The sequence below is a fragment of the Dermacentor silvarum genome, chromosome 4 (genome assembly GCF_013339745.2).
Source record: "Dermacentor silvarum isolate Dsil-2018 chromosome 4, BIME_Dsil_1.4, whole genome shotgun sequence".
Lineage (NCBI taxonomy): Eukaryota > Metazoa > Arthropoda > Arachnida > Ixodida > Ixodidae > Dermacentor > Dermacentor silvarum.
The window spans coordinates 126,437,130-126,578,296 of record NC_051157.2 but is presented as its reverse complement, the minus strand read 5'-3'; the positions used below and the strand labels follow the sequence as shown (position 1 = coordinate 126,578,296).

General features: G+C 46.8%; 1 long non-coding RNA gene across 1 annotated transcript; it reads right to left on the bottom strand.

Annotated features, from left to right (window-relative positions):
* Positions 1-41,738: 41,738 nt before the first annotated feature.
* LOC125944784 (uncharacterized) lies at positions 41,739-91,927 on the bottom strand. The gene is made up of 3 exons (XR_007466495.1): positions 91,815-91,927; positions 65,953-66,143; positions 41,739-41,858 (listed from the first exon to the last, which is right to left on the bottom strand). It is a non-coding gene; the product is annotated as an uncharacterized LOC125944784 (long non-coding RNA).
* Between the last annotated feature and the right edge of the window lie 49,240 nt (positions 91,928-141,167).

The following is a 141,167-nucleotide window of genomic DNA, read 5'->3' as shown; positions in this document are numbered from 1 at the left end:
GGTTGAAATGCGTTGAGTTTTCCAGCGAACCTTGTTTGTGTGGGCTCAAGTAAGCTAGTCTCGTTCATAATTGGGAGGCAATCAGGAACATTAATGGATCTGACGAACCTACTTAATGGATCTGGGGACTGGGCGCCAAGCTTGCACCTAGGGTATGACACAAAGTCAACAACTCGATCTGAAGAAAGGTATGTATGTATGTGCTCTTTCTGGTAGCGGCACAGCAAACCAGACTTTAAAAATAGCTGAGACCTAAGAGTGCTGTGCGGACACTGTGTTGATACAGCAGCTATGTTTTATATTGCACTCCCGACTGCAGTTACGTAGTATAAGTACATAGTCATCAAGTATGCATTCCAATCAGTTACTTCCAAGTTAGCATTATTTTGAGAATAGTTGTGTCTGCAGAGAGTAGGCGGGTTTCAGTTTCCAAGAGAATACAAATTTGTGAGAGACTGGTGCCAGCACTTGTGACAAATAGCAAGCAGTTGTAGAGGTAGAATCATCAATGCAAGTAGTGGTAAGGAGTACAACGTAGACATTTTTACAGAGAGGTACATTTTATTTCAGGCACCAGCGACGTTGCAAGAGGGCTGCGACTCCAAAAGGTGGTCCAAAAGGCCGATAGCAGAGTGCTGCGACCCTTGACTACAATGTTGAATGCACAGCAGAGTGCTGTGAACAGTACGTCACAAGTTAAAATGGCTGATCATACAAGGGGAATATTTCCTTTAATGACATCAGCGTCTTAACATCTTTGTTTTTATGCAGGCACACCACTTGCAAGTCCCATTGCAGTACAAAATGACCAAGGCAATGAGGCACATATGTCTCATGCAGTTAATTGTTGCATGATTAGTCTTTCTGTCAAGAACAACCTCACTGCAGGTGGCCCATCATCTACCCCATGCATTTCTTGCAGTAAGCAGTTGTCGCATATACGAAGGGGCCCAGCATGGACCTATTGGGTGCTATCTTTCTGGAGCTGTAGGCGCCTTTTATTGGTGTATACAGGATATGTGCAGTTTTGATGCGCCCGAGTTGTTGCAGAAACAAGGTTGATGGTGTGAAATGCCAATGATAACACTTTAATGCAGGCCCAACAATGCTGCAACAAGTACCAGCTGCAACTGTACCACAAGATGCTGATACTGCAGCTGACATATTTCGTGAGTGATCTTTGTTTGCACAGTTGCAAAGGGCTGAGCACCTTAAGAACACAAGTTAAATGACTGTTAATGCCTCACCGCCAGACCACCATCCATGCCATCACCTGAGGTAGGCAGGGCCCCAGTCTCAGCTGAAACTGGTTCTACTGCTGGAGCTGCAGTGGATGGCGCATCCTGTGAGTACTGCATTCATGCAATTGCAGCAAACCAGAGGTTTTCAGCAACATGCTGAGTCCAAGTGTTACATTCTTGCATTATTTATTTATTTATCAGATGTGAAGTTCTTGAGGTGGTGTTCAAGCCACCACTTCGACGGCTGAAGCTTCAGTGAACACCACGTATGTAAGTACAGTGGCACATATCTCATAGCAGCCTGCACCTGAATATGACACGCGTAGTAATGTATTGTCTGTATGTTTCTTTCAGTGCTAAAGGACGCTGAAACCCAAACAGATATCACAAGCAGTGCATTAAACAGCTTCGAAGGCGACACAACCAGGCCCTACGTGCAGAGCTAAACGAAGTGAAGGGCTCTTTGCGTAGACTTCAGTTGTCTAAAGCTCATTGGAGCAAGACGACAACCGTGTAAAATTTTACACTGGCCTACCAAGCTACACAGTTTGATAGCGCTGTTCGCGCTTCTCGAGAGTGGTGTGTCGCACAGCGCAAACAATGTGCTTACTAAGTTCGAAGAGCTTGTGCTCACACTTGTGAGCTGCGACTAGGAGTGCCTTGCAGGACTGGCGTATAGATTGAGGTAAGTGGACTGGTGGAATTTGTATTGTTGCGAGCACTTATTACAGTTGGCTCACGTATATGTATAATACTCTCGTGGGCTAACATTTGGTGGCAAGCAAGATGGCCCTGTTTGCTTTATAATAGTGACTGGCTTTATCTTTCAGGTCAGCCAAGCCACAGCAACACGAGTAGTCAACCGGGGATCGCGGCCATGCATGTACGACCTAAAACAGCTGGTGGACTGGCCCAGTCGTGAACAATTGCAGCAGACCATGCCAATGGCCTTCAGAAAAGCATTTGGCACGAGTGTGGCAGTCATTATAGACTGCTTCGAGATATTCATTGAGCGCCCTCGTCAATGCTCCCTAGGTCACAGACGTGGTCGCGGTATAAGCACCACAACACGGCAAATATCTGATAGGAATAGCACCTCAGGGAGCAATCACTTTCATTTCCAAAGGGTGGGGGGCAGGCAGCAGGACAAGCGACAAGCTTATACAGAGTCGAGTGGAGTGGAATGTTGAACCCCTTCTCCCAGGTGACACGGTGCTCGCCGACAGAGGATTCACGATTGGTGATGCCGTAGGCATTCATCGTGAACGCCTTGAGGTTCCTGCATTCACAAGGGGCAAACCTCAGATATCAGCCTGGGAGGTTGAAAAAACTGAGGAAAATTGCGAATGTGCGCATCCACGTGGAACGTGTGATAGGTTTGCTGAGGCGAAAGTACAAAATTCTTTCAAGCACCATCCCTATTGATCTGCTAGCAGTGCGAAGCGAGGACACTCTAACACAACTTGACAAAATTGTTGCGGTGTGTGCTGCGCTGACAAATCTGAGCAAATCGGTTGTGCCTGTTGACTGATCTGGATGCGCCAAATCTAAATTTTACTTAAAGGGGTTGAGACACCAAATTTTGAGGGTATAAAAGGCCTGCTGCAGGCTTCTCTGTATGAAAGGACACTCAACATGAAGTGTTCGACACAGCAAACGGTTAAATATATTTTAATTTGCTTCCAAAGAGTGCCTAAATGCTCGTTCTCGCGATCGAGACCCATAGCTAGCGCGATTAACACCGACGTCACTGTGTTGGAAGCGTAAAGTGTTTTAGTGACGTCATACCACATTAGAGCGACGTCGATGAGCGGTGACCCACAGCACGGGGCAAGCCTCGAGTCTAGAGTGCAGTATAAGCTGCATCGGACGAAGACGCAGTGGAATCGGAGCTGCCGCAGCTAGCGATGGCAACTGTCGGCGTGGGTTTGTTTGCTTGCGCTGGTACAAAACGTGTGTGCGAGAGAGCAGACGATGCAAGCAGCAGGCGTGCGTCACAGCCTTGTGGGCCCACGTGACCAAGCTTCCTAGCCAGTGTCACTGTCAACTCGGCGCCGAGAGAAACCGAATTGGGTGCACATAAATAATGCGATATTAAATTATTTACCGAGAATATATGATCCTTCCAGCGTGTATCATGCTTTATGGAGCAATAAGAAACGTTTGAAACAAACAACGCGCAAGCCACAAATTTGATGTCTCAACCACTTTAAATGAAGGGGCCCTGCCACACCTAAGGATCTGCCATGTACTGCAACGGAAACAACTGCTGGTGTAATGAAGCAGAGGCCGCCCTGTGTATGTGCCAACTGAAGGGAAGACGAAGTATCGTGCCGTGATCGCGAGTGAGCCCCGTGCTACGAAAAGCCCTTGCAGTGCCTACCTTTACGTAACGTTATTGCACGTTATCGGCAACAATAAACTCGGCGTCGAAATGGAAATAAAGTTAATCTTTCCACCTAAATTTGTCTTGCACAAGTTCACTTTTCGTTCCTTGAAATCCGCTCCTACCCTAATCCACCATGTTTTGCCATGTGCATTACATGCCGAGAGCCATTATGTCAAAGAACCCAGCGACCAACGTGTGCAGCACTCATGCTAGAGAAAACACTGCAATAGAAAAAAACTGATGCGAATGAAAAATACCTGCTGTCATCCAAAAGATTCCACATTTATTAGACTGCTCTTCATAATGTACTTCGCTATGTTAAAATCAGTGATAAGGTGAACAGTTTGATGACTCTGTTCAGTTTCCCTTGTATGCAGCAATATTTTGTAAGGCTAATTTCACAGAACAAGTTCACTAGGTCCTTTCATGTGTGCACTTACATTACCTATAACAGGACTACAAATATGCATATTTATCACTTCGGGGTTTGCAACCCTTGCAGAACCAAGCCTCGTTTCGGAGGGCGCTTCAAGTTGGCACACTGAAAGTGAAACCATTTACCCTCACAGTCTGGGCCACTGCATTCTACCATGTCTCCAGACTCGGGACCACCGCAATAACAGAAAGCAGTTAGTGCTCCGTCATCAGAAGAGTCTTCAGCCCATTTTTGTTCTCTGAAGATGTTGTCCAGGTCTAAAAATAACAACTCGGCAACAGGACTATCTTGAAAAATCCCTACTCCTGTTCACGACCCCTTGACAAAATTGGCATCCAGGAAGATTCTTTCAAGATGACTATCTGCTGGTGTCCACACAAAAAAGTCGCAATAGCTGCGCTGGCAAACAAAAAGCTGCATTTGTATTTGCGTGTAGTAAGCATGTTGTCGTTTCAGCTTCAGTGTATTATCACTAGCAGCAACTTCTAAGCAGCCACTTTTCTGGGTCACAATGTCCTTTACACAAGCAGCTAAATATGGGCACTGAATTTCTAAAACACCATCTTGGCAGCAGGCACAAGAAATCAGGCCATCTGGGCTTACTGCCATGTGGGGCTCATGTGAACTAATATGCAATCCAGACTTGTTGCAAACAAACTCTTTGTGCTGGCTGGATGCTTCAGCAACATATTGGTTCCTGGCAGTGTCCTCCTTGCGCAGACCCCAATTAGTTGCAGCAGAAGAAAACTTGCTCTCCTCAGGGTAGCAGATCTTCTTCACCAGGCTCACAGATGGCTGAGTCAAGGTCGTTCGGCAAGCTGCATGGGCTGTCGATGCTGTGAGTCGGCCTGCTCTGAAGGCGAACCACGTTGCTGAGGCAGACTGACCTCTCGTTGCCGCTTCGACATCTTTACAGACCTGTATTGTCAATAGAATGACTTTTCACACTAATTCAATGTACATGATCACAAAACTGCACTTAGCTAGCAGCAACCATGCAGGTTGTGCAATGTAAACACTGGTAGTTTCAAGCATTTAACAGTGCCTTGTCTGTCATGCAACATGTAGTTACTTTATATCAATAAAGCTATCATTCAATGAAAATATAAATACCTTTGGCTCTACAACATACGCCTGGGCAAACATTGCGCACTCCTCCAGCATCGCATCCCTTGACAACGGCTTGTCTCTTGCCAAGTGTCCCAGAAGAGCAGTGGAGTGCTTCACTTGCACAGGGATGAACTCCTCGCAATAGTCCTTTTTCAGTGCAAACACTGCAGAATATTTGCCAGCCTTCTTAATTCTGTCGATAAAGGCCTTCCGTTCGTTCTGTGAAGGCCTCTCAATAGTGGTGGCTGGTTTCTTTGAGGATGATGATCGATGTCCATCCAGCCGCCTTTTCTTGGTGGTAGCTGACGCAAACTCAATGTGTGCAAGTGGCGCACAAGGCACAGTACTTGAGTACGGAGGCAGCCATGCATTTTCTTTATCAGTGCAAGCCTGACCATCACGAAAGTTTGAAGCTGCTTCTAAATAGAAGAGCAGTGCACCAATGTGCGAGCAGGCTTCGCCGAGACCGGCCATACACGAGCAGTGTGCAGCTTCGACCATTCCATCCTGCTTGACAAGAAGCCATGGCTCGAGTGGCTGAGTGGAGATTGCCTGGGAGTGGTTTACCTGCAAACGGAGGAAGTGATTTATTTAACTGCTGATTCTATGCATGCTGAGAACACAGGCACAAAAAGCAAGGCGAGTTACTACATCATCAGTGAGTGAAACTAATGTAGGTGTATCCATGAGTGTAAATAAGCAAAACACCAGCGGGTGGTTTTATGCTTGCACAATCGAATCGCAACTGCGCATACGTATGCAAAGCTCGCGGCCTCGCCGGTAGCGATAATTTGTAGAACTTAGCAAACGTTTCGGCAGGTGACGGGAACTTGCAAAAAAAAAGGGGGGGGGGGGCGAGGGCTGGAGCAAGGTGAACAGCTGGAAGTAGCCGCTAAACAGCAAGTGTTTCTAAAGGTGCAGCATGGTGGTAGCTGACATGTTGCATACAAACGATTTTCAAACGCTCCCTTAACTCCGCAAGGCACTGCGTTGCTGGACGCTGCGCAGTGCGAAAGCCTACTCCTGCTATCTTCATGTACTATCAAGGAGCAACGGTACATAAACGATAAAGAAGTACCGCTCGCTGGCAGTAACTTAAGAAAGTGCTACGATGTTTCGCTGCGCAGCGAAACATTCCGAACACGAATCACACTCCTGACACACACATTGGCAAGTATTACCCATTAGCGTTACAATTCTACCCGGTAATACAAAGAGCGACTAGCTGATGTAGCGTTTTAGATTCTCTTACCTTCGTGCGCACAATGATGTGCTCGCCGTGTCTTCTCAGCTGGGGTTCTTGAACAAAGCCGCTGGTCAAATAGTTGTGTGACTCCAGATATTTTCTTGCTTTCAGCTGTTCGTGAGTTATTTAGCTTGTAGCGTGCACAAGGTAGTCCTTAATATCAGAAAGTTTTACCTTGGGTACGAGCGCGAGATCAAATGACGCCTCTTGGCCAGTAAGCATAAGTGGATCGACGCCACCGCAAACCTCCACTTTCTCGACGTAGCGCACCTTCGCACAGGCCTCTAAATTCTGCGCGTACGTGCTTAAGTGCATTAATGAGGGGCTGGCATTCATGCTTGCAAAGTTGCAAGAGATAGGCACTTTAGTGACTCCTCCTAAAGTAAAAAAAAACACACACACATCGGCAGCGCTTCAACAGCGGAGATAGGCTTTGTCGACACCGCCTCCCCAAAAATATGGCGGTTTCATAGTGGCCAACACAGCTTGTGCCTTTTCCGCTACAGCACCCGCCAGGCTGCTCTGCCGTGACGTCACGTGAATACCACCTATATATAGACGTTTTCACGAGGGCGCTTCCGACGGTCTGGCGTGGAGAGTATGTGTCAGTGTTGCCTGTTTGGTCTGGACTGTGAGCTTGCCTTGTGCTTGCGTCGCGGAGTGGTAGCTTTCCTTCGATGTTTCCGTTTATTTTTGTCACGAATGACTTACGCTCGTAAATAATAAAATCAACTCATTAAAAGGCTACATGCCAGCATTGTGCAGTGTATGGGTGCACAAACAACCCGCGGAAAATGATGATTTTAGGGACTATGGCGTGCCCACAACAAAGCACTCCGCGAGACCACTGCCGATGTGGTATGTTCACGCTTAACCGGTATCCTGCATCACCTTAGGACTTAGCATTTCACTCTAATGTGAACCAACGCACACATCAACTATATTTTCTATATCAGCACACATCAGCATTTTGGTAAACCCGTTCCGGCACATTTTCCAATAGGTTGCGAGAATTGTCAGCTCTTCGATGCAAATATTTTCTCGTATGTAGTGGCAGCGGCTAGATTTGTTATTCTTTCAAACACGACTACATTCCAGTGCCTAATACGGGGATCACACGGCGCACTTTTGATCGTGATCGAGCCCGATCTGGATCGAATTTCTTGGTCGCGATTGGCTTCTTTGCGCAATCTGGGGAAGGGAGCCAATCGTGGTCGAACATTCCGATCAAGATCGGGCTCGATCGGGATCAAAAGTGGCAGTGTGACACCAGGGTGTGAGACAAATTGAAGCATTCTGCAAGAGAACTAGTTGGTAAATACACTTTGCATGACTGAACTGTTGAGTTGTGTCGGAAGCGTACGGAGTAACCATCGCATACCTACCAACCGCTGACACGCGTCGGCGGGGCGCCGGCGCCTGGTTTTAAGAATTGCCAGACAGCTACGTACGCGCCTGCTTTCGCTAAATGAGGTAACCCTCAACCGCGAAATGTAATGGTGATCAGATTCAATCGACGAATATACAGTCCCTTGTGCCCAGCAATAACAATGAACCAAATTTATTACATTCAAGAGGCAGCAAAGAACGGGGTAAGCAATGCAGCTCCACTAACTGAAACCTGGTGAAGTGTGAAGCAGTGATGAGGCGGTGCTGGAGTAGCGCTACAGCCCGGGCGTGATCACGCGCGATGGACGCCGACAGCCCGGGCCCCTTAAGTGCTTCGCGCTTAAAATACTGCTGATTAGCACACTAGGTCTCGACGAAGCAGACGCGGCTGTGGCCGCTAGTTACGACGAAATTCAAGCGGCACAAGACAAGTGAAGCGGAAGAAAGCAATCGAAATATTGCTCGGCGAAGATCACATCGCCGAAGTGTGGTCGGCCTGCTCTCGCAAGGCTCACAGTCCAAAATGGCGGCATAATATATATGTTGTGACGCTAGACGTCGCCCGTGTCGGGAAATGACACTACTCAAACGTCGGTTTGTGAAAATATCTGTAGAAGGGGCGGCTCGGTGGGATTCGTCGGCAGATATGGAAAGTGAGTCGGAGAGACTGAAAGAAGCCAGGCTTCGTCGTGGGAACGAAATCAAGAGGAGGCAGCGAGCCGAGGAGACGGAGGAAGAACGAGCCGCACGCCTCGAGAAGCGTCGTAAGTACGAAGCGGCCAGGCGAGTGGATTCAGATGAGGATAGCACCCGAAACGTGTTCAAGTCACTGGACGACAACCCCTTATCCTCCAGCCTCACCGACCATCGGCCGTCTTTGTGGCAATTGAGAAAAAAGAAGACTTTCAAATTAAATGCGTTACACTTTAAAAATGTCTAGTCTTTAATGTAACCATACCTTAACGAGAGGTAACAACCAAACCTAAACACTCAGACGTACGAAGCTAAACGATAAAAATGTAATCATAGAGAGAACCAAGCTAAACAGTAAGATTAAGCGCACCTCTCGCTACGCACACCAAGTCATAACTGAGCTAAGCCACAGCCAAATTTTTTATGTACATTTGCCTCGATTTCATACACCTCAAATTACCTTTGTACAAAGTCTTCTTGATCCGTTGAACGTTAGAATCAGAGATGTAAAGCCCATTTGCGACAGTGAAAATTTTCTTTTACAAACAATTTGACAATATTTTTCCAAATAAGGCAAAACGCCTGCTTTACGGAATGTTAAGTGCTACTCTACAGGAATATTTAATGAAATCACAAACACATGTGGTCATAGCGACTGATACCACGCAGAATGAAGAAAGATGTGGTGTTGGTATATTCAGTCCCATTCTCGACTGGTCATTTTCCCTGCGGCTTCTAGACTTTGTAGCCATCTTTTATGCAGAATTTTTAGCGGTAATAGTGGCTCTTCGTAAATTAAGCCCATCAATACATTCTGTAACCGTTATAACTGATTCTTCGTCCTTGTGTACTTCACTTACAGCACCTAATGAGTCTCAGGTGTTGCGAGTGTTTAAATCATTAGCACCTCAACACTTGACCAATATCCATTTAGTATGGGTACCTGGCCATACAGGCCTATTCCTAAATGAAACGGCAGATGCATTGGCGAAGGCGTCAACAGCTGGCCCAGCGATTCAACTCCTCCCTATGTCACAATCATAGCTGCAAGAATTCTCCGTACCATCTATAACTAATTCCCCAGATTTTAAACACTTATTCTACCCCTGGAAAAGTATTGATAGGCTCCGCTGTCGCATACTTTCTTTAAATTTATATCTACACAGAGCTGGTCTGGCACCCTCACAAATCTGTCATATGTGTAGAGAAGATGAGACCATAAAATGTTTTTTGATTTCTTGTCGACGATTTACTAGCCTAAGAAACTAACCCTAGAAACGCCACTCCGCCCACTCGGACTAGATTTAACTATTACAAATGTCCCATCTTTGGGTCCGTCTACACTTGCGCACAGCGACGGAAACGTTTGCGCGGCCTTCCAAGACTTTCTTTTAGGTTCCATGAGGTTTAAACTATGAATAAAAAGTTTTATGCCTCCTTTTCTTTGACCAATTATAACTTGAAATGCTTTATCTTTATGGCTATGGTAAAATTTTCATAAGTACAAAATTATGCAAGCTCCAATCTCTATCTTCCGATTCTAACTTAGCCAGTAAAAATTGTTTAACTGTATTGGATATTTTATTTCGACCTACCCGGTTCTTGACCGATTCCCCGGAGTGGGCACGTGCCAGTATATACCCCGGATCTACATCTACATCTACAGCTGGACGCCAGCGAAGATCGCGATTGACGTGGACTGCGCTAGTAAAGTGGCTTTCAGTTGTGGACACAGGTGCGCACTAATGAATATTTTTAAGGCGAAAGCTTTAGGTGTCGATGTTGGCGGTGCCCTAGCTTGGCGGTGAACTTGCGGTGAAGATGGCCAAACTGCGCCGTGACGAAAAATGGCTGACTCCGCAATGGGTAAAAACACGTCAAAAATGCTGGCATTGACGTCGCATTTCTCAGGGAGGTTCCCGTGAACGAAGTAAATTAGTGATATTGAAACGAAAATTTTGTACATTTCGGTATGGTTGGGAATGGGACCCGGGCCTGCGAAACAAGCGCGCTTCCCTGAAGCCACGGCTGCTCCATGGTTCTGGCTTCCTAAAGGAATGATTGCACACGTCACGTCCCAGCCCCCTCTTCCGACTACGGCATGCGTCATTTGGCGGCGCACGTGATGGTGCGGAGGAGGTAACGCCACGTCATGAGTGTGTAAAATGAGCTCGTTGATGACGTTCCGAGGTCTACAAACGGTATAATGCTTTCGCATTTCCACACGTAAGCAGTCTTAAGTGTATGCCAAATTTTAAGTTTAGTAATTGCGGTCGCGCGAGGTCATGTTGCGCAGAAAAGTGGGCGGGCGCGCTCTGTGGAATGATGTCCCAGTCGGAGCGACGGCGGCGGTTGGCGGCGAGCGATGGAGGAGCGTGTGCGCTTTTGCGGCTCTCGAGGACAGCCGCGCAAGTACGCCTCTGGGGAAGAAGCGTGGGCCACTGCGACTTAGTGACGAGGTCGCCTAAGTCTCACACGTGCACTTCCCATTGCGGCTCGTTATGTCTTGCAAGCACTCTAGCCCGGATTGTATAACTTAATGCATTACCAACATGTCTTACAAAGAAGTCTAACCCCGATTGTATAACTTCATGTATTACAAAATGTGCAGCAGGCTTTCGCCTTCTTGTGTTACAAGAGTGTAAACCATGCCGAACTTTTGGTTTACATCATCACCATCATCATTGGCCCATATTTATGTCACTGAGGAAGAAGGCCTCTCCCGGTGATCTATAATTACTCTTGTCTTGCCCTACCCGATTCCAACATCCCCCTGCAAATTCATAATTTCATCATACTACTTAATTTTATGCCGTGCTCGACGCCGCTTCTCTTCCCTTGGCACCAATTCTGCAATTCCAATGGTACACCGATCATCTACCCTACGTACTACACGGCCTGCCCAGCTACATAATTTCAAGGTCCTTAACTTGTTCTCAAGGTTCTTTCTAAATCTCAAAGTTTCTTCCCCATATTGCCACGACCTTGACACGACTGAAAGCCACTCGGTGCAATTCCATGCTAGGCATGTCGGGTTGATCATCGAAGAAGACAACGACTAAGGTGCCAGAGTAGTTCTATAAAAGATCTATAGCGTCGACGGAAGTCTTTTGTTGTTTGGTCTGTGACAAACTGGCGGAGGTGCTGGGTATTCACGACTGAAATTAGTCACTAAAATCTGAACAGTCCGTGACGACAGCTGCAAGATGCCGCGAGCTACGCAAACCTGTCGAGCCAACAAGACTGACAGATTGCCTTCAGCGATTCCGAGATGGGGAGGATCGTCGTCTGTTTCCACAGTGATCAACGTAGTACTCCGTGGTGGAAAAGTAGCGCAGTCACCAGAAACGCGTAACACCGTGGACTGTGGGTGATAGTCGTCCGAATGAGTTGCATGTTCGCTGGAAAAAGTGACAAGCAACTCGCGAAGGTTTATGATTGCCCTGTACTCTAGAAGAAAGTCCATACCGAGAATGACCTGCCTAGAGCACTCTGCCAGTATAATAAATGAAGCGACAAACGTGGCCTCACGAATGCGTACCCTCGCAGTGCATTTGCCGGTCGGTGTGAGAACATGACCGCCGGCTGTACGGAGCTTAGGTCCGGGCCACGGTGTCGTCACCTTGCGCCAAATGCAGTAGCCAGTTGTCCGCTCAGAACAGAATAATCGGCACCAGTATCGGCAAGAGCGGTTACCGGGTGGTTATCTACAGAAACGAGTATGTCGGCTGAAACAGGTTTACGGTTTTCGAATGAAGGTGCCGAAGGTACACAGTCGTCGTTGTCGTCATCGTCATCGTTATCGTCGTCGGTGACGATATTTTAATCTTATATTTTAATATTTATCGTCGTCGGTGACGATATTTTAAAATCTTGCGGCATGATAGTCGGGACACCCTGTATATACAGTGTGTAGGAATCACGCTGGCCCTGGAGGTACAATGTCACAGAAAATAGCACGATGCCCGTTGTTTTACATCGTAACATGTTATGTGCTCATCACAATGTCCATCGAAGACAGTGATAATGTTCAATATCCTGGCGAGGAAACAGCAATTCAGGATCGCGAGTCAGGCTCGATGAGTCGGTAAACGAGTACATTTATCTTGGCCACAGGGGACCCTGATCATGAGAAGGAAATTTACAGAAGAATAAAATTGGGTTGGAGTGCATACGGCAGGCGTTGCCAAATCCTGACTGGGACCTCACCACTGTAGTTGAAAAGAAAAGTGTACAATCATTACTTTCTACCGGTGCTAACATGTGGGGAAGACGCTTGGAGGTTAACAAAGAAGCTAGAGAACAAGTTAAGGGCCCCACAAAGATCGATGGAACGAACTCTGATATAAATAGGTACTTGGTGGCGCAGCTAAACGTCCCCTCCCTCCCCCCCCCCCCCCCCCCCCCCCACGGCCTTTCGTGCGTCAGAAGAAGGCGCGTTTGCTCTACATATATGGTGATTGTAAAGGAGGAAAGAGACGCCTACTTCTGCAGCCCTTAAGGGAGCACAGAGCAGAACGCGCGTTTGTTCTCCGCCGTGCGTTCACTCCCCGTGACAGCGCGCGTCCCTCGCGCCCTTTCACTCGCACATACAGCGTTCGGCGGCGCGCGGCGGGGCCCACTCCTGCAGGAGTTTCCGCCGCCTGGGCCTCCCCTGTGGCAAGGAGGAAGATCTCCTCTTCCCCGGCCGACACCACCTTTCTGCACTTCGAGGCGTCGTGGAGTTCCTTGACTCGTCAGGGCTCTCCGCACGCCTCTAAGGACATTTCTACAAGCGGGAAGGCCTCACGGCCTCCCACTCCACCCCGGGCCTGACCGGCCTGGCACAACACCCCTGCAGACTCTGCAGCACGCCAAGGCCTTCCATCTCGGCCTGATACGTGCCGCCTATGCCTGCCGGTTTTGCTTCGCCCAGCCATGGCGTCTCCACTCTATCCCTTCTTTCGCTCCCACTTACCCCTCCCCGTTGGCGCTGAGCCGTGCTCCCTCAAGGGCTGCAGAAGATAGCTCCAACCTTTCCCTTTCCCTCAAGAACCACTTACCTACCGCGCGGCGACGATTTCATCTCCATTGACGTCATACGGAACCTCACGGCGACGGCAACGGCGACGGCGACGCCGACGGCAGAAATCTGCTTTGGAGTGTCCATATAATTGCTATCGCAATAAAATGCTAGGCCTAACATTAAGAGAGAGAGAAAGAGATAGGCGTGGGCCAGAGAGCAAACGAGATTAGCCGATATTCTAATCCACATTAAGAGGGAGAAATGGAGCTGGGCAGGCCATGTAACACATAGGATGGATAACCGGTGGACCATTAGAGTTACAGAATGTGTACCAAGAGAAGGGAAGCCCAGTCGAAGACGACAGAAATCTAGGTGGGGTGATGAAGTCACAAAATTTGCAGGCGCAGGCTGGAATCAGCTAGCGCAAGACAGGAGTAATTGGAGATCGTAGGGAAAGGCCTTCGTCCTGCAGAACACATAAATATAGGCTGCTGCTGCTGCTGCTGATAATGATGATGATGACAATCGCCGGTTTCAGTTAGCGATGGTGTCGGTGCCGCCTCAGCCGCCGGTGTCCGTAGGAGCTATCGCAGCGAATTGAACGTTCACGCTGACATTGCAGCAGTCAGTTACTCTACCATTAGACAGTTTTAGTTTAGCGTTTTTACGCTCCGCTTAGCTGCTGAACGGAGCGGAAGCACGAATGCGTATGCGATCTCCGCTTAGCCGCAAGCGGGCTAGCGGAGCGAGAATCACGGTCCGCTTAAGCGGGGAGCGTTGCTGCCGTCTTTCGCTAGCGAGGGTGGGCGATGCACGCGCCCTCTCTCGCGCGTGCATCTAAGCACCTTGCATCGAGGCACCAGTCGTGCGAGCGCGAATAACTTGTGTAATACACCTCCAACTTGTTTTTTAGGAAATAAAGTGAACAGCACAGCTAACAAAAAATGTGACAGTTTCGCCCTAAGGGCCAAGCAATGAATGCGATAGCAACACAGCAATGTCATACGAAGTAAGGTGAGCGGCTTTGGTAGCAATATGAATTGTAGTAAACATGAGCTGATTAAGTAAGCAGGTGTGCTGCGGCGTAAGTAGACCGACATGAAGAGAGACTCGATGACCACGAGAAGGCGCGTGTGGAACGGTGGTGTTGATGAGAAGCGCTTCCCGTGGGCAGCGCGTGCGAAGGGACACACCTGTAGCGCTGCGCTGCCGATCCGGGCAGCATTGCATGTGTAGCTTGCGTTGGAAAGTGTGGCCCGACTATTACTAACTGAATGAACAAGCGTGGTGTGAGCGCGCACAAACAAACATGAATAGATCGCACTGAATGACCCCAAACAACGACTGTCAGAACGCTGGCAGCAAGAGCATACGCCGCCGCGGGCGAAGGTACGTGCGGTCTATCGCTTCAACGGAAACTGAGCGGCGAATGCACAGCGCATAAAGGTCAGAGCCGTGTGGAGATAAGAGACGTTGCGGGCGAGCGAGCGACGAGCGTGTTTGTTGGCAGAGTAGAAGAGCCCCCCCCCCTCCCTCCGGCGCTGGCTTCCCGCTTCCTTTCTTGCGCGTGGGAGATTGAGTGCGTTCGCTCTCCGTGATAGCGTGCGTCGCCGCACGCTTCCGCTCGGGCATGCGGCGCGCGGCGAATATTTTATCTATACGGAACCTCACGGCGACGGCGACGACGGCGGCGACGGCGACGCCGACGGCAGAAATCCGGTTGCAGTGTCCATACAATTGCTATCGCAATAAAACGTCGCCTGCGCATTGGCGTCACAAAGGATTGGATTGGATTCGAAATGCAACCTCGCAGGCTATCACGTGGCGTTCACCAAGTCGAAGCTTCAGTTTGCACTCGATAAAATGGACCGGTAACGCATTACAAGCACCCGTCTGGATACTTCATGAACAAATAAGTTATATATAAATTCGTTGTACTTTGTAAAAGTGACAAAACGGTTTTTTTTTATTTTGCTTCACTACGCTGAATTTGGCCAGAGGGCGCTGCAACTACGAAAGGTCTAAAGCCCCTCAATGGCTTTAGAAAGGTCCGCTCCGCTCCGCTACACGCATAACTAAAACGCGAAAATGGCTTAATGGCTGTGGCTTAGTGGGGCAACTATGAGCGGAGCGGACCGTAAAGACGCTCAACTAAAGCACTCTATTGAGCGCGTAATGACTTCCGACGCTGCTCGACGAGTGTCCCGTTCTGATCTCGTCGAAAATCTTCGAGCCGCCCCCAGAGGCAGACACCGTGAACAGTCACCAACGCCGCGCGCGTTCGGTGCGAACGCGGGCAAAATGCCGACGACGTCGAGAACAGTTCTGCGCGTTGCTAGTGCTGCTGCATAACTAAGTTTATACAGCTGATATAACTGCTATCCTTACTCCGTATAGCTCTCTACTAATTTGCTATCGCAATTGATGCTTCGCCTTTTGGGTGCAACTGCGACATTTTTTCAGGCCTTGGGCAATGTTGCAGAAAAATCAATACGGCGCCCTTCGCTCAACTTGAGTAAGCGATAATTCTGCATATGAGGAGGGTTTTTGTTGCTTTTGAGGAACGTCTGTGACTAACGATAAGATTCATATACAAAAAGCTTGTTACGCCCTGTATATTCAAGAACGGAATGATCATATTAGATCGTGGCGGAAAGACTCGTAGTTGATAGCTTGGCGGTGTCCACTTCACTCTGAATGATAAGGCTTCATGCGCACTACATGCACTACCTCAGGCACCTGTTGACGGCGTTTCGAGCAGCATGAACCATCACCAACCACCTCGTAGGTCACGTCGCTAATACGGCGTAGAACCTTGTATGGTCCGAAGTACCGGCGTAGAAGTTTCTCCGAGAGCCCTCGGCGTCGGACGGGAGACCAAATCCAGACTCTTTCCCCAGGCGTATAAGCGGCAAATTGGTGGCGGAGATTGTAGCGTCGTGCGTCGCGTTCTTGCTGACTAGTTATCCTGACACGGGCGAGCTGTCGTGCTTCCTCGGCACGTTCAGTGAAATCTGCGGCATCTGCATCTGAACCATTGCAGTCATGAGGCAGCATAGCGTCAAGCATTGTAGTGACTTCTCGACCATGGACCAGAGCGAACGGCGTCATTTTCGTTGTTTCTTGGCGTGCCGTATTGTATGCGAATGTGACGTATGGTAAGATTGTGTCCCAGTTCCTGTGCTCCACATCGACAATATATAGAGACATGTTTATTGTAGCTATGCAACCCATAGAAGGAAAGGCAAGTAAATGGGATAAAATGGCACGGCCTAGGCCCGCCTCAATCCGCTGGTCTCAATAAAGTTGTTTCACTCACTCACTCAAAAATGGAAGGTCTCCGCAGTGTGCTTCAGGAAAGATGCGAAGGAAGCTAGCCGAAATGTTTATGCGTCTTTCCATCAAGTCCCAGTCATGTTAGGTTCGAAGAAAGCCTCACATGCTTCGAAGTGGTTCAATTTGGTTCGAACTCACAAATCCACAAATCTTCTCTTAGCAAGTAAGTAGTGAGCTCGACAATAACATATTCTCAAGCATAATTTCGCAAACGTTCACCTTGGAGAAATTTTTTTGTTTTTATTTTTGCATTTCATTAACCCTCCGGCTCCTAAGCTAGCAAAGACGTAGTGGAAGAGACAATAACAAAGTGGCCGACAGAATGCGGAGAGATCACTATGCGCTCGAATGCATTTCCGTCACCGATGTTTTTTGAATCTGACCTTTTATGCTTCTGATGCACTTGACGCCTTTCTGCCTATATTTGTTTCAACGTTGCTAAAAGTGGAGACGACTAGCAAAGACGTGTGTGATAGAATCAAAATTTGTTGAGGCCCCTGACGACTATGAGGTCTTCCGAAAAGCAACACAGCGTACGTCATGTCCCTATAAACCTGGAATTGAAATGTTTACGGTGTGACGTCTGCGTGGTCCGGGCGATAACCACCATGACTGACTTGGGTAGCGGAGGTTATCTTGAAATACTGCGTGGAAAAGTTACGAAAGGCATCGGCATGAACGTCCATTTTTGAGTCTTTGCGAAGCGATGCTTTCTGGAAGCGGTAATAAAATGCTACACATTTCCTCATTTCGTTTCTGTGTCTTTGGCGTAAACAAAACTGGCGCGCGTGCATGTGATCTCGCGCAACTGTACCATCGAATGTGATAAATATCATTTCGCCAAGAAGCCTTTCTTGGCGAACATTTGCTACTTTGACAGTATCTATCTATCTATCTATCTATCTATCTATCTATCTATCTATCTATCTATCTATCTATCTATCTATCTATCTATCTATCTATCTATCTATCTATCTAGCCGCCTACGTCTTTGTGATGTCATGGTCGTTTCGTTAACTTGGTATGTACCAAAATTGGCAGACTGTGACAAGAGTATATGACGAACATAAATGATATGTCATAACATGAATGTCATGAAATGCATGTCTTGTAGGTCATGAAACAGCCGCCTACATCTTGTTGCTCTCATGGTCGTTTCGTTAACTTGGGAGGTACCAAAATTGGCATAGTATGACAGGAGTCTATGACGAACACGACTGATAGGTCATGACATAAATGTCACGAAATGCGTGTCATGTAGGTCATGACAATGACCAAGCGAAAGGGATTAACACTAAATAACCACTGATATGGGTTCGGATGTGGGTACTAAGTGAAGGAAACACTAAAGAATGCTTGTAGAAGTCATAGTCATGAGCATGACTGAGCAAAAATGACAATGACTCAGCAAAACAAGATTAACTCTCAAAGGCCACTGAAATGGGTTCTGACGTGGGTAATAAGGGAAGGAAACACTAAAGAATGATGGTAGAAGTCTTATTCATGACCCTGACCTGACAAAAATGACACTGACTCAGCGAAAAAAAGATTAAGGCTCAAAAACCACAGAAATGAGTTCGGACTTGTGTACTAAGTGACGGAAACACTAAAGGATGGTGGTAGGAACTCATAGTCGTGAGCACGACTGAGCAAACATGAGAATGACTCAACGAAAAAATATGAACACTCAAAAGCCAGTGAAATGGGTTAGGACGGGGGTACTAAGTGAAGGAAACACTAAAGGATGGTGGTAGAAGTCATAGTCATGAGCACGACTCAGAAAAAAACGTCAATGACTCAGCGAAAAAAGATGAACTCTCAAAAGCCATTGAAATGGGTTAGGACGTGGGTACTATGTGAAGGAAACCCTAAAGGATAATAGTAGAAGTCATAGTCATGACCATGACTGAGCAAAAATGACAATGACTCAGCAAAAAAGATTAACACTCAAAAACAAATGTAAAGGGTTCGGATGTGGTACTAAGTGAAGGAAAATGCTAAAGGTTGATGGTCGAAGTCATGTTCATGAGCATGACTAAGGCTGTCGCCTTAAGGTCTCTAAGGTTGTAGCTAAACGGACTCTTGAGGACTCATGACATGAATGTCATGACCTGTGGCGGAGCCAGAAATTCTTCCAGGGGGGGGGGGGGGGGGCTCACCTTGCAGAGTGGCCTCCTCCTTATAGAATTTGTCGAGGGATCAAATACATCAATAATAACTGCACTGTCATTGCCAATGTCATTGTATATTAGACGCTGCAAACAAATTATTAAACGCTACGCACTGTCCAGTAAAATATGTATTTTTTCAGAAAAAATATATTTGTATGTCGCAAAAAGTGTGGCACAAATAATTGATATCAATGTTTCCGCGTTATTTTTTTGTCTATTTATTAAGTAAAGAAAATATCACCCAAGCTTTAGAACTATATCAGTTCGAAACCAGCAAACTAGGGCATGCAGCTGATATTAAAAACGTAAAGGCCATGAAAATAACAAGTTGAGGACGATTATTTTGATGAATCTTTGTCATTCAAGAACCTTGTTTAGATTTTTGTACTCCTGCAATAGCCAGCGAGAAAAACCTCATTGACGCTGTCCTTCGTTACAATAGATTGCGCAGGAGCAGCTGTTGCCGGTCGTGTATTGTAACTACACTGAGACTTTAGTCGCAACAGTGAGTATATCTAAAAAGCAGTTCTGCAAATTATACATTAGAAATGCGAAGATAGAATGGAACATACAAATGCGAAAATAAAACTTGATAAAGGTCAAAAAAGCGCCACTGGAAAGAAAGTTCACTGCTGGTATATATACCAAAAACCTCACAACAAGATATTTAAATATACGTATAAGTCTCCAATAAATCTACGTATTTAAGCAAGCGTCACTGTATATAATGCGTCAAACAAGACAAATAAACATGTTGCGCAGTCACAGATAGTAAACTTTACGCATAGAAAGACAGACGATCCAGGCAAGAACAAAACTACGATCGCAGAAATCGTGATATGTACCTGGGCCATGCGGCGGTCGCGACGGCACCATATGGGTAGAATAATAGAGGAATACTGCAGAAATCAGTATGAAAATGTGTAATTTAACTGCCTGCAGAGCGGCAACCAATATTCTGTACCCAAAATTAAAGGAGGGTATTGCTTCGTTTCAAAAAAGAAGTAAAAGCAGGTGGCTATAAAGGAAAGAAAAGGCTAAACGAAAGCCACAGATGATGCGGCAAGTTGAACTGCCCTATATCGGAGTGTGTTTGTTCGGAAACACCGCGTGGGCCGGGCTTTCAATAGGCAAGGTCGGCCAAAATTGGTTATTGATGTCCTCGTAATTTTGATCATGATGCTAACTGTTAGAATAAACGGCGAAAATGTTTGCGGTTCTAAAAGTTAATGAACAGTAATACGTTTTCATAATTACGAGTTTATGAACCTGAAGGAACCGACCTTTTTACTTGCATTGATTTTTGCTGCTTCGCTATCTAAAGGACAATTACTTTACTCGGCGAGGAAGTTTAGCGAAGCGGTCAATGACTTCAGACACGTTGATGCCGACGTCTCTGTGGGTGTATAGAAGCGCCAGCCTAACCATGCGTTCCTCAGACATTGTAGAGCGCAAGTAGTTTTTTAGCAATCTCATGTTAAAAAATATTCTCTCTGCGCTGGCCGCGGTCGCTGGAAGGGTGACTAGAATCTGCAGCAGCTTGTGCACATTTACATAGAACCGGACGTCGCAATCAGAGAGGGCATCTATTCCGTGCTACTAAAACACTCCTTTGATGTCCTTGGCATGCTTGTTTAGGTACCTTGCACAAACAGTAAGCTGTTCGATGCCAGCAATATCTGTCGTTTTGTCAGCAAGCATGGAGAAGCAGACTGCAGCGTTTACTTTTGCATCTAGGCTTTCTTCGATAATTTCATACACAAATTTCTATAATTTCGTTTTGTACATCTGGTCTTAAATAAGAGACATTACTAGGACAACTTTCCAAATGGTGCTTCAGATATATATCTCCACAATCTGCTCGCACGCGAAGAAGCGCTCTGAAAATACGAGTATTTTCAGCGGGGGCTTTGTTTAAATCCATATAGGACCACTGTCCCTATGGCCACGGAGAGCCAGACCTTGTCGCCCGCAAACAAGATAAGAACTGCCTCAATATTAGGACGTTAAGTTTCTTCTGTTTTGTCTTATTTTACTTTGCCTGCCCTGGTACCGCTTATCGATCACATAGGGCGTGCTTCCTAAAAATGTTTGGAGAAAATTATGAGGTGCCAGCTGACAGTCACGGTGATATTTAGTATTTTCGTGTGTGTGGAAGATTGCGAGCGCGTGCTTCCATTTCAGGAACGGATTGGACACGAGGGCTCCAGTGCGCGCTTGTTGGCCAAGTTTATAAGAAAATTAAACCTATAAGTTCCAGAATTGAAAATCTAAAGCGCGTCTTTGAAAATATCAGTGCACCTTTTGCGTCAAAAGTTGATGAGAACTTTATACCCATGAAGTTTCGGAATTGAAATCCATGCGCTCCGTAGATTCCGCGGCCGCTGCGAGTTGCCGCAACGCGCCCGCTCGCCATCGAAAAGCCCTTGAAAGTTTGTGCTCGGATGGGGCTCCTTGCCTTATGTGACTCCAGGTTCTTGGGCGTTCCCCCAAGAATCCTGCCCGAGTTGGCAATGTTCGTGCCAAAATGTCTTTTTGAGTGTGAAAAAGACATTGTATACAAAATACAGAATGATTCCCAGCACCGGTGGTTGTTTTGGGCGGCGGTGCATACGAGCACGAAAAAATACGCGGGGGAGGGGCTGAAGCTCCATCAGCGCCCCCCCCCCTCCCCCTGGCTACGCCCCTAGTCATGACATGCGTCTCATGTAGGTCATGAAAGAGCCGCCTACGTCTTGTTGCTCTCATGGCCGTTTCGTTAACTTGGTAGGCTCCCCGCACACAGCTTCGCATAACATCGATTCTTTTCAATAAAGATATCGCAGTTTCACCCGAAAGGCGAAGCATCAATTGCGATAGCAACTTCGTAGAGAGCTATACAGAGTAAGGATAGCAGTTTTATGAACTTTATAAACTTGGACATGCAGCAGCACCAGCAACGCGCAGAACTGTTGTCGACGCCGTCTCCGTTTTGACCGCGTTCGCACCGAACGCGCGCGGCGTTGGTAACTGTTGCCAGGGCTTCTGGGGGCGCCTCGGAGGTTTATATAAATACGCATTTGATGCGGCAGCTAAACGTCGCCTCCCCTCCCTTCCTCCCTCCCTGCCTCCCTCCCATCCCCCCACGGCCTTTCGCGCGATGGAAGAAGTCATGTTTGCTCTATATATATGGTCATTGTAAAGGAGGGAAGAGACGCTTAATTCTGCAGCCCTTCAGGGAGCACGGCGCAGAACGCGTGTTTGTTCTCCGCCGTGCGTTCGCTCCTCGTGAAAGCTCGCGTCCCTCGCGCCCTTTTACTCGCACATACAGCGTCCGGCACGCGGCGACGATTTCATCGCCGTTGACGTCATACGGAACCTCACGGCGACGGCGACGCCGACGGCAGAAATTCTCTTTGAGTGCCCATATAATTGCTACCGCAATAAAACAGTAACAGAAGTTTCGTTCAAGCCGATTCCTACAGCACGTGGGATCAGGCGCTATTTTTCTGTAATGCTCTGGGGGTCGTCTCCACGCCTGGAGTGCTCTTCGCTTGCAGAACGTTTCAATGTGCATGGCAAAGAAAATGATTGTATTAGGAATGGTGTTCGCTGTAAGAGCCTGCTACTCTCCGAAGATGAGTTCAGTGCAAGAGCAGTAATAATTACTGAAGTCTCCTAATTTTTGAAATAATTTTTATCACGGCGAGCCGCGCAAGCGTGACGTTTAATGATTCATGCCACTTGCTGCCTAAACTAAGCCGAAGCCCATTGAATTTGAGAAGGAATACACATTAGTTACGCAGACCTTCTATTTCTCTGACCAGGAAGTAACATGTGTTGCCCGATGGATGGTACCGATTGAGGTAGGCGTAAGTAAAAGAAGAAAAAAACAACAATTTTGTGCAGGAGATTGGTTCATAAGCAACAGGAAAGCCGGGTAACTATCAAGCGCTTGGAGGACACTTGAACATCAGTAAGCAGTGTGGGGAAAGACGAGAATAGACGGAAAGATGACAGAGATAGGAAAAAGTACACTGGTCAGAGCTGATAGCTCTGCTGGCGTGGGCCGAGGAAGGCATGGGCCGGGGAAGTGGCGGAGCTCGATGTAGCGCTGCCCGCTGCCGCGCCGCGTCCGTGTAAACTGTGCTGTGAAAACTGTCCATCTTCTGCTGGCTTTTTCGTATGAAATATTTTACTTGATTGTAAAGATAATTAATTCTTTCTATTTTTTCCGTGTTTCACAGGATCGGGAATATGCCTGGTGGTCGCCGTGGCCGTTCACTTCCTGGCGTGTGCCAGAACAGTTACCAGAGAAAAGGTTTTTGTCTGCACATATTGCACAGGCGAGTTAGCCTTGGCAGCTTTGCATTTGGTCGCTGCACTTATGGCACTTGAAACACCGACGAGGGCTAGAAATGTCGAGGGCTAGCCATCGGTGCCTATGTGCTTTAAAGCAGTACGATCAGGTAGCAAGAGGGAAGGTGCTCTGTGCTTATTAGTCGTAGTTTGTTCGGCAAAGATGGCAGCGGCCCACTACAGAGTCCAGCAGGGGGGGGGGGTGCTACATGTATTACAGTGCCCTGACTTACACACGCCAGCCATGCATCGCTTGCCTATTCGAATGCGCCATACTCACGTTGGAAATACTGCATCAGGTTAGCCGACGCCACGTGAGAAGGACTGAAAAAAAATGTGGTTGATCCCTCTTATATAGGAATCGGTATAGAACACGAAAGTGAAACGTGTCTTCACAGAATTAGTGTAATGTTTATTGCACATTGATATATAATGTCTATTGGTGTTTTGTGGCTAAAGCGCCCTTAGGCGTTGATGCACCCACGCTGACGCCTGGTGGCACGTCTCCTCCATCACGACTACCAACGTCGATGACCATGAGCAACCGTCGTGCATATGGAAGCTGCACTACGCTGCACACGCTAGCACAACGCGAAAGACGAAGCACGTAACTGACACACTAATACAACGCGCAAGACAAAGCACGTAACTGAATCGTCACCGAGTCAAATCAGCGCGTACAGCGCGTCGTAATTGCAGCCTCCGCGATCAACTTCAGAAACATTTTCAGAGCTAATTGCGGAGGCCACGCTCCGCTGTGCTGAGTACGGTGAACGCCACCTAGGTGGCGTTGGTAGTGCTTCTTGATGCCAGCGTCCCTTCGAATGCTGGCATCGAGGCGTCGTAGTACTGAGACCACCGAAGCGTTCACTGTCGGTGCGCGTTAAGGCCGGAATACATGGAGCGAATAACCGGCGTCCGAGCGAAGAACTTCGTCGGGCGGCGAACGTCCGACGGCCGGCGTCAAGAAATTTGCCGTCCGCAGCCGATCTGCCTGTCCAAACATTTTCGTCGGGCGAACGCCGCCGCCGGAAGCGTCTAGCGCGCAGCGGTGGACGACAGCCAATCAGGAGGCACTAGTTCCGGTCGCAATGCATGCTGGTGTTTCGCGCGCGCGCGCCTTTTCGCGTCGTCTGCAATCGCGTTGGTGTTGCCGTGTCTGCATGTCTCTGCACCGATTGAGTAGTTCCTAGTATGATCTCTCAGGAATCGCGTTGTATTTGTACATCCCATATCCGCTGATCTGCGAGGAAACAGACAAGCAGTGCAAGCTCTCTACAACAACCTTCAACAGAAATCTTCTGATCTCAGAGGCCACATGCTGTCGTCATGCCTATCTCCCGACTTCCCCGATAGATGGCGTTGGCATCGGATATTTCTTTCGCTAGGCTTAGACGCGTTCGAAACGAGAAGCGATCTCGAAAACTACTCAAGGTTATCCATAATACTCTGTCGTCGAAGCGGCCTGAGACTAAGCGAAAGCCGTTTACGCAGTCATTTGCTTCCAACTAAGTGAATTCTACAAGGACAACGCCAAATTCAGTTCGAAGCGGGCGGCCGGGACCGCCGCCAACACGGCGGCCAACGCGCGGCGGCGTTCGCCGCATGTATTGCAACACAGCAAACATCCTGCGTCGTGTCGCCGCGTCGTTACTTGACGCGTGAAGTTCGTCGAGAAAGTTCGCTCCATGTATCCCGGGCTTTAGTGTCATAATGCAGTACTTCTCTTTTCTGCTCATAGGCGGCGGCACCGCCCCGAGCAAGAGCGCGGGTACACGGAGGAGTGTTAGATATATAAGGCGCGTCTGTGTAGCTCTCTGCGAGTGCGTTTGTGGCGCAATGGGTTAAACGCTCGGCGATCTATCGTCGCGGACCGAGAGGTCGTGGGTTCGATTCCCAAATTTTGCATGTTTGTGGAACTTTTTCTTCTGGTTTCTTTCTTTGTATTATGTTCTATGACGTATTTCCGTGACGGAAATACGTCAGTGAAGTCTTGGTGGACCCCGGAATAAAACACTTTCGTGTTAAAAATGAGAAGAGAGATGACAGGAGAAAAAGGTAAGTTAATAGAAAAAACTGCCAGAACTTCCACTGGGGTGGAGATGGATGACCAGCGAAGTTGTACTATGGTGGGAATTATGTATTTACAATTATGACTATTAGGATGTAATGGTGTAATTGGTTATTTGAACTAATAAAGAATGAGAAATATATATGATCCGGTTGTTTTCATTTATTTAGTGACCACAGGGACCATGGCCTTATGGTCGCTACGGTACACTGCCATAGGGTGTACGGCAAAGGTTGGCACTTTCTTCATAAACACTTTATCAACGCCGCGCGCGTTCGGTGCGAACGCGGGGAGAACGCCGCCGCCGTCTACAACAGTTGGACACGTTGTTTGTGTGACGGCAAACAACCGCTGTCAAAACGCTGGGTACGTGACGGAACGGCTAAACGCCGTTGTCGACACTGTTAGGGGAGAGGCGGGCGAGAGCCCAGAAACAGTCGGCTGCACAGGCGGCAGAGGCCGGCAGGGGAGCGCGCATGCGCCGCATTGGGAGAGCGGGCACGTACACGCATAGTCTAGGGTGCCTCGATGCAATTCTCGCCTACGCGACTTCCACCGGGAAGTCGCGTTTGCTCGCCGCCGTGCGTTGGCTTCCCGTGAAAGCGCGCGTTCCCCGCCCTCGCGCGCTTTCACTCACACATACAGCATACACGGCCAATGAGAATTTTTTTAGGGGCGAAGCTCCTTAGGGTGTGGGTCTGTCCCTCCTCTGTAGTAGTAGTAGTAGTCGTCGTAGTAGGTAGCCACGTCTACTTTAGTCGTCGTAGTAGGTAGCCACGTCTACTTTTATGAGAAAAAAAATTCCGATAGTTGTGTCCGTAGCGCGGAATCGAACCAGGGACCCCTCGTTTCCGAACGCGCGGCGCTAACCACTACGCCACGAAGCGCACATGGACACACGCACCACGATGACAATAAATACCCAACATTAACGAAAGACTGCGCGTTTCTAACGCGTTTGTGCTAGCGCGTTACGGCCCGTGTAAGAAGCCGGTGTAAGACGCTGTGGCCTCTCCGCCTTACCCCCGTATTCATAAACGCTCCTCGACTTGAACTTGACTTGCCACCGCCTTGGGCAGCGCGTTCGAAACGCGTTGAAGGCGGTGGCAAGTCAAGTTCAAGTCGAGGAGCGTTTATGAATACGGGAGTTATACTCACTCAGCAGTCATGTGATGGCGTCGGCAAACGCGGTGCACGTTCCGGCATGTGTAAACGGCTGCGTAAGACGCTGTGGCCTCTCCCCCTTACTAGAGAGTACTGCACGTTTCTAACGCGTTTGTGCTAGCGTCCCCTTAAGCGGGAGATGGTGCAATTATAATGAAGGGCGCTGTTATAAAATAGGAATGACGTCACATATGGCGCGTGTCATTGGTGGAAGTCAATCGTTCGATTTAGTGCGGCGAGACTGGGCGAATTACACGGAAGATTCAAGGTTTACCGATGATTCCCTCCGGAGCTTCGCCCACTCATCATCATTCACCCCGTGGATATGCGGTGTTTTTTTCCATTGCCGGACGCGATCATCGAAGAGTGAGCCCTCAACAGCTTGCTGTAAAAGGCTTGACAAGATAGAACAGAGATTTAAGAATGTCGAAACATGTCGAATGTCTGATGTCTCAGACTAAAGAGGTCTGGCCAGTCATTCGCCTTCTGGAAAAATAAGTCACATACATGAAGAAAAAGACTGCCGACCGTGAGGAGCGCGGGACAAGGAGCAAAGCATTCCAGAGAAACCGAGCATTCCAGAGAAAGCCCGAATAAAAGTAAAGTCTGCAGAAAGGATCCATAGAATTGGCTCGGAAATACTGGTAAATCACGTCCAGTGATTTTGAAGCTAATCGATTACCGCGAAAAGACCCATGGGTTGAAAAACGGCTGCAAGTTAAAAGGGCAGCCAATTTCTATAGCAGATTTCTCCGTGATCACTAGATAGAAAAGAAGGAACCTGTGGGAGAGCACAGTGAACATCAGATTGTCTGTCAAAAAGTAGTTAGGCTGATGCATGATAAAATTAAAATCTAAAAGGACCATTTTGAACAATGTCCCCTTAACCTGAAAGGCAAGTCATTAAATGGCCTCAAATTGAATTCTCGCAGCATTGTAAATATCTCATTAATTTGAAAGTATTGTTCTTTCGCATAATGCTTAACTACTTACAACTTATACTTGGCTGCACAGCGGTATTCAAGCGACTGTAACAGCGGTATAGACGGTTTCATCCAGCGCCACCGCGCTCTGGCAACGCTGTTCGCCGACATCCGACACCTTAGGAAACTTCCGGTAGCCGTTCCTTTTGCTCGTTTTTGCTGGTATTTGTTCGCCAACAAACGAGGGGGGTTATCGGAGGAGAATCTTCGGCGACTCTTCCACGCCTTCCTCATAAGCCACATTAACTACATAGCCCTGGCCCACAAGTGGAGTAGAAGGGACAAGGCTAGACTAGAATCAATCATTCGCAAGAGCATAAAAAAGGCACTGGGTCTCCCACAGAACACCAGTACCGAAAGACTCTTGGAGCTAGGCGTCCACAACACCTTTGATGAGATAGTTGAGGCACGACAGGTAGCACAAGTTGCAAGACTGGCTTCCACGGAAGCCGGCAGACAGCTACTAGCGTATATCGGTAAAGGTTCCAGCATCACCAGACAGAGGGAGTGCGCGCTCCCCGTTAAAGTCAGGGAAATGTATTCGGTATCCCAGATACCTAGAAACATGCACCCTGAACACAATTACGGCAGACGTAAAGCGAGAGCCAGGGCCCTTCTTAACCTAGCGGCTAAGATTGAGGACAACGTCGCCTTCGTTGACGCTGCGCAATACGCAGCGTCCAATCACTTTGTTTCGGTGGCTACCTCGCTGCAGGGGGAGCTGCTGACGTCGCTTACGCTTAAACATACGAACGCCGACAAAGCCGAACAGGTGGCCGTAGCCATCGCCATGGCCACCACGAATCGTTCCACTATCTTCACAGATTCGCGAGCTGCCACCAGAGCATTCATGAAAGGCTCCGTATGCAAGGAAGCCGCTCGCGTTCTCTCTGCTGCATCTTGGACTGGCAAAAAGCACTTAATCTGGTTCCCCGGTCACATGGGCAGCGATGCTCATGAAGCCGTTCCCAACGCCAACGAACTTGCACACTTCCAGGCGCGAGGTCTCACTCGCCGCGCCGGAAGTGGGCAATCGGAGGCCGGGGGAGGGCAGTGGCAAATGGACACTCTTCTCACTTTTAATGAGGTCTGCAAGCACTATCAACTGGGGCGTCGGAAGTTTCCGCTTCCCAACCCACACCTAAACAGACCACAGGCAATCACCCTGCGAATGCTGCAGACGGGGACTTATCCGTCTCCATTTATTTATTCAAAATTTATAGAAGGCATCGATCCAGGCTGTCCGCGCTGCGGACATCCCAGCTGCACTCTTAAACACATGCTCTGGCAGTGCCTAGATTTGCGAAGACTGGCGAAGACTGGCTCCGGCTTGTCACCAGCTCCGCCAAGGAAGAGCAGCTCAGGGCTGTCCAGAGAGCCCGCGAGATCGCCGAGAGACTCAACCTCCCGGCTCCATCATGGGTGCGGCCCGCAGACGATGTCCCCTAAGGGGGACACTCATCGTCTTCTCAGGACCAAAATAAAAGTTCTTTGTCTGTCTGTCTGTTCGCTCGCGCGCTCGTCCTGAGCATATTCTGTGTTATTTTTCGGGTATATCGATATAAGTGCGACTTGTGGCATTCAGTGTGTTGCGTGACGGCGAGTATGTCTTGGGGCATCGACTGCTTTCATTACGTTTACTCGTCAACGGTGTTTTTCAAATCTGGGAGACAGATTTGCTGTGCTCACTTCATCCAAGGTACGTTACTACGTGGAGTAGCCGGACTGCTATAATGATGAATAATAAAAGTGCTACTGCGCGATTGTTCTGGCCGTATGTCGTGTAACTCACGCGAGAGCAGCTCGACTCTCGCCCCGAGTTTGCCCGCTTGTCCAGTTTCTTGCCTCGGCGTGGATCGCCATGCTACGGACATGAGTTAAAATCATTGTTTAGCGGGTGCCATGCTGCCGCCGTTTTATTTTAATGTTTTTCGTATCTGGGGCGCAAGTGCACTTCTGCAGCTTTACTACCTAGGTACATGTGCGCATTGGTTTATCACGTTTAACGTCCCAAAGAGACTCAGGCTATGACGGACGCCGCAGTGGAGGGCTCCGGATAATTTCGACCATCTGTGCTCCTTTAACGTGCACTGACATCGCACAGTACGCGGACCTCTAGCATTTCGCCTCGATCGAAATGCGACCGCCGGGACACAATCAGCGTCTTTCGGGTCAGCTACCGGGTGCCGTAGCCGCTGAGCCACCGCGGCGGCATGTGAGCATTCGTATCGGTATCGCAGAGCAGAATCGCAGAAAAGTTTGCGATTTCCGTGCATGCATGTAGGAAGTTTCGGCCACATTCTAAAAGCATTTACGAATTTACGTAGGCCAATTATGGATTGCAATCTTGTGCCCAACACTACAGGTTTCATTTTGTTAGAAGTATGGTAAATTCGTGAGCATTTAAGTTATTCCCATTTCAGTCGACCTCGGCTTCTTGCACTAAATGACTTTTGAGAATGTACATTTGTTTTTGAATGCATATTGAAAAGCAGAAACAAGGCATATGACGCAGAAAACATGTGCATGTACACATGCACAGCTTACCACTTCATCCTCCGTCTTACAGCAGTAAAAGTGCCATTGCGAAATGCAAAACCGCCCGTGTGCTTGTGTTGTAGGGCACGTTAAGGAACCCCAGGTGGTCAAAATTATACCGGAACCCTCCACTACGGCGAGCCTCATAATCAGAACTGGTTTTAGCAGGTAAAACCCCAGAAAGAAGAAAAAAAGTGCCCTTAAAGTTTTTCTAGTTTTCGACAGTCCCGTTACCTCCCTTGAAGACAACAGTCTGCGTTCATTGCATGTCCTCACTAAGATGCTCCGCTTGTTGCTCCGGGGTTGTAACTGAGGGAAGGTGTTTGGAGCCCGGCGAAAACGAAAATCGCGCGACATCATCGTCCAGCGGATCGGGCAGCTCTCTGCCTCTAAACATCAGCTTTTGGCGATACCGATGTTTTGCTTCGGCGCTAAGCTCCTTAAAGTAGTCGCTCGTCATCTCGACAATATTCATGATGTAGAATCAACTCATCACTGATTCCACCAAGCAGTGCAAACATCGACACGCCGGCCTCACGTCGCGCATGCCTTCAAACAACATAGCCGGAAGTGCTTCTAGCTCTCCTGCCGGAAGTTCCGATGGGGCAACGAATCAGCGGCAAGCGAGGTTTGTTTGTAGACACTGAAACCGTCTATATATGACTCTGAAATAGCACCATCCGGCTACGGTATCCTTCGTAAAGACAGAAATTTCCGGGTCGAGGGGTTGTCATTCTGTGCCAAGAAATGTTACATTAGATCAGAATCCCTGATATACCCGGTTTAGAATGCGTCATCACAAAAATTTGTCTCAAGGCGTGCACTTTGGTGATAGTTGGGTTTAACCGCCCACCAAATGAAAACACGCTTTCTTCGAAACGCTAAATGAATTTTTATGTTACCGTGGCGGCCTCACCAATAACTTTTTGATTGCTGGTAATTTCAATGTACCATCCTTTGAGTGGAGCAGTCAAATTCCGGAGCCTCTCACTACTATTGCCGTACAGTTAACTGATTCAGTTACCTTTCATGACCTTTCCTGATTAGTCAAACTACACTGTCATAGTGTAGTTTATTATTCCTGTATTTCAAATTTTTCTAAATGATGTTAGTTTATTTGAACCAATTTTGATCAATTTTGCACTTGTTGTGAAACTTTTTTTGAGAACATGTGCAGATCGTCATCACGAAGGACGCCGAGAGCCGGGGCCCCTAAAGTGCTTCGCACTTAATAGTTGTGTCATTGCCTTCTAAATTCCCTTTTTACTGTCGAAGCTATGACATCTGAAAGCGATGAGTCTACTGCGTCAGACAGACGATTTGATGCACCAGCGTACCCGCGAGATCACTCTGCTATAATAGCACGGGCTTCACGTCTTTAGCATCTATTTTAACGCGACAGCGTTTAGGGCAGTGTTGCCACGACACATAAAAAAATAGTAATTTTTTTCGCAAAAAATCTGTAGAAATCAGTAGATTTTTAATTTCAATTTTTGCACTCAGTTTAGGAGCTCACGAATTCAGCGCTTATATTAGTACTCTGTTGTAGTATTGTAGCTTCTAAGAAATTGTACAAATATCGACCACGAAATTCTTGGCGATACTTTTGAAAAACCCGGGGATCCAGAGAGCCATTCTCAAGCACAAATTTAAAAACAGTGAAGTCCTCCGATGGCCTTTTCAAAGACGTCAGATGGTAGTTAGTACCTGAAAGCTTGAGAGTATAGTATCTTCCAGACAGGGATAATTGGAGATCGCTGGGAGAGGCCTCCGTGCTGAAGTGGACGATGATGATCCAGAAATAAGGAAACATGAGTCCCTTATAGCTTCCGCAAATAAACTAAAAACGTAAGTAAGTGGGGTCCTATTCTCCTACAGAACAGAGTAGACGCTCGACGCGCCGCATGAAGAGAGTCATTGGTTCTGGTTCGATAGTTTTGGTTTCGTTGTTGTGGTTTCATAGTTGTGGGGTACGGTAGTGCATCCACTTTCACAAATTCACTACCTCACCTTTCCCCCACTTTGCTCAAAGACAGAGGTAGCACCACGTTTGAGAGTCTGGAAACGCAAGAATGTATGTTGACCTCGGAGCCAACCGGCGTTTTTTTTTTCGCTCGCTAGGTGGCATCACATTAATATAAAGTCTGTACAGAAAAAGTAGCAGCTTTTGCTTTCGTTTCAGTATAAAAGCAAGAAAATCAGTAGATTCAAGTGCTTTATCACTGAATCAGCAGAAAATTAAAAAATCAGTAGATCTACTGATAAATGAGCAGATGTGGCATCACTGGTTTAGGGCCCCGTGTCGCAGAAAATCCGGCGTCGGCGTCGTCGTCGGCATTGGAGCCCGTGGTCGAGAAAGTAATCCCCAACCACGCAGGCCCTGCAAATATATTTTACCACTAATGTTGCTCACACTTTGTCTTGCATTGTTTACAAAGTTAATTCTGGGAATTTTGAGAGTGACAGCCCACAAACAATTGTCATGAAACAAAACACCGACAGTGCATGCCTTTTATGTTAAATCTTCTCAGGCTGAATCATTAAAGTTGCAAACAATGAACGAAGGCCGGCCCACGAAAGAGGCCGCGTTTCAACCAGAAAGCGCGCCTTCGTGCATAGCGTTCCCCACCAGCGTTTCCCGGTAAACATTACGGTTAAATAAGCTGCAGTTGCCGGGAAACGTGAGAAGCAGACAGGGATCTTTGAATGCTATCGCGTTCCACTCTTGCAGGCGAAGCTTAAGCGTCCTCGAACTTTTTGCTCAATTATCTCTGAACTGCGGTCTCGCAAAAGCAGATAGCATAGTGAGCTAAGTGAGGACCACTGCATAGGCAACACTGCTTTTTCTGTGATGAGCAATCTTTTGGTTCGTGGTTTTCTCCAAACTTTCGACAGCAGCGAGAAACTGATCGACATTCCTTATTGCTATGCCTATAGCACCAACAGTGATTACACTGCAGGGGGCGAGGAAATAGCCATTCAACCCGATAAATCAGTGGCCACGCTTTGATCTCTGCCGGGCGAGTAGTTCAGTGAAAGTATCAATGATTGACGGTGGGTATCTTCGTGTTCTCAGATAAATGAGAGCAACAAAATACATGCACGGCTTCGGCCACAAAAAATATTGACAAAATGCCTCAAGGGGTAAGGCTCTAGTCGACCCCAAGAGCTAGTCTTTTGCCAGTAGCTAACTAACTGTGAAGGCATAAAGCAGCTCACCGGATGTGAGGCAAATGCGGTACATTTGAGAGGGTCAGTGATACAGATTTGGTCTGGCAAACAGCAGAGAATGCCCCGCGACCAAACTGGCGGACTTTGGTGATCAAAGGGTAGAAAGGTGTTGCCTTCTGACGCTCTTCTTGGGTTGGGGTGTTTCATTCGAACTCATTACCCATTAATTGGTACCAGTGCCAAAGGAACGGTAGTCAGTCCGCTGCGCAAGAACAGCTCAAATGGAAAGTAATTAGCTGCACGAGAAGCCGACCAGGCAGTGCTTGCCTGGCTGGGAGAAGAGACATCAGTCTGATGTGTCTAGGCCAATCCACACCCAATAACCAGCCATACCTCTGAGAGGGTACACCAAGACATTAGTAAGGGGCCTCTCCCATCAAACAGTGAAGGTAGACGAGAAATCTGAGCGTTTCAATCGCGAAGACGCAACCGCCCCTGGAATAGACACCCTCCACCTGTCCTGTGGGCGACGGAAGACGACGCGCTTGCTCCGCGCCTTGCTCACATCATAAGCACGACCCTTTTCCGCTTACCCTCGCATGCTTGCACTCACACCTACAGCACACAGTGCGAGGCTGCTATCTTATCGCACTTGAACTTTATACTGAACGATCACGGTGACGATGACGCTAACGACGATGACGGATATTCGCGTGGAGTGCCTAGATAATTGCTATCACAATAAAAAAGACGAAGAATATAAAGGCACTGCCGAGTGCTGTAAAAGACATGAAAACGAGATTAACCATCATATTTAGCGTTTTCCTATCACATCTGTTACTGAAACATTTAAGATTTGCTGAACGCGCTTCACATTTCAGAGTAACTGAACTTGGCTCTAACTCACAAATTTTTAATTTAACGAAAAAGTAATGTGCGTGACGATAACAATATTTCTAGCAGCTTGCCGAGAGATTACTAACCGCACTCTTGCACTTTCCGCGCCAAAGTTCTGCACAGTTGGCCCTTGATATTTGCCTTACATTTTTAGACTTTTACTTTCGGCGTGTTTCGATGGTGCTATGAGTTAAGGCGGCTGGCAGAGATAGATATGACAGAATAAGAGCTCTTTTAGGACACTGACGTGTAGGAAATCTTTGCAGAAGCAACCCAACATAGGTCAATTTTCGATGAGTTTCCAACAGAAGGGTGAACTGTGTGAGAGCATACTCATACTCGACGTCAATGTCTTCCGATCTACAGTGAACATCAGAATGGCTGGCAAAAAAAGTGACTGATCCATGATAAAATAAAATCTAAAATGACCTTTTAGAATGAGACGACACCCAAAAAAAAGAGCGCTCTTGCTCCGTCCACGAACCCTCGTCACGAACAATGACCCGTAAACATGAAAGCCTAGCCAGTAAAATGCCTCGAATTTAATGTTGGCAGCATTGTAAATAAATCTGATGAATTTGAAAGTAGTGTTATTTTGCATAATGCTTAACTATTTATAACTTATACTTGGCTGCACAGCGATATATCCGACTCTGAAATAGCACAACCCGGCTACGGTATCCTTCGTAAAGACAGAAATTCCCGGGTTGAGGGGTTGTCATTCTGTACCAAGAAGTGCTACATTAGATTAGAATCCCTGACATACGCGGTTTAGAATGCGTCATCACAAAAATTTGTCTCAAGACGTGCACTTTGGTGATAGTTGGGTTTTACCCCCTACCAAATGAAAACACGCTTTCTTCGAAACGGTTAATGAATTTTTGTGTTACCATGGCGCCCGCACCAATAACTTTTTGATTGCTGGTTATTTCAATGTACCATCCTTTGATTGGAGCAGTGAAATTCAGGAGCCTTTCACTACTATTACTGTACAGTTCCCTGATTTAGTTACCATTCATCCCATTTCCGAATTCAGTCAAAGAACCGACGCCTGCAAAAAAGGCAGCAAAATCTACCCTACGTATTTTTATTCTTGGTAGAAATGTACTCAGGAAGAACCCAGTAGTTCTCATTCTCGACGATATATCAGACCACAAGCTGATAACTCTAACGCTTAACCTTGGCCATATGCTGAAAACGAAAGAAGTGCGAACTGCTCCGATTTTCACACGTGCGAATGACGTAGGTGTTCTGGGTGCGTTGGACCGCTCGTTTTCTGATTGTCTTTTTTTTATCAGGCAAACGATTGCAATGTCGATGAGCTCTGGCACTTGATCGAGAACATCATGCTCAAGTGCGTAAAATATTTCATACCTCAAAAACAAAAAAAAAAGAATCTAAAATGCAAAACCACGACTTACAAATGAGGTTGTTTGCCTTGAACGCAAGGCGAAAAGGTTAAGAAAAACGTGCCGGCCACGAGCCCACCGCGCCAACACATCTACACTTTCTGATGTGCGCTTCGCTCTTAAAGAGATTATTACAAAAGCCAAAGATCATTACTTCAATGTTACTATGAAAGCTTTATTTCCTCTATTCTGGCTAAGTTCTGGCAGCATTTTTCATCTGGGCAAAAGTCGCAGTACAACCTTTCCATTCCTGGCGAAAATGCACCTGGCTAAGAGCAAATGCACAGCTTGCATTTGCTCTTAGCCGCTTTTTCTGCTCAGTATTTACTCAGAACAATGACAGCGAACTCCATTTTATTTCCATAAATGATGTTCCGTCTATTATGGACATTTTCGTAGCTGCGCAACTCGTGTTGTCACTGTTGCTAAACTTGGACACAAAGAAAACCCCGGGAGTTACCATACCCAACACTTTTCTGTTTAGGTACGCTGAATGGTGCGCGATATACTTATGTCTGCTATGTAAAAGCAATCCTTATCCCAAGCTCAATTACCAGGGGAATCGAAGTACAGTAAGATCATTCCTATACCTTAACGTGGCGAGTCGCGCCAAAGGACCCCGAACAGGCCGATCCCATTGCTGGGCTCATGTTCAGAGATTGTAGAGCATATAATATTCAAGCATATGTAAGAATTCCTGGAAAATAACAACCTAATTGACAATAGGCATCATGATTGCCCGAACGGGAATCGACAGTGACCGCACTCTTTGATACTGTTAATGATTTCGCGGCGGCTATTCATGCTCAGTCACAAATTGACGCCGCTTTTTTTTTACATTCAAAAAGCGTTTGACAGTGTTTCGCATCCAAAATTTGTTAAATGTGAAGGCTATATTTAATGTGAAATGTTAGTGTCGTGGATAGAAGATTCCTTGTAATTTCGGCAACAGTGTGTATTAATTGTCGATGTTTTCTCGACACCTGTAGCTGTAGGGTCAGGCGTTCCACTAGGGTCCGTCTTGCGACCGCTATCTTTCTTGGTATTTGTAAATGACATCGCTAATCAAGTATCCATCAAAATTAAGCTATTTGCAGATTGCTGCATAATTTATCACAACTTTGATAGGCCTCACGGCCAGGTCTAAATACATGAAGCTCTTAATCACATACAAAAATGGTGCGAGACCTGCGAAATGAAAATTGACCCAGGAAAGACATTTCTCACGAGAATCACTAGAAAGCGCCGACCGGTAAAATTTAACTATTGTTTAAATGAAAAGTTATTGTTTGAAGTAAAGAATTATAAGCATTTAGGTGTCATATTTAACTCAGACCTTCGGTGGAGCGAGCACATTTCTTACATCAAGAAAACGTATTAAACTGATGGCTTCTTAAACGTTTATCAGACTAATCATGAAATGAATGTCGATAGTAAGGGCCCCGCACACGAAAGAAAATAATGTCTAGTTAGAAAGTATTCAAAGAAAATTGGTCAGATTTTCTTATTGTGCCTACAGCTGGCGCGCATAGGCTATTGCCTAGGTGGAAAATCTGAACTCACAGAGTTTATTTTTGAAAGCGCTAGCATGCGCGAGTGATGTTCAAATAATCTTATATTTGAGTTTGACTTCTACTTTTTGTTATTTTGCATTTTACTTGTACTTCTTACCTTACATTTATACATTACATTCACCTTACCGTTTACCTTTTATTGCTTTGTTTATTGCGGCCTGTACACGTAATATTCACAATAAACTACATCAGTTGACATCTGACGCTTTGCCTCATCGCCTATATCTGGGTCTTGCGTCTTACATTTGCGTTGTACCCACGCACTACGGGACTTGACGAACATGGACCAAGAATCAGCACTGCGTTCAAATGGCAGACATTTCTATTCATATATTTATTTCCCATACCCTCAGGGTTCATCACATTACAGAATGGAGGGAAAAAAAGGTTCCACATCAAAAAATTGGTGGCATATCTGCTTGCTACGTTGCAAACGACATCAAAAGACGACAGTCTTCTGCCGCCCCTGATACGTAACAGCCTCTCTTCTCTTCCCTCCCAACCCCCACACTCTTCCCCTCCCCTCTCACTCCTCCCATGATGGATACAATGGAGGTTTTGCTGAATTCAATTCAAAATTCCCGCGTTCGCCCTGCTCTCACGCCATCCGTTGGGACCTTTTATTACTGTTGGCTTAAAGCCGGCTACAGAGCCGCGGCTTCTGTCGGGTTGTTTTTAACGCGTAGCGTCTCTTCAACACCATTTGTGACGCGTACATTTTTTCATTTGCAGCATTTCATTTTTTATTTCTTTCTGTTTCTCACTTTCTATCCATCTGTGGTTCTCTTTCTTTGTCTCTCTCTTTCTTTAAATGTCTCTCTCTCGCTCTCATTTTCTCTTTCTCTCGTCCATAGCAAGTTCTGTTACAATCGTTGGTACAACGTAATCATATGGTTCCATAAGTGCATGTTCTACAAGCGTGGGTGTATAGCCTGGTGGTTATGGCCACTAGCATTCAGGTGTCATATTTACCTCAGATCTTCGGTGGAGCGAGCACATTTTTTACATCAAGAAAACGAATTAAACTGATGGCTTATCAAACGTTTATCAGACTAATCATGGAATCCATGTCAATAGTGAGGGCCCCGCACACGAAATAAAATAATGTCTAGTTAGAAAGTATTCAAAGAAAATTAGTCAGATTTATTTACTGCGCCTTTTTGTGTCTGGCGGTCCTTCGGGACACAGGAGGCCGGCGCCGACTCAGACACGCCAACCTGGCGCCCCTTTCTCGCGGGCGAGAATTGTCACCTGGGACTGAGGGATTAGCAGTTGGTCTCCGGGCTACCTCATGCGTTGCTAAACGGCAGCGTCGCCCCTTGGTGCGGTCCCGTGAATTACCAGCGCCGCCCGAACCACGACGACGCTACGCCGACTGCTGCCTTTCGAGACAGCCACCGCCCTACCTGGTTCCGCGAACTGACCGCTATGGAGAGGCGAATCTTGAAAGGGGCCCGTGTCTGGCAATCCCGGGGGAACGACATCCACGTTCGGTTCCCAAGGTGTCAACCGCTGCCTGTGTTCGGGGGCGACCTAGCAAGATTGGAGGCGGAGCCCGGCGGGAAACGACGACACATCACGTGCGGGATATGGCCACCTGATAAAAGACCGTCATTGGCTAAAGGAACTAAAGTGTATTCCCTCGTCGAGTGAAAGAGGGAAACGGAAGGGATAAAACAGGGGACTTGAGTGACGTGGAGGCTGGAGCTTGACCATGTAGAGCACGCTGGACCATGTAAGAGCTTGATCAGCTGGACGCTTGACGATGTAGAGAGGCTCGACCATGTAGAGACTTGAGACCATAGAAGCTTGACCATGTAGAGACGCTCGACCATGTAGAATGCTCGGAGATGTAAACGCTACCACATGCAAAGATGTTAGCACGTAGACGGCTCCAATATCATGGAGCTCTTCTTGTAAAATACCATGTACAGTGTATATAAAACAGTTTTCTAATCTCCCTGGATATCTCCTCCTCTCGGCACCTGGCACGGCACCATACATGGAACCTTTGATGGACCCTCGGACATCGACGGCTGTCGCAACAGCCTACAGCTGGCGCCTTCGGACCGTTGGTTCCCGCGCTCGAATCCCGCCTCGCCAGAAAAATTTATTTCATTTATTTATTTATTTATTTATTATTTTCGCTCTCTGTCTGTCTCTCTCTCTCTCTGCACCTCCTCTCTTCATGCTTGGTTTAGGCCATGCGGTTGAATCGAGTGACAGACAGACCGACGGACTAAGTTTTTCGCGTTTAGGTAGCCGAAGAAAGACTATTGTCTTTAATATTGATAAAAAGGTCTGTCAACAACGCGACCACATACTACTATTACAGAACTTTGATGTACCGTGCAACACCTATGGACAGCTACCGACATATCGTGGTGCGCTATACAATTATATTAATGGTGGGTACGGGACACCCGGTAGCAACACTACAATTGCTAGTAGGTACAGCGTTTGACCGCTGGCGCCACGCTGCGCCGCTCGCGCGTACCGCGTTTCTAGATGGTTTCTTTCGCTGAGGGCGCTCGAACGCAATCATATGGTTCGCATGAATGCAATCGTTGGAAGCGTGGCTGTATGGCTGAGTGGCTAAGGCGCTCGCTTTAGGATCATGCGTACGCTGGTTCGAATCCCGCTTGCACTGTAATTTTTTCTTCATATCACGCTTTTCTTTTTTTTTCTCTCTGTTTGCCAGCGTGGTCGTTTGAACCCCGGTGCCACGGCGGCAGCCGTGGTACCGGGCGCCGACGCGAAGCGGCGGTCGTTGGGGTGTTGCGGAGCGCAGCGTAGCAACACCCCAAATAAAAAAAAATACTGCTCCAGTCAGGTAGACTGCTCCCTCCCTGATAGTGAGATTATATTTGGATCATCAAAACAGTGATGCGTTTATAATACCACCGATCCCAGCAGGCTAGTCACCACCAGCCCAGCGTTTTCTCCGTCAACGCCTCCTCCGTTCCACCGGCGGCGGCTAGAAACATGGTACGCGCGAGCGGCGCAGCGTGGCGCCAGCGGTCAAACGCTGTACCTACTAGCAATTGTAAATACGCCACCCGGTACGAGGATAAATCAGTGCACTCCCAGACACGAACGAGAGCAGCAATTTCGATCTAATGTTTGTCCACCTATACTAATAAATTAATTTGTTCACTTACGAATAATATCTCGGCTTCTGTAAAGACGAACCCGGACCACTCCGGAAAACAACGATAGCGAATCACAAATGAGGGTACGTAATTGCTCTACAACTTCAGGGGATAGAGTACGACGTACACTGTTCTTGCACAATATATTTCTGAAGCTACGTCGGATGACCAACTTGGAGTAACTTCGAACATTCGCCCACTTGCACACTTTCTACTGCAAAAAAAAAAAAAACAATTCAGAGGCCTTCCACTACTGTGAAGATGGAAGCCAGGTAAGCTGTGACTATGGTGGGTCAGCTATAGTCTATGTTGCAATAGTGAATTTATATCTTATCATTAGTGACTGTATTGAGCCTCTTCGACACGTTCGTCAAAGAGCAAGGACACCGGCGTCTTGTTATCGCCCTGCGCGATGGCCGTCCGATAGCGAGTCCAAAGCGCAACTGCTGATAACAGCGCTAGCGCGATCTCTACATCACGACAGAAAGGGGCACAACGATTGTTGGGACGTGCCGCCGCCGAGTATTGCGACACTTGTGAAAGATGCATCGGCGGTGGCGAGGGGTATAACCATGGGCCATCCATCATCTGTTTGGACACATGTGCTAAGGCACAACTGGCGGGAAAGCGCCATGCACATGGAGCCGAATATATTGATCTACACCCGGTCTATCTATCTACTTCTGTTGCCGGACGCGATCTCCTGGAACCTAGCCTATAACACCTTCGCCGTAGTATTTAGTTATAACAACTAGGTAGCATACTGCAACTGCCGATTGGAAGTCCAGTCTTTCTTCACAGCATACGCCTTTGCTAGAAAACTTGTTCTTAGAACACGGTTGAGAAATACTTTTTGAACACCTGTTGTGAGATGGATTGCTCTTCTAGCTAACAAGTATACATACATTTTGCACAGTGCAGAAACATATGCTCTGCAAAAGCGAATAATCTCGTTTAGATTTGAAGTATTTTGATTGCACTTTAGAAGTACTGACCCAGTCACTCCTCTATACCTGCACAGACGTTTCGTAATAAAATTCGAAGCCGCATAAGTAGGCGTAAGCAAGAGAGCAAAGTTTTGCAACAAAAACAACTTACAGCTGAAGAAAGCGGAGATTCAAAAGAAAACGGCAGAAGTGCTGTCCTGTTTCAAGTACAAAATGAACAAGAGCCTTGGCCAAGCCCCAACTTCGTTTATCGATAATCCGAGGTAGATAGATTCGGACAGAGAACCAATATTTATTTGCTATTGCTGCTATGGCGCAATAAAACGATGGTTTGTTACCGCAAGCTTTTGGGCTGCACACAAACTATCAGGACAGGAACATATCCGCCAAGGGCACGATGTCGCTCAACTGTGGATGCCCAAGGAAAAATATTTGGCAACAGATTATAGGTGGCTGTGCTTCATTTCACATTGCACTCATATCCTATTACAGCTAGCACTGCACTTCTACATTACTTGTAGAACTTTTGACTGCAGAGTTGATGAACCCGAAGCCAGAACCTTCAAAGGAACTCGTCGAGGCAGAAAAATGAAGATGTCTATAACATGGACACTCCTTCGTCATCGGCGGCTTAAACAATATCTCTCACTAATTCTAAATGTCGAAAATTGTGTAAGGAAGCTTTATATTTAAAATGCATCTGATTTGGAGATCTGCCGAATTCGTGTGCAGGCTTGCCGGCTGAATTATGTAAACCGAAATGTACTGTGTTACGCAAACGCTAAAGCTTCTTACACTTGCAAGCAAAACAACCTCCTTACGATAACATACAACACCTAAAGAACGATGCCCCAAGATTATCTGAGTGAGATATATAAATATTATTTTGTATAGCCTCAATAGAAAAATAGAAAATGAATGCAATATGCCTTTGTGCGAACAGGCGGGAGCATAGGGTTCCCTAATACTACACATATGAACTAAATAGATATTCTCTATACTTGGATATGGGGCGTCAGAGTGCACTAGTCCGTATATTTATTTCAAGTTTCACGGGCCTTAATATTTCATGAAAAAAGGATGCATTTTTAAATCACGAAGTCATGAAGGTCACAATACTTTAACTTAAGAACCCCTTCCTTAATGAATACGACAAAATTTATAGTTACATTTCAATTCATTTTCATTTAATAATATAGTATGTTCTGCAGCCGAATCTCCCTTCCACAACAAAGTACCGCAGAAACGCCGGCTTCTTGTGCATTCCCTCGTAATGGGTGCGCGCTATTGTTTTACTAAAAAATGGCATGCGAAAATGCATTATGAGCCTACAGAATCGCTGAAGTCTGTTGTCCTTTTCCTTTAAACTCAGCGTGAGGAGGCCGCTTGCTGATGGCACAATAACGACGATGACTTCACGATGACTGAAGTAGGCATCGCCCACCTCGTTCGCGTAACTGAAAGAAAAGACGGACCAACGAAGCTCACGTTTCGTGCGATAGCTAGTGCCACAGAAGAACAATTTGGGGCCCTTCGCTCAACTTTATAAGCGAGAATTTCGCATATGATAAGGGTTTCGTGCGCTTTGGCGAAAGGTCTGTGACTCGCGATAAGATTCGTATACAAAACGCTTGTTACGCCCTGTACTGAAGAACGGAATGATCATATTAGAGGCACTTACATTGTAGCTACGACTCAAAGGAGAAAAGGAAAGTAAATGAGATAAAAATGGAAAGTCTGCGCAGTGTGCTCCAGCATAGATGCGAAGGAGGTTAGCTGTCATGTTAGGAGGTTAGAGCCTTTTTGCGTACATTTGTTTCAACGGCGCTATATCTGGAGAACGACTAGGAAAGTTGGATGCTATATGATTAATACTTTTCGATGGCACAGACGTCTATGACGTCTGCCCAAAAGGAACACAGCGTACGTCATCTCCCTGCGAACTTGGAAGGGAAATGTTTGCTATGTGTCGTCCGCGTAGTCTATGTGACGTCCCTGCGTACAATGTGACGTCCGTGATCCCGGACGTCACATAGAACGCAGGGATCATTTAGCGAAATGCAAAAAACACCCGCTGTTACGTATTCGCCGGCTCGACGCCGAGGGCGGCAGGACGACCGGCCCAAGGAACAGACGACCCACGCAGCGCCAGGAAGACGATCACCTTTATTCTTTCAGCGACGCGCTTTTTGTGCGCTACGTAGCCAATCAGGGGGTAGCAAAAATAAAAAGAAAAGATATCATGGCAAGCGGGGCAATCTTATCTGCAGGCCCCAACGTAGAGTGCGACCAGCACCGTGTACTTAGATTTAGGGGCACATTAGAGAACCCCAGGTGCTCCAAATTATTCCGGAGTCCCTCGCTACGGTGTGCCTCATGATAAGTTCGTAGTTTCGTACAACCCCATAATTTCTTTTTTATTTGTGTTGAGCGCCACCCTGTCACGTTCCGACTTTTCAAGCGAAGGTTAATGTGCCGTGGACGATGTTGCCACTCTATTTCTTTTGCGATGCGCATGCGGGCTTTGTTCTTTCGAAACGCCATTGGTAGCGCTTTCATCCAGGCACGCAAAAGCACAATCACCTTACATTCCGTACTTCGCCGGCTTTTTTTGGGGCTGTGAGAAAAGAAACACGTAAAAGATAATATCTGGAAAACAAGTGGATTGGGTGTTTCTTAGCGTGCTCAACAACTATAGATATGAACTCTATGCTAAAATGAAAATATAAAATTTCGTATAAATAAACTTGACTCACTAGCGAAGTTATCTCAATTGTAAAATTGGTCTGAGTAATTCAAGACGACTACGTAAAATTTACCGGTGGTCTCGTTCGTCCAATGTGTACCAATGTGTTTTTAATTTTTGGTTATTAGTTGGGTGGCACAAATTGGACATATAATGAATTTAAATTGTGGGGTTTTATGTGTCAAAATCACGATCTCATTATGACGCACGACAGAGAGGGGGGGGGGGGTGACTCCTGATAATTTTGACTAACTGGGGTTCTTTAACGTGCACCTAAATCTAAGTACCTGCACCTAAATCTAATGTTGTGTATCGCCTTCCCGTTATCGTGCGGGAAAGTCTACATTGGGCAGTCCTGGGAGGTGCCTGAATGATAGGTTAAGCGAACGCAAACAAAAACTGAACCCATACCAATATGGTCATGTTTATGTGAACTGCAGTGATTGTGGATGCAAACCCTTGTTCAAGAAGTGTTCTGTTTTGTATAGAAATGCAGATAAAGTTACGCGAGAGGTTGTTGAAGCCACTCTGATATCGAGGGCCGGTGATAGCTGCATCAGCTCCCCTTCAGTTGCTCTGACGACAAACGAATTTGCTTTCCTGAATGCGGCCGGTTTTCATGTGTAATGATTGGGCCTTTTCTGCATGCGGGCCTACAAATACGGGCATTTCTCGAAATAAACAATGAAGTGAAAGTTAGCGATCGTCCTGTTCTCTCCTTCTTGTCCGTATCTTCTTGCGCTATGGCCACCTCTGATCTAAGTACACGAGTCTTTCCCGCATTTCGCCCCCATCCAAATGGGGCCGCCGTGCCCGGGATTTGATCCCGCGACATCAAGCTTAGCAACGTAATAGCAATGCCACTAAGCAACCACTGCGGCCATATATATATATATATAGAGTGAATGGTACGTGTGATTTATGATTACAATGCGCATGACAGACACGCGCTTGCTTGCATTATTTTGTGGTTTTATATGATGCCATATAAACCGATTAGGTGACGTTTGTAGTGACTGGAATGCGAGAAATGCGGCGCAGAGCCAAAGTTTCATTTTGCTTTTAGGTGAGCATAAGTCTATCGGTGGCACGATAACGATTACGACTTGCCGATGACTACAATGGTCATCCCCATTTGCGTAACCGAATGGTGGGAAGGATGGATACTCGGTCCTGAGGTGGTAGCTAGTGTTGTAGAAAAAAAATATCGTGTCCCTCCTACCTGAAATCCAAACATGATGGTGGAGGCTATTTCATCGCTTTTGGGCAGGCTTAGCAATTCCCAACGACACTAATGGTAAAGACGCTTGTTAGGCTACCCACGGAAGAAATTTACGATCCTATTTGAGGTGTGCATATCGTATCGGTGTAGCGGAAAGTCAAAAATGAAAAATGTCGCAGTTTCGCCCGAAAGGCGAAGCACCGTTTACGACAGCCAATTATTGGACAGCTATGTGAAGTCGAGGTTGGCAGAAAGCCAGATGGGATGATGAAGTTAGGAAATTTGCAGGCGCAAGTTGGAATACGCTTGCGCAAGACAGGGGTAATTGGAGATCACAGGGAGAGGCCTTCGTCCTGCAGTAGACTTAAATATAGGCTGATGATGATGATGCGAAGTAAGGATAGTAGTTTTATGGGCCGTGTAAGCCTGTAGACGTTCGTTTACGAATTAAATAACAGGCATGGTGTCATGCATGCCCCAGCAAACATGCATGGATATCACTCGGTGACCGCGGAGACACTCTCAGAGCGCTGGCTTGAGGAACAGCGTTACCTGCAGCGAGAGCATTGCCCTTCGTACTGCCTCTCGCTTTAACGCGAACAAAGCGCCCATGAAGCCAGCAATTTTCGGCTGACCGAGACTTCGTACACACCTCAGGGAAGTTTCAAGATAGGGCCGTGTGGCCAATACGCAACAGCTGTTGGAGTAGACGCGCCCTTATTGTCATGCGGATGATGGAGGACGGCACGCCAATACGCAACAGCTGTTGGAGTAGACGCGCCCTTATTGTCATGCGGATGATGGAGGACGGCACGCTTCCTCCCCACCTTGCTTCCTTGCGCGCGAGATCAAAGCACTATCCTTCTCCACACCGGCACGCGTTTGCTCGCACCTACAACATCGCACTTGGAGTTTAGACGGAACGATCACAGCAACAATGACGCCAACGACGATGACGACGACGGAAATTCGCCTGGAGGGTCTATTTAATTGCTATCACAATAAAAAAAATAAACATGTAAAGACACCGCTGAGTGTTGCATAAGAGACGAAAAATAGATTAACCATCATGTTTAGGCGTCGTCCTATCACATCTGTTAGTGTAACATCAAACATTTGCTGAACGCGCCTCATGTTGCAGAGTAATTGCAACATTATGTGCGTTCAACATAATCACACATTTTTTATTGAGCAAACAAGTAATCAGCACAACGATGACAATATTTCTAGCAGCGTGCCAAGATACTATTAACCAGATTTTTGCATTTTCTTCGCCGACGTTCTGCACAGTTAGCCTTTGATATTTGCTTTACATTTTGCGACTTTTTTATTTATGCGTGTTTCGATGGTGCCATGATTTAAGGCCGCTGCCTGAGATAGGTATGATAGAATAAGAACTCGTTTAGGACACTGACGGCTATGAAATCTTTGCAAAAGCAACCTAACGTACGTCATGTTTGGATGAGGTTCCAACCGAACAGTGAACTGTGCGAGAGCATACTCATACTGGACGTCAATGTCCCCGCGTCTCTTCGCGAATTCCATGAAAAATAAGAAGTATGCAAAAATGTTATCGTCTTTTTTTTTTTTTTTGCTGATATCAAAGGAGTGTCCGTCGCAAGGAAGAGCAGCAGTGCTGCGATCTATCAAGTGAGAGCAGGATTCCATTCCTTCTGCCGTTCAACTGCTTATACTTGGCGTCTTTTTTCTTTTTTTGTCTTTGTGACAAATACCTTTGCTCCGTTCACTGCTCTTTGCAACAACTGCCACCGAAGGTTCAGCTAACCACAGCAGTGTGGTAAATTTACCTAACCTATCCGTGAAAGTATTTGGAAAGGTGTCAAAGGACCTCAGCATGAAAGTGAGGAGCCCATGGGAAAAAGAATTGGTGTAGAAAACATGGAAAATAATTATCAATATAGTGAATAATCCTACGCTTTAAGTAAGGTATTTGCTTTATTAAGGGAATGGTGGGCTTGATGGCACATATTTCTTTGACTGAGGGTGTTTAGGGAGCGCTTGTAGTTTCATTGCGCAGTTCCGTAGATTATACAGCCACTGACCACAACATCTGTATTAATAGCATTTTATGGTCTATACAATGATCTATCTATAATCCGATCCAGCGTATGTAAATGTTTACAGCGGCTCCAGCATCAGCGTTGAACGCGGCCACCGTGCTCCTCTCCCGCCGGAGCCGTCTAACGCATCTGTCCCATGAGTGCGAGTGCCGGTAAACGCGGAGGGCTATTCTCGCCTATGGGGTTTTACGTGCCAAAAGCAAGATCTCATTATGAGGCACGCCGTAGTGGGGGGTCTCCGGAATAATTTGGACCACCTGGTGTTCTTTAACGTGCACCTAAATCTAATTACATAGGTGTTTTCGCATTTCGCCCCCATCGAAATGCGGCCGCCGTGACTGGGACTTGATTCTGGAACCTCGTGCATAGCAGGCCAACACCGTACCACGGCGGGTAATGTTCTTACCGAGCGCAAACCTTTAAAGCACGCGCTCTTCGTATCGCCACCTTTGTATCTCATGTCCGACCGCCTACCGCCATGCACAAAAACGGTTGAATTAGGAAAAGAAAGCTATTTGCAGTAAAAGAACCAGAAAACATGTGCCTGCCCTGGCTGGACGCCGATGTATAAGTTTGGTGAATACACGTGGTGGTCAGTTTCTTTCTGCTTTATTAAAAAATGCCCAATTGTCGATCTTTAAAAAGCATTGCTGGTACCAAAGTCCCTCGATGCTAAGCATTAATGATGGCTTTCTGCAGCGGTGCATTCATGACTACTACCACTGCCACTGCTCTATAACTGCACAGACGTTTCGCAACGGAATTCCAAGCCGCATAAGTAGGCGTAATCAAAAGAGCAACGTTTTGTAACAAAATCAATTTACAGATGAAGATAGAACACCTTAAAAACATGCCACAGTTTCGTACGAAGGGCGAAGCATCGATTGCGATCGAAAATTAGTAGACAGCTATACGAAGTAAGGATACTTGTTTTATCGGCCGTATAAACTGATAAGCATTCGCTTACTAACCTAATTAACAAGCATGGTGTAGCGCATGCACATGTAAACATGAACATACCTCGCTCGATGACCGCGGAAACTCGTTGTCAAAACGCTCGAGTGAGGAGGCGCGACAGCAGCGAGCGAAATGACCTTCGTTTACTAATGCTTTTCATTTACTAATACCATATTCTACATCCGAATCCGGCTCCGAAAATCCAGAACTATATATATATATATATATAACCACCGTCTTCTTGTACATTTGCACGTAATGAGTGCGCGTAAAATTATTTTACTCAATACAGGCCTGCGATATTTATTAAGGTTACGTTCTTTATTCACTCTAGAGTGACTAAATAAAGGAGCGCTGGGATGTCTGTATGAGGGATTATACACATGTCGGAGATACCTTTCTTGGATTAAGTGAATGCGCGTGAGGTTAGTAAACAGTGTGGTACCACAAACCAACTGGCAATTATTTAACTATGAGCTGAAAATTGAGTTGTGAATCAGCATCTTAGTTTGTGTAGGAAGGATATATTTTAAACGACCTATAGCACCAGTGATTTGAGCTGTTTTGCCGAATACGCAGTTAGCGAAACAATCCATTGACATATTCGAAGAAAATATTGCCCCTAGGCATTAGAACTGCTCACTATTTCTACAGGTGTTGTTAAGATTTCTTATGGCTGACTACTTCGGTTTCCATAACTGGTTTCCATGGAACTTCGGTTTCCATAACTGGGTGCAGAAAAACTGTTTCTTAATTTCGAATGTGTATATATTTTCATGCACCACATGGGGCATCACAAGTTGTCAGGTTTGTTAAAAACGTATTGAATACATTAGCCAATCCTAGACCAGATATTTCCTTTCTATCAATATTTATTTTGGTTAATACAGTGGGTGCACTCTTAAGCTGTAAGCGTGTATTTAATCTTGCCCACAGAGCACTATGTCGAGAATTCTTGACATCTAGAAATGATAGGTGATAGGAAGCTCGTGAAGATCGCAGGTTTTTGGTCAATTCCTTCCTATATTTCAGAAATACCGCAAGGTCCTCAGCTTGTCGAGTGCCCCAAAAATGCAATCATAGAGGCATGATCCTAGAGGCATTTTTATTGTAGCTATGTAACTCCAAGAAGAAAAGGAACGTAAATGGATAAAAATGGAGTCTCCGCTGTGTGCTGCAGGAAAGATGCGAAGGAAGTTAGCCGTTATTTTTATGCGTCTTCGCATGAAGTCTGTTACTCAATCATGTTAGTTTCGAAGAAAGCCTTACAGGCTTCGAAGTGGTTCAATTTGGCTCGAACTCACAAATCCACAAAACTTCTCTTAGCAAGTAATTAGTGAGATCGACAGTAACATATTCTCAAGCATCATTTCGCAAACGTTCACCTTGGAAAAAATTTTTATTTTTATTTTTGCATTTCATTACCCCTTCGGCTCCTAAGCTAGTAGTGGAAAAGACAATAACAATGTGGCTGACAGAATGCGGAGAGATCACTATGCGCTCCTATCCATTTCCGTCACCGATGTTTTTCGAATCTGACCTTTTATGTTTTGAATACGCTTTGCGCCTTTCTGCATATATTTCTTTCAACGGCGCTGTAAGTGGAGACGACTAGCGAAGATGAGTATAATAGAATCAATACTCGTCGAGGCTGCTGACGTCTATGGGGTTCCAAAAAGCAACGCAGCGTGCGTCATGTCCCTATAAACCTGGAATGGAAATGTTAGCGGCGTGACGTCTTCGTAGTCCAGGCGACAACCTCCATGACTCCCGTGGGTAGCGGAGGTTACCTCTACACGTGGCGTGGAAAAGTTTCCAACGGCATCAACATCAACGTCTATTTCGGAGTCTATGGGGAGTGAAGATTTCGTGGAGCGGCTAATAAAATGCTACAAGTTCGCTCATTTCGTTCCTGTGCCTTTGGCGTAAACAAACCTGGAGCGCGTACACGTGAACTCGCGCAACCGTAAAACGCAATGTAAGAAATATTATTTTGACTTGTACTTTTTTTATTTTGTTGGATTTATTTCAAACGCATGCATGCCCGCTTTATGGCCCGTTCCACCGTTGTGGGTGTGTGCCGCAATATGGAAATCATCATCATCAACACGTGGCGATTATCTCGAAGCGGTAGTTGGCGTTGTCACGATTGAAATATACGGGCGATTGTGGCTTAATGGTTAGGAAATCGGGCTGATGCTTTCGGAAGGAAAGTCTGATCCAGCGCAAGGTACCTTAATTAGATGTTTTACAGTGTAGCTGTTGGCGTCTACTTGGAATAATACTTTCAGCGATTGAAGCGAAAAGTGCCCACATTCTTTGGCATCACACATACAACATATATAACAACACTCTTTCCAACAAAAACAAGCACAAAACAAGCATCCAAACCTCATCATTAATGACCAGGCGCTCCTGATAACATTGGGTAACACGTAGCGCTCCCCGCATACGTTTCCTGCTGAAGATTACTGCTGTTAAACAAGCTGCCGTGGTGACGGTCGCTTGCGACGTGGGGAGTGACGTCCCTAGCCTTTCATATATGAAAGAACCAGCCTAGCAACTAGAGTACTGCATGGGCACGGGCTTACCCGAAAGCTCGGGCGCGGCCCTGCCTATGGGCCGGATCGGGCCGGGCAGGGCAGTTTTTTCACGGGCTCGGGCCGGTCTCAGGCACGGCATGTTCTTTTTGACCCGGGCCCGGTCCGGGCTCGGGTATTTCGACGTGGGCCCGGGCCGGGCTCGGACTTTCTGGTGGTGTTCTTATAACGTGAAGCGAGTTATCCTTGCGCGTCTCGACTCTGAAAAAAGTGTTGCCCCGGCGCAGCTGAAAGCTAGCTGTGCTGCCCCTGTGTACCTTCCTTTTCTTCCGCTGTCGTATTTTGCGCTGTTTGAACAGAATGTAAAAGTCCAGAAAGACCGAAGTCGCCTCAACCCAAAATATGCCATTGTATTCCTTACCTAAATCGACGTAGTCAATGCCTTCAGTGCGGTGTAATCGCGTTGGCGACTTGCTGATTCTTCGAAGGCGAATTGGTAAAACGATGACTGGTAAGATAAGAATTCATCACGCGGCTGAACTATGGCACTGCGTCCATCCATGATTGCACGGGTGTTTTCAACCGGTCGCCTAGCAGCAGCACCATTACGCTGCACCATGGAGGAGCGAGAAGCTTCGTTTCTCCATTTACTCCATCCATGCGCTGCGCTCACGACCGGTCGTGGCTGCGCTTCGGCTAGAGTGTACAAGAATACGGTTGAGTGGGACGAGGGGCTGGGGAGGCGCATGCTTTGGAGTGAGGCGCCCGACGTGGAAAAATACTGTGGCGGCGCTGCGATAGAAGTGGATTGGGCCGCATCAAGGTCGCGCCTTTGGAAACTGCTGGCGATACTGCTCGGCAGGGTCATTCGTACTACTTTGCGCGCTGGTATTTGCGTTCAGACCGCTCAAATGGTGTTCATAATTGCATATGACATGTATTTATGCCTTAAGGATAAATTCCTTTCATTCTCTTCTTTATTTTAGTTTTTAAATGCCGCTTGATGGTCATTTTCGGTCTCAGGCCGGGTTCGGGCCGGTTTCGGGCCGTGGCGGGCCGGCTCGGGCCTTAGGTAAAGGGGTGGTGCGCCGGGCCGGGCGGGTAATGTAGATTATTACCGGGCCCGGGCCGGGCCCGGGTCTCGCCGTAAACCTTTTGGTCGAACTCGGGCGGGCAGCCCAACGTAAAAACTGGTCCGGGCCGGGCCCGGGCTGAAAAAATCGGCCCGCGCCGTGCTCTACTAGCAACTGATTTAAATGTTTGTGCAGCACCTACATGGATAAGCAACGCATAGTTTGGACTCTCGAAGAGCAACGTGAATACGAGGAGTGACAAAGAAAAAAGAACCGACAATACGACAAGTTGCGGCGTGCTGCCAAAATTACCCTTACTCTCATTAGTGCCATTACTCTATATTACCATTACTACCATTACTTCAAAGCAATAAGGCATTGTATTCCCCCCTCAGCAGTTAGTAGTGGTGGTTTTCAAGAGCTTCGCTGGGACATCTACTTTCGCAAGGCCAGGATGGCGAGTTAAATTTTTTCCGGTGACCGCATTTCACCTGTGAACAAATGTTGAAAGTGACCGCTCAGTGCAAGACACGTCTTTCAGTATCGGAAGCTTTTCCAATGTTATCGCAGGTTCTATATCTTCTCTGTCGTCCCCGAACCTTGCGTAAACAGAATGAATGGGCGACCTGAATTGTGTAGTATTTTGTGGACGGCACGAGGGCACTAACGATAACGCTGGAACCTGCGAAGTGTCATCTATAAAAGCCGACGCGCTTGAACCGCTGATAAAGTTTCGGGGATCGACGAATCTGGGGCGAAATATAATAACGGTTCCAAATGCGAACCGGTTCGCTTCGCCGCTTACGTCACTAAATAGCCCACTCCCAAGCCGAAGGTTGAAGACGGCGAGGACGCTACCAATAAACGATAGGGTGCCTCCTCTGAATTGTACGTCATCTTATGACGAGTTAATCGAGGAATTGCGGAAAGTTTCTTCTTGCTCAATGAATATGTACTATTATTTAAACATTGTCGTGAAAGTTTTCACTTATCGTCGCGTGTACATATTCCTTTATTGTACGTTAGGTAATATAATATTACCATTTGCTTAACTGTTCATCGCCAGGTGGTAATCCGCACGTTAAATATTGCAACCACTCGAATCACAGGAAATAGCCACATCACCTTCATTTGTGCTGAAATTTTGAAAGTTGGTTCTTTATTCTATGTTGTCGTCACACAACCATCGGATGGTTCCCTTTGGCAGACGATAATGATGCCGAAACTCCTGATCTGTCAGCTCTGAAAACGCATTTAGCTCCTCCAGTCGTTGACGGGGCCGGGAGAGTAACCCGCAGCAAAGAATGAGGGGTGTCGCCATGCTTTCAACTGTATGTAGTCGTACTTAAGAGATAATCAGCGCGCGCGCACCGCCTACGAGTCTCCGAGGCGGCACGGCCCGCGCGCCGGCCAAGGTCGCAACCAAACAGCCAAGCCACAGCAACGAAACCCAAGTGGTCTACCTATTTGCCGGTTCCACTCATGGCCAACGACGGGTTCGCTTTGAAAATGACTGACAGAGGCGTGACGTGTTTAAAATTCGCGGTACCGCCCCGCTGTCTCTGACGGTCGCTTACGCAACCACAATTCTGACCAATCAAGTGAGGGCAAGCCAACGGTTCGCATTAGGAACAGTTATAAGATTGCGCCACTGCTCACCGCTGTGGGGCTTCTTTTGCTGGGCACAGATTCGCCCAATGAACAGTTAGTTCAGTCACTTGCGCTGTGCTGCTGTGGTTGTTTACCGTCACTATACAACGTGACGCCCCTGGGAGAAGCGCCTCTGGGAGAGAAAGGGAGAAAAAGAGGGACGTTTGCTGCGTCCCCAATACCTTTCATTTTGGTATGATTAAAATATTCTTAGATATATAATTAGTACCAAAATAAAAGCCGACCTTTTTTTTTACTTTCCGCGTCGCATCTCTTTGCAGCTAATTAGGAATTAGATTTTTGTTCGGATAAGACAATGCCTTTTTATTTCAAAACTATCTCCCTTAAGTTTTTGTCGCTCCCTGACGTATACGCGTTTCAATCATAATTCCCATAACCCCCTTTGTTGATGTTGCTGACAATTGGTTCCGAACCACTTTGGTCCAAAGGTTCAACATCATCTGGATTGCCCTTGGTCGTCCCGCTTTCGCAGTTATACTATCGTCATTAATTGAGAATCGTCATCTCATTGCCGTCGTCGTCGTCAAACCACCTTCAACTCGCCATTGCATGCTTAAAAATCCCGCGACAATTTGAGCAAGAAAACGTCTGCAGGTAGTATAAAACGAGAACGTTATAAACTATTCGTGATACTCAAATATCAATTACTAAGCAGGAACTTCACAAGGATAACTGATATCGCGATCGAGTGATAACGCCAACCGACATTACTTGTTACACTGCACTTTATTCGAGATCTCGCCAGCTTTTTTAGTGCAATAACTGAATAGCTAGATAGCCGGAAAAATATTGTCTGCAGTGCGAAGTAGAACATACGCATTAACATTAGCATTAAAAGTCGGCAACTTCGAATGAGGACCATGGCGGCCGAATTTCGTTGGGTGCGAAATGCGAAGACGTCCGTGTACTTAGATTTAGGCGCACGTTAAAAAATATCAGTTGGTACAAATTATTCCGGAGTCCCTCACTGCGGCATGCCTCATAATCAGGTCGTGCTTTTGGCACATAAAACTCCGTAATTAAATTTTAAATTTGCGTTGAGCGCCGGCCTGTCTCATTGCGATTTTTCAAGCGATGGTAAATGTACCCTGGACGCCATTGCCACTGGTTTCATTTTGCGACGCGCATGCGGGCTTTGTTCTTTCGAAACGCAATTGATAGCACTTTCATCCAGGCACTAAAGAGAACAATTACGTCACTTTCCGTACTTTAACGGCTTTCTTCGGGGCCGAGAAAAAAGAGAACACGTAAAAGATAACATCAGGAGATCAACTGCATTCGTTGCTTCTGAGCGCGCTCAACAACTATAGATAAGAACAATATGCTAAAATGAAAATATAAAATTTTGCATAAATAAAGTTAACTAATGAGCTAAGTTATCTTACATAAAAAATTGGTCAGAAATTAACCTGTCGTCTCGTTCGTGGAAGGTCTACCACTGTGTTTTTATAGTTTGGTTCTTAGCTGCGTCAGGGAAATTGTATATACATAATGAATGGTACGCGTCATTTATTATTTCAATGCGCATGACAGGCATGCGGTTGGTTGCAGTATATTGTCGTTCGATATGCGATGCCATATAAACCGATTAGCTGATATTTGTAGCGACTCGAGTGAGAGAAATTCGGCGCAAGGCCAAGTTTCGTTTTCCTTTTAAATGAGCGTAAGAAGGCAGCCTCTTGGTGGCACGCTAACGACGACGACTCGCCGATGACTACAATGGGCGTCCCCGTTAACACAACGGAATGGGACGGAAGGTTGGATGCCCGGTCTTGAGGTGTTAGCTAGTGTCATAGAAAAACTATATCGCGTCCCTGCTTCTACCTGAGACAAACGCGAATCCGCACATGATGATCGGACCTTTTCAACGCTGTTGGGCGGGATTAGCAATTCCGAATGAAAATAATAGTAAAAACGTTTGCTAATTTCTGTACTGATGAAATTTATAGCCGTACTTGGGGTATCCTTATCTTGTCAGGGTAGCTCAAAGACGAAAATTAAGAATGGTGGTAGTTTTGCCCGAAAGCGAAGCACCGATTGCGACAAGAAATTCTTGGACACGTATACAAAGTAAGTATAGTATTTTGATCGGTCGTGTAAACAAGCATGATACCACGAACACACCGGTAAACATGCCCACAGGTCACTCGATCACTATGGACTCTCACTGACAGAACGCTGGCTTGAGGAACAGCATCTGCAGCAGTGAGAGCATTGCCCTTCGCGCTGCTTCTCGCTTCAACGTGAACTAAGCGTGCACGAAGCCAGAAGTTTTCGGCTCACCTGTATACGTGAGCCGAAATCTTAGCAAGCAGAATTGCCAGGTTTGGCTATATAGATCCAAATTGGGCTACAGGAAAACATTTTTGGCGTCAAATTGGACGACTTGGCTATGGGGCTATATTTGGGCTACTGAAAATCTGCGACTTGGCTTTGTTTGGGCTATAAGTGGCGCCCTAATCGACGCTCCAGAGGTGGCTCTGATCGGGAAGACGCAAATGTCGAAGGCAATGTTTTAGCTGGCTGAGCCAGCCGCGTGGCTGTGCGTGTGTGCGTGCGCGAAATGACCCCCTCCCTTTCCCATCCCTCTGTGCACCACTGTCTGAGCCGGTGGCTTTGATCTTTGATGCACATAACCTTACACCCCGCTTGACCATTATGCACCCCATCGCAGGGCATCGGGATGAACCTGGGAGTAGTGGGTTTTTTACAGTATACTGTACTAACATGGCTATGCTCAGGAAGGGAGAGCAGTAACATGAGGTCGGGTCCGTCGGACGATCGTGGCACCGACATGAAAGAAGGGAAGCAGGGGTGGATGACACGCCCCAGTGTGTTCATGTCCATGTCTTAATTCTGGGTGAAGTATCGCGCCGGGCACAGCTTTCGACCTACTCCGCGTATCTTGCGCAAAGCTTTAGTGCCATTTTCCTTCTCCTGCTAGATGATTTTTGTCCGTGTTTACATTAGAGATTCATTTCGATAGGTTGGACGTAAGATCGGATCCTCCTCAGGGAGGAGAATCCAAACATGGGGAAGTGGGCCAAGTATGCGAGAACGTATAAAAAACGGGAGCAAGACCCCGAGCCAAATGTGGGTTCTGATGCTTTTACTTCTAGATGCATGGTTTGCCCGTAATGTCACGGATAAATATACTCATTCTGCTATTATGGAAACATGTTTGCCACGATGACATCAGTGCAACACGTCACATGAACTTCACCCACCGTGTTAGCTTAGCTTGTGAGGTGTCGCGCTGCTGGCTTGAGGACGCGGGTTTGATTCCCAGCCATGGCGGCCGCATTTCGATGAAGGTGAAATGCAGGAACACCCGTGTACTAAGATTTAGGTGTACGTTAAAGAACCCGAGGTGGCGAAAATTAATACGGAGTACCCCACTGCGTCATGCCTCCCAATCATATCGTGATTTTAGCAATTATTTGAGAGTTTTATAATAGGGGCCTCAAACTTATTGGGACCCCTAAAAAATAGCGTCGAAGCAACACCGCATTGACACGACGCAAACTGTGTTTGGGATTTGCATCGGGCACGCTATTTCATCGATTTAGCAGGAGCCCCAAAAGCTGCCCCGAAAGCTTTCGTCAACAAACATCGCGGCGCACATCGAAGCAACGGCTCTATCCTAGCACCCCACTGAGCTCGATTCGTGGTAACGCGTGAATTTCTTAAGCTAGAGAAGTGATTGGCGGTTATCGATTTCCCTCAACTAACATGTGAAATGAAGATTGATTCATTAAGACGCCGCTGATTCCGAATATTCGATTTCATGGCTCGTAGGCCTAACACGGATTGACTTGGCTGGGTGAAGGTACGTAAAGTTGGTTACTCAAAGCGCAACAAGTTGCTTGCTCGTAATAGAATAAGTTCTATATTGTAATAAACACGAAAATCTAAATTAGTCTTCTTATCATGAAATGGTATATTTTATTTTAATATTTATGCCCCAACGCTAACACCCGCAAAACTCTTTGGGGCCCCTAACTTTGGGGGCCCCTATTCTAAAACTTTATTGACATCAACATGGTTTGCTTTTTGACAGTAAACGGTTTTTACAGCATAACCACTGTTTTCAATTTGTTGTTTATATTTGCTCTTTGTGCGCCGTCACGGCTTTTACCATTTCGAGCGAGTTACGTTCGGGACGTGCTCGTCGCCGAAAACGACTGCGCGCTTCTTACACTGGTGTGCCGTTTGCGCAGTTTTCTTTTAAAGCTTCGCTTACAGCGATTCAGACAGCGAGTGGCATCTGCTGTCTGACACTTTATTTTAACGCATGTTCTTGCCGTGCTAGAGACCTAAGATAGCGGCCAGGTTGATGTAAATGGACAATAGAGCATGTAGCAACTAACCCGGGCCAAGCTAAATGAAGAAAACAAACGATAAAGCAACATAGGACGATGAGACAAATAACAGGAGATATCATAGCACGAAAGACTTGTTTTAGCTCACAAAAAAAAAAGCCGTGTGCTGGTCGCAGATCGCTAGACAGCTGAACTTCTGCGCCGTAGGCAGATATGACGTGAGAGTTCGATGATGCTAAACATTATTTTGCGTTCACGACAGGTAAAAGGCAGAGTGCGTAGTTAATATTACTGCAAATAACTAAAAATATTAACTTAGTACTATCTGTCATAAAAAAGCACTGATCTCGCCTTCTGCAGCGATTCGCTGGCACTTAAGAGCTTCCGGGCCCAACCAAAAAGGGTTCTGTGCAAGCACGATGTCGCTGTTGTTGATGTCAAGGGCCGACCGTTACGGCGGCACGGACATTTTGTTACGACGGGGTGCGCGAAAAAAAATAGATTGCCGTAGTCGAATTTTCAGATGTATGCACAAATAAAACTGCAAATAAAAATGGCTATATTTGGCTACGAAATACTTTGCACTTTTCTGTGTTTGGCTACATTTGGGCTACAACTTCTCTAGCTTTTGGCTACGCCGCCTCGTCGGACCTGGTAACACTGTTTGTAAGCCGGAGCTCCTGCGCTTTGGTCACCCGTTCGTCGGTCCACTCCATCGACACCTTAGTGAGACGAACGCATCTTATTTCGTTGTTTCGCTGCCACCACTCCAGGTCGAACCGCTGCGCGTGCTTACATTCGTATTCTGCGCTAACTCGCGTGGTGTTGGTCCTATTTTCAGCTCAAAATTTATTTGCTTCTTGCTATTAATTTTTCATTGAGTGTTTATTCTATATTCTTTTATGCTGATTATATTAAATGTTTTATGTTTTGGTTGCAACGAACGGCTTTGTCCTCGATTGGGTTCTCTTAAGTTCTGCCTCAGGGACCCGTGCGGAGCATTAAAGAATAAAAAAAAAACCTGAATCACACTGCGTCAACAACCCAAATACTCCATAGCGGGCTTTCTCTTCTTAGGAAGCCCTTCTTTCACTTCAGTATTCATCTTCACCACGCATTCGCTATCTCCGACTCAGGGAACAAATGGGTCACTGGTGCGACCGACCACATCACGCCGTATGCCATGACACCAGCCCTGCAGACTAAGCGATGTCATCGCAGTCGCCGAGTTTTTGCATCATGAACTCATCATGCGTTATGGTAACTGCTCGCTGATCGCGGCAGCTACATTCCCATGAAAGTTCTTGAGGCCTCCATTTCTGCTCTGCAGAACACAAGCTCACTTCAGCTTGCCACCGGCTGGCAAACGGGTTCACTGAGCCGTTCATGCGTTCACTGACTGATATGCTGGCGATTTATGTACCGGACAATCACCGTGACTCGAATATTACTTTGCTTTACGTCACCTTCGCATGAATTCATCCCGTCTTGATGGCGCGGGTTACTTGGTAATCAAAGTGCTGCGGCTATTGGGCCACGTCACGACAAGTTCCGTCACGACAAGTTCGCCTTCCGAAAGTTGATCGCGGTTTACCCTGGCACGTACCGTGTCTTGCACCAAGTGACCGACGTTACATATGAAATCACGCTTCTGAACTCCATCATCGTTCGACATTACACCGATGTCGTCCACGTCACCCACCTCACGCGATACTACTCGGACGACCTAGCAAGCATCGGGACGGCGGATTCACCACCTGGGATCATGTTACGAAGCACTGCCGGGAAACGACGCTGAGGACAGTACAGAAGACAACGACGCTCGCTGGTTTCGCACGGCCTCTATTCGACCTTGTGTTCTGCTGAACGCGTTGTAAATTGCCTATGAATATATATTAAACTTCACTTCTAACATTATGACAAAGTGAGTGGGACAGGATAGCAGGTAAGTTTTAATCTTTCCTGTTGATAGTGTCTGGCGTCGTTTGGGTCAATAATGGTTCCACCAGAAGCCTAGTCATCGCATTTTTTTCTTTGCCTGTGATGGTGGTGTTGTCGCAATCGATGCGGTGACCGTAAGTTTCGACGGGCTCGGCAAGAGGTTTGGATGTTTTCTTCTTCTTGGAAACATCTCTGTTAGGTTTCTTTATTTTTTGCGAATTTGCCAATTTTCTTGATGTTAATTGGCGTTGCAGTGAGTACACGGTACCTTGTCCACCACGGTGGAGAAATCCTTACTGTCAAGCCGTTTTTTTTTTTTTTTTACATTCAGAAGCGAGTTTCATAGCTTGCTGGACGGCACGTGCGTGGTTCGGAGATCATATCTTGACGACCTCCGAACCACGCACGTGAAATTCATTTTCCATTTAGTACTGGTGTACTAAGGGGAAAATGAATTTGAACATACCAAAGTGTGTACATCTCTCATTTACTAAAAAAGAAGAAACCAATTCTGTCACGGTACCATTTGAACAATGTACTATTGAAGCAAGGTAGTACGTATAAGTATCTAGGTGTGCTACTGTCGTCTGAATGCTCGTGGAAACCTCACGTAGACATCATCATAGCGAAAGCTGGTAGCGCTTTCAGTTTCTTTCAGAGAAACCTGCGATGTTCACATGCGAATTTAAAACGTACGGCATATACTAATTCTGTTCGATAAAATTTTAGAATGTGGCTGTGTTGTGTGTGACCCCCCCCCCCCCCCCGATGTAACCTTCGTTGCCGGTATAGATCAAATACAAAACCGTTCTGCCAGGTTCGTCATGGGGCGGTACGGAAGGAGGGAGAGCTGCGCAGCAGTGAAGGCTGAGCTAGGATGGGAATATCTTTCTGCCCACCGCAATAAACTGAGGTTAAAATATTTATATTCTGTTTACTTTAATAAAACTGGAATAATTAGGAAAATTTACCTACGGAAACCTTGTTACATTTCAAAGGATACTGATCATAGTTGCAAAATCCTGGAGTACCTTGCCAAGACGAACATGAACGACAACTCAAGTTTTGCTCGAACAATTAAACAGTAGAATAGGCTGACAAAACAACAAGTACATTGTGGAATGAAGACGAATATGAATGAAGAGAGGTGACAGATTTTGTAACCCCCCTGCCGTAACGTCTTTGGCCGCTGCGAGGTAAATGACGAAAAAAGAATAAAGACACGACTCGGAGCCTCGGTGAGACCAGGAATGTACGAAACGCCAGTGCGTCTTTGGAACGATTTCTCTTCAGACACCATAAGACGGAAAATTTGAAATTTATATACAGGCCAGAGTGCTTCGTTGTTGTAGCTACGTTTTTGCAGAATTTCGCATGTGCCTCACTGATACTATGCGGCGATATTGACTCAAACGTTTATCCAAATGCCGACGAGTTACTGGCTGAGATTCTAGCAAGAAAAAACGTAACGAAAAAAAAAGGCTTGACAAGATAGCGTCGAAACATGTCGAATGTCTCATGTCTAAGACTAAAGAGGTCTGGTCAATCACTCGCCTTCTGCAAATAGTCACAGACATGCAGAAAAAGATTGCCGACCTTGAGGACCGAGGGAGAACGAATAAACTTCTGGTATTTGGCATTCCAGAAAACACGAGTGAAACACAGGCAGACCTTGAAAAATTGTTCAAGGCATTTTCGAAGATACGCTAGGAATAAAAGTAACGTCTACTGAAAGGATCCATAGGATTGGCCGCTGAAATACTGGTACAGCATGGCCAGTGAAATTGAAGCTTATCTATTACCGCGAAAAGATCTATGGGTTGAAAACGGCTACAAGCTAAAAGGGCAGCGAATTTCTAAAGCAGATTACTCGGCGATCACTACATATAAAAGAAGAAATCTATGAGAGAGCACAGTGAACATCGGAATGTATGTCAAAAAGTTAGGCTGATCCATGATAAAATTAAAATCTAAAATGACCTTTTAGAACAATGACCCCTTAACATGAAAGCCAAGCCATTAAGTTGCCTTCAATTTAATGGTCGCAGTGCTGTAAATAAATCTGATGAATTTGAAAGTATTGTTCTTTCGCATAATGCTTAACTGCTTACAACTTATACTTGGCTGCACAGCTGCATATACGACTCTGAAATAGCACCGTCCGGCTACGGTATCCTTCGTAAAGACAGAAATTCCCGGGTCGAGGGCTTGTCATTCTGTACCAAGAAATGTTACGTTAGATCAGAATCCCTGATATACACGGTTTAGAATGCGTCATCAAAAAAATTGTCCCAAGGCGTGCGCGATGGTGATATTTGGGTTTTACCTCCCGCCAAATAAAAAAAAAAACGCTTTCTTCGAAGCGCTGAATTTTTATGTTACCATGGCGCCTGCACCAATAACTTTTTGATTGCTGGTTATTTCAATGTACCATCCTTTGATTGGAGCAGTGAAATTTCGGTGCCTTTCACTACTATTACTGTACAGTTAACTGATTTAGTTACATTTCATCACATTTCCGAATTAGTGAAAGAACCGACGCATGTGCGCAAGAAAGCAGAATCTATCCTACGTCTTTTTCTTCTCGGTAGATGTATACTCAGGAACCTAGTATTTCCAATGCTCGAGGATATAGCAGACAGCAAGCTGATAACTCTAACGCTTAACCTTCGCCATATGCTGAAAAAGAAAGAAGTGCGAACTGTTCCGCCTTTGACACGTGCGAATGACGTTGACGTCCTGGTGCGTTGGACCACTCATTTCCTGATTGTCTTTTTTTTATCAGGCAAACGATTGCAATATCGATGAGCTGTGGCGGTTGATCGAAAACATCATGCTCAACTGCGTAAAATTTTTCATAACTCAAAAACAAAAAGAATCTAAAATGCAAAACCACGACTTACTAATGTTCGCCTTGAACGCAAGCCGAAAAGGTTAAAAAAAACGTGCCGGCAACCAGCCTGCCGCGCCAGCGCATCTAAACTTTGTGACGTGCGCTTCGATCTTAAAGGGAACATTACAAAAGTCAAAGATCACTACTTCAATGTGACTATTAAAACTATATTCTTCTGTTCTGGCTAAGTTCTGGCAGCATTTTTCATCTGGGCAAAAGTCGAAGTATAATCTTTCCATCCATGGCGATAACGCGCCTGGAAAATCATAGCTAGTACTGGACTTTAACCGCTTTTTCTGCACATTCTTTACTATGAACAATGACAGTGAACTCACTCCCCTCTCACTCCTCCTATGATGGATGCAATGGAGGTTTTGCTGAATTCAATTCAAATTTCCCGCATTCAACCTGCTCTCTACTGTTGGCTTAAAGCCAGCCAGAGAGCCACAGCTTCATTAGGCTTGTTTATAACGCATAGCGTCTCTTCGACACCATTTGTAACGCATACATTTTTTCATTTGCAGCGTTTCATTTTTTATTTCTTTCTGTCTCTCTCTTTCTGTCCATCTGTGGCGCTCTTTCTTTGTCTCTCTCTTTCTTTAAATCTCTATCTCTCTCGCTCTCATTTTCTCTTTCTCTCGCCCATAGCAAGTTCTGTTACAATCGTTGGTACAACGTAACCACATGGTTCCCATAAGTGCATGTTATACAGGCGTGGGTGGATAGCCTAGGGGTTATGACGTTCGCCTTCGGACCGTGGGGTCCCGTACTCGAATCCCGCCTCGCCTGGAAAGTTTATTTCATTTATTGAACTTACTCTCGCTCTCTGTCTGCCTCTCTCTCTCTCTCTGCACCTCCCTTGCTCAAGCTTGGTTTTGGCTGGGCGGTTGAATCGAGTGGCAGACAGACCGACAGACAGACAGACGGACTAAGTTTTTCGCGTTTAGGTAGCCGAAGAAGGACTATCGTCTTTAATATTGATAAAAAGGTCTGCCAACAACGCGACCGCATACTACTATTACACAACTCTCATGCACTGTGCAACAACTATGGGCAGCTACCGACATCTCGTGGTGTGCTTTACAATTACATTAATCGTGGGTACGAGGATACATCAGTGCACACCCTGACACGAACGAGAGCAGCAATTCCAAGCTAATGTCTGTCAACCTAGACTTATAAATTCTTATGTTCACTTATCAATAATATCTCGGTTTCTTTAAAGACGAACCCGGACCACTCCAGAAAACAACGATATTAGGGAATCACAAATGAGGGTACGTAATTCATACTTAATTCGAAAATTATCATGGCTAGACGAAAGACATCTCGAAAAAGAATTTAAAAATAAAGGGCCAAAGAGAGATAGGCGACAACTCCCTTTACGAAAATAGGAGTGTCCCCACTCTTACTAAGCTTCTTTGCGATGGACGCCACTGTCTTGCACGCGTAATCATGCGAACAACAATTAACTTCGCATTTCGATATCTCAAAGCACGGATACGCTAGAAGAATTCTGCCACGTGGAACTCTGTATAAACAAGACTGCCTCTAACTTTTCAATACAAACGTGCCTGCGTACTGCAGCCATTCAAAAGCTAATTATTCAATTTTTTAATTGCACTACTAACAGCGATACTTATCATCTCACTCTGTGTCCCCCTGAAAACATAACCCTACCGTAGAGGTGGTCTTCACGTACGTCTCAGCATATAATAAAAAAAAAACCTGTCAACTTAACTTTGACCACTCTGTATATGGTACAACGTGTAGGCATGACTCTGGCCTGGAGGTACAACTTCAGAGAGAAGAGTACGGCGTACATTGTTCTTGCACATTATATTTCTGAAGCTACGTTTGACGACCAAGTTGGAGTAACTTCGAACATTCGCCCGCTTGCACACTTTCTACGGCAAAAAAAAAAACAATTCAGAGGCCTTCCACTACTGTGGAGATGGAAGCCAGGTAAGCTGTGACTATGGTGCGTCTGCTATAGTCTATGTTGCAATAGTGAATTTATATCTTATCATTAGTGACTGTATTGAGCCTTTTCGGCACGTTCGTCAAAGAGCAAGGACTCCGGCGCTTTGTTATCGCCCGGCGTGATGGCCGTCCGATAACGAGTCCAAAGCACAACTGCTGATAACAGCGCTAGCGCGATCTCTTCATCACGAGAGAAAGGGGCACAACGATTGTTGGGACGTGCCGCCGCCGAGTATTGCGACACTTGTGAAAGAGGCATCGCCGGTGGCGAGGGGTATCACCACGTGCCATCCATCATCTGTTTTGACACCTGTGCTAAGGCACAACTGGCGGGAAACCGCCATGCACATAGAGCCGAATATATTGATCTACACCCGGTCTATCTATCTGCTTCTGTTGCCGGACGCGATCTCCTGGAACCTAGCCTATAACAGCTTCGCCGTAGTATTTAGTTATAACAACAAGGTAGCATACTGCAACTGCCAATTGTAAGTCCAGTCTTTCTTCAAAGCATATGCCTTTTGCTAGAAAACTGGTTCTTAGAACATGGTTGATAAATACTTTTTGAACACCTGTTCTGAGATGGATTGCTCTTGTAGCTAACAAGTATACATACATTTTGCACAGTCCAGAAACATATGCTCTGCAAAAGCGAATCATCTGGTTTAGATTTGAAGTATTTTGATTGCACTTTAGAAGTACTGACCCAGTCACTCCTCTATACCTACACAGACGTTTCGTAATAAAATTCGTAGCCGAATAAGTAGGCATAGGCAAGAGAGCAAACTTTTGCAACAAAAACAACTTACAGCTTAAGAAAGCGGCCATTCAAAAGAACACGGCTGAAGTGCTGTCCTATTTCAAGTAAAAAATGAACAAGAGCCTTGGCCAAGCCCCAACGTCGTTTAGCGATAATCCGAGCTAGATAGATTTGGACAGACAACCAAGATTTATCTGCTATTGCTGCTATGGCGCAATAAAACGATGGTTCGTTACCGCAAGCTTTTGGGCTGCACACAAACTATCAGGACAGGAACTTATCCGCCAAGGGCACGATGTCGCTCAACTGTGGATGCCCAAGGAAAAATATTTGGCAACAGATTATAGGTGGCTGTGCTTCATTTCACATTGCACTCATATCCTATTACAGCTAGCACTGCACTTCTACATTACTTGTAGAACTTTTGACTGCAGACTTGATGAACCCGAAGCCAGAACCTTCAAAGGAACTCGTTGAGGCAGAAAAATGAAGATGTCTATAACATGGAAACTCATTCATCATCGGCAGCTTAAATAATATCTCTCACTAATTCTAAATTTCGAAAATTGTGTAAGAAAGCTTCATATTTAAAATGCATCTGATTTGGCGATCTGCCGAATTCGTATGCAGGCTTGCCGGCTGAATCATGTAAACCGAAATTTACTGTGTTACACAAACGCTAAAGCTTCTTACACTTGCAAGCAAAAGAACCTCCTCAGGATAACATACAACGCCTAAAGAACGATGCCCCAAGATTATCTGAGTGAGATATATTGAAATATTATTTTGGATAGCCCCAATCGAAAAATAGAAAATGGATACAATATGCCTTTGTGCGAACAGGCGGGAGCATAGGGTTCCCTAAAACTATACATATGAATTAAATAGATATTCTCTATACTTGGATATGGGGCGTCAGAGTGCACTAGTTCGTATATTTATTTCAAGTTTCACGGGCCTTAATATGTCATGAAAAAAGGATGCTTTTTTAAATCACAATGCCATGAAGGTCACAAATCCTTTTGCTTAAGAACCCTTCCGTATGGGCGCGCCATAAGCGCGCTCCCGATTGCAGCGCCAACACTGCGTTGAGCAATACGCGCGAAATAAACACAGATTGCATCTCTGCGTTCGTTGTGTGCTGACGTGCGTCCCGCCGCTCGTATACATGCGGCGTTCTATAGGCGTCGTATGTCGCGACCACCAAAGCTTGGTGACCCGTACGTGATGGTTTACTCAAGCACCATAGCTTGGTGACCCGGACGTACGTACGTGATGGCTACGAACGCAAGTACCACGTCGGCGGACGACGGTACTCAACAGCAAGCGCAGTCAACGATGAGCAACGAGAACCATTCCCTCGCCATCGACATGGAAGCAGTCTCAAACGTCCAGGTGCGTCTCCCGCCATTTTGGCTGATGAACCCGGACGTACGCACGTGATTCGGCCACGGCGCTCACCAGGCCACGGCGCTCACCGGCGACGGTCCAGCGCGCCGGCCACGGTCCAGCATGCCGGCCACGGTGCGAGCACACCGGCTACGGTACGAGCACGCCGGCCACGGTACGAGCACTCTGGCCACGGTCCAACGCGCCGGCCACGGTACAAGCACGCCGGCCACGGTACAAGCACGCCGGCCACGGTACGACACCGTGATTCGTATCGTTCAAACTCCCGACTTCCACCGGGCCTCTTAAATAGCTGGGGGCCCATGTAGCAGCGTGAGCAACGCGCGGAACTATTGTCGACGCCGTGGGCGTTTTGCCCGCGTTCGCACCGAACACGCGCGGCGTCCGTGGCATTTGCCGGTGCCCATGGCAGCGGCTCGGAGGTTTTCGTCCAGAAACGCCCGAACTTCATGCGTTTCTGACAAACTTCCCCTTCGCCTGCCCGGTGAATTTTTTGCCCCGGCTCCTGCCCCCGACCTGTCTTCCATGGGGGGGGGGGGGGGGGGGGGGGAGCATTGTAGGGGCGCGCCATAAGCGCGCTCCCGATTGCAGCGCCAACACAGCGTTGCGCAATACGTGCAAAATAAACAGATTGCATCTCTGCGTTCGTTGTGTGCTGACGTGCGTCCCGCCACCCGGATGCAGGCGGCGTTCTATAGGCGTCGTATATCGCGACCACTATACCTTCCTTAGGGAATACGACAAAATTTATAGTTATATTTCAATTCATTTTCATTTATTAATAGTAGGTTCTGCAGCCGAATCGCCCTTCCACAACAAAGAACCGCACAACCGCTGGCTTCTTGTCCATTCCCTCGTAATGGGTGTGCGCTATTATTTTACTAAAAAATGGCACGCGAAAATGCATTATGAGCCTACGGAATCGCTGAAGTCTGTTGTCCTCTTCGTTTAAACTCAGCGTGAGGAGGCCGCTTGCTGACGGCACAATAACGACGATGACTTCACGATGACTGAAGTAGGCATCTCCCACCTCGTTAGCGTAACTGAAAGGAAAGACGGACCAACGAAGCTCACGTTTCAGGCGGTAGCTAGTGCCACAGAACAACAATTTGGGGCCCTTCGCTCAACTTTATAAGCGAGAATTTCGCATATGATAAGGGTTTCATGCGCTTTTGCGAAAGGTCTGTGACTCGCGATAAGATTCGTATACAAAACGCTTGTTACGCCCTGTACTGAAGAACGGAACGATCATATTAGAGGCACTTTCATTGTATCTATGTGACTCATAGGAGAAAAGGAAAGTAACTGAGAAAAAAATGGAAAGTCTGCGCAGTGTGCTCCAGGATAGATGCGAAGGAGGTTAGCTGTCATGTTAGGAGGTTAGAGCCTTTTTGCGTACATTTGTTTCAACGGCGCTATATCTGGAGAACGACTAGGAAAGTTGGATATTATATGATTAATACTTTTCGATGGCACAGACGTCTATGACGTCTGCCCAAAAGGAACACAGCGTACGTCATGTCCGTGCGAACTTGGAAGGGAAATGTTTGCTATGTGACGTCCGCGTAGTCTATGTGACGTCCGTGATCCCGAACGTCACATAGTACGCAGGGATCATTTTGCGAAATGCAAAAAACACCCGCTGTTACGTATTCGCCGGCTCGACGCCGAGGGCGGCAGGACGACCGGCCCAAGGAACAGACGACCCACGCAGCGCCAGGAAGACGATCACCTTTATTCTTTCAGCGACGCGCTTTTTGTGCGCTACGTAGCCAATCAGGGGTGGCAAAAATAAAAAGAAAAGATATCGCGGCAAGCGGGGCAATCTTATCTGCAGGCCCCAACGTAGAGTGCGACCAGCACCGTGAATGTAACACCGTGTACTTAGATTCAGGGGCACATTAGAGAACCCCAGGTGCTCCAAATTATTCCGGAATCCCTCGCTACAGTGTGCCTCATGATCAGTTCGCAGTTTCGTCAAACCCCATAATTTCTTTTTAGGGGCGAAGCTCCTTAGGGTGTGGGTCTGTCCCTCCTCTGTAGTAGTAGTAGTCGTCGTAGTAGGTAGCCACGTCTACTTTTATGAGAAAAAAAATTCCGAGAGTTGTGGCCGTAGCGGAATCGAACCAGGGACCCCTCGCTTCTGAACGCGTGGCGCTAACCACTATGCCACGAAGCGCACATGGACAGACGCACCACGATGGCAATAAATACCCAACATTAACGAAAGACTGCGCGTTTCTAACGCGTTTGTGCTAGCGTGTTACGGCCCGTGCAAGAAGCTGGTGTAAGACGCTGTGGCCTCTCCGCCTTACCCCCGTATTCATAAACGCTGATGGCGTCGGCAAACGCGGTGCACGTTCCGGCATGTGTAAACGGCTGCGTAAGATGCTGTGGCCTCTTCCCCTTAGAGTACTGCACGTTTCTAACGCGTTTGTGCTAGCGTCCCCTTAAGCGGGAGATGGTGCAATTATAATGAAGGGCGCTGTTATAAAATAGGAATGACGTCACATATGGCGCGTGTCATTGGTGGAAGTCAATCGTTCGATTTAGTGCGGCGAGACTGGGCGAATTACACGGAAGATTCACGGTTTACCGATGATTCCCTCCGGAGCTTCGCCCACTCATCATCATTCACCCCGTGGATATGCGGTGTTTTTTTTTTATTTGTGTTGAGCGCCACCCTGTCACGTTCCGACTTTTCAATCGAAGGTTAATGTGCCGTGGACGATGTTGCCACTCTATTTCTTTTGCGATGTGAATGCGGGCTTTGTTCTTTCGAAACGCCATTGATAGCGCTTTCATCCAGGCACGCAAAAGCACAATCACGTTACATTCCGTACTTCGCCGGCTTTTTTTGGGGCTGTGAGAAAAGAAACACGTAAAAGTTAATATCAGGAAAACAAGTGGATTGGGTGTTTCTCAGCGTGCTCAACAACTATAGATACGAACTGCACGCTAAAATGAAAATATAAAATTTCGTATAAATAAACTGGACTGACTAGCGAAGTTATCTCACTTAAAAAATTGGTCTGAGTAATTCAAGACGACTACGTAAAATGTACCGGTGGTCTCGTTCGTCCAATGTGTACCAATGTGTTTTTAATTTTTGGTTCTTAGTTGGGTGGCACATATTGGACATATATTGAATTTAAATTGTGGGGCTTTATGTTTCAAAATCACGATCTCATTATGACGCACGACGTTGGGGGGGGGGGGGGGAGACTCCTGATTATTTTGACTAACTGTGGTTCTTTAACGTGCACCTAAATCTAAGTACCTGCACCTAAATATAATGTTGTGTATCGCCTTCCCTTATCGTGCGGGAAAGTCTACATTGGGCAGTCTGGGAGGTGCCTGAATGATAGGTTAAGAGAACACAAACAAAAATTGAACCCATACCAATATGATCATGTTTATGTGAATTGCAGTGATTGTGGGTGCAAACCCTTGTTCAACAAGTGTTCTGTTTTGTATAGAAATGTCGATAAAGTTACGCGAGAGGTTGTTGAAGCCACTCTGATATCGAGGGCCGGTGATAGCTGCATCAGCTCCCCGTCAGTTGCTCTGACGACAAACGAATTTGCGTTCCTGGATGCGGCCGGTTTTCATGTGCGATGATTGGGCCTTTTCTGTATGCGGGCCTACAAATACGGTTGTTTCTCGAAATAAACACTGCGTTGAAAGTTAGCGCTCGTCCTGTTCTCTCGTTCTTGTCTGTAACTTCTATCGCTATGACCACCTCTGATGTAAGTACAAGAGTCTTTCCTGCATTTCGCCCCCATCAAAATGCGACCGCCGTGCCCGGGATTTGATCCTGCGACATCGTGCTGATCAACGTAAGAGCAAAGCCACTAAGGAACCACGGCGGCCATACATACATACATATATATATATATATATATATATATATATATAGTGAATGGTACCTGTGATTTCTCATTACAATGCGCTTGACAGACAGGCGCTTGCTTGCATTATTTTGTGGTTCGATACACGATGCCATATAAACCGATTAGCTGACATTTGTAGTGACTGGAATGCGAGAAATGCGGCGCAGAGCAAAGTTTCATTTTGCTTTTAGGTGAGCATAAGCAGGCAGCCTATCGGTGGCACGATAACGATTACGACTTGCCGATGACTACAATGGTCATCCCCATTTGCGTAACCGAATGGTGGGAAGGATGGATACTCGGTCCTGAGGTGTTAGCTAGTGTTGTAGAATAAAATATCGTGTCCCTCCTACCTGAAATCCAAACAGGATATTGGAGGCTATTTCATCGCCTTTGGGCTGGCTTATCAATTACCAACGACACTAATGGTAAAGGCGCTTTTAAAGCTCCCCACTGAAGAAATTTACGATCCTATTTGAGGTGTGCATATCGTATCGGTGTAGCGGAAAGTCTAAAATGAAAAATGTCGCAGTTTCGCCCGAAAGGCGAAGCACCGGTTGCGACAGCCAATTATTGGACAGCTATGCGAAGTAAGGATAGTAGTTTTATGGGCCGTATAAACCTGTAGACGTTCGTTTACGAATTAAATAACAGGCATGGTGTCATGCACGCCCCAGCAAACATGCACGGATATCACTCGGTGAGCGCTGGCTTGAGGAACAGCGTTACCTGCAGCGAGAGCATTGCCCTTCGTACTGCCTCTCGCTTTAACGCGAACAAAGCGCCCATGAAGCCAGCAATTTTCGGCTGACCGAGACTTCGTACACACCTCAGGGAAGTTTCAAGATAGTGCCGTGTGGCCAATACGCAACAGCGGTTGGAGTAGACGCACCCTTGTTGTCATGCGGATGATGGAGGACGGCACGCTTCCTCCCCACCTTGCTTCCTTGCGCGCGAGATCAAAGCACTATCCTTCTCCACACCGGCACGCGTTTGCTCGCACCTAGAACATCCCACTTGGAGTTTAGACGGAACGATCACAGCAACAATGACGCCAACGACGATGACGACGACGGAAGTTCGCCTGGAGGGTCTATTTAATTGCTATCGCAATAAAAAAGAATAAACATGTAAAGACACCGCTGAGTGTTGCATAAGAGACGAAAAATAGATTAACCATCATGTTTAGGCGTCGTCCTATCACATCTGTTAGTGTAACATCAAACATTTTTTGAACGCGCCTCATGTTGCAGAGTAATTGAACTTGGTTCTAAATCACAAATTTTTTATTGAGCAAACAAGTAATGAGCGCCACGATAACAATATTTCTAGCAGCGTGCCAATATATTATTAAGCAGATTTTTGCATTTTCTTCGCCGATGTTCTGCACAGTTAGCCTTTGATATTGGCTTTACATTTTGCGACTTTTTTATTTATGCGTGTTTCGATGGTGCCATGATTTAAGGGTGCTGCCTGAGATAGGTATGATAGAATAAGAACTCGTTTAGGACACGGACGTCTATGAAATTTTTGTAAAAGCAACCCAACGTACGTCATGTTTGGATGAGGTTCCAACCGAACGGTGAACTGTGCGAGAGCATACTCATACTGGACGTCAATGTCCTCACGTCTCTTCGAGAATTCTATGAAAAATAAGAAGTATGCAAAAATCTTATGGCCTTTTTTTTTGCTGACATCGAACGGGCGTCCGTCGCACAGAAGAGCAGCAGCGCTGCAATCTATCAAGTGAGAGCAGGATTCCATTCCTTCTGCCGTTCAACTGCTTATACTTGGCGTCTTCTTTTTCTTATTTTTGTCTTTGTGACAAATACCTTTGCTCCGTTCACTGCTCTTTGCAACTGCCATCGAAGGTACAGCTAACCAAAGCAGGGAGGTAAATTTACCTAACCTATCCGTGAAAGTATTTGGAAAGGTGTCAAAGGACCTCAGCATGAAAGTGAGGAGCCCATGGGAAAAAGAATTGGTGTAGAAACCATCGACGATAATTATCAATATTGTGAATAATCCTACGCTTTAAGGAAGGTATTTGCTTTATTAAGAGAATGGTGGGCTTGATGGCGTATATTTCTTTGACTGAGGGTATTTAGGGAGCGCTTGTAGTTTCATTGCGCAGTTCAGTAGATTATACAGCCACTGACCACAACATCTGTGGTGATAGCATTTTATGGTCTATACAATGATCTATATATAATCCGATTCCGCGTATGTGTATGCTTACAGCGGCTCCAGCACCAGCGTTGAATGCGACCACCAGGCTCGTCTCCCGCCAGAGCCGTCTAACGCAGCTGTCCCATAGGTGCGAGCGCCGGGAAACACGGAGGGCTATTCTTGCCTATGGGGTTTTACGTGCCAAAACCAAGATCTTATTATGAGGCACGCTGTAGTGAGGGTATCCGGAATAATTTGGACCACCTGGGGTCTTTAACGTGCACCCAAATCTAATTAAACGGGTGTTTTCGCATTTCGACCCCGTCGAAATGCGTCCGCCGTGACCGGGACTTGATCCGGCAACCTCGTGCTTAGCAGGCCAACACTGTAGCCAATAGGCAACCACGGCGGGTAATGTTCTTGCCTGAGTGCAAACCTTGAGAGCACGCGTTCTTCGTATCGCCACCTTTGTATCTCTTGTCCGACCGCCTACCGCCATCCACAAAAACGGTTGAAATAGGAAAGAAAGCTATTCGTATTAAAGGAACCAGAAAACATGTGCCTGCCCTGGCTGGACGCCGATGTATAAGTTTGGTGAATACACGTGGTGGTCAGTTTCTTTCTGCTTTATTAAAAAAATGCCCAATTGTCGATCTTCAAAAAGCATTGCTGGTACCAAAGTCCCTCGATGCTAAGCATTAATCATGGCTTTCTGCAGCGGTGCATTCATGACTACTACCACTGCCACTGCTCTGTAACTGCACAGACGTTTCGCAACGGAATTCCAAGCCGCATAAGTAGGCGTAATCAAAAGAGCAACGTTTTGCAACAAAAACAATTTAAGATGAAGATAAGCACCTTAAAAAAATTTCGCAGTTTCGCACAAAAGGCGAAGCATCAATTGCGATCGAAAATTAGTAGACAGCTATATGACGTAAGGATAGTAGTTTTATCGGCTGTATAAACTGGTAAGCATTCGCATACTCACTTAATTAACAAGCACGGTCTAACGCATGCACATGTAAACATGAACATACCGCGCTCGATGACCGCGGAAACTCTCTGTCAAAACGCTGGAGTGAGGAGGCGCGACAGCAGCGAGCGAAATGACCTTAGTTTACTAATACTTTTCATTTACTAATTCCATATTCTACATCCGAATCCGCCGCCGAAAACCCAGAACTATATATATATATATATATATATATATATATATATATATATATAACCACCATCTTCTTGTACATTTGCACGTAATGGGTGCCCGTAAAATTATTTTACTCAATATAGGCCTGCGCTATTTATTAAGGTTACGTTCTTTATTCACTCTAGAGTGACTAAACAAAGGAGCGCTCTGATGTCTGTATGAGGGATTATACACATGTCGGAGATACCTTTCTTGGATTAAGTGAATGCGCTTGAGGTTAGTAAACGGTGTGGTACCACAAACCAATTGGCAATTATTTAACTATGAGCTGAAAATTGAGTTGTGAATCAGCATCTTAGTTTGCGTAGGAAGGATATATTTTAAACGACCTATAGCACCAGTTATTTGAGCTCTTTTGCCGAATACGCATTTAGCGAAACAATCCATTGACATATTCGAAGAAAATATTGCCCCTAGGCATTAGAACTGCTCACTATTTCTACAGGTGTTGTTAAGATTTCTTATGGCTGACACTACTTCGGTTTCCATAACTGGGCGCAGAAAAACTGTTTCTTAATTTCGAATGTGTATATATTTTCATGCACCACATGGAGCATCACAAGTTGTCAGGTTTGTTAAAAACGTATTGAATACATTAGCCAATTCTAGACCAGATATTTCCTTTCTATCAATATTTATTTTGGTTAATACAGTGGGTGCACTCTTAAGCTGTAAGCGTGTCTTTAATTTTGCCCACAGAGCACTATGTCGAGAATTCTTGACATCTAGAAATGATAGGTGATAGGAAGCTCGTGAAGATCGCAGGTTTTTGGTCAATTCCTTCCTATATTTCAGAAATACCGCAAGGTCCTCAGCTTGTCGAGTGCCCCAAAAATGCAATCATAGAGGCATGATCCTAGAGGCATTTTTATTGTAGCTATGTAACTCCAAGAAGAAAAGGAACGTAAATGGATAAAAATGGAGTCTCCGCTGTGTGCTGCAGGAAAGATGCGAAGGAAGTTAGCCGTTATTTTTATGCGTCTTCGCATGAAGTCTGTTACTCAATCATGTTAGTTTCGAAGAAAGCCTTACAGGCTTCGAAGTGGTTCAATTTGGCTCGAACTCACAAATCCACAAAACTTCTCTTAGCAAGTAATTAGTGAGATCGACAGTAACATATTCTCAAGCATCATTTCGCAAACGTTCACCTTGGAAAAATTTTTAATTTTTATTTTTGCATTTCATTACCCCTTCGGCTCCTAAGCTAGTAGTGGAAAAGACAATAACAATGTGGCTGACAGAATGCGGAGAGATCACTATGCGCTCCTATCCATTTCCGTCACCGATGTTTTTCGAATCTGACCTTTTATGTTTTGAATACGCTTTGCGCCTTTCTGCATATATTTCTTTCAACGGCGTTGTAAGTGGAGACGACTAGCGAAGATGAGTATAATAGAATCAATACTCGTCGAGGCTGCTGACGTCTATGGGGTTCCAAAAAGCAACGCAGCGTGCGTCATGTCCCTATAAACCTGGAATGGAAATGTTAGCGGCGTGACATCTTCGTAGTCCAGGCGACAACTTCCATGACTCCCGTGGGTAGCGGAGGTTACCTCTACACGTGGCGTGGAAAAGTTTCCAACGGCATCAACATCAACGTCTATTTCGGAGTCTATGGGGAGTGAAGATTTCATGGAGCGGCTAATAAAATGCTACAAGTTCGCTCATTTCGTTCCTGTGCCTTTGGCGTAAACAAACCTGGGAGCGCGTACACGTGAACTCGCGCAACCGTAAAACGCAATGTAAGAAATATTATTTTGACTTGTACTTTTTTTATTTTGTTGGATTTATTTCAAACGCATGCATGCCCGCTTTATGGCCCGTTCCACCGTTGTGGGTGTGTGCCGCAATATGGAAATCATCATCATCAACACGTGGCGATTATCTCGAAGCGGTAGTTGGCGTTGTCACGATTGAAATATACGGGCGATTGTGGCTTAATGGTTAGGAAATCGGGCTGATGCTTTTGGAAGGAAAGTCTGATCCAGCGCAAGGTACCTTATTTAGATGTTTTACAGTGTAGCTGTTGGCGTCTACTTGGAATAATACTTTCAGCGATTGAAGCGAAAAGTGCCCACATTCTTTGGCATCACACATACAACATATATAACAACACTCTTTCCAATAAAAACAAGCACAAAACAAGCATCCAAACCTCATCATTAATGACCAGGCGCTCCTGATAACATTGGGTAACACGTAGCGCTCCCCGCATACGTTTCCTGCTGAAGATTACTGCTGTTAAACAAGCTGCCGTGGTGACGGTCGCTTGCGACGTGGGGAGTGACGTCCCTAGCCTTTCATATATGAAAGAACCAGCCTAGCAACTAGAGTACTGCATGGGCACGGGCTTACCCGAAAGCTCGGGCGCGGCCCTGCCTATGGGCCGGATCGGGCCGGGCAGGGCAGTTTTTTCACGGGCTCGGGCCGGTCTCAGGCACGGCATGTTCTTTTTGACCCGGGCCCGGTCCGGGCTCGGGTATTTCGACGTGGGCCCGGGCCGGGCTCGGACTTTCTGGTGGTGTTCTTATAACGTGAAGCGACTTATCCTTGCGCGTCTCGACTCTGAAAAAAGTGTTGCCCCGGCGCAGCTGAAAGCTAGCTGTGCTGCCCCTGTGTACCTCCCTTTTCTTACGCTGTCGTATTTTGCGCTGTTTGAACAGAATGTAAAAGTCCAGAAAGACCGAAGTCGCCTCAACCCAAAATATGCCATTGTATTCCTTACCTAAATCGACGTAGTCAATGCCTTCAGTGCGGTGTAATCGCGTTGGCGACTTGCTGATTCTTCGAAGGCGAATTGGTAAAACGATGACTGGTAAGATAAGAATTCATCACGCGGCTGAACTATGGCACTGCGTCCATACATGATTGCACGGGTGTTTTCAACCGGTCGCCTAGCAGCAGCGCATTACGCTGCACCACGGAGGAGCGAGAAGCTTCGTTTCTCCATTTACTCCATCCATGCGCTGCGCTCACGACCGGTCGTGGCTGCGCTTCGGCTAGAGTGTACAAGAATACGGTTGAGTGGGACGAGGGGCTGGGGAGGCGCATGCTTTGGAGTGAGGCGCCCGACGTGGAAAAATACTGTGGCGGCGCTGCGATAGAAGTGGATTGGGCCGCATCAAGGTCACGCCTTTGGAAACTGCTGGCGATACTGCTCGGCAGGGTCATTCGTACTACTTTGCGCGCTGGTATTTGCGTTCAGACCGCTCAAATGGTGTTCATAATTGCATATGACATGTATTTATGCCTTAAGGATAAATTCCTTTCATTCTCTTCTTTATTTTAGTTTTTAAATGCCGCTTGATGGTCATTTTCGGTCTCGGGCCGGGTTCGGGCCGGTTTCGGGCCGTGCCGGGCCGGTTTCGGGCCGTGCCGGGCCGGCTCGGGCCTTAGGTAAAGGGGTGGTGCGCCGGGCCGGGCGGGTAATGTAGATTATTACCGGGCCCGGGCCGGGCCCGGGTCTCGCCGTAAACCTTTTGGTCGAACTCGGGCGGACAGCCCAACGTAAAAACGGGTCCGGGCCGGGCCCGGGCTGAAAAAATCGGCCCGCGCCGTGCTCTACTAGCAACTGATTTAAATGTTTGTGCAGCACCTACATGGATAAGCAACGCATAGTTTGGACTCTCGAAGAGCAACGTGAATACGAGGAGTGACAAAGAAAAAAGAACCGACAATACGACAAGTTGCGGCGTGCTGCCAAAATTACCGTTACTCTCATTAGTGCCATTACTCTATATTACCATTACTACCATTACTTCAAAGCAATAAGGCATTGTATTCCCCCCTCAGCAGTTAGTAGTGGTGGTTTTCAAGAGCTTCGCTGGGACATCTACTTTCGCAAGGCCAGGATGGCGAGTTAAATTTTTTCCGGTGACCGCATTTCACCTGTGAACAAATGTTGAAAGTGACCGCTCAGTGCAAGACACGTCTTTCAGTATCGAAGCTTTTCCAATGTTATCGCAGGTTCTATATCTTCTCTGTCGTCCCCGAACCTTGCGTAAACATAATGAATGGGCGACCTGAATTGTGTAGTATTTTGTGGACGGCACGAGGGCACTAACGATAACGCTGGAACCTGCGAAGTGTCATCTATAAAAGCCGACGCGCGTGAACCGCTGATAAAGTTTCGGGGATCGACGAATCTGGGGCGAAATATAATAACGGTTCCAAATGCGAACCGGTTCGCTTCGCCGCTTACGTCACTAAATAGCCCACTCCCAAGCCGAAGGTTGAAGACGGCGAGGACGCTACCAATAAACGATAGGGTGCCTCCTCTGAATTGCACGTCATCTTATGACGAGTTAATCGAGGAATTGCGGAAAGTTTCTTCTTGCTCAATGAATATGTACTATTATTTAAACATTGTCGTGAAAGTTTTCACTTATCGTCGCGTGTACATATTCCTTTATTGTACGTTAGGTAATATAATATTACCATTTGCTTAACTGTTCATCGCCAGGTGGTAATCCGCGCGTTAAAAATTGCAACCGCTCGAATCACAGGAAATAGCCACATCACCTTCATTTGTGCTGAAATTTTGAAAGTTGGTTCTTTATTCTATGTTGTCGTCACACAACCATCGGATGGTTCCCTTTGACAGACGATAATGATGCCGAAACTCCTGATCTGTCAGCTCTGAAAACGCATTTAGCTCCTCCAGTCGTTGACGGGGCCGGGAGAGTAACCCGCAGCAAAGAATGAGGGGTGTCGCCATGCTTTCAACTGTATGTAGTCGTACTTTAGAGATAATCAGCGCGCGCTCACCGCCTACGAGTCTCCGAGGCGGCACGGCCCGCGCGCCGGCCAAGGTCGCAACCAAACAGCCAAGCCACAGCAACGAAACCCAAGTGGTCTACCTATTTGCCGGTTCCACTCATGGCCAACGACGGGTTCGCTTTGAAAATGACTGACAGAGGCGTGACGTGTTTAAAATTCGCGGTACCGCCCCGCTGTCTCTGACGGTCGCTTACGCAACCACAATTCTGACCAATCAAGTGAGGGCAAGCCAACGGTTCGCATTAGGAACAGTTATAAGATTGCGCCACTGCTCACCGCTGTGGGGCTTCTTTTGCTGGGCACAGATTCGCCCAATAAACAGTTAGTTCAGTCACTTGCGCTGTGCTGCTGTGGTTGTTTACCGTCACTATACAACGTGACGCCCCTGGGAGAAGCGCCTCTGGGAGAGAAAGGCAGAAAAAGAGGGACGTTTGCTGCGTCCCCAATACCTTTCATTTTGGTATGATTAAAATATTCTTAGATATATAATTAGTACCAAAATAAAAGCCGACCTTTTTTTTACTTTCCGCGTCGCATCTCTTTGCAGCTAATTAGGAATTAGATTTTTGTTCGGATAAGACAATGCCTTTTTATTTCAAAACTATCTCCCTTAAGTTTTTGTCGCCCCCTGACGTATACGCGTTTCAATCAAAATTCCCATAACCCCCTTTGTTGATGTTGCTGACAATTGGTTCCGAACCACTTTGGTCCAAAGGTTCAACATCATCTGGATTGCCCTTGGTCGTCCCGCATTCGCAGTTATACTATCGTCATTAATTGAGAATCGTCATCTCATTGCCGTCGTCGTCGTCAAACCACCTTCAACTCGACATTGCATGCTTCAAAATCCCGCGACAATTTGAGCAAGAAAACGTCTGCAGCTAGTATAAAACGAGAGCGTTATAAACTATTCGTGATACTCAAATATCAATTACTAAGCAGGAACTTCACAAGGATAACTGATATCGCGATCGAGTGATAACGCCAACCGACATTATTGTTACACTGCACTTTATTCGAGATCTCGCCAGCTTTTTTAGGGCAATAACTGAATAGCTAGATAGCCGGAAAAAATATTGTCTGCAGTGCGATGTAGAACATACGCATTAACATTAGCATTAAAAGTCGGCAACTTCGAATGAGGGCCATGGCGGCCGAATTTCGTTGGGTGCGAAATGCGAAGACGTCCGTGTACTTAGATTTAGGCGCACGTTAAAAAATCTCAGGTGGTACAAATTATTCCGGAGTCCCTCACTGCGGCGGGCCTCATAATCAGGTCGTGATTTTGGCACATAAAACTCCGTAATTAATTTTTAAATTTGTGTTGAGCGCCGGCCTGTCTCATTGCGATTGTTCAAGTGATGGTAAATGTACCCTGGACGCCATTGCCACTGGTTTCATTTTGCGACGCGCATGCGGGCTTTGTTCTTTCGAAACGCAATTGATAGCGCTTTCATCCAGGCACTCAAGAGAACAATTACGTCACTTTCCGTACTTTAACGGCTTTCTTCGGGGCCGAGAAAAAAGAGAACACGTAAAAGATAACATCAGGAGATCAACTGCATTCGTTGCTTCTGAGCGCGCTCAACAACTATAGATAAGAACAATATGCTAAAATGAAAATATAAAATTTTGCATAAATAAACTTAACTAATGAGCTAAGTTATCTCACTTAAAAAAAATTGGTCAGAAATTAACCTGTCGTCTCGTTCGTGGAAGGTGTACCATTGTGTTTTTATAGTTTGGTTCTTAGCTGCGTCAGGGAAATTGTATATACATAATGAATGGTACGCGTCATTTATTATTTCAATGCGCATGACAGGCATGCGGTTGGTTGCAGTATATTGTCGTTCGATATGCGATGCCATATAAACCGATTAGCTGATATTTGTAGTGACTCGAGTGAGAGAAATTCGGCGCAAGGCCAAGTTTCGTTTTCCTTTTAAATGAGCGTAAGAAGGCAGCCTCTTGGTGGCACGCTAACGACGACGACTCGCCGATGACTACAATTGGCGTCCCCGTTAACACAACGGAATGGACGGAAGGTTGGATGCCCGGTCTTGAGGTGTTAGCTAGTGTCATAGAAAAACTATATCGCGTCCCTGCTTCTACCTGAGACAAACGCGAATCCGCACATGATGATCGGAACTTTTCAACGCTGTTGGGCGGGATTAGCAATTCCGAATGAAAATAATAGTAAAGACGTTTGCTAATCTCTGTACTGATGAAATTTATAGCAGTACTTGGGGTATCCTTATCTTGTCAGGGTAGCTCAAAGACGAAAATTAAGAAATGTGGTAGTTTTGCCCGAAAGCGAAGCACCGATTGCGACAGCAAATTCTTGGACACGCATACAATGTAAGGATAGTATTTTGATCGGTCGTGTAAACAAGCATGATGCCACGAACACACCGGTAAACATGCCCACAGGTCACTCGATCACTGTGGACTCTCACTGACAGAACGCTGGCTTGAGGAACAGCATTTGCAGCAGTGAGAGCATTGCCCTTCGTGCTGCTTCTCGCTTCAACGTGAACTAAGCGTACACGACGCCAGAAGTTTTCGGCTCACCTGTATACGTGAGCCGAAAACTTTGCAAGCAGAATTGCCAGGTTTGGCTATATAGATCCAAATTGGGCAACAGGAAAACATTTTTGGCGTCAAATTGGACGACTTGGCTATGGGGCTATATTTGGGCTACTGAAAATCTGCGACTTGGCTTTGTTTGGGCTATAAGTGGCGCCCTAATCGACGCTCCAGAGGTGGCTCTGATCGGGAAGAAGCAAATGTCGAAGGCAATGTTTTAGCTGGCTGAGCCAGCCGCGTGGCTGTGCGTGTGTGCGTGCGCGAAATGACCCCCTCCCTTTCCCATCCCTCTGTGCGCCACTGTCTGAGCCGGTGGCTTTGATCTTTGATGCACATAACCTTACACCCCGCTTGACCATTATGCACCCCATCGCAGGGCATCGGGATGAACCTGGGAGTAGTGGGTTTTTTGCAGTATACTGTACTAACATGGCTATGCTCAGGAAGGGAGAGCAGTAACATGAGGTGGGGTCCGTCGGACGATCGTGGCACCGACATGAAAGAAGGGAAGCAGGGGTGGATGACACGCCCCAGTGTGTTCATGTCCATGTCCTAATTCTGGGTGAAGTATCGCGCCGGGCACAGCTTTCGACCTACTCCGCGTATCTTGCGCAAAGCTTTAGTGCCATTTTCCTTTTCCTGCTAGATGATTTTTGTCCGTGTTTACATTAGAGATTCATTTCGATAGGTTGGACGTAAGATCGGATCCTCCTCAGGGAGGAGAATCCAAACATGGGGAAGTGGGCCAAGTATGCGAGAACGTATAAAAAAACGGGAGCAAGACCCCGAGCGAAATGTGGGTTCTGATGCTTTTACTTCTAGATGCATGGTTTGCCCGTAATGTCAGGGATAAATATACTCATTCTGCTATTATGGAAACATGTTTGCCACGATGACATCAGTGCAACACGTCACATGAACTTCACCCACCGTGTTAGCTTAGCTTGTGAGGTGTCGCGCTGCTGGCTTGAGGACGCGGGTTTGATTCCCAGCCATGGCGGCCGCATTTCGATGAAGGTGAAATGCAGGAACACCCGTGTACTAAGATTTAGGTGTACGTTAAGGAACCCGAGGTGGCGAAAATTAATACGGAGTACCCCACTGCGTCATGCCTCCCAATCATATCGTGATTTTAGCAATTATTTGAGAGTTTTATAATAGGGGCCTCAAACTTATTGGGACCCCTAAAAAATAGCGTCGAAGCAACACCGCATTGACACGACGCAAATGGGATTTGCATCGGGCACGCTATTTCATCGATTTAGCAGGAGCCCCAAAAGCTGCCCCGAAAGCTTTCGTCAACAAACATCGCGGCGCACATGGAAGCAACGGCTCTATCCTAGCACCCCACTGAGCTCGATTCGTGGTAGCGCGTGAATTTTTTAAGCTAGAGAAGTGATTGGCGGTTATCGATTTCCCTCAACTAACATGTGAAATGAAGATTGATTCATTAGACGCCGCTGATTCCGAATATTCGATTTCATGGCTCGTAGGCCTAACACGGATTGACTTGGCTGGGTGAAGGTACGTAAAGTTGGTTACTCAAAGCGCAACAAGTTGCTTGCTCGTAATAGAATAAGTTCTATATTGTAATAAACACGAAAATCTAAATTAGTCTTCTTATCATGAAATGGTATATTTTATTTTAATATTTATGCCCCAACGCTAACACCCGCAAAACTCTTTGGGGCCCCTAACTTTGGGGGCCCCTATTCTAAAACTTTATTGACATCAACATGGTTTGCTTTTTGACAGTAAACGGTTTTTACAGCATAACCACTGTTTTCAATTTGTTGTTTATATTTGGTCTTTGTGCGCCGTCACGGCTTTTACCATTTCGAGCGAGTTACGTTCGGGACGTGCACGTCGCCGAAAACGACTGCGCGCTTCTTACACTGGTGTGCCGTTTGCGCAGTTTTCTTTTAAAGCTTCGCTTACAGCGATTCAGACAGCGAGTGGCATCTGCTGTCTGACACTTTATTTTAACGCATGTTCTTGCCGTGCTAGAGACCTAAGATAGCGGCAAGGTTGATGTAAATGGACAATAGAGCATGTAGCAACTAACCCGGGCCAAGCTAAATGAAGAAAACAAACGATAAAGCAACATAGGACGATGAGACAAATAACAGGATATATCATAGTACGAAAGACTTGTTTTACCTCACAAAAAGAAAGCCGTGTGCTGGTCGCAGATCGCTAGACAGCTGAACTTCTGCGCCATAGGCAGATATGACGTGAGAGTTCGATGATGCTAAACATTATTTTGCGTTCACGACAGGTAAAAGGCAGAGTGCGTAGTTAATATTACTGCAAATAACTAAAAATATTAACTTAGTACTATCTGTCATAAAAAAGCACTGATCTCGCCTTCTGCAGCGATTCGCTGGCACTTAAGAGCTTCCGGGCCCAACCAAAAAGGGTTCTGTGCAAGCACGATGTCGCTGTTGTTGATGTCAAGGGCCGACCGTTACGGCGGCACGGACATTTTGTTACGACGGGGTGCGCGAAAAAAAAAAAAGGATTGCCGTAGTCGAATTTTCAGATGTATGCACAAATAAAACTGCAAATAAAAATGGCTATATGTGGCTACGAAATATTTTGCACTTTTTTGTGTTTGGCTACATTTGGGCTATAACTTCTCTAGCTTTTGGCTACGCCGCCTCGTCGGACCTGGTAACACTGTTTGTAAGCCGGAGCTCCTGCGCTTTGGTCACCTGTTCGTCGGTCCACTCCATCGACACCTTAGTGAGACGAACGCATCTTATTTCGTTGTTTCGCCGCCACCACTCCTGGTCGAACCGCTGCGCGTGCTTACATTCGTATTCTGCGCTAACTCGCGTGGTGTTGGTCCTATTTTCGCTCAAAATTTATTTGCTTCTTGATATTAATTTTTCATTGAGTGCTTATTCTATATTCTTTTATGCTGATGATATTAAATGTTTTATGTTTTGGTTGCAACGAACGGCTTTGTCCTTGATTGGGTTCTCTTAAGTTCTGGCTCAGGGACCCGTGCGGAGCATTAAAGAATAAAAAAAAAAAAAAAAAAAAAAAAAAAAAAAAAAAAACTGAATCACACTGCGTCAACAACCCAAATACTCCATGGCGGGATTTCTCTTCTTAGGAAGCCCTTCTTTCACTTCAGTATTCATCTTCACCACGCATTCGCTATCTCCGACTCAGGGAACAAATGGGTCACTGGTGCGACCGACCACATCACGCCGTATGCCATGACACCAGCCCTGCAGACTAAGCGATGCCATCGCGCCGAGTTTTTGCATCATGAATTCATCATGCGTTATGGTAACTGCTCGCTGATCGCGGCAGCTACATTCCCATGAAAGTTCTTGAGGCCTCCATTTCTGCTCTGCAGAACACAAGCTCACTTCAGCTTGCCACCGGCTGGCAAACGGGTTCACTAGCTGAGCCGTTCATGCGTTCACTGACTGATATGCTGGCGATTTATGTACCGGACAATCACCGTGACTCGAATATTACTTTGCTTTAAGTCACCTTCGCATGAATTCATCCCGTCTTGATGGCGTGGGTTACTTAGTAATCAAAGTGCTGCGGCTATTGGGCCACGTCACGACAAGTTCCGTCACGACAAGTTCGCCTTCCGAAAGTTGATCGCGGTTTACCCCGGCACGTACCGTGTCTTGCACCAAGTAACCGACGTTACATATGAAATCACGCTTCTGAACTCCATCATCGTTCGACATTACACCGATGTCGTCCACGTCACCCACCTCACGCGATACTACTCGGACGACCTAGCAAGCATCGGGACGGCGGATTCACCACCTGGGATCATGTTACGAAGCACTGCCGGAAACGACGCTGAGGACAGTACAGAAGACAACGACGCTCGCTGGTTTCGCACGGCCTCTATTCGACCTTGTGTTCTGCTGAACGCGTTGTAAATTGCCTATGAATATATATTAAACTTCACTTCTTCCCGTAACATTATGACAAAGTGAGTGGGACAGGATAGCAGGTAAGTTTTAATCTTTCCTGTTGATAGTGTCTGGCGTCGTTTGGGTCAATAATGGTTCCACCAGAAGCCTAGTCATCGCATTTTTTTCTTTGCCTGTGATGGTGGTGTTGTCGCAATCAATGCGGTGACCGTAAGTTTCGACGGGCTCGGCAAGAGGTTTGGATGCTTTCTTCTTCTTGGAAACATCTCTTTTAGGTTTCTTCATTTTTTGCGAATTTACCGATTTTCTTGATGTTAATTGGCGTTGCAGTGAGTCCACGGTACCTTGTCCACCACGGTGGAGAAATCCTTACTGTCAAGCCGTTTTTTTTTTTTTTTTTTTTTTTTTTTACATTCAGAAGCGAGTTTCATAGCTTGTGCGTGGTTCGGAGATCATATCTTGACGACCTCCGAACCACGCACGTGAAATTCATTTTCCATTTAGTACTGGTGTACTAAGGGGAAAATGAATTTGAACATACCGAAGTGTGTACATCTCTCATTTACTAAAAAAGAAGAAACCAATTCTGTCACGGTACCATTTGAACAATGTACTATTGAAGCAAGCTAGTACGTATAAGTATCTAGGTGTGCTACTGTCGTCTGAATGCTCGTGGAAACCTCACGTAGACATTATCATAGCCAAAGCTGGTAGCGCTTTGAGTTTCTTTCAGAGAAACCTGCGATGTTCACATGCGAATTTAAAACGTACGGCATATACTAATTCTGTTCGACAAAATCTTAGAATGTGGCTGTGTTGTGTGTGACCCCCCCCCCCCCCCCCCCCCCCCCAGGGTACCTTCGTTGCCGGTATAGACCAAATACAAAACCGTTCTGCCAGGTTCGTCATGGGGCGGTACGGAAGGAGGGAGAGCTGCGCAGCAGTGAAGGCTGTGCTAGGATGGGAATATCTTTCTGCCCACCGCAATAAACTGAGGTTAAAACATTTATATTCTGTTTACTTTAATAAAACTGGAATAATTAGGGAAATTTACCTACGGAAACCTTGTTACATTTCAAAGGATACTGATCATAGTTGCAAAATCCTGGAGTACCTTGCCAAGACGAACATGAACGCCAACTCAAGTTTTGCTCGAACAATTAAACAGTAGAATAGGCTGACTAAACAACAAGTACATTGTGTGAATGAAGATGAAAATGAATGAAGAGAGGTGACAGATTTTGTAACCCCCCTGCCGTAACGTCTTTGGCCGCTGCGAGGTAAATGACGAAAAAAGAATAAAGACACGACTCGGAGCCTCGGTGAGACCAGGAATGTAGGAAACGCCAGTGCGTCTTTGGAACGATTTCTCTTCAGACACCATAAGACGGAAAATTTGACATTTATATACAGGCCAGAGTGCTTCGTTGTTGTAGCTACGTTTTTGCAGAATTTCGCATAAGCCTCACTGATTCTATGCGGCGATATTGAGTCAAACGTTTATCCAAATGCCGACGACTTACTGGCTGAGATTCTAGCAAGAAAAAACGTAACGGAAAAAAGGCTTGACAAGATAGCGTCGAAACATGTCGAATGTCTCATGTCTAAGACTAAAGAGGTCTGGTCAATCACTGGCCTTCTGAAAATAGTCACAGACATGCAGAAAAAGATTGCCGACCTTGTGGACCGAGGGAGAACGAATAAACTTCTGGTATTTGGCATCCAGAAAACACGAGTGAAACACAGGCAGGCCTTGAAAAATTGTTCAAGGCATTTTCGAAGATACGCTAGGAATAAAAGAAACGTCTACTGAAAGGATCCATAGGATTGGCCGCTGAAATACTGGTACAGCATGGCCAGTGAAATTGAAGCTTTTCTATTACCGCGAAAAGATCTATGGGTTGAAAACGGCTACAAGCTAAAAGGGCAGCGAATTTCTAAAGCAGATTACTCGGCGATCACTACATATAAAAGAAGAAATCTATGAGAGAGCACAGTGAACATCAGAATGTCTGTCAAAAAGTTAGGCTGATCCATGATAAAATTAAAATCTAAAATGACCTTTTAGAACAATGACCCCTTAACATGAAAGCCAAGCCATTAAGTTGCCTTCAATTTAATGCTCGCAGTGCTGTAAATAAATCTCATGAATTTGAAAGTATTGTTCTTTCGCATAATGCTTAACTGCTTACAACTTATACTTGGCTGCACAGCTGCATATACGACTCTGAAATAGCACCGTCCGGCTACGGTATCCTTCGTAAAGACAGAAATTCCCGGGTTGAGGGCTTGTCATTCTGTACCAAGAAATGTTACGTTAGATCAGAATCCCTGATATACACGGTTTAGAATGCGTCATCACAAAAATTTGTCCCAAGGCGTGCGCGATGGTGATATTTGGGTTTTACCTCCCGCCAAATAAAAAAAAACGCTTTCTTCGAAGCGCTGAATTTTTATGTTACCATGGCGCCTGCACCAATAACTTTTTGATTGCTGGTTATTTCAATGTACCATCCTTTGATTGGAGCAGTGAAATTTCGGTGCCTTTCACTACTATTACTGTACAGCTAACTGATTTAGTTACATTTCATCACATTTCCGAATTAGTGAAAGAACCGACGCATGTACGCAAGAAAGCAGAATCTATCCTACGTCTTTTTCTTCTCGGTAGATGTATACTCAGGAACCTAGTATATCCAATGCTCGAGGATAAAGCAGACAGCAAGCTGATAACTCTAACGCTTAACCTTCGCCATATGCTGAAAAAGAAAGAAGTGCGAACTGTTCCGCCTTTGACACGTGCGAATGACGTTGACGTCCTGGTGCGTTGGACCACTCATTTCCTGATTGTCTTTTTTTTTTATCAGGCAAACGATTGCAATATCGATGAGCTGTGGCGGTTCATCGAAAACATCATGCTCAACTGCGTAAAATTTTTCATAACTCAAAAACAAAAAGAATCTAAAATGCAAAACCACGACTTACTAATGTTCGCCTTGAACGCAAGCCGAAAAGGTTAAAAAAAACGTGCCGGCAACCGGCCTGCCGCGCCAACGCATCTAAACTTTGTGACGTGCGCTTCGATCTTAAAGGGAACATTACAAAAGTCAAAGATCACTACTTCAATGTGACTATTAAAACTATATTCTTCTGTTCTGGCTAAGTTCTGGCAGCATTTTTCATCTGGGCAAAAGTCGAAGTATAATCTTTCCATCCATGGCGAAACGCACCTGGAAAATCATAGCTTGTATTGGATTTTAACCGCTTTTTCTGCAGATTCTTTAGTCTGAACAATGACAGGGAACTCACTGCCCTCTCACTCCTCCTATGATGGATGCAATGGAGGTTTTGCTGAATTCAATTCAAATTTCCCGCGTTCAACCTGCTCTCTACTGTTGGCTTAAAGCCAGCCAGAGAGCCACGGCTTCATTAGGCTTGTTTATAACGCATAGCGTCTCTTCGACACCATTTGTAACGCATACATTTTTTCATTTGCAGCGTTTCATTTTTTATTTCTTTCTGTCTCTCTCTTTCTGTCCATCTGTGGCGCTCTTTCTTTGTCTCTCTCTTTCTTTAAATCTCTATCTCTCTCGCTCTCATTTTCTCTTTCTCTCGTCCATAGCAAGTTCTGTTACAATCGTTGGTACAACGTAACCACATGGTTCCCATAAGTGCATGTTATACAGGCGTGGGTGGATAGCCTAGGGGTTATGACGTTCGCCTTCGGACCGTGGGGTCCCGTACTCGAATCCCGCCTCGCCAGGAAAGTTTATTTCATTTATTGAATTTATTCTCGCTCTCTGTCTGCCTCTCTCTCTCTCTGCACCTCCCTTGCTCAAGCTTGGTTTTGGCTGGGCGGTTGAATCGAGTGGCAGACAGACCGACAGACAGACAGACGGACTAACTTTTTCGCGTTTAGGTAGCCGAAGAAGGACTATCGTCTTTAATATTGATAAAAAGGTCTGCCAACAACGCGACCGCATACTACTATTACACAACTCTCATGCACTGTGCAACAACTATGGGCAGCTACCGACATCTCGTGGTGTGCTTTACAATTACATTAATCGTGGGTACCAGGATACATCAGTGCACACCCTGACACGAACGAGAGCAGCAATTCCAAGCTAATGTCTGTCAACCTAGACTTATAAATTCTTATGTTAACTTACCAATAATATCTCGGTTTCTTTAAAGACGAACCCGGACCACTCCAGAAAACAACGATATTAACGAATCACAAATGAGGGTACGTAATTCATAGTTAATTCGAAAATTATCATGGCTAGACGAAAGACATCTCGAAAAAGAATTTAAAAATAAAGGCCCAAAGAGAGATAGGCGACAACTCCCCTTTACGAAAATAGGAGTGTCCCCACTCTTACTAAGCTTCTTTGCGATGGACGCCACTGTCTTGCACGCGTAATCATGCGAACGACAATTAACTTCGCAATTCGATATCTCAAAGCACGGATACGCTAGAAGAATTCTGCCACGTGGAACTCTGTAGAAACAAGACTGCCTCTAACTTTTCAATACAAACGTGCCTGCGTACTGCAGCCATTCAAAAGCTAATTATTCAATTTTTTAATTGCACTACTAACAGCGATACTTATCATCTCACTCTGTGTCCCCCTGAAAATATAACCCTACCGTAGAGTTGGTCTTCACGTACGTCTCAGCATATAAAAAAAAAACCTGTCAACTTAACTTTGGTCACCCTGTATATGGTAACAACGTGTAGGCATGACTCTGGCCTGGAGGTACAACTTCAGAGAGAAGAGTACGGCGTACATTGTTCTTGCACATTATATTTCTGAAGCTACGTTCGACGACCAACTTGGAGTAACTTCGAACATTCGCCCACTTGCACACTTTCTACGGCAAAAAAAAAAAAATCAGAGGCCTTCCACTACTGTGGAGATGGAAGCCAGGTAAGCTGTGACTATGGTGGGTCTGCTATAGTCTATGTTGCAATAGTGAATTTATATCTTATCATTAGTGACTGTATTGAGCCTTTTCGGCACGTTCGTCAAAGAACAAGGACACCGGCGCTTTGTTATCGCCCGGCGTGATGGCCGTCCGATAGCGAGTCCAAAGCACAACTGCTGATAACAGCGCTAGCGCGATCTCTTCATCACGAGAGAAAGGGGCACAACGATTGTTGGGACGTGCCGCCGCCGAGTATTGCGACACTTGTGAAAGAGGCATCGCCGGTGGCGAGGGGTATCACCACGTGCCATCCATCATCTGTTTTGACACCTGTGCTAAGGCACAACTGGCAGGAAACCGCCATGCACATAGAGCCGAATATATTGATCTACACCCGGTCTATCTATCTACTTCTGTTGCCGGACGCGATCTCCTGGAACCTAGCCTATAACAGCTTCGCCGTAGTATTTAGTTATAACAACAAGGTAGCATACTGCAAATGCCAATTGTAAGTCCAGTCTTTCTTCAAAGCATATTCCTTTTGCTAGAAAACTTCTTCTTAGAACATGGTTGATAAATACTTTTTGAACACCTGTTGTGAGATGGATTGCTCTTGTAGCTAACAAGTATACATACATTTTGCACAGTGCAGAAACATATGCTCTGCAAAAGCGAATCATCTCGTTTAGATTTGAAGTATTTTGATTGCACTTTAGAAGTACTGACCCAGTCACTCCTCTATACCTACACAGACGTTTCGTAATAAAATTCGTAGCCGAATAAGTAGGCGTAGGCAAGAGAGCAAAGTTTTGCAACAAAAACAACTTACAGCTTAAGAAAGCGGCCATTCAAAAGAACACGGCCGAAGCGCTGTCCTATTTCAAGTACAAAATGAACAAGAGCCTTCGCCAAGCCCCAACTTCGTTTAGCGATAATCCGAGGTAGATAGATTCGGACAGAAAACCAAGATTTATCTGCTATTGCTGCTATGGCGCAATAAAACGATGGTTCGTTACCGCAAGCTTTTGGGCTGCACACAAACTATCAGGACAGGGACATATCCGCTAAGGGCACGATGTCGCTCAACTGTAAATGCCCAAGGAAAACTATTTGGCAACAGTATATATGTGGCTCTGCTTCATTTCACATTGAACTGACTGCCTATTACAGCTAGCACTGCACTTCTACATTACTTGTAGAACTTTTGACTGCAGAGTTGATGAACCCGAAGCGAGAACCTTCAAAGGAACTCGTTGAGGCAGAAAAATGAAGATGTCTATAACATGGAAACTTATTCATCATCGGCAGCTTAAATAATATCTCTCACTAATTCTAAATTTCGAAAATTGTGTAAGAAAGCTTCATATTTAAAATGCATCTGATTTGGCGATCTGCCGAATTCGTATGCAGGCTTGCCCGCTGAATCATGTAAACCGAAATTTACTGTGTTACACAAACGCTAAAGCTTCTTACACTTGCAAGCAAAACAACCTCCTCAGGATAACATACAACGCCTAAAGAACGATGCCCCAAGATTATCTGAGTGAGATATATTGAAATATTATTTTGGATAGCCCCAATCGAAAAATAGAAAATGGATACAATATGCCTTTGTGCGAACAGGCGGGAGCATAGGGTTCCCTAAAACTATACATATGAACTAAATAGATATTCTCTATACTTGGATATGGGGCGTCAGAGTGCACTAGTCCGTATATTTATTTCAAGTTTCACGGGCCTTAATATGTAATGAAAAAAGGATGCTTTTTTAAGTCACAAAGTCATGAAGGTCACAAATCCTTTTGCTTAAGAACCCTTCCGTAGGGGCGCGCCATAAGCGCGCTCCCGATTGCAGCGCCAACACTGCGTTGCGCAATACGTGCGAAATAAACACAGATTGCATCTCTGCGTTCGTTGTGTGCTGACGTCCGTCGCGCCGCTCGTATACAGGCGGCGTTCTATAGGCGTCGTATGTCGCGACCACTATAGCTTGGTGACCCGTACGTGATGGTTTACTCAAGCACCATAGCTTGGTGACCCGGACGTACGTACGTGATGGCTACGAACACAAGTACCACGTCGGCGGACGACGGTACTCAACAGCAAGCACAGTCAACGATGAGCAACGAGAACCATTCCTTCGCCATCGACATGGAAGCAGTCTCAAACGTCCAGGTGCGTCTCCCGCCATTTTGGCCGAAGAACTCGGACGTACGCACGTGATTCGGCCACGGCGCTCACCAGGCCACGGCGCTCACCGGCCATGGTCCAGCGCGCCGGCCACGGTCCAGCACGCCGGCCACGGTGCGAGCACACCGGCTACGGTACGAGCACGCCGGCCACGGTACGAGCACTCTGCCCACGGTCCAACGCGCCGGCCACGGTACAAGCACGCCGGCCACGGTACAAGCACGCCGGCCACGGTACGACACCGGCCACGGTACGACACCGTGATTCGTATCGTTCAAACTCCCGACTTCCACCGGGCCTCTTAAATAGCTGGGGGCCCATGTAGCAGCGTGAGCAACGCGCGGAACTATTGTCGACGCCGTGGGCGTTTTGCCCGCGTTCGCACCGAACACGCGCGGCGTCCGTGACATTTGCCGGTGCCCATGGCAGCGGCTCGGAGGTTTTCGTCCAGAAACGCCCGAACTTCATGGGTTTCTGACAAACGTCCCCTTCGCCTTCCCGGTGAGTTTTTCGCCCCGGCTCCTGCCCCCGACCTGTCTTCCATGGGGGGGGGGGGGGGGGGGGGGGGAGCCTTGTAGGGGCGCGCCATAAGCGCGCTCCCGATTGCAGCGCCAACACAGCGTTGCGTAATACGTGCAAAATAAACAGATTGCATCTCTGCGTTCGTTGTGTGCTGACGTGCGTCCCGCCGCTCGTATACAGGCGGCGTTCTATAGGCGTCGTATATCGCGACCACTATACCTTCCTTAGGGAATACGACAAAATTTATAGTTATATTTCAATTCATTTTCATTTATTAATAGTATGTTCTGCAGCCGAATCGCCCTTCCACAACAAAGAACCGCACAACCGCTGGCTTCTTGTCCATTCCCTCGTAATGGGTGTGCGCTATTATTTTACTAAAAAATGGCATGCGAAAATGCATTATGAGCCTACGGAATCGCTGAAGTCTGTTGTCCTCTTCGTTTAAACTCAGCGTGAGGAGGCCGCTTGCTGACGGCACAATAACGACGATGACTTCACGATGACTGAAGTAGGCATCGCCCACATCGTTAGCGTAACTGAAAGGAAAGACGGACCAACGAAGCTCACGTTTCAGGCGGTAGCTAGTGCCACAGAACAACAATTTGGGGCCCTTCGCTCAACTTTATAAGCGAGAATTTCGCATATGATAAGGGTTTCGTGCGCTTTTGCGAAAGGTCTGTGACTCGCGATAAGATTCGTATACAAAACGCTTGTTACGCCCTGTTCTGAAGAACGGAACGATCATATTAGAGGCACTTTCATTGTATCTATGTGACTCATAGGAGAAAAGGAAAGTAACTGAGAAAAAAATGGAAAGTCTGTGCAGTGTGCTCCAGGATAGATGCGAAGGAGGTTAGCTGTCATGTTAGGAGGTTAGAGCCTTTTTGCGTATATTTGTTTCAACGGCGCTATATCTGGAGAACGACTAGGAAAGTTGGATATTATATGATTAATACTTTTCGATGGCACAGACGTCTATGACGTCTGCCCAAAAGGAACACAGCGTACGTCATGTCCCTGAGAACTTGGAAGGGAAATGTTTGCTATGTGTCGTCCGCGTAGTCTATGTGACGTCCCTGCGTACAATGTGACGTCCGTGATCCCGAACGTCACATAGTACGCAGGGATCATTTTGCGAAATGCAAAAAAACACCCGCTGTTACGTATTCGGTGGCTCGACACCGATGGCGGCAGGACGACCGGCCCAAGGAACAGACGACCCACGCAGCTCCAGGAAGACGATCACCTTTATTCTTTCAGCGACGCGCTTTTTGTGCGCTACGTAGCCAATCAGGGGGTAGCAAAAATAAAAAAGAAAAGATATCACGGCAAGCGGGGCAATCTTATCTGCAGGCCCCAATGTAGAGTGCGACAAGCACCGTGAATGTAACACCGTGTACTTAGATTTAGGGGCACATTAGAGAACCCCAGGTGCTCCAAATTATTCCGGAATCCCTCGCTACAGTGTGCCTCATGATCAGTTCGCAGTTTTGTCAAACCCCATAATTTCTTTTTTATTTGTGTTGAGCGCCACCCTGTCACGTTCCGACTTTTCAAGCGAAGGTTAATGTGCCGTGGACGATGTTGCCACTCTATTTCTTTTGCGATGCGAATGCGGGCTTTGTTCTTTCGAAACGCCATTGATAGCGCTTTCATCCAGGCACGCAAAAGCACAATCACCTTACATTCCGTACTTCGCCGGCTTTTTTTGGGGCTGTGAGAAAAGAAACACGTAAAAGATAATATCTGGAAAACAAGTGGATTGGGTGTTTCTTAGCGTGCTCAACAACTATAGATACGAACTGCACGCTAAAATGAAAATATAAAAATTTGTATAAATAAACTGGACTCACTAGCGAAGTTATCTCACTTAAAAAATTGGTCTGAGTAATTCAAGACGACTACGTAAAATGTACCGGTGGTCTCGTTCGTCCAATGTGTACCAATGTGTTTTTAATTTTTGGTTCTTAGTCGGGTGGCACATATTGGACATATATTGGATTTAAATTGTGGGGCTTTATGTGTCAAAATCACGATCTCATTATGACGCACGACGTTGGGGGGGGGGGGGGGAGACTCCTGATTATTTTGACTAACTGTGGTTCTTTAACGTGCACCTAAGTACCTGCACCTAAATATAATGTTGTTTATCGCCTTCCGTTATCGTGCGGGAAAGTCTACACTGGGCAGTCTGGGAGGTGCCTGAATGATAGGTTAAGAGAACACAAACAAAAATTGAACCCATATCAATATGGTCATGTTTATGTGAATTGCAGTGATTGTGGGTGCAAACCCTTGTTCAACAAGTGTTCTGTTTTGTATAGAAATGTCCATAAAGTTACGCGAGAGGTTGTTGAAGCCACTCTGATATCGAGGGCCGGTGATAGCTGCATCAGCTCCCCGTCAGTTGCTCTGACGACAAACGATTTGCGTTCCTGGATGCGGCCGGTTTTCATGTGCGATGATTGGGCCTTTTCTGTATGCGGGCCTACAAATACGGTTGTTTCTCGAAATAAACACTGCGTTGAAAGTTAGCGCTCGTCCTGTTCTCTCGTTCTTGTCCGTATCTTCTATGGCTATGACCACCTCTGATGTAAGTACAAGAGTCTTTCCTGCCTTTTGCCCCCATCAAAATGCGACCGCCGTGCCCGGGATTTGATCCTGCGACCTCGTGCTGATCAACGTAAGAGCAAAGCCACTAAGGAACCATGATGCCATATATATATATATATATATATATATATATATATATATGCATATGCATATAGTGAATGGTACCTGTGATTTCTCATTACAATGCGCTTGACAGACAGGCGCTTGCTTGCATTATTTTGTGGTTCGATACACGATACCATATAAACCGATTAGCTGACATTTGTAGTGACTGGAATGCGAGAAATGCGGCGCAGAGCAAAGTTTTATTTTGCTTTTAGGTGAGCATAAGCAGGCAGCCTATCGGTGGCACGATAACGATTACGACTTGCCGATGACTACAATGGTCATTCCCATTTGCATAACCGAATGGTGGGAAGGATGGATACTCGGTCCTGAGGTGTTAGCTAGTGTTGTAGAATAAAATATCGTGTCCCTCCTACCTGAAATCCAAACAGGATGGTGGAGGCTATTTCATCGCTTTTGGGCTGGCCTATCAATTACCAACGACACTAATGGTAAAGACGCTTTTAAAGCTCCCCACTGAAGAAATTTACGATCCTATTTGAGGTGTGCATATCGTATCGGTGTAGCGGAAAGTCTAAAATGAAAAATGTCGCAGTTTCGCCCGAAACGCGAAGCACCGGTTGCGACAGCCAATTATTGGACAGCTATGCGAACTAAGGATAGTAGTTTTATGGGCCGTATAAACCTGTAGACGTTCGTTTACGAATTAAATAACAGGCATGGTGTCATGCACGCCCCAGCAAACATGCACGGATATCACTCGGTGAGCGCTGGCTTGAGGAACAGCGTTACCTGCAGCGAGAGCATTGCCCTTCGTACTGCCTCTCGCTTTAACGCGAACAAAGCGCCCACGAAGCCAGCAATTTTCGGCTGACCGAGACTTCGTACACACCTCAGGGAAGTTTCAAGATAGGGCCGCGTGGCCAATACGCAACAGCTGTTGGAGTAGACGCGCCCTTGTTGTCATGCGGATGATGGAGGACGGCACGGTTCCTCCCCACCTTGCTTCCTTGCGCGCGAGATCAAAGCACTATCCTTCTCCACACCGGCACGCGTTTGCTCGCACCTACAACATCCCACTTGGAGTTTAGACGGAACGATCACAGCAACAATGACGCCAACGACGATGACGACGACGGAAATTCGCCTGGAAGGTCTATTTAATTGCTATCGCAATAAAAAGAATAAACATGTAAAGACACTGCTGAGTGTTGCATAAGAGACGAAAAATAGATTAACCTTCATGTTTAGGCGTCGTCCTATCACATCTGTTAGTGTAACATCAAACATTTGTTGAACGCGCCTCATGTTGCAGAGTAATTGAACTTGGTTCTAAATCACAATTTTTTTATTGAGCAAACAAGTAATGAGCGCCACGAAAACAATATTTCTAGCAGCGTGCCAATATATTATTAAGCAGATTTTTGCATTTTCTTCGCCGATGTTCTGCACAGTTAGCCTTTGATATTGGCTTTACATTTTGCGACTTTTTTATTTATGCGTGTTTCGATGGTGCCATGATTTAAGGGTGCTGCCTGAGATAGGTATGATAGAATAAGAACTCGTTTAGGACACTGACGTCTATGAAATTTTTGTAAAAGCAACCCAACGTACGTCATGTTTGGATGAGGTTCCAACCGAACGGTGAACTGTGCGAGAGCATACTCATACTGGACGTCAATGTCCTCACGTCTCTTCGAGAATTCTATGAAAAATAAGAAGTATGCAAAAATCTTATGGCCTTTTTTTTTTTTTTTTTTGCTGACATCGAACGGGCGTCCGTCGCACGGAAGAGCAGCAGCGCTGCAATCTATCAAGTGAGAGCAGGATTCCATTCCTTCTGCCGTTCAACTGCTTATACTTGGCGTCTTTTTTTTTTCTTATTTTTGTCTTTGTGACAAATACCTTTGCTCCGTTCACTGCTCTTTGCAACTGCCATCGAAGGTACAGATAACCAAAGCAGGGAGGTAAATTTACCTAACCTATCCGTGAAAGTATTTGGAAAGGTGTCAGAGGACCTCAGCATGAAAGTGAGGAGCCCATGGGAAAAAGAATTGGTGTAGAAACCATCGACGATAATTATCAATATAGTGAATAATCCTACGCTTTAAGGAAGGTATTTGCTTTATTAAGAGAATGGTGGGCTTGATGGCGTATATTTCTTTGACTGAGGGTATTTAGGGAGCGCTTGTAGTTTCATTGCGCAGTTCCGTAGTTTATACAGCCACTGACCATAACATCTGTATTAATAACATTTTATGGTCTATACAATGATCTATCTATAATCCGATCCCGCGTATGTAAATGTTTACAGCGGCTCCAGCATCAGCGTTGAACGCGGCCACCGTGCTCCTCTCCCGCCGGAGCCGTCTAACGCAGCTGTCCCATGGGTGCGAGTGCCGGGAAACGCGGAGGGCTATTCTTGCCTATGGGGTTTTACGTGCCAAAACCAAGATCTTATTATGAGGCACGCTGTAGTGAGGGTTTCCGGAATAATTTGGACCACCTGGGGTCTTTAACGTGCACCCAAATCTAATTAAACGGGTGTTTTCGCATTTCGACCCCATCGAAATGCGTCCGCCGTGACCGGGACTTGATCCGGCAACCTTGTGCTTAGCAGGCCAACACTGTAGCCAATAGGCAACCACGGCGGGTAATGTTCTTGCCCGAGCGCAAACCTTGAGAGCACGCGTTCTTCGTATCGCCAACTTTGTATCTCTTGTCCGACCGCCTACCGCCATCCACAAAAACGGTTGAAATAGGAAAGAAAGCTATTCGTATTAAAGGAACCAGAAAACATGTGCCTGCCCTGGCTGGACGCCGATGTATAAGTTTGGTGAATACACGTGGTGGTCAGTTTCTTTCTGCTTTATTAAAAAAATGCCCAATTGTCGATCTTTAAAGAGCATTGCTGGTACCAAAGTCCCTCGATGCTAAGCATTAATCATGGCTTTCTGCAGCGGTGCATTCATGACTACTACCACTGCCACTGCTCTATAACTGCACAGACGTTTCGCAACGGAATTCCAAGCCGCATAAGTAGGCGTAATCAAAAGAGCAACGTTTTGCAACAAAAACAATTTAAGATGAAGATAAGCACCTTAAAAAAATTTCGCAGTTTCGCACGAAAGGCGAAGCATCGATTGCGATCGAAAATTAGTAGACAGCTATATGACGTAAGGATAGTAGTTTTATCGGCTGTATAAACTGGTAAGCATTCGCTTACTCACTTAATTAACAAGCACGGTCTAACGCATGCACATGTAAACATGAACATACCTCGCTCGATGACCGCGGAAACTCTCTGTCAAAACGCTGGAGTGAGGAGGCGCGACAGCAGCGAGCGAAATGTCCTTAGTTTACTAATACTTTTCATTGACTAATACCACATTCTACAACCGAATCCGCCTCCGAAAACCCAGAACTATATATATATATATATATATATATATATATATATAACCGCCGTCTTCTTGTAAATTTGCACGTAATGGGTGCGCGTAAAATTATTTTACTCAATATAGGCCTGCGATATTTATTAAGGTTACGTTCTTTATTCACTCTAGAGTGACTAAACAAAGGAGCGCTCGGATGTCTGTATGAGGGATTATACACATGTTGGAGATACCTTTCTTGGATTAAGTGAATGCGCTTGAGGTTAGTAAACGGTGTGGTACCACAAACCAACTGGCAATTATTTACCTATGAGCTGAAAATTGAGTTGTAAATCAGCATCTTAGTTTGTGTAGGAAGGATATATTTTAAACGACCTATAGCACCAGTGATTTGAGCTGTTTTGCCAAATACGCATTTAGCGAAACAATCCATTGTCATATTCGAAGAAAATATTGCCCCTAGGCATTAGAACTTCTCACTATTTCTACAGGTGTTGTTAAGCTTTCTTATGGCTGACACTACTTCGCTTTCCATAACTGGGTGCAGAAAAACTGTTTCTTAATTTCGAATGTGTATATATTTTCAAGCACCACATGGAGCATCACAAGTTGTCAGGTTTGTTAAAAACGTATTGAATACATTAGCCAATTCTAGACCAGATATTTCCTTTCTATCAATATTTATTTTGGTTAATACAGTGGGTGCACTCTTAAGCTGTAAGCGGGTATTTATACTTACTCACAGGGCACTATGTCGACAATTCTTGACATCTAGAAATTATAGGTGATAGGAAGCTCGTGCAGATCGCAGTTTTTTGGTCAATTATTATGAGGCACGCCGTAGTGGGGCCTCCGGAAATTTGGACCACCTGGGGTTCTTTAACGTGCACCTAAATCTAAGTACACGGGTGTTTTCGCATTTCGCCCCCATCGAAATGCGGCCGCCGTGGCCGGGATTCGATCCCGCGACCTCGTGCTCAGCAGCCCAACACCATAGCCACTGAGCAACCACGGTGGGTAGGTATTTTTATTCTAGCTATGTAACTCCAAGAAGAAAAGGAACGTAAATGGATAAAAATGGAGTCTGCGCAGTGTGCTGCAGGAAAGATGCGAAGGAAGTTAGTTGTTATTTTTATGGGTCTTCGCATGAAGTCTGTTACTAAATCATGTTAGGTTCGAAGAAAGCCTTACAGGCTTCGAAATCGTTCAATTTGGCTCGAACTCACAAATCCACAAAACTTCTGTTAGCAAGTAAGTAGTGAGCTCGACAGTAACATATTCTCAAGCATCATTTCGCAAACGTTCACCTTGGGAAATATTGTTTATTTTTATTTTTGTATTTAATTTTTGCTCCTAAGCTAGCAATGACGTAGTGGAAAAGACAATAACAATGTGGCTGACAGAATTCGGAGAGATCACTATGCGCTCCTATCCATTTCCGTCACCGATGCTTTTCGAATCTGACCTTTTATGTTTTGAATACGCTTGGCGCCTTTCTGCGTATATTTCTTTCAATGGCGCTGTAATGGAGACGACTAGCAGAGATGAGTATAATAGAATCAATACTCTTCGAGGCTGCTGACGTCTATGGGGTTCCAAAAAGCATCGCAGCGTGCGTCATGTCCCTATAAACCTGGAATGGAAATGTTAGCGGCGTGTCGTCTTCGTAGTCCAGGCGACAACCTCCATGACTCCCGTGGGTAGCGGAGGCTACCTCGACACGTGGCGTGCAAAAGTTTCCAACGGCATCAACATCAACCTCTATTTCGGAGTCTATGTGAAGTGAAGATTTCGTGGAGCGGCTAATAAAAGGCTACAAATTCGCTCATTTCGTTCCTGTGTCTTTGGCGTAAACAAAACGCAATCTCGCTCAACCGCACCATGCAATATGACAAATCATATTTTGACTTGTAGTTGTTTGATTTTGTTTGATTCATTTCAAACGCATGCATGCCCGCCTTATGGCCCGTTCCACCGTTGTGGGTGCGTGCCGCAATATGGAAATCATCATCATCAACACGTGATGACAATCTCGAAGCGGTAGTTGGCGTTGTCACGACTGAAATATACGGGCGTTTGTGGCTTAATGGTTAAGGAATCGGGCGGATGCTTTTGGAGGCAAAGTCTGATCTAGCGCAAGGTGCTTTATTTAGATGTTTTACAGCGAAGCTGTTGGCCTCTATTTGGAATAATACTTTCAGCGATTGAAGCGAAAAGTGCACACATTCTATGGCATCACACATACAACATACATAACAACACTCTTTCTAATAAAAACATGCACAAAACAAGCATCCAAATCTCATTGTTGATCATCAGGCGCTCCTGATAAGAATGGGTAGCAAGTTGCGCTCCCTGCATACGTTTCCCGCTGAAGATTACTGCTGTTAAACAAGCTGCCATGGTGACGGCAGCTTGCGACGTGGGGAGTGACGTCACTAGACTTTCATGTATGAAAGAACCAGCCTAGCAACTAGAGCACTGCATGGGCACTGGCTTACCCGAAAGCCCGGGCCCGGCGCTGCCCGTGGTCCGGGTCGGGCCGGGCAGGGCAGTTTTTTCACGGGCTCGGGCCGGGCTTGAGCACGGCATGTGCTTTTTGGCCGGTTTCGAGCCGGGCCGGGCCGGGCTCGGGCCTAAGGTAAAGGGGGAGTGGGCCGGGCCGGGCGGGTAATGTAGATTATTTGGGCCCGGACCTCGCCATGAAACGTTTGGTCGAACTAGGACGGGGAGCCCCACGTTAAAACGGGTCCGGGCCGGGCTGAAAAAATCGGCCCGTGCATTGCTCGACTAGCAACTGATTTATATGTTGTTGCAGCACCTGCATGGATAAGCAACGAATAGTTAGGACTCTCGAAGAGCAGCGTGAATACGAGGAGTGACAAAGGAAAAAGAAACGACAATACGACAAGCGCCAGCGTGCTGCCAAAATTACCAATACTCTCATTAGTGCCATTACTCTATATTACCTCTACTACCATCACTCTAAAGCAATAAGGCATGGCATTGCCCCCTCAGCAGTTAGTAATGGTGGTTTTCAAGAGCTTCGCTGGACATCTACTTTCGCAGGGCCAGGATGGCGAGTTAATTTTTTTCCGGTGACCGCATTTCACCTGCGAACTAATGTTGAAAGTGATCGCTCAGCGTAAGACATGCCATTCTGTATCGGAAGTTTTTCTTATGTTATCGCAGGTTCTATCTCTTCTCTGTTGTCCCCGAACCTTGCGTAAACAGTTTGAATGGGCGACCTGAATTGTGGAGTATTTTTGTGGAAGTCACGAGGGCACTAACGATTACGCTGGAACCTACGAAGTGTCATCTATAAAAGCCGACGTGCTTGACCCGCTGATAAAGTTTCGGCGATCGACGAATCTGGGGCGGAATCTTATAACGGTTCCAAATGCGAACCGGTTCGCTTCGCCGCTTACGTCACTAAATAGGCCACTCCCAAGCCGGAGGTGGAAGACGGGGAGGACGCGTCCAATAAACGAGAGGCTGCCGCCACTGAAGTGTACGTCATCATATGATGAGTTAATCGAAGAATTGCGGAATGTTTCTTCTTGCTCAATAAATATGAACTATTATTCAAATATTGTCCTGAAAGCTTTCATGCATCGTCCCGTGTTCACATATTTCATTATTGTACGTTAGGTAATATAATATTAGCATTTGCTTAGCTGTTCATCGCCAGGTGGTAATCCACGCGTTAAAAATTGTAACCACTCGAATCAAAGGAAATAGCCACATCACCATCAGTTGTGCTGCAATTTTGAAAGTTGGTTCTTCATTTTTATGATGTCGTCGCAAAGCCATCGGACGGTTCCCTCCAGCAGACGATAATGACGCCGAAGCTCCTCATCTGTCAGCTCTGAAAACGCGTTTACACCTCCGGTCGTTGACGGGGCCGGGAGAGCAACCCGCAGCAAAGAATGAGGGGTGCCGCCATGCGCGCACCGCCCGCGAGTCTCCGAGGCGGCACGGCCCGCGCGCCGGCCAAGGTCGCAAGCAAACAGCCAAGCCACAGCAACGAAATCCAAAGCGGTCTACCTATTTGCCAGTTCCACTCATGGCCGATGACGGGTTCGCTTTGAAAATGATTGACAGATGCGTGATGTGTTGAGAATTTGCGGTACCGCCCCGCTGTCTCTGACGCCCGCTCAACCACAATTCTGACCAATCACGTGAGGGCAAGCCAACGCTTCGCAATCCGACCCGTCATAAGATTTTGCACCTGTTCACCGCTGTGGGGCTTCTTTTTCTAGGCACAGATTCACCCAATCAACAGTTAGTTCTGTCACTTGCGCTGTGCTGCTGTATTTGTTTAGCGGCACTACAACGTGTGGGGTCTCACTCGGGCTCTTGGAACAAAGGAACGACAACACAGTAGTGTAAAAAATCAAAAGGGCATTTATTGCGCCTTTCATACACTAATACACGCTAGCCGAATTACTAACAATAGACCATTCAATGGGCGCGCGACAAATCAAGAAACTCCGACTATCCGCGACCGGATAGCGAGCGAATATGTTCGCCCCATGCTATGACGTACACCATCGCCTAGTCGTTCACGTGTACGATCACGCGAGCGGTGGCAAGTTTGAACGATCCGTGTTCGTCCATTTTGGGGTCCTGCTCCTAGCTTCGCGAGACGGTCTCGCGAAGGGGGCCGACGTACGCGCGAAAGGTCCGAGCGTGCTGCTCGCCGATCCCAAGCCCAAGAGGAAGCGCCTTCGACCTTTCGCTCTCAAGTCACCCCGCCGTTCGGTGGTGTTAGCATCGCGACACTCGCGCCATCTCTCGCAATGCGCCACAACCACCACGACCGCCGCTGGCGGTTAGCCACGCGGAGAAGCCGGATTACAGGAGACGCGAACTATATGGGGAAAACAACATCAGGGGACGCGTGAGAGTCACGCATCCCAACTTACCCCCAACCTTAAATCACTACACATACTCCGGCAAAACATGTCACAAGGTCTATCAACGGGCGCGTCGTGAACAAAAGTTAGTACATGCGACAGTGGCCGCGCCGAGGAAAAGTCCACACGTTATCCACAACATGCGAGCCGACATTGTCTCTGGGGTGCACCGCTGGCGTCCGTTGGTCACAGCACCACCTCTGCAGATTCGATGGCACGACTCCAGCCCAGGACTCCGGAAACGGCGACGCAGAAGTCGGCACGAGCAAGCGTCGCTAGCGCCGACGCGCCCTGCTGGCGAAAGCAGCTGGTGACTGCCGGCTTTTCCCCTGCAGCCGCCGAGGCTAGCGAGCCGGACAAAGGCGGCCGCCAAATTCGCTGCGCTGAACTGGCCACAGGCATCTGCATCGCCTGGGGTAGCTCGATTGTAGTCCGGGATAGCAGCGCTGGCGATGTGCAGGTGACAGCACAGCAGAGGTGACTCCACTCACGCTGCGTACACTTAACGCACGCAACAAAAACTAAAGTAGTGCAAAGGAGAGGAATTCGGCATACGCATCGCCCACGTGGTACGATGTTAAATTCGGCTAGCAAAATTTCGGGCGACATTTCGGATGCTAGGTTCACGTGAACAAAGCTTACTTTCTTGAGTCGAACGAGTAATTTCAATGCGTGCGAAGCGAACTAATGAGGGAAGCAATGTGCGACACCTCAACACCACCGTCCACCAGGTTGTGTCCCTCAACGTGCGTCCACCAGGTTGTGTCCCTCAACGTGCGACAGGCGGTTTGTGAAGCCTTAGACCTAATGTGTCTCTAGTTTGACAACCGGCATCCAAAAAAAAACTTCACCCATAATGGGCACAACGAGCAGCCGCGAGGAGACGTTAGCTCTGTGAGGTGGTCCTACCCCGATCGGTGCACACAGCATCCGAGTTGACGGCGCCCACCGTCCCAGACGGTGTCGGAGCGCCCGGTGCCAGGCCGCAATACCAGTCAGCCCGTAGCGGCACCCGCGGCCCGCGGCCACCCGGCTCCCTGAGCCTCGACTTCCGAAGTTAAAGAGATAGAAGAAGCTATTTACATAAGTACTGCAGATTGGGCAAGTTGGTGCATCGTATTCGTGACTCCTTTAGCGCAGCTCAGTTTGAGTATGAAGGGAAAGAGGGACAGGTGACAGGGTGAGCGCTAACTTCCAACTGGTTTTATTCCATGACCCTATTGCACATTATATAGCCCGCTCAAAGCACACATATAATGTGGAATAGGGTCATGGAATAAAACCAGTTGGAAGTTAGCGCTCACCCTGTCCCCTGTCCCTTTTTCCCTTCATACTCAAACTGAGCTGCGCTAAAGGAAGTCACGAATACTATTTACATAAGAAAATCGGACCACCCTCGAGGCTTCCGTACTCACTCGCTTCAGGCTTACCAATGCTCCGCGGGCGCTAGGCCTCGCTCGCTCAGGATGCAGACGACGTGGCTCTCGTACCGACGCATCCCCACAAACGTGACGCCATTTTTGCGCCCCTGGGAGAAGAAGAGGGACGTTTATTGCGTCGTCAATACCTTTTATTTTGGCATGATTCAAATATTCTTTGATATATAATTAGTACCAAACTAAAAGGGGACTTTTTTTCTTTCCAATATCAATTACTAAGCAGGAACTTCACAAGGCTAAATGATATCGCGATCGAGCGATAACGCCAACCTACATTATCGCTACACTGCACTTTATTCGAGATCTCTACAACTTTTTTAGGGCTATAGCTGAATAGCTAGATAGCCGGAAAAATATTGTCTGCAGTGCGAAGTAGAACCTGCGCATTAACATTAGCATCAAAAGTCGGCAACTGTGCTCTCATTTGTGTTAAGTGCCTACCCACCGTGGTTGCTTATCGGCTATGGTTTTGGGCTGGTGACCGCGCAGTCACGGGATCGAATGGCGGCCACGGCGGCCGAATTTTAACGGGGGCAGAATGCGAAAACACCCATGTACTTGGATTTAGCGCACGTTAAAAAACCTCCGGTGGTTCAAATTCTTCCGGAGTCCCTCACTACGGCATGCCTCACAATCAGATCGTGCGTTAATTTAAATTTGTGTTGAGCACCGGCCTGTCTCATAGCGATTTTTCAAGCCAGGGTTAATGTACCCTGGACGCTATTGCCACTCGTTTCATTTTGCGATGCGCATGCTGGCTTTGTACTTTCGAAACGCAATTGATAGCGCTTCATGCAGGCGCGCAAGGGCACAATTACGTCACTGTCCGTACTGTGCCGAGTTTCTTAGGGGCCGAGAAAAAAGAAACACGTAAAAGATAACACCAGGAACACAACTTCATTCGTTGTTTCTGAGCGGGCTCAGCAACTATAGATACGAACAAATGCTAAAATGAAAATACAATATTTTGCATAAATAAACTTAACTAATGACCTAACTTATCTCACTCGAAAAATTGGTCAGAAATTAACCTGTCGTCTGGTTCGTCCAAGGTGTACCATTGCGTTTTTAATGTTTGGTTCTTAGCTGCGTCAGACAAATTGTATATATATATAATGAATGGTATGCGTCATTTATTATTTCAATGCGCATGACAGATATGCGGTTGGTTGCATTATATTGTCGTTCGATATGCGATGCCATATAAACTGATTAGCTGATATTTGTAGTGACTCGAGTGAGAAAAATTCGGCGCAAGGCGAAGTTTCGTTTTCCTTTTAAATGAGCATAAGAAGGCAGCCTCGTGGTGGCACGCTAACGACGACGACTTGCCGATGACTACAATGGGCATCCCCGTTAACGCAACGGAATGAACGGAAGGATGGATGCCCGGTCTTGAGGTGTTAGCTAGTGTCATAGAAAAACTATATCGCGTCCCTGCTTCTACCTGAGACAAACGCGAATCCGCACACGATGATCGGACCTTTTCAACGCTTTTGGGCGGGTTTAACAATTCCGAATAAAAAATGAGGTTGATCCCTCTTATATAGGAATCGGTATAGAACACGAAAGTGAAACGTGTCTTCACAGAAGTAGTGTAATGTTTATTGCACATTGATATATAATGTCTATTGGTGTTTTGTGGCTAAAGCGCCCTTAGGCGTTGATGCACCCACGCTGACGCCTGGTGGCACGTCTCCTCCATCACGACTACCAACGTCGATGACCATGAGCAATCGTCGTGCATATGGAAGCTGCACTACGCTGCACACGCTAGCACAACGCGAAAGACGAAGCACGTAACTGACACACTAATACAACGCGCAAGACAAAGCACGTAACTGAATCGTCACCGAGTCAAATCAGCGCGTACAGCGCGTCGTAATTGCAGCCTCCGCGATCAACTTCAGAAACATTTTCAGAGCTAATTGCGGCGGCCACGCTCCGCTGTGCTGAGTACGGTGAACGCCACCTAGGTGGCGTTGGTAGTGCTTCTTGATGCCAGCGTCCCTTCGAATGCTGGCATCGAGGCGTCGTAGTGCTGAGACCACCGAAGCGTTCACTGTCGGTGCGCGTTAGTGTCATAATGCAGTACTTCTCTTTTCTGCTCGTAGGCGGCGGCACCGCCCCGAGCAAGAGCGCGGGTACACGGAGGAGTGTTAGATCAATGCCTCCTAAAAAACAATGCCTGGGACGTCGCTTGCTTTGCCATTGGAGGTACGCTGCCGTGCGTTGCGAGCGAGCGCCGCGTGTTGGCGCTAGCGACTGTTCTGCCGGAGTGACGCTGTCGGCAACGCTGTGTCGGCGCAGCTGACTACGGTACAGAAAGTACGCTACAGTGGCCAGAATCACTGTAACTACGCGTTGTGCAGGCGGTTGCTTGCGCGCTCGTGGCATGCATTTGAGGTGCGGCGTAGAGCGCGCGCCTGCTGCGTGACAAAGTTTTTCTTCGAAGGAAGACCAGCTCTGGGCCGTCCGGCAGTAGATGCCGGCCGAGTCCAAGTCCTAGCTTTTTTATAAGCTTTTTTCGGCCGTCTTTCGACAATGCCGTGTAATGAGTTTTGAAGTTTTGAGCATTACAGTCACTTGGCGGATTTTCGAAGAAGAGTTAAAATTTTGTCAAGATTGGTAAAATCGTGGTAAAAAAAATGCGTGGCGAAATCGTGGTAAAAAATAATGCGTGGCGAAGAGAGCTACGCTCAAAATTTAACTGGTCATTAACTCGTGTACAGCGCCGCGTCGCTAGCGCGTTGGAGATGCGTTTGAAGAACGCTGGCATTCTTTCTGCCGACGGTCAACCGTGCATGCTGTGTTCGCCGCTGCCGAATAGTTTCGCCAGAAGCTCGCTTATGGGCACAAGTTCGTCCAAATAAAGGCTACTGTTATCCCAAGTCACCTCCTCTCTTTGCCAGCTGACAAAGACCGTCACTTCAACGCGACAACATGTAGCATGAATGTCGTCTGGTGCAGCAAAGGTCACGGTAGGCAAAGGCGGGCGTGCGTCGTCTGCTCGAGTTACCATGGCACGGCGACGCGCCGCCGCCGCCGCCGCAGGTGTGTTGCAAGCGTTCGCCGCGAGAGGCTCTAAGGGTTGTACTATGTGGAGAGGAGGAAAACGGAAAGGGTAGGGCGCCGCGTCTCCGGCTCACGTCCCAGGCATTGTTTTTTTTTTAGGAGGCATTGGTTAGATATATAAGGCGCGTCTGTGTAGCTCTCTGCAAATGCGTTTGTGGCGCAATGGGTTAAATGCTCGGCGATCTATCGTCGCGGACCGAGAGGTCGTGGGTCCGATTTCCAAATTTTGCATGTTTGTGGAACTTTTTCTTCTGGTTTCTTTCTTTGTATTATGTTCTATGACGTATTTCCGTGACGGAAATACGTCAGTGAAGTCTTGGTGGACCCCGGCATAAAACACTTTCGTGTTAAAATAATAGAAAAGACGTTTATTAGGCTCCGTAGTGATGTATTTTTTTTAATAAATATTTTTTTAATGTAACCGTCACTTTTTTGGCTCTTGTTGAGCGATTCACAGCGCTATGGTATATAGAACACACCGAGTATACAAACGCGCAGCTGCAAATAAGCGTTGGAGTCGAGAGTAAGCACGCGGATTCCGCAAACGGCGCTCCGGCTGTGGGAATGCGACCTAACTCGGCGGCGCCAGATTCAAGTGATCACGTGACTGTTTGGCCGGCGGAGCAGGCGGGATTTTGCCCTCGCGTGTGTATCCACCTTTAACGTAACGGAATGGACGGAAGGTCGGATGCCCGGTCTTGAGGTGTTAGCTAGTGTCATAGAAAAACTATATCACGTCCCTGCTTCTACCTGAGACAAACGCGAATCCGCACATGATGATCGGAACTTTTCAACGCTGTTGGGCGGGATTAGCAATTCCGAATGAAAATAATAGTAAAGACGTTTGCTAATCTCTGTACTGATGAAATTTATAGCAGTACTTGGGGTATCCTTATCTTGTCAGGGTAGCTCAAAGACGAAAATTAAGAAATGTGGTAGTTTTGCCCGAAAGCGAAGCACCGATTGCGACAGCAAATTCTTGGACACGCATACAATGTAAGGATAGTATTTTGATCGGTCGTGTAAACAAGCATGATGCCACGAACACACCGGTAAACATGCCCACAGGTCACTCGATCACTGTGGACTCTCACTGACAGAACGCTGGCTTGAGGAACAGCATTTGCAGCAGTGAGAGCATTGCCCTTCGTGCTGCTTCTCGCTTCAACGTGAACTAAGCGTACACGACGCCAGCAGCTTTCGGCTCACCTATACTTTGGTCCCACCTGAGGTTACTTTCAAGATAGGGCCCGCGTGGCCGCGCATACGCATCCAGAGCTGGAGTAGACGCCCCCCTGCTGAATTGCGGGCGATGGAAGACGTCGCACTTCCTCCCCGCCTTGTTCCCTTTTGCGCGCGAGATCAAATCACCATTTTTCTCCGTTTACCTTCGCATGCTGTCACTCACACCTACACCATAGGGTGCGCGGCAGCTGTTTTATCGCACTTGGACTTTCTACGGAACAAGCAGGATGACAATGACGACAACGGCGGAAATTCGCATGGTGTGCCCATATAATTGCTATCGCAATAAATAAGAGCAAACATGTCAAGACACTGCCGAGTGCGGCTTAAGAGAAGAAAAAGAGATTATCCATCATGATTAGGCGTCTTCCTATGGCATCTGTTACTGAAACATTCAAGATTTCCTTGAACGCGCTTCACATTTCAGAGTAATTGAACTTGGCTCTAACTCACAAATTATTAATTTAACGAATAAGTAATGAGCGCGACGATAACAGTAATTCTAGCAGTTTTCTGAGAGATTACTAACCGCAATTTTGCACTTTCGGCGCAGAAGTTCTGCACAGATGGGCCTTGATATTTTCTTTACATTTTTTGCCTTTTTGTTTCGGTGTGTTTCGATGGTGCTATGAGCTAAGGCGGCTGGCGGAGATAGGTATGACAGAATAAGAACTCGTTTCGTACACTGACGTCTAGGAAATCCTTGCGAAAGCACCCCAACGTACGTCATGTTTTGATGAGTTTCCGACGGAAGGGTGAACTGTGTGAGAGCATACTCATGCTCGACGTTAATGTGTTCAAATTTCTTCGCGAATTCGATTAAAGAAAGGACGGTGTGTGCAAAAATGGTACCTTTTTTTTTTTACAGACGCCAAACGAGCATCGTTTCGTGTCAGTCGCATGGTAGAGCTGCAGCGCTGCATTCTCTCTAGGTATAGCAGGATTGTATTCCTTCTGCCGTTAAACTGCTCCTACATGGCGTTTTATTTTGATTTTCTTAGTGTTTTTTTTTTGTCTTCATGACAAATACGCCTGCTTTGTTCACTGCTCTTTTCAGCAGCTGCCACGCGAGGTGCAGACAGAGAAAGCAGTGTGGTAAAGATCTACTGACAGAGGCGGGAAAGTGTTTGGGAAGGTTTCAAATGACATCAGCATGAAGCCGGGGAACCAAGCTAAAATAATTTGTACGAACCATCGATGACAGTTATCGGTATAGTGAATAGGCCTACGCTTTAACTAAATAATTTGGTTTGTTAAAGGAAGAGGGAGCTTCATGACGTGTATTTGTTAATAGACGTTTACGTATGGCGCTTATACTTTCATTCCGTAATTCTGTAGAGAATACACCCTGAGCATAACATCAGTGGCGGTAGCATATTAGAGTCTACATATGGGGTGTCCCATGTACTTGAACGAAATATTAAAAATATCTGCCGTAGTTGAACGAGGTTAAACCAAGTTTGTCGAGCGATAGCACGGTTTTGCTTCCTTTGATAAAGGGCACAGACGCGTCTCGGTGCCGTCAGCTACTACCGCATCTACAATTGCCCCACAAGACAACACACAGAGGCTGCTCGGCGCGACCGGTACAGAGAGCGTATTGACCTTCATGCTGCGTCTCGCTTCAACGCGAACTCAGCGTTGAAAGCACAGCGCATAAGAAGCTACCAGCACTAGGTGCACTTTGTACACATCGCAGATCGCTTTGAAGATGAAGGCGGCGCACTTTGTACACATCGCAGATCGCTTTGAAGATATGGGTGCCCACGCGACGTCCGCAGTGGCTGCCGCTAGTGGCAGGTTGAGTCCCAGTTTGATCTTGGCTGAGTTTGAAGGTCATATTTACGGAACGAGGAGTTTTCTGGGTTTGTACCTGGAGTAGTAAAGCTATCGCTCTAAAATATGCAAATGCCACTTAGATGGACAGAACCAAGGTAATGTGGTAAAGAAGGTAAAGAAGCCTGCGAATACAATCAAAGTGTCTCGAGCGGCCAGTCGCGTGACAGTTTTGCATGTATTCGCAGGCTTCACAGATGCTTCGAAAAACACTTTTACATAGCACGTATCGAGCAACAGACAGCTGTATCGGGCGTTTTTTTTTCATGATGCTCTGAAATTTCCTCATTCACCGTTTTCATCTAATAATAATATTTTAGAAGTTGATAATTAATTAAGAGTAAATATGTAATTGGGCAGAATGCGAAAATAACCTGATCACCTCCAAGCGACGGCAAACAACATAACCTTGCTTGTGTCCAGCTACGTGGGACTTGCACATTTTGAAAGTCTGGTTCAATTTACGTGCGACACCTGGTATAATCCTTATGTCATTTTATGGCGTTTTACGAGCCAAAACCAGTTATGATTATGAGGCATGCCGTAATGTAGGGCTGCGGATTAATTTTCCCCGCCTGGGGTTAATTAACGTGCACAATAACGCCCGCGGACGCGCTTTTTTGCATTTCGCCTCCATCGAAAATGCGGCCGACGCAGGCACCCGGTTTAATCCGATTCCGCATATGCATGTGCTTCCAGCGGCTCCAGCACCAGCTTTCAACACGATCATGATGTTCCTCCCCCGCTGGAGTCGTCTAATGCAGCTACCCAATTGGGGGAGACTGGTGGGAAAAAGAAAGTGATGCTATCGGAAGAATCCATGGAGCTCCCAGAGGCCAATCACCGGTAAACACGGAGGTCCGATGGTCAGCATTCCTGAAGAGACAAATAGGTCAGAGCGGGAGAAGAAGCGAAGCGCACGTAGTGCCAGATTGGGGGAGTTCCCGGAAGCGACACCGGATGAACTTAGACATCGTAACAAGCGCAGACCAACGGGAACACAAAGAAGAGACAAGTAGACTGGACGGGCGCTAGACATCAACTGGATGTCAGTTGATGTCTAGCGCCCGTCCTTTCTACTTGTCTCTCTGTGTGTTCCCGTCCATCTGCGCTTGTTTCGACGTCTAAGTTCAGTTACAACCAACGAGCCCAAATTACTGCTTTAAATAGACCGGATGAAGGTCGGCCACGCCACCGGGTGACGATAACGAGCCGTAGGGTTCTGGACCCGAGCCTCAAGGACTTCATCCAACTGAGACTTCCTGTCAAGTCGTTCTCGGGTGTCGCAACTCCACACGATCACGCATTGCTACCCGAGGCCGGTGAACTCCTGCGCCCGTAGGCAGAGCGGGAGCAGCCGGGCTACGAGTCCGAGTTCTAAGAACAGCTGCTTGGCCAGAACGCCACCTCCATCTACACGTGCTGCCAAGCCGCCTGTGTCCACTTTGCAAGTAGTGTTGCCTGGTTTGGCTATATATTGACCCTTTTCCCGGCGATCCCGTGGGCGCTGCCATATTTGATCACGTGGTGACGCGTCTACTGCTTGCCTCAACTGCCTCCGCTGCCTCCTTGTTTACAATGGAAGTGTATGACGCCGGCGCGGCTTAGAATACCTCTGTTTTCGGAGATATCGTAGACGGTGACTAGGTGGACGGCACGAAGCTTTGATCACAGCTTCAGAGAACATGCAAAAGCGCTTTCGGAGCCAATTAAGCTATGCCCAAATGGCGCAAGCAGCGTATATAGTGCTTGTTCTAAAATCAGTGCTAAATATGCATTCCAAGCTTTCCGATTATGGATTCAGTCAGGATTAGTGTGTTTTGCTCTTTGTTCTTTATGCGGAAAATATTTTGAAGCAGTGGCTTGTCAGTTTCTGACTCAGTGAAGTTTCTCGGCGCGGCCACTCTCTGATTATTTTCTGCCTAATCGCTCGCGGGTGTGCTCAGTTCCGATATATGTGTTCTTGCTGCGCACAAGGCTTGAAACGTAGCTGTTTTGCACATTGTAATACCTTGTAGCAAATATATATTACAGCCAGTAACTCACTTAATCTTGTGGACCGTCACGAAACATTCAGATTCGACCATTCGTGCGCCATAGGTGTAGTCCGTCCTTTATTGTGCGCATACAGTGCGCATATATTCAAGTGTGCGCCCATTCACTTATTCTTGATACGTCGACGATAGACTGGGCGTAAGTTTTCCTGCCATTTGGGACAGATGTGTATAGACAACGCGCACGAAACTTACTATGACAGGAAGCGGCGCTACTCCCTTTGGCATTGTTTAACGAGTGGTACTCACTCTTGCCGACGTTCTGGGGATGAAGCCCTTTCTTTGAAGGTTAGCGATACAAGGCTGGTGGATGAGCAAATTTCTGTATCCTCGAGGAAAGCCGTACATCTCGAAGTGCCGGTAACACGTTCGGACAGTTGCAGGCAGTGGTTCGCGAACTTGGCCACACAGATTCATTCCATTCCTTGACATGCCTGTCACTATCTTTGCAGCAACTACTTACTGCCCACGACTCCAATCCGCATGATTCAATCTAGCATGATTGGAGCACAGTGTCTTAGCGAAAACTCAGTTGCATTTCCGACAGCTGATCGCACAGAAACAAGGTAGGAGCGGTAATGGTTTCGTATTCGTGCGCGGTCGCTGAGGAGAGGTATGGCGCGCCCCCGTGAGCGCCATCTCGTTTCTCTAAAGGAAACTGCTCCGCGAAAAGGGTCAATAGCCAAATTGGGCTACAGGAAAACATTTTTCGCGTCAACTTGGACGACTTGGCTATGTTGCTATATTTGGGCTACTGAAAATCTGCGACTTGGCTTTGTTTGGGCAATAAGTGGCGCCCTAATCGACGCTCCAGAGGTGGCTCTGATCGGGAAGAAGCAAATGTCGAAGGCAATGTTTTAGCTGGCTGAGCCGGCCGCGTGGCTGTGCGTGTGTGCGTGCGCGAAATGACCCCCTCCCTTTCCCATCCCACTCTGCGCCATTGTCTGAGCCGGTGGCTTTCATCTTTGATGCGCATAACCTTACACCCCGCTTTACCATTATGCACCCGATCGCAGGGCATCGGGATGAACCTGGGAGTAGTGGGCTTTTCACAGTACACTGTACTAACATGGCTATGCTCAGGAAGGGAGAGCAGTAACATAGGGTCGTGGCCGTCGGGCGATCGTGGCACCGACATGAAAGAAGGGAAGCACGGGTGGATGACACGCCCCAGTGTGTTCATGTCCATGTCCTAATTCTGGGTGAAGTATCGCGCCGGGCACAGCTTTCGACCTACTCCACGTATCTCGCGCAAAGCTTTAGTGCCATTTTCCTTCTCCTGCTAGATTAACTTTTGTCCGTGTTTACATTCGAGATTCATTTCGATAGGTTGGACGTAAGATCGGATCCTCCTCTGATAGGAGAATACAAACATGGGGAAGTGGGCCAAGCATGCGAGAACGCATAAAAAACGGGAGCAAGACCGCGAGCCAAATGTGGGTTGTGATGCTTTTACTTCTAGATGCATGGTTTACCCGTAATGCCACGGATAAAGATACTCATTCTGCTAATATTGAAACATGTTTGCCACGATGAGATCAGTGCACCACGTCACATGAACTTCACCCACCTTGTTAGCTTAGCTTGTGAGGTGTCGCGCTGCTGGCTTGAGGACGCGGGTTTGATTCCCAGCCATGGCGGCCGCATTTCGATGAAGGTGAAATGCAGGAACTCCCGTGTACTTAGATTTAGGTGTACGTTAAAGAACCCGAGGTGGCCAAAATTAATCCGGAGTACCCCACTGCGTCATGCCTCCCAATCATATCGTGATTTTGGCAGGTAAAACCCCAGCAATTATTTGAGAGTTTTATAATAGGGGACTCCAACGTTTTGGGACCCGTAAGAAAGAGCGTGGAAGCAACACCGCATTGACAAGAGGCAAAGTGTGTTTGGGATTTGCATCGGGCACGTTTTTTCATTGATTTAGCGGGAGCCCCAAAAGCTGCTCCAAAAGCTTTCGTCAACAAACATGGCGGCGGCCATCGAAGCGACGGCTCTATCCTAGCACCCCACTGGGCTCGATTCGTGGTAACGCGTGAATTTCTTAAGCTAGAGAAATGATTGGCGGTTATCGATTTCCCTCAACTAACATGTGAAATGAAGATTGATTCATTAGACGCTGCTGATTCCGAATTCATTATTCGATTTCATGGCTCGTAGGCCTAACAGGGATTGACTTGGCTGGGTGAAGGTACGTAAAGTTGGTTACTCACAACTAAGCGCAACAAGTTGCTTGCTCGTAATACAATAAGTTCTAAATTGTAATGAACACGAAAATCTAAATTACTCTTCTTATCATGAAATGGTATATTTTATTTTAATATTTATGCCCCAACGCTAACACCCGCAAAACTCTTTGGGGCCCCTAACTTTGGGGGCCCCTATTGTAAAATTTATTCACATCAATATGGTTTGCTTTTTGACAGTAACCGGTTTTTACAGCATAACCACTGTTGTCAATTTGTTGTTTACCTTTGCTCTTTGTGCGCCGTCGCGGCTTTTACTATTTCGACCGAGTTACGTTCGGGACGTGCTCGTCGCCGAAAACGACTGCGCGCTTCTTACACAGGTGTGCCGTTTGCGCAGTAATCTTTTAAAGCTTCGCTTACAGCGATTCAGACAACGAGTGGCATCTGCTGTCTGACACTTTATTTTAACGCATGTTCTTGTCGTGCTAGAGACCTAAGATAGCGGCCAGGTTGATGTAAATGGACAATAGAGCATGTAGCAACTAACCCGGGCCAAGCTAAATGAAAAGAAAAAACGATAAAACAAGATAGCACGATGAGACAAATAACAGGAGATATCATAGCACGAAAGACTTGTTTTAGCTTATTATTTGCACATTATTTTGCGTTCACGACAGCTAAAAAGCAGAGTGCGTAGTTAATATTACTGTAAATAACTGGAAATATTAACTCAGTACTATCTGTCATAAAAAATGACTGATCTCGCCCTCTGCAGCGATTCGCTGGCACTTAAGAGCTTCCGGGCCCAACCAAAAGGGTTCTGTGCAAGCACGATGTCGCTGTTGTTGATGTCAAGGGCCGACCGTCACGGCGGCACGGACATTTTGTTACGAAGGCTTGCGCAAAAAAAGGATTGCCGTAGTCGTATTTGAGGATGTATGCACAAATAAAACTGCAAATAAAAATGGCTATATTTGGCTACGAAATATTTTACAGTTTTTTTTTTGTGTTTGGCTACATTTGGGCTACAACTTCTCTAGCTTTTGGCTACGCCGCCTCGTCGGACCTGGTAACACTGTTTGCAAGCCGGAGCTCCTGCGCTCTGGTCACCCGTTCGTCGGTCCACTCCATCGACACCTTAGTGAGACGAACGCATCTTATTTCGTTGTTTCCCCGCCACCAATCCAGGTCGAACCGCTGCGTGTGCTTACATTCGTATTCTGCGCTAACTCGCGTGGTGTTGGTACTATTTTCGCTCAAAGTTTGTTTGCTTCTTGCTGTTAATTTTTCATTGACTGTTTATTCTGTATTCTTTTATGCTGATGATATTAAATGTGTTATGTGTTGGTTGCAACGAACGGCTTTGTCCACGATTGGGTTCTCTTACGTTCTGCCTCAGGGATCCGTGCGGAGCAATAAAGAATAAAACAGAACCTGAAGCACACTGCGTCAACAACCCAAATACTCCATAGCGGGCTTTCTCTTCTTCTTATGAAGCCCTTCTTTCACTTCAGTATTCATCTTCACCACGCATTCGCTATCTCCGACTCAGAGAACAAATGGGTCACTGGTGCGATCGACCACATCACGCGTTATGCCATGACACCAGCCCTGCAGACTAAGTGGTGTCATCGCAGTCGCCGAGCTTTTGCATCATGAACTCATCAGGCGTTATGGTAACTGCTCACTGATCGCGGCAGCTACATTCCTTTGAAAGTTCTTGAGGCCTCCATTTCTGCTCTGCAAAACACACGCTCACTTCTGCTTGCCACTGGCTGGCAAACGGGTTCACTGAGCCGTTGATGCGTTCATTGACTCATATGCTGGCGATTTATGTTCCGGAAAATCACCGAGACTGGAACATCACTTTGCTTTATGTCACCTTCGCATGAATTCATCCCGTCTTGATGGCGCGGGTTGCTTGCTAATCGAAGTGCTGCGTCTATTGGGCCCCAAACACGACGGGAGGGTCTCGGAGAGCGGCCGCAACGGTGGCTTTAGGTTTGCTCATCGTGTTTCCAGACAGCATGGCTACTTGACACCGTGTAACAGGCAGCTTCATTCTGTCGTGATCGTTCCGTTGTCGTCATTTATTCGCCGCCGTGAGCGCAATGTACACGATCGATCGCAACAAAGCTATGTTGAGCAAGGTGGTTCCCAGTGAAAATGTGCTCAACTGGGTCATGTGGTCTCTTCTTCCAAGTGGTTTCTGATCAGTAGCAGCGTCATTCAAACACAGCAATGCAAGTTTCGTTCAAGCCGATGCAGGTGCTATGCAGGATGCGCCGAGTTTGGCGAAACTCAGGATCTTCACGAGCTCTGGCGAAGCCCCAAGATGAAAGAACTAATGGTAACAAGACAAAGTTTGTCCGTCGGCACGCCTCCAGTTTCATTGGTTTATCTAGATTCACTCTGGGTGGCTATCAACCCTTGGGCGTTGCCCAATGGGCGGTCGATAAATTTGGGCTCACGTGACCATGCGGTCGGTGCATGGTTGTGCCTTTTTTCACTTGTTTGTCGTTCCACCGAGTGCATTACAGGCACAAGCAAGTTATAAAATAAATGCATTTAGTACAATAATATTAGTGACATTAATGTGGGTTATAAGCATTTTAAAGTTTACAAGATGTACACTGAATGTGTATTAGACTAATTTGTAGTATAATACGTTTCGCGTTATACCACGAGGGGACGCTCATCCTACTCTTTTTTTTTCTTTGGATTGGATTGGCGCGGCTCGCTAAGTACTTGCGCTAGCATTTCCGAGCCCCGATTTGTGTGCGCTGGGTTTTCTAACTGGGGTTTCAAGAGATCGCTCGTTGCTCTTCTCTTTCCTCTGGACTGGATTGGTGCGGCTCGCTGCGTGCTTGCGCTACCATTTCCGAGCACAAGTTGGTGTGTGCCTGGTTTTCACACTGGGCTTTTAACAGATCGCTCGTTGGTCGCGCTAAAGCAAGGCTGCGAGACGAAGTGAGTGTCGGCTAGCGCAGAAGTGGTTTACCGCGCGCTTACCGTGTAAGCACTCAGGTACGCCGGAAAGCACTCATACAAGGATCAGACAACTACGCTTTATTTTTTTTTTTACTTTGCGATGCACCTTCATAATGGCAAGCGTCGAGCGATGGCTTCTAACAACCACAGGAAAGAGTCTTTAAACTGGGTAGCCCAAGCGATCCGTGGCTTCTAACAAATGCAAGAAAGTGTCTTTGCAGCGCACGTGGCCGTTGAGTGCCACCACATCCATTCGAGGTGGGACTCCAGCATCGGCGTAGTTAGCCTGTACCCATCGCTGACGACGTGGCGCTTCAATTTTTGACAATAACTTTCTATTTTTTTTTGCGTGTGAACGCCCATGATGGGGTCCACAAAGTTTACGAGGTGGTTGACTATTTCTTAATGCAGATTGAGGCATAGCCCCGTTAGCATCCACTAAATTTGTGATATATTTGTATGCGGCCAATTCGTCACTATGAATAATGGTCCCCGGTTGAACATTAGCTGCAATAATGGCGCCTAGCATCGCCGCCTTTCGTCGGTGGACCTGGAAAGTCGCAGCACCCCTGTGGTTGCGCAGAACATGCCGAAGACCCATGGGCCACCAACTTTAACACCGCCGTAATTTTGGTGGCTCAGCGGAAAGTTGTCGCCCGACATTAGGCGGCCTCGATTGTACTTTTGCTCGCGGCGAAGAAGGCACTCGTAAATTTGCGCTATCTCTCCGGGGACACCGAGTGGAGGTTGCGCCAGCAGCTCGTCCTTCGCCAACTTACGGGGGTAGTTCCTTTAGTTGGCGATGGCGTGCCCCGATAGAGGAAACAAGTCGCCGGTCATCTCCTTCAACAGCCATACGTCTACGCTTTGGCTCAGGCAGTACGTGAGCCAAATCATTTGCCACCTCGAGAGGTGGCCGTATGAACGGCCGAGGCGGTCCGTGTTGCCGAAGTAACTTCCTTCGCCTCTCTGCCCGTGCAGTACAGCGGTACCGTGTAACTGCGACAACTGATTTCGGCAGCTGTGGCACCGGAAGGCAGCCAGGCGTCCATTATGAGCCTTCCAATATAATGTGACCGCTTCGCCTGCGCAGGTTGGTTGGTCCGGGTTGAATCCCGGGTGCTCGAAGGTGCCCCAGTACTCCGATGACGACGCCGGACTTGGCCTGGGGTGGAGGCGCGGTGGACGAGCAGTGCTTGAAACATGAGAGAGCTGAAGCGATCGGACAAACTTTTCCACCGCACCCTAGTCGTACCACTCTGCGCTCGGAAAGCACAATTTGCCCGCCACGTTGTCTCCGCAGACGATGGCCTTCGCCTAACACGTCACACAGCCAGCGCACTGACGTTTTGGAAAGGCAAAAATGACGCGACACTCTACGTCGGTGATGTAGGTGAACAGGTCGAGACGGTCATATTGAAGCTTACTACCGCTGGATGCGATGACATAGGCTGCTGCTGCCACCGTCATGTTCACGAGTTCAACTCGAGGGTGGTTGCTCGATGTACCAGTTTGGCACGAGTTCGCCTGTCAATGAAAACCATAGGTCGCGCTCCGCGCGAGGCATGTAACTCTTGTGCGCGCCTACCACGGTTGGGCCACGCCCAACTTATTTTTCGGCAACAGCGACGTCGTGCGGAACTGAGAGGCGTTAACAATCTTGACCGGCGAAAAAAAAAACACGCACAACGAACTGTCATCGGTGATGTACTGAGCACCACTATAAAAAAAAGCGTCGACTTTCGCTGGCTTATGCATATATCTTCTTGGGCTGTGATGGCCCCACAACATGGTTCATTGCCTGCATTGTGGCGATGTAGTGCACAGCAAATAATTATCGGCAGGTCATTGCAGCTGCTTGCAAGGCGTCGATGCGCCAAGGTGGACGACGATCCTGAGCAGTGCGTAGTGTTCTCGAACGACAACGTATCGCAGCTGTCATTTGAGATGGCTGCTCTGTCATCATTGATGTATCGGACCCGCAGTGTCGCAAACATGGTCAGCGGTCAGTGCAAACGCACCCAATGCGATGGCATTTCTTCATCACAAGCACGACACACTAAACAATTGCAACACCTTCCTGCGTTCGAATTTTCTAACTGCACACAAGAGCCCTCACCCGCCAAAATGCGATAACTACGTTGTCGTGGCGATATCCATCTGCGATGGCTGTTAGCTCAGCAGCAGAGGCGATCGGCTAGCACATTGGGGTGAACAACACACTCAAATTCTGCGTACATGCGCACGGAGGCACCTTCACTGGGCAAGCGGTGAAAAGCGATGCATCGCTTCGCAATGCATCGCGGAGACTTCGCGCACGCAGATAAACTGGTGCATTTTCACTGTGCTGCGTCACTACGGACCCTACAATACTGCACAACAATTTTGCAGCGACAGCCGTTGCCCCCGTCTCTATGGCTAGAGTGTCGTTTCAGTTGGTAATGCGGCGGCCTTAATAGCCGCGTCAGTGAAAGCACCTGCGGTGAACAGCCATGCCGCAGCGCTGCGTTGCCATTCCCCTAATAGACAGGGAATGAACAGATCACGGTCATGACTGACTTTATGCATCATTATCGCATCGATTTTATCGAGTATAGCACTGCTAGCAGCGCCCCTGGCGACTGCTCCCCGTATGAACTCCGTCGTGCGTGCGACCCTCTAGAATGTATCCGCTTGTAAGCTTTCGCCTCACTGTCGCCACTCGCGGCAAAAAAGTGCAAAATTTAACAATTCACTCGATGTCCGTTTGTCGTCACAAATTTATAGCATTCAAAACGAAAAACCGATACTTTAAGAAATAAAATGTTTGTTATTTTGTTTGCTGTATTTCAATGTATTCGATTGAGGGAAAGTGTAGGTGCAAGAATGCACCACATGTGCCCTGTTCGCATTCGACAGAGGATAGAAAGATAATGCTAGAAAGAGGAGGCACGCCCTTGACGCGCGCGAGAAAGGCGTGGCAAGCGGCTCACGGCAAGTGTACAGATAGACAGCAGGACAGTGACGGTATTGCTAAATTGCGATAATACGTTGATAACAATACGCGGCGCTGGCGCGCTTTGTTGCACAGTCCTCTGTGCTTGAAGCGCCTAAGCACTGTGCAGCGCAGGGTGTGCTCATGTTGTCATACGCGGCTTTATCTCCACATTTCTTTTTGCCTGCTGTTATTGCACGTTCCTTGCTATCACCGTTCACTGACTGCCATCGAGCAAACTCGGGTAAAACTCGGGCGAACAAAAAACTCGGCGCATCCTGCATAGCACCCCTGGTCAGTCTCTCGCCTTCTGGAAAAAGAAGTCACAGATATGCAGAAAAAGATTGCCGATCTTGAATAATGCGAGAGAAGGAAGGACGTTCTGATATTTGGCATTCTAGAGAACCCGAGTGAAACACGGGTAGACCTTGAAAAATTGTTCAAGGCATTTTTGAAGAAACGCTAGGAATACAAGTAAAGTCTACTGAAAGGATCCATAGGACTGGCCGCAGGAATACTGGAACTGCGCGACCAGGGATTTTGAAGCTAATCGATTACCGCGAAAGAATCTATGGGTTGAAAAACGGCTACAAGTACAAAAGGGCAGCGAATTTCCATAGCAGATTACTCAGCGATCACTAGATAGAAAAGAAGGAACCTGTGGGAGATCACATTGAATATCAGAATGTCTGGCAAAAAAGGTATAGCTGATCCGTGATAAAATTAAAATCTAAAATTACCTTTTTGAATGAGACGACACCCAAAAACGAGAGCTCTTGTCCCTTCCACGAACCCTCCTCACGAACAATGACTCGTTAACATAAAAGCCAAGCCATTAAATTGCCTCCAATTAAATGCTCGCAGCAATGCAAATAAATCTCATGAACTTAAAAGTTTTGTTCTTTCGCCTATATATAGCTTATACTTGGCTGCACAGCGGTATGGCTACCGAAACATGGCTGAATTCATCTGTTGATGATTCGGAACTGTTATGCACTTTCCCCGATTTTGACATTTTTCGTCGCGACCGAGGCGGTAGGCGGGGCGGTGGTGTTATGCTGGCTACCCACCGTAGTCTTAACTGCTCATTAATCAACATTGCTACGCCAATCGAAGCCTTATTCCTGGTTTGTAAAACTTCAATATCCACCTGTTATATTAGGTGTATGCTATCGCCCTCCTGACGCTGAACCTTCCTTCATTGTTTCGCTACACGAATTACTTTGCTCTATAACGTCCACACACCGTAACGCTTCCATGATTTTATACGGCGACTTCAACTTTCCCTCCATAAACTGGCTTGATAGGTTATCATCTTTATCAAAGAATAACGAAGAATGCGAATTTTTGAACATGTGCCTCACATTTGGTCTTACACAGCTAATCTTGGAACCAACGAGACTTAGTGATAAAAGCGCACACATACTAGATCTTTTGTTGACGTCACACCCTGATAATGTCTCGTCACTAACAATTTTACCTGGGTTGAGTGACCACGTAATAGTTCATGGTTCCATTCATTGCAAACTATTACTCCCTAAAAAAGAAAAGAAATTATTAACACTGTACGATAAAGGAGATTATGGCAGCATGAATAGAGACCTAACTGAGTTCTGCACTTGGTTCCTAGTTGATTTTCTGGATAGATCAGTTGAGACAAACTGGCTGTTGTTTAAAAACAAAATGCGTGACCTAATTAATAGATATATACCAACCATTTATGTTACAGAGCGCGTATCGTCCCCTTGGTTCAATAACAACTTAAAACGCCTGAATAACAAAAACAAGAGACTTTTCCGAGCCGCCAAAAATACTAACAACGCATGCGCTTGGGAAAGATACCAGGTGGCTGAAAAAACATTTCAGCGCTGTGCAGCGGAAGCCAAGCAACGTTTCCTTTCTACTACATTGCCTACAATGTTGCGTAATAATCCAAAGCAATTCTGGAAAACAATTAAACCAGCCCACCATAAAACTGTTTCTTTATGCGACGATCACAATAACCCTCTTCCTGAAGCAGTAGTTCCTGATGTACTTAATGAAACTTTTTCTTCTGTATTCACTCTCGAACCGAATGATGAACTGCCCAATTTTTCTGAATTTAGTTACCCTACTATGCCCGATATACAAGTCAGCCCTCATGGCATCAGCAAACTCATTGACAATCTTAAATTGTCATCTTCTGCAGGCATCGACGGAATTAACTCCAAGGTGTTAAAAAATACCAAGCATAGTACAAGTGTCATCCTGTCTCACATTTTCCAACAGTCCCTGTCATTAGGAGTGGTGCCACAGGACTGGAAGGTGGGCAAGATCATCCCAGTCCCAAAGAAAGGTACTTCGTCATCGCATAATATCTATCGACCGATTTCATTAACGTGTGTGACTTCAAAATTAATGGAGCACGTCATTTATTCGCATGTAACCAAGTTTCTAATCTCTGTTGACTTCTTTCACCCACAGCAACATGGTTTTCAAAAAGGTTTATCTTGTGAGACCAAGCTTGCATTATTTACTCATGACATCAGCTCAAGCATTGATCGCAATATTCCCATAGACGCCCTGTTCCTCGACTTTGAGAAAGCCTTTGACAAGGTACCACACAAACGACTATTCCTTAAGCTCTCACACTTAAATCTTAACCCCTTTGTCTTCGACTGGCTATGTGACTTCCTACACAACAGGCAACAGTTCGTCTGTATTAATGGGCATACTTCCTCATTAGCGCCTGTTCTATCCGGAGTTCCTCAGGGCACCGTCCTCGGACCATTACTTTTTTTAATCTACATCAATGACCTACCGACAAACATCTCCTCCTGTATTCGACTTTACGCAGACGATTGTGTCCTTTATCGCCCTATCCATAGCTTCCACGATAACATTTCCCTTCAAAACGATGTACTAACTGTTGAAAACTGGTGTAGAACTTGGCTAATGTGTTTAAATATCAAGAAGACTTCGCAGATCTCATTCCACCGCCGAGCTTCCTACCAAGCACATAGGTACGTCATTTTTGGCTCCGAATTATCTTTAGCTTCATCGTACAAGTACCTTGGTATCACAGTGACTAATGACCTCAGCTGGTCACATCATATAGGAAGCATAACAAATGAAGCTAACCGTGTCCTTGGCTATGTCCGGCGTAACCTTAAGTTTACCCCTCCTCACGTAAAATTGCTAACGTACCAAACGTTCATTCGTCCCAAGCTGGAATACGCATGCGCAGTTTGGGACCCGTACCAGATTAACCTACAGAAATCTCTTGAGTCTATTCAAAACCGTGCTATTAGATTTGTCTTCTCAGATTATTCATACTATTCTAGCGTCACTTATCTAAAACATACGGCTAATCTTCCCAGTCTTGTGTCACGCAGAAAAATAGCGCGCCTGTCCCTCTACCACAAGTTTTATCACTCGTCTCTTGCTCACTCGATTATCGTACCTGCTCATCGCCTTTCGCTCCGCAACAGTCACTCTAAAGCTGTATACCCACCACCTGCTCGCACTACTGCGCACCTCAACTCATTCTTCATTCGAACAGCGAATGACTGGAATCATCTGCCCACCGACGCTGCGCACCACTCCGACCCGTGCCACTTCAAGTCATTCATCGAAGAACTCGTACTAATGTAACCCACCCCTCATGTAATACCCCATACCAGGGGCATTTGAGGTATCAATAAATAAATAAATAAATAAATAAATAAATAATAAATAAATAAATAAATAAATAAATAAATAATATATCCGACTCTGAAATAGCACCCCCCGACTACGGTATCCTTCGTAAAGACCGAAATTCCCGAGACGAGGGGATGTCATTCTGTACCAAGAAATGTTACACTTAATCAGAATCCCTGATATACCAGGCGTAGAATGCATCATCACAAAAATTTGCCTCAAGGCGTGCACTTTGGTGATAGTTGGGTTTTACCGCCCACCAAATAAAAACACGCTTTCGTGGAAACGCTAAATGAATTTTTATGTTACCATGGCGCCCACACCAATAACGTTTTCATTGCTGGTGATTTTAATGTACCATCCTTTGAGTGGAGCAGTGAAATAGTGAAATTCTCGAGCCTCTCACTACTATTACTGTACAGTTAACTGATTTAGTTACCTTTCATGACCTTTCACTATTAGTCAAAGGACAGACGCCTGTTCTGAAGACAGCAATATCTATCCTAGGTGCATTTCTTGCCGGTAGAAATATACTCAGGAAAGACCCAGGCCCGTAGTTCACATTCGCTAGGATATATCAGACCACAAGCTGATAACTCTAATGCTTAACCTTCTACATATGCCGAAAAGAAAGAAGTGCTGACTGTTTCCATTTTCACAAGTGCAAATGACGCAGGCGTTCTGGGTGCGTTGGACCGCTCGTTTCCTGATTCTTTTTTTATCAGGCGAACGATTGCAATATAGATGAGCTCTGGCACTTCATCGAAAACATCGTGCTCAAGTGCGTAAAAGGTCTCATACTTCAAAAACAAAAAGATTCCAAAATGCAAAATCATAGCTTACTAATGAGGTAGTTCGTCTTGAACGCAAGGCGAAAAGGTCAAGAAAAACGTGTCGGCAACGGGCCTCCCGCGCCAACGCATCTAAACTTTGTGACGTCCGCTTCGGTCTTAAATAGATTATTACAAAATCCAAAGATCCCTACTTGAATGTAGCTTTGAAAATTTCTCTCTTCTGTTCTGGCTAGTTCTGGCAGCATTTTTCATCTGGGAAAAAGTCGCAGTACAATCTTTCCATCCAAGGCGAAAACGCAAATGGCAAAACACAGCTTGCATTGGCTTTTAACCGCTTTTTCTGCTCAGTATTTACTTAGAACAATAACGGCGAACTCCACTTTATTTCTATAAATGATGTTCACGTATCTGAGCAAGGTGTGCTGTCTCTAATGCTAAACTTGGACACGCACAGAAAAAAAAAGAGGAACGGGAGTGGACGGTATATCCAACACTTTTCTTGTTAGGTACGCTGAATGGTGCATGATGAATTAATGTTTGATATTTAAAAAAGTTGTCGCAGTTTCACCTGAAAGGCGAAGCATCAATTGCGATAGCAAATTTGTAGAGAGCTATACGGAGTAATGATAGTAGCATTATCAGCTGTATAAACTTGGACATGCAGCAGCACCGGCCACACGCAGAACTGTTGTCGACGCCGTCGGCGTTTTGCCCACGTTCGCACAAAATGTGTGCGGCGTTGGTGACTGTTGCCGGAGCCTCTGATATAAATAGGTACTTGGCGCCGCAGCTAAACGTCCCCTCCCTTCCCCCCCCCCCCCCCCCCCCCCACGGCCTTTCGTGCGTCAGAAGAAGGCGCGTGTGCTCTACATATATGGTGATTGTAAAGGAGGAAAGAGACGCCTACTTCTGCAGCCCTTAAGGGAGCACGGCACAGAACGCGCGTTTGATCTCCGCCGTGCGTTCACTCCCCGTGAAAGCGCGCGTCCCTCACGCCCTTTCACTCGCATATACAGCGTTCGGCGGCGCGCGGCGTTGGCGCTGAGCCGTGCTCCCTCAAGGGCTGCAGAAGATAGCGCCAACCTTTCCCTTTCCCTCAAGAACCACTTATCATCGCGCGGCGACGATTTCATGGCGCTGAGCCGTGCTCCCTCAAGGGCTGCAGAAGATAGCGCCAACCTTTCCCTTTCCCTCAAGAACCACTTATCATCATCATCGACGATTTCATCTCCATTGACGTCATACGGAACCTCACGGCGACGGCGACGGCGACGCCGACGGCAGAAATCTGCTTTGGAGTGTCCATATAATTGCTATCGCAATAAAACAATCCTTATCCCAAGCTGCATTACCAGTGGAATGGAAGTACAATAATATCACATTCCTATACCTCAAGGTGGCGTCTCGCGTCTAATAACCTCATGCATGCCGATCTCATTGCTGGGCTCATGTTCTAAAATTCTAAAGCATATAATATTCAAGCATATATAGGAAGTCCTTAAAAATAAAAACGTAATTGACAATGTGCAACATGGTTTCCGCAAGCGGGAATCGACAGTGACAGCACTGCTTGAAACTGTTAGTGATTTCGTGGCGGCTATTCATGCTCAATCGCAAATTGACGCCGTATTTTTATACTTTCAAAAACTATTTGACTGTGTTTCGCATTCTAAAATTTGTTAAAGATGAAGGCTATACTAAATATGATATGTTAGTTCCATGGATAGAAGGCTGCTTGTAATCCCGGCAACGGTGTGTAATAATTGACGATGTTTGCTCAACCCCTGTAGCTGTAGGGTCAGGCGTTCCATTAGGGCACAAACAAAATAAGCGCGGGACCTGGAAAGAAAAATAACCCAGGAATCACAGTTCTCATGAGAATCACTGGAAGGCACTGATCCTTAAATTTTTTTAGTTGAAATGGAGGGTAATTGTTTGAAGTAAAGAATTATAAGTATTCAGCTATCATATTTACCACAGCGGCGCGATCGGATATCTTTGTTCGTTTCGCGCTCTGCGCAGTTCCTGCAACGTCACAAAGTGGCAGTTTGCAAGATTTGCGACGACGGGAGGGAGAGAGAAGCCAATCGGCAAGCGGTGAACTCCTCGGACGACCAACGTCCGGGTAGTTTTTCGTTTTTGGGGACGTCAAAAAGACGACACGCTCCTGGAAATAATTTTGGTTACGAGCACGTCGTCTGCTAGAAGCAGAACGCGATGAGAAATGTGGATTTCGAGCGGTCGTCAACTCGCTACGAGACCGGCTTCGCATGGCACATTAGTTGGATTAGATTGGATCCAAACGGCGGCTGCGGCTACGGAATGGTTCACCGCTTGCCGATTGGCTTGCTCTCTCCCTCTCGTTCACACACATTTTGCATACTGCTACTTTGTGACGTTGCAGCAACTGAACAGAACGCGTTTCGAACAAAGATCTCCGATCGCGCCCCAGATCGTCGGCGGAGCCAGCACATTTCTTACATCAAGAAAAAAGCAGTAAGCTAACTTGGGCACTGAAACGAACATTGCGACACGCACCACAAGATATTATATATATATATATATATATATATATATATATATATATATATATATATATATTAGATATTATTAACAAAATAAACTCACCAAGAGTTTATTTCAGAAACCGTGAACGTGCGTGCAGGGTGCTCAAATGATCTGATATTTCATTTTGACTTCTACTTTTTCTTGTTTTGTTTTTTTACTTCTACCTTTTACCTTACAATTTTACCTTACCGTTTACATACCGTTTACCCTTTGTTGCTTGGTTTATTGTTGCTTGTACAAGTAACATCCACAATGAACTACATCAATTGGCATGTGATATATCTGGGTATTGTGTCTTACGTTTGTGTTGCACGGACGCACAGTGAAACTTTACGAATACGGACCAAGAAACAGCACTGTCTTCAAATGGCAGACATTTATTTTATTCATTTATTTCTCATACCTTCAGAGTCCATAACATTGCAGAGCGGAGGGGGAATAAGGGGGTAAAAGGTTCTGCATCAAATATTCATCAAAACGGTTCTGCATCAAATATTCATCAAAACGTTTGTCAACAACGCAACCAAATATTACTATTACAGAATTATCATGTATCGTGCAATTCTTATGGACAGCTACCGACATCCCGTGGTATGCTATACAACTCTAATAATCGTGGGTACTGTTCACCGGCGACGCGGATACATCAGTACACACCCAGACATGAATGAGAGCAGCAATTCTGAGCTAATGTCTCTCAACCGAGACCAATAAAACTCAGTGATTATCCACTCTGGAGGTGAAGACCAGCGAAGCTGTGTATGTGCTGGCCATCGCTCCGGTGAAACGCTCCAAGTTTGCGGGATCGGGGCCACATGTATGGTTCGCAAGGCTTTCCGCCTCGCCGTCCAGGCGGGCAGCACTCTTACGCTTGGCATCCGTGGCCCGCTCATTGTCGGTGGTCTCCTTGTGCCGCCACTGCACCTATTCCCTTTTCTGTTCACGCCATCGTTCTTGATAAGCACGCTGTTCTTCTTCAGACCGTACAACGCGCGGCCTACCCATATCGCAGACAGCACAGAACTGAGGAAAGGAGCCTACGTAGAGCATGACGTCAGGAGACAGAAGACACTCAGATTGGTAGGCACTAGTTTGAATACGCGGGATGGCGTACACGTGTGTGGTGCGAACGTAGACATGGCCGACGTGGGTCAAAGTTTAGTACATGTTCTTAGCTTCATATCTGGTACGGGTTGTACTTGGACTCAAGATATTAAACTTATTTTTGGAAGTTGGCGGAGTGCTTGAAGCCTGCATCACATCGGGCGTGGGTCCCCGGTATTGCATGATCTTCGGGATTTTTTCTCTACGGACATTGGTCCGCTGTAAACTAGCCTTATACAGCTTCGATGTAAAATTTGTTTCTTAACTTACTAATAACACTTCTGCCTCGGTAAAGACGAACCCGGACCACCCCGGAAAATAACGCTATTAGTGGATCACCAGATGAGGGTACGTAACTTATACTTAGGTCTGAATAATCAAGGCACGACGAAAGACTTATCGAAAAATAATGAAAAAGGAAGGGCAAAAGAAAGCTACGCGACGCGTCCCCTTTACGAAAACAGAAGTGTCCCCCCCTCTTACTAATGTGAAAGTGGTGGTACTTTAAGTTGGCATTCACTTATAAATGAATGCTAGATAAGCCTATTAAACAGTATCGAAACACCTTAGCACCCTCGAGCACATTCAAGAAAAGGTAAAGTAATTAAAACGTGCAAAATAGGCGAACAAACTTACCAAACAATCTTTTGCACATCGTGAACTACTACTAACACTTATGCAAAGCCCGTACTGCAGATGCTTAGAATTAAAACCGGACTGAAGGCAACAATACACAGGCAAATGCATACAGCTACACAGAAAATCACCATTGATGTGCAGATATTCTACTCTCAAATTAACGAAGTTTAAGAAACACACAACACCATACAGTCCCACATGCAGAGACCCGAGTTACCTCTCTCGATATCACTTGCTGTGTGATAAATCTCAGTATCACTGTCACTGCCCTGGGGGCCTTTTCGGCTCGGTATCGGTGATCGGGCCCATGTAGAGTGCGCGTGGATTGGAGTGCACCTCGTTGTCACTAAGTGAAAGTAGACTTTGCCCATGGTCACTCGCTTGGGAAACGCTTGCACCACCCTACTTCACTGGGCTCGCGGAGCTCTTGTGCTCGCCATCAATCTCGTCTTCCGCATCGTCGTCGAGAATTTACAAGGGGTGACAGCTTATACCGCGTTACATTCGCAATGTCAATTTTGCTTCTGCTGTGTCCCACTACATCCCAGTTATCCTCCGCCACTTTCTGAAGCAGTTTGAATGGTCCGCGGTCGCGGCGGAAGAGCTCGGTGGTTTTGCCCCTTGTTTCGCGGGGGCATCGACACGTCAAGCAATGCCCGCGGGGCGAACCACTGCACCACGCTCTCTAGAGTCCTGGACATTTTTTTTGTTTTTGACTGCTAGCCCCTTTCGCGTTTTGTTAAAAGTCCTCGGTATTTTCCAAGCCTTCCTGTCACTTCATATGAGTAAAAGGTGCCCTCCTTGTCATGTTGTGGTTTGGGTCTTATGTCAATGGGCCCACTCAGCTCGCGCTCGTGCAACGATCAAGACAGAATGATGCCGGTGGTCCACTGTTTTGACGAGTTATAACTGAAGATCAAATAAGGTTGGAATTCGTACAAAATGCGGTGTTTTACGGAAGCATGCAGAACATATATGCAAGAGTACGCTTGAACCACTGACACCAACGATTCGTTTGCGGATGCTAGGTGCTAATGGTGACATGGCTGGTCCCAATTAATTCAAATATTTCTTCAAATAATTGTATTAATAAATTCGTTTCCCCGGTCAGTGATTATCTTCGCCGATACTCCGTGTCGCAAAACCACTTGCTCTACAAAAGCTTGGTCTGCCTCAGCGGCCAGTGGGGCAGCGCAGGCCCAAATGCTTCTACCTATTTCATGTGTTAGTCCGTCATACAAGTACATAGCGGTTAGCTCCTTTGCTTTTCAAGACTAGACTCAGAAAATGCATTTAAATTTGCTCAAATGCTGCCTCATTGGAGGGATAAGGGCAGAAAACCGAAGCGTTTGTCGAATGGTGGTTTTATCCTCTGGCAGTCAGGACAGGTTGTTACGTGCTGTATTGCTTACGAAAACGTTTTCGGCCAGAAGTAACGGCTCCGCACCTTCTTACAAGTTCGCCAGACTGCGAGGTGATGTGCCTAATACCCTCATTACAATGCCATAGAAGCTCAGTCCTCAAACTTTCAGAAAGATAAAGCGCCGAATGGTCTTCGTCGAAGCCCTTGACTCTTCAGCACAGCTGTCCAAAAAACAGCGGGAGAGAATGTACCGCGCCGGAACATCACCGTGTGTGACACTCTTCAACTCGATTTTGAGAGTGAACAATTCTTTTCCAAATTGCAGTTTCTTCGGAGAAAAAAATTGACAAGTACCGGAGCTGTTCTGCGAAATGGGAGGCCACCCAGCAGCTCCTAAGGACAGTCCTTCACAGTGAGACATTTTTTCTTGTCATTTGTGGGGCTCTGAATTGTGGAATCATTTGTGTTTTTCTCAAGGGAGAGATGGCAATTTGGCCGATTGCTTTGATTAAACTGTCAGGCTTTTCCTCTGGCAGGCTCAGCGACGCGTTGGCTTTTTGAAAATGTGCAGGACAAAATGGGCACGCACAAGTCTTGGCCATTGGACTTTCCCGAGTCTCTAACCAGTACGGCTTTCCTCGTCCTTTTGTTGTCGCTAATTGCCTCGGTATTGTTCTGTGGTAAATGTGGCTGATACGGTGGTAGAAGTACCATCAGGGGCACTCATGCTCGCTGCCGGATTTTCTGAGAGGCAAGGGCACAGGCAAATGGCAAACCTGTTCTCTGACAGCTCTCAAACGGTCGGCCCGTGAGCCAATCGATTCCGCGATGGCCTTCAGTTCCGTGTTGCCCATGGAAGGGCCTTGTCGGTGATGGTGAGCGTCTGCTGCCCCTGTCGGCGAAGTGGGTGGGTTCTTGTGGACAAGAGGCTCACCAAAGAGGACTGCACTGCGGCACCTGAGCAGTTCGGTTCTCCTGGAATGCTGGCTGATCGCGGCTGCTACTGGTGAAAGGCGAGCAGCCACTGAAATACATCAAAGAGATACGAACCATCAAGGCAGCGTAGTTCATACGGTTTATAGTTTGCCGAAATGCTGCACAACTTTCTCCAACGTCTCGGCACAGTCCACACAAAAGATGACACAGGTGGGCTTCCTTCTTCATGATTGGATCTAGTCTTGCACAAAGCTGCAGGAAGTCTTAGTAATACTGTTCTGGGTTCCCAGACGGCAATTGTACTTTGTTCTCGAAATGCAAGTGCGCTATCTCTGCCAAGTGGCGGCTACTGAAGCAAGGATTGAGGAGCTTACCCTCGCTTAACACGTACTCGTATTTGGGGCACCAGTTAGCATTTTGTTTGTATAGCACTATTCTAAGTTGCCATCCAAAGCCAAATACAAGTATTTCACCTTGGTGTCATTGTCCCAGGTGAAGTGTTAAGTCACAAGACATGTTCGTAGCACGTAAACCATTCTACTACATATTACTCAGGTACACTCTTGAAGAGTGGGGGTTCTATTAATGACCTGTATTGGACTGCAGCACCAGTAATAAGATTAGCCATAGTCGTAGCGTCGTTTTCACCTTTTTGGATTATTAGGACTATGCTCATCACACTAGAAGGGGTTCTCCGATACGCAGCCCCTCCACCACCTTGAATCAAGCTAGTCACTAATTCTTTGAAGCCGGAGAGATCACGCGAGCCCACCGGAGATCTGGGCACATTTTGCTGATTCGGTTGATTGGGCATTTAGTTACACGAATAAGGCACTTGAACGTTACTGAATTACGTATTTTAAGAGCAGCATGTACTGCGACCTGGTCTCATGCTGTCTCCTACGTGAACTTCCTCCCTTGCGGCGCGGCAGCTACCACGTGACAAACAGGTCAGGAAGGTTACGTGACAATAAGGGAGCCTCGGCTCCATATTGTATTTTTTATTTGATGCGTCATTATTATTGGGTTTACGTCCTTTTATTTCGCGCCGTGGTTTACCAAGCGTAATTTATCCTGACAATGCTTCAATGTTTAAGGTAGCCTGTCACGGAGCGGCATATTTTCGAGAGTTTTAGAGTGGTTTTGACGCCAATTAACGGCCGCCAAAAAAGTCGTGTCCTCACGGGGCAGCATATAGTCTCTCGAGACATCGAGACATCGACACGCCGATTATCGGCCACCAAAAAAACGTCGTGTTCTCACTGTGCGGCATATAATTGCGAAAAGGGGACATGCCGATTAATGGCCGCCAAAAACGTCGTGTCCTTACGGGGCAGCATATAGTCTCTCGAGACATCGACGCGCCGATTAGCGGCTGCTAAAAACGTCGTGTCCTCACTGTGCGGCATATAATTTCGAAAAGGCGACACGCCGATTAACGGGCGTCAAAAACTTCGTGGCCCCACTGGGCGACATCTAGTCTCGAGAAGGCGACACGCCGATTAACGGACCCAGAGGTGTGCGTGTGCGTCCGTGTGATGCAGTGCCGGGGCTCGACCTTGGAAGGGGGGAATCTACCGTCCTTCGTCCCTGGTGAAAGGGGCGCGGCCAAGACTTGGGAGGAGTCATGAAATAATTAGGTGAACTCTGCATACCGGCAGTTCCCCTACATAGGGAACTAGGGAAATGAGAGGCTATTTAAGCGCAGGTTTTGGGTCCTGCTAATGAGTCTAGAAGCTGAACCTATGCGCTTCTGAGAAGCCGTCGGGGGGCTAGCGCCGTCCAGTATCGCCTGGGCCGCCTGGCTACGCAGGAACTCCGAGGAACTAGTTGACGTATGAGACGACAAACCAACGTCTGCAACGAAGCTCACGGTAGTTCGCCTCAAGTTAGCTCAACCTGCTTGAGAGAAGACGTCAAATCTAGACTCCCGGGAAATCCAGCCCAGCAATCGCATCCACCTCGACAATATCGGCCCGCCAGCATTCTTCGGGAAAGCTCTGCGCTCCGACTTCATTGTTTATGCACTTGCTGCTGCTGTCCGGCCACGCGTATGACATCGTTGTTTTCTTTTGTACTTTAGTTTAGTGAAATGCTGTTAGGTGTTTCTTGTATATTTGATCCGCGTCCTGTTTCACGTGTATATGCATTGTTAATTGCTCGTCACATTTCTTTGTCGTCATCATTGAGCTATATTGTGACAGAGCGATGAAGAAGACGTTTTGAGAGCACTTGAAGAAGACGAAGCTCGGGACTTCGCGTGCTTACTATGATCTTGTCAGCCGCTGCCAGTCTTGTAAATACACTGTAAATACATTTCTCATTTCTTTTCCCCGTAACATGTTTGGTGGAGTTTGCGGGCTCAAGTTCAAGACGGATTTACGCAGCTGGCGCTCCTTGGCTGCTTCTACATCTAGCAAGAGCAACCATTGGACCCAGACCGCCATGCTGGCTAATTTGATCTTCTATCTCGCGGGAACGGCACGCGTGTGGTTTCAGACCCACGAAGAGGAACTTACCACCTGGGACATTTGTAAACAGAAGCTCACGGATTTGTTTGGCAAGCCTGTTGGACGTCATCGCGCCGCTCAAAAAGACCTCGCTTCGCGTGTCCAGACGTGCACTGAGTCCTACCTCACATTCATCCAGGACGTGCTCGCTCTGTGCCGCAAAGTGGATCCGAGAATGTCCGAAGCTGATAAGGTCGCACATGTCATTAAGGGCATAGCAGATGACGCCTTTCACCTCCTCGTCTTTAAGAATTCTTCTACTGTACAAGCCATCATTACCGAATGCAGGCAGTTTGACGAAGCCAAGAGCCGCCGCATTGCCCACCCGTTTCCCCGCCTCCCCAACACGGCTGCTACGTCCACCTGTGAAGACCTCCGCAGTCTGCCCACGCCCAATCGCTCTGATGACATCGTCCACATCATCCGGTGTGAAATCGAGGCCGCATCTCCTATCCAAACCCCAACCCTTGGCTCCGACAATTGCCAGTCCACCGTTTCGCTGATCCAGACCGTCGTACGCCAGGAATTGGCCAACGTTGGCTTGACCAATGTCTGCTCCATTAATCGGCCTGACTACGCTTCGTCCACCTCTGCCATGCGCCCTCGCAACATGAATGCCCCTCCGCGGTATCGCAACCCGGCTGAATGGCGCACTCCCGACGACAGGCCAATATGCTTCACTTGTGGCCGTATCGGTCACATTTCACGTCAATGCCGCTCTTCGTGGAATTCGACCCCTTGGCCCTATCTGCCATCCGACCGCCCGCCTCATGCTGCTTCTCGCATCCCACCGCGCATGCAACCAGTAACTCCTGGCGACACTTCTCGGCCCACCCGCTCTAGCCGCTCTCCATCGCCACATCGCCGCTCCTCCCGCTCGCCCCCATCGCGTCGGTCACCGTCGCCCAGCTCTTTCCGGCGCACGCTTTAGGAAAACTAACGGGTGCAGCACCTAGAGGTGACGCTGCTATACCGCCCCGACGCCAAAATCCTCTTCTGACCCTGCCCAGACATCGGAACCTCATCAAAGTGAACGTGGGTGGTGTACCTGTTACGGCTCTGATTGACACTGGCGCGCACGTATCTGTCATAGGTGCTCAGCTTCGCCATCGTCTCAAGAAAGTCCTCACTCCTGCCCCGTCGCCTGTGCTCCGTGTCGCCGACGGGGGAACGCCGGCCGTTATTGGCATGTGTCAAGCTCGTGTGAGTGTCGCCGATCATCATACTTCTGTTTTATTCTATGTCCTAGAACACTGCCCTCACGACCTAATCCTGGGACTTGAGTTTCTCTCAGCCCATTCCGCCTTGATAGACTGTTCTGCTGGTGTTGTGCAACTCGCTCTACCTGTTGCTATTGATCCCCCCGATAGTGCTCCGATCCGGCTATGTTCCACAGAGCATATTCGCCTCCCTCACCTTGCCGTTACCTACATAGGTGTTTCACCCGTTCCGCCCATTCCACACGGTGACTACATCGTATCTCCTAATCCGGATGTCCTGCTCTCCCATAACGTCGCATTTCCTCACACCGTCATTGCCATTACGGACAACACGTCCTGTCTTCCGCTAGTGAACTTTGGACTTAGTGCACAAGTTCTCCCGCGCGGCATATGAATTGCGTGAATCACGCCCGCCGAAGACTACTAGATTTCGGGTTTAAATGCTGACGACTCCTCGTGTGCAACTCTTGCTGTGCCTCCTGCCCCTTCAGACTTGAATGCCCTAATGAAAATGATCGCGCCCGACCTTCCGCCCCAGTGTGATAATGAACTGCGTTGCCTCCTTGCCTCGTACTGGGACTTAATCGACCTTGGAGACCGTCCTCTCGGACAAACATCTGTTGTCAAACATCGCATTAACACCGGGGATCCGAGCAAAATCCATCGGCGACCCTACCGCGTCTCTCCTACCGAGCGAGACATCATCCAACACGAAGTTGATAAGATGCTTTCTCGTAACATCATTGAACCTTGTTGTAGCCCATGGGCATCCCCTGTTGTCCTATTTAAGAAAAAGGACAACAGTTGGCTATTTTGCGTAGATTATCGGCACCTAAACAAGGTAACCAAGAAGGACGCCTATCCGCTACCACGCATTGACGATGCCCTTGATTGCCTCCATGGAGCACAATATTTTTCGTCCATAGACCTTCGCTCCGGGTACTGGCAAATTGCCGTCGATGACATGGACCGTGAGAAAACGGCTTTTATTACTCCCGACGGCCTCTATCAGTTCAAAGTGATGCCTTTCGGGTTATGTAATGCCCCAGCCACATTTGAACGAATGATGGACGCCCTCCTACACGGTTTCAAGTGGTCCATCTGCCTCTGTTACTTGGACGATGTGATCGTTTTTTCTCCGACTTTTGCGACGCACCTCGAACGCCTATCGACGGTCCTATTTGTTTTTCGTCGGGCGGGGCTACAACTCAATTCGTCCAAATGCCACTTCAGTCGTCGTGAAATTTCTGTGCTCGGAGATCTCGTCGATTCTTCTGGTGTCCGTCCTGATCAAGATAAAATCCGGGCAGTGAAAGACTTTCCCGTGCCAACGTGCGCCTAGGACGTTCGCAGCTTCTTGGGCCTCTGCTCCTACTTTCGTCGGTTTGTCCGCAATTTTGCGGACGTTGCACGCCCTCTTACTCAGCTCCTCAAGAAAGACGCTGCCTTCATTTGGGGCCGTGAGCAAGCTCGTGCTTTCACTGAGCTGATCCGGTTGCTTACTTCCCCTCCCATTCTCGCTCACTTTGACGCGTCAGCTCCAACAGAAGTCCATACCGATGCCAGCGGCCATGGTATTGGAGCTATCCTGGCCCAGAAACAACAAGGACACGACCGTGTTATTGCTTACGCCAGCCGCCTTCTTTCCCCTGCTGAGCGCAAATATTCCATCACTGAGCGCGAGTGTCTGGCTCTCGTTTGGGCAGTGGGAAAATTCCGCCCTTACTTGTACGGCTGGCAATTCACAGTCATCACTGACCACCATGCTCTGTGTTGGCTTTCATCTCTGAAAGATCCTTCTGGGCGCCTTGGCCGATGGGCTCTGCGCCTTCAAGAATACAACTACTCAGTTGTATACAAGACAGGCCGGCTACACCAAGATGCGGACTGCTTGTCGCGCCATCCTGTCGACCCACCTGACGTTTCTATGGCCGGCATTCCTGTCACCGTTCTCTCTTTGAGTGCTTTTGACGATATCGGAGTGGAACAACGACGGGACGACTTCTTAAAAGACCTTATTCAACGGCTGACTTCAACGACGCCCGACCCTTCCCTTCGAATGTTTGAACTCCACGATGGCATCTTGTACCGCTGTAACATGCGCCCTGACGGTCCTGACCGACTCTTAGTTGTCCCTCGCATCTGCGCCGGACTGTTCTCGCCCAGCTTCATGATGTGCCGACTGCCGGTCACCTTGGCGTGTCACGGACTTACGACCGCGTTCGTCGGCGCTTTTTTTGGCCTGGTCTTTACCGTGACGTCTGCCGTTATGTCGCTGCGTGTGACCTTTGTCAACGACGAAAAAAGCCGACCACACTCCCTGCTGGCCGCCTTCAGCCACTTGACGTGCCATCAGAACCATTCTTTCGTGTAGGCGTTGATCTTTTAGGCCCTTTTCCTACTCTGTTTCGGGAAATAAGTGGATTGCTGTAGGAACAAATTACGCCACCCGATGCGCAATCACACGGGCTCTTCTGACAAGCTGTGCAACCGATGTCGCCGATTTCCTACTAGAAAACGTCATCCTTCACCACGGTGCCCCTCGACAGCTGCTTACCTACCGAGGCCGCTACTTTCTTTCTAAAGTTGTTAATGACATTCTACACTCGTGCGCGACTAAAACAAACTTGCTACTGCTTACCATCCACAAACTAATGGTCTAACCGAGCGTCTCAACCGGACCCTCACTGAGATGCTATCCATGTATGTCTCCGCTGACCATCGCGACTGGGACGTTGCATTACCATTCGTTACCTTTGCCTACAATTCTCGCCACGATACCGCAGGCTTCTATCCATTCTTCCTCTTGTTTGGCCGCGACCCTACGCTACCTTTCGACACCCTCCTGCCTGATAGCCTGCATTTCGCATCGGAGTACACCCGGGACACCATAATCCAGGCACAAGAGGCACGCCATATTGCCCGACGTCAACTTGTGGACTCGCAGGAAAATCAGCGGCGCTTATATGACACCCGCCATCGTGACGCCCACTACACACCGGGCGCCCTGGTTCTCCTTTGGTCTCCGTCGCGACGCGTTGGCCTCTCGGAGAAGTTGCTTTCACGCTACTCTGGTCCTTACCGCGTCTTGCGTCAAGTAACCGACGTCACCTACGAAATCGTCCCTCTTGACCCCGCCGTGGCTCAGCCTCGTTCCGACGTAGTCCACGTCGCGCGTCTTAAGCCGTATCACTCGACCGCCTCCTAACCAGCACCGGGTCGGTGCTTCAGCCGCCGGGGGTCATGTGACAGAGCGATGAAGAAGACGTTTTGAGAGCACTTGAAGAAGACGAAGCTCGGGTCTTCGCGTGCTTACTATGATCTTGTCAGCCGCTACCAGTCTTGTAAATACACTGTAAATACATTTCTTATTTCTTTTCCCCGTAACAATATTAAGTTCAGGTGTGTTAGATTGTCTTGTGTCTGTTTTTATTATTATTTTATTTTATTAATTTGTGTATATTTATCAGCCGATAAATATCTTGTTTTTTTGTTTACTCCCGACTCTGACTCTTTTCACTGTGTTCGCTTGAGTACGGAACGACCAACCGGCTTGTATACCCTGTCGATCGACATCGCGCCGACGACGAATCGGTGACAGCCATGACATAAGCCACTCGCGAGCTTAAGCTAACACATGGACATCTACGCGATGTCCAGGTACAGAACTTTTGGGCATCTAGTAACATCACGTGAAAGTTCATTGCTGAGTGCCCTCCATGGTGGGGAGCTTTTTGGGAGCGAATGATTTTAACCGCTAAGAACTGCCTCAGGAAAACATGAGGAAAAATATGCTTCAGCTTCGAACAGATCGACACTTTACTAACAGAGGTAGAGATGGTGATAAATTCTAGACCACTCACATACATCTCTGATGATGTTGCCGAAGCCGAAGTACTGATTCCTTCGCACTTTTTGGCGAGTAGACGTCTTACTGCTGTTCCTCAAGCGCAAGTTAGCGAGAGCTCTGGAGGTCATGTAGAGATCAAAGACTAATTGACTTTTGGCAGTGCGGGTATAAAGAATACATCTTCACACTAGGAAGCGTGTACAGGAAATAACAGAAGCTCGGCAAAAGTTTAAAGAGTAATGACCTTGTCATTATTAGAGATGACCAAGTACGCATTACGTTTTGGAAGTAAGCAAGAGTTGGGGTTTAAATCTTTAAGGGGAATGCTGGTACGTCCGAGCATGCAAGGTCCGACTAGCAGACGGCACTGAGCTCACGAGGCCGGTGCAACTTGTTTGTCCTGTGGAACTGAACTGTGCAAATGACTGGTCGGCCGTGGAGCGTGTTCGAAATCGTGCGTGCGCGGCGCATCGAAGACAAGAAAGTAAGATGGGCTCGCGACCAGCAGAATGCAGATGTTAGGCATTTAACGTTGAGTATACCATGTGTGGACGGCTTAGCGCTCTGCGCCAATAAACAGTGCTTAAGTGTCTTTTCCGACACCGCGTAAGTAGCGGGGCGCTTACGGGTGGTTTAGTGGCGCCAACGTGGA